Below are 144,179 nucleotides of genomic sequence, written 5' to 3' on the forward strand. Positions count from 1 at the left end.
TGTCTCTCAAAGTGTTGGGATTACAGGCCTGAGCCACCGCACCCGGCCTTTTTTTTTTTTTTTTTTTTTGAGATGGAGTTTCGCTCTTGTCGCCCAGGCTGGAGTGCAATGGCATGATCTCGGCTCACTGCAACCTTGGCCTCCAGAATTCAAGCGATTCTCCTGCCTCAGTCTCTCCAGCAGCTGGGATTATAGGCGCACGCCACCACACCCGGCTAATTTTTGTATTTTTAGTAGAGACGGGGTTTCATCATGTTGGTCAGGCTGGTCTCGAACTCCTGACCTCAGTTGATCCCCTCCTTCCCCCATCGCCGCCTCGGCCTCCCAAAGTGCTGGGATTACAGGCGTTAGCCACCGCGCCCGGCCAATTTTTTTTTTTTTTAACCTCATTGTCTTTACTTACTTTTATTTTATTTTATTTTATTTTCTCTTTATGTTAATATTAGTCCAGAGGAGAAAATAGGACTTGGGGATCTGGGGAACACGGGGTGGTCTCACTTTGCCAAGGGAAAGGTGAGGTTTGGGGACCCCTGGGCTAAGTAAATCGTACTGATGTCGCGATCTAAGTAGTCCTGGATTACCTGAAGATGTAGTGTAGAAGCCTGTGACTTACAGTGAGGCTGTCCCTAGAACTTCACTTCCCAGGAGGTCTCAGGCGTCGAGTGGCATGGGACTCGGACGCTACCCGGATGTGGCGCCGAGTTCGCGGAACCTGCCCAGCCCAATGCAAGACGCCCGGGAGGCTCTGGCGTTCGAGCAACTCTGGAGAACTATCGGACTGTGAACGATCGGATTGAGAACACCCGAGCCGATCCCTACCTCCGATCTTCTCTCCCCGAGTCTCCCCATCCCCCTGGAGGTTGTTTTAGAGAACGTTGTCTTATGAGCCACTCCCTGGATGGAAGGGATTTGAGGATGGAGTGAGGTGTGTGTATGTCGGGCAGACTGAGCCAGCTTTCCTGTATGTGAATCCGATGGAGGGTGCCTCTCTGTCCCAGCCTCACGCGTCCATGTGAAGCCCCGGAATCAACTACCCTTGGTGGAGAAGGATGTGTATGAAGTGTCAAACGGGCTTGTGGTGTAACTTGATGGATCACTAGGCTTGCCTGTCCTTCATTTAAATTTCCAAGTGCAAGATAGTCTCCTCTGGCTCAGGGCTGGGGAGGGTTCAAGTGGCTTGCTTCATCTTGGAGTGTCCTAGAGTCTCTTTTAACCTGTCTTGAACCAAAGAAGTCAGTAGATAAACTAAGTTCAGTAGATAAACTAAGTTGCAGAAAGTACAGTAGATTAAAAATGGGGGTCTTCTATTGAATTATTTGGGTTTCAGAAAGACAGAGCCATTTCAAGTGAATGTAAACTCAGACTTGTGGGAAGACGGTTGACACATGGAGAATGTGTTAGAAACAGTACCATTTTGAGCTGGACTCTTGTCTTGACTGTTGTTAGGACTTTCATATTGTGTGTCTAGCCCAGGAGACAGTTGACTGCCAGACAGACTGTATATGTGGAGAAGGATGCTTTAGGACAAGCTTGTCCAACTCATGGCCCAACATAAATTTGTAAACTCTCTTAAAACTATTTTTTTTGAATTTTTTTTTTTTTTTTTTTTTTTTTTTTTTAGCACATCAGCATTATTAGTGTATTTTATGTGTGGCCCAAGACAATTCTTCTTCCAACGTGGAGGAAAGCCAAAAGATATGGACACCACTGCTTTAGTAGATGAGGTTGGAAGACTTTTCAGACATTGTAATACCAGGGTTAGGAGTGAATGACTAACTCAGGGGCCTTCTTGGGTGCTGTCTCTACAGTTACAGGCCCCTCCCAGTTTCCAATCCTTTAAGCATACCTAAATATCTCTGATTTATTTGTTTTATTTATTTATTTATTTATTTGAGACAGGGTCTCGCTCTGTCACTCAGGTTGGAGTGTTGGCCAGGCTGGTCTTGAACTCCTGACTTCCAAGCGATCTGCCCTCCTCAGCTTCCCAAAGTGCTGGGATTAAAGTCGTGAGCCCAGCCTCTCCCTGAGTTTTACTCCGATTCAGCAACTGCCTAAGTTGCACTGTTGTTCTGAAAGCAGTCACTTTGAGCAGAGGTGTTGGACACTGGATGATACCTAGAGGAAGCTGGGAAAATGAGTTGCACAGGCAGTAATTGTTGTACGAATTCAGAGGGGAAATAAATTTATCCAGATCAGGAAAGTCAAAGAAGGCTATTCTCGAGGAAGGTGGTGATGACTGTGCCCCTTTTGTATCGACCTTGTGTGTTTGATCCTTATGCCTATTCCTGGATGGAAAAAGAACGGGCTGATGGTCAGTGAATACCCTGGGGGTGGTTTCCCACCAGAGTTAAATTATGCTCTGGACTTATTTTAGCTGTGGAACCTGTGCTAAAGACGACTTCTAGGTGGGAGGCCTCACCACTCAGAATTGGCTCTGTGTGGGCAGAGAGCAACCCCTAGTGGGCTTGTGGAAAGCACACTCTGAAAGCCACTTTTCTTTTTCCTTTTTTTTTTTTTCTTTTTGAGACAGGGTCTCCGTCTGTCCCCAGGCTGGAGTCCAGTGGTGTGATCATAGCTCACTGCAGCCTCGATCTCCCAGGCTCAAGGAATCCTCTCACCTCAGCATCCCAAGTAGCTGGGACTACAGGTACATGCCACCATGCCTGGCTAATTTTTTTTTATTTTTAGTGAGACAAAGTCTCACTATGTTGCCCAGGCTGGCCTCAAACTTCTGAGCTCAAGCAACCTTCCCCCCTCAGCCTCCCAAAATGCTGGGGTTACAGGCATGAGCCACCACGCCCAGCTCACTTTTCTTTATTCTGACCAAAATGAGGTGTTGTGTTTATTTTGTTTTTGCCTATGATATGGGCCTAATATGGACCTTAGCTAATGAGACAACAGGATGGGGGATGTATCTATTTCCCCAAATCCTTAAGGTGAGATATAAATTCATTCTCAATTTTTTTTTCTGTAACCAAATATATATGATTATTTAATGCCCTTTCCTCTGTGCTCTGACACTTAAAGAAGATACTGCTATAAGAATTAGGTCTGGCCGGGCGCGGTGGCTCAAGCCTGTAATCCCAGCACTTTGGGAGGCCGAGACGGGCGGATCACGAGGTCAGGAGATCGAGACCATCCTGGCTAACATGGTGAAACCCCGTCTCTACTAAAAAATACAAAAAACTAGCCGGGCGAGTTGTCGGGCGCCTGTAGTCCCAGCTACTGGGGAGGCTGAGGCAGGAGAATGGCGGGAACCCGGGGGGCGGAGCTTGCAGTGAGCTGAGATCCGGCCACTGCACTCCAGCCTGGGCGACAGAGCGAGACTCCGTCTCAAAAAAAAAAAAAAAGAATTAGGTCTGAAATTAGGGCAGTAGTTAAGAACCTACAGAAGGTGGAGTACTTCGGGACCTAAATTGAGGGCAAGGCATTGATGGGGTATTAATATGAGTGTATAAATATAGGAACTCATAATAAACAAGCTTCTTGGAGAGCATCTCTGCCATATCATTTACTCGGAAATACTGATTCATGAAGAAATGGATGAGTGTGGTGGCATTAAGACCTGTAGTTTTACTCACATAAGGTTGAAGGGGATGAGACCCCTGGTTTATCTAGCATTGTAACCATATTACAGAATTTTTGCCTTCTCCAGAAGTAGAATAGTAGAATTATTAAGAAGACATAGTGGCTTCTATCACTTAATGAGTACTGTCTATGTGAGAGGGACTAATAAGTACTACACATGCCTTCTTTCATTTAACCCTGAGGTTAAAAATTTTCTCTGGCCAGGAGCTGTGGCTCATGCCTGTAATCCCAGCACTTTGAGAGGCAGAAGCGGGTGGATCACTTGAGGCCAGGAGTTCAAGACCAGCCTGGTCAACATGGTGAAACCCTGTCTCTACTAAAAACGCAAAAATTAGCTGGGCGTGGTGGCGCACGCCTGTAATCCCAGCTACTCGGGAGGCTGAGGCACAAAAATCGTTTGAACCCAGGAGGCAGAGGTTGCAGTGAGCTGAGATACACCACTGCACACTCCAGCCTGGGTGACAGAGCAAGACTCCGCCAAAAAAACAACAACAAAAAAAACAAAAAACAAACGACAAGTTCACAAAGATTAGAGGGAGAAATGGGTTTTGCCTCTTGACTTCGGAGCCTAGATTCTTAACCATTTCTCTTTTCTTTTTTTCTTTTTTTTTGAGACAAGAGTCTTGCTCTGTTGTCCAGGCTGGAATGCAATGGCATGACCCTGGCTCAATGCAACCTCTGCCTCCCAGGCTCAAGTGATTCTCCTGCCTCAGCCTCCCGAGTAGCTGGAATTACAGCAGATGTATGCCACCACGTCTGGCTAATTTTTGTATTTTTAGTAGAGATGGGGTTTTGCCATGTTGGCCAGGCTGGCCTCGAACTGGTCGCAGGTGATCTACTCGCCTCGGCCTCCTAAAGTGCTGGGAATACAGGCGTGAGCCACCGCGCCCAGTCCTCTTAACCATTTCTCTAGCTGAGTGTGACTTTGTCTGCCTTTCTCTCCAGTTTTGTGATGTCTCTGTTTTTCAGGAATGGAGGTTCCTCTGCTGCTCTATAGCCAGAGACCCAAAGTGAGAGCCATGTTTCTTGATTCAACCCTGGAAACCTTCTATGATAATTTTAAAAAAATGACTAACCATTTATTGAGCACCCATAATATTTTAGCACCTTTGATACAGTAGATCCAGACCTTATGACAACAGTGTAACACAAATACCTATGTGTATGAATGGTTTTTAATCTTTTTGAGCTCACCAAAAGATTAAAAAGCCTTTTGTGAGATACTGGTGACAGCTCTGGATCTTCTTTCCAGAAAAATTCAGTTATGCACATATACATAGTATTGTACACAACTTCAGAAGAGGCTTCTAGGACCTACTGAAGCCCATCCTCTAGTAGTCCACAGACTCCAGGGTAAGAACTCTTGACTTATACAACCCTTTGCAGCTGACTCTTTTATAGCATTAAGGGTATAGAGAGTGTAGGGGGCATCTTATCCTCCTCATCTTCTCCTCAGAGAGAAATGTTTAGAATAGCTCCCTACATTAACCAAGTATCTCTGAATATTCTTTCTTTCTCTCTTGTACATAGGACTACAAGGGAAGAATGCAGACAATCACATGTGTGGTTGTAGGAGATGAGGCTATAGGTAAAACCTGCCTCCTCATCAGTTACACAACAAACGCCTTTCCTGAGGAGTATATCCCCACTGTCTGACAACTATAGCATCCAGACATCTGTGGATGGGCAAATCGTCAGCCTGAACACGTGGGACACTGCTGGCCAAGAGGAGTATGACTGACTGCGAACACTCTCCTAACCCCAGACCAGTATCTTTGTTGTTTTTCCACTGGGAACCCATCCTCTTATGCCAATGTGAGGCATAAGTGGCACCCAGAGGTCTCCCATCATTGCCCCAATGTGCCTGTTCTGCTGGTAGGCACCAAGAGGGACCTGTGGAGTGACCTTGAGACAGTGAAGAAGCTGAAGGAGCAGAGCCTAGTGCCCATGACTCCCCAGCAAGGCACTTCCCTGGCTAAGCAGTTGGGGGCTGTGAAGTATCTGAAATATTCGGCCCTGATGCAAGATGGGGTGCATGAGGTATTTTCAGAAGCTCTCTGGGCTGTGCTTTACTCTGCTACAAAGAACACCAAGAAGTACATCCTCTTATAGCTTCTGGGTGCTACCTGGGGACTGCACCTAAGAAGTATAAGGGTGATATTCCTTTGTCAGTAGTTAAAGAGTGCCAGCATGAGCCATTTGTCTCTTCTAGAAACCCTAGACTGCAGGATATTGAGCTTTTGGAGGAATGAAGACAGACTTTTTTGTGCATAGCTGCTTTTAAGTTTGGTCTGACCTTTTGGAGGAAGGTGTGTGTGTGTGTGTGTGTGTGTGTGTGTGTGTGTGTGTGTGTGTGTGTCCCCTGTCGAAGTGGTAAGAGGAGGTGCCACTCAGTGCTCTTCTTTTCTCTCCTGGCCAGGTAATGATAAGCAGAGCAGCTTAGGACTGTTCATTGTAGACTTTGGTCTGACCTTTTGGAGGAAGGGGTGTGTGTGTGTGTGTGTGTGTGTGTGTGTGTGTGTGTTTCATTGTAGACTTTGGTCTGACCTTTTGGAGGAAGGGGTGTGTGTGTGTGTGTGTGTGTGTGTGTGTGTGTGTGTGTGTGTCCCCTGTCGAAGTGGTAAGAGGAGGTACCACTCAGTGCTCTTCTTTTCTCTCCTGGCCAGGTAATGATAAGCAGAGCAGCTTAGGACTGTTCATTGTAGACTTTTGCTTGTCTGCTTTTAAATCTAATTGGAGCTTTCCTTGCTGTATTTACCACTGAGCAAGTGCCTCACAGAAGGACAAGGTTATTCGGTTTTTATTTATTATTATTATTATTATTGTTAATATTTTTTGAGACGGAGTTTCTTTCTTGTCACCCAGGCTGGAGTGCAATGATATGATCTCGGCCCACTGCAACCTCCGCCTCCCAGGTTCCAGCAATTCTCCTGCCTCAGCCTCCCGAGTAGCTGGGATTACAGGCGCCCGCCACCATGCCCGGCTAATTCTTTCGTATTTTTAGTAGAGACAGGGTTTCACCATGTTGGCCAGACTGGTCTCGAACTCCTGACCTCAGATGATCCACCCACCTCAGCCTCCCAAAGTGCTGGGATTACAGGTGTAAGCCACCATGCCCGGCCTATTTTTATTATTTTTTTGAGAATCTCACTGTCACCCAGGCTGGAGTGCAGTGACACGATCTTGGCTTACTGCAACCTCCGCCTCCTAAGTTTCAAGCAATTCTCCTGCCTTCTGCCTCAGCCTCCTGAGTAGCTGGGACCATAGGCACGCACTACCACACCTGGCTAATTTTTGTATTCTTAGTAGAGATGGACTCTCACCATGTTGGCCAGGCTGGTCTCAAACTCCTGACTTCAGGTCATCTGCCTGCCTCTGCCTCCCAAAGTGCTGGGATTATAGGTATGAGCCACCATGCCCGGCTGGTTATTCAGTTTTTAAATCATTGCTTTAAACTTTCATATACGAGGTTGCTTTTTTTTTTGGGGGGGGGGAGGTTATTGCGACAGGTCTTGTTTTGTCATCCATGGAGGCTGGACTGCAGTGGCAGTGGCATGAACATGGCTCACTGCCATCTCGACATCCCAGGCTCAAGGGATCCTCTTGCCTCAGCCCCCCAAGTAGCTGGGACCATGAGTGCGTGTCACCATGTCTGGTTAATTTTTGTATTTTTGTAGAGATGGTGTTTCACCATGTCACCCGGGCTGGTCTTGAACTCCTGAGCTCAAGTGATCCTCCCATCTTGGCCTCCCAAAGTGCTGGGATTACAGGTGTGAGCTACCGTGCCTGGGCAACTAATTTTTGAAAACCATATTATGGGCTGGGCGTGGTGGCTCACGCGTGTAATCCCAGCACTTTGGGAGGCCGAGGCGGGCGGATCACAAGGTCAGGAGATCGAGACTGTCCTAACACGGTGAAACCCTGTCTCTACTAAAAAATACAAAAAATTAGCCAGGTGTGGTGGTGGCTGCCTGTAGTCCCAGCTACTCCTGAGGCTGAGACAGGAGAATGGCATGAACCTGGGAGGCGGAGCTTGCAGTGAGCCGAGATCATGCCACTGCACTCCAGCCTGGGTGATAGAACAAGACTCCGTCTCAAAAACAAAAAAAAACAACAAAAAAAAGGAAACCATATTTGTGTGATTCCTGGGTGTTCCCAGTGTTGACATGTTACTCCCATTCTTGAGATGAGACATTTTCACAAAAATGGTTTAGGAGCATTTTTTTTTTTTTTTTTGAGGCGGAGTCTCACTCTGTCGCCCAGGCTGGAGTGCAGTGGCGCGATCTCGGCTCACTGCAAGCTCCGCCTCCCGGGTTCCTGCCATTCTCCTGCCTCAGCCTCCTGAGTAGCTGGGACTACAGGCGCCCGCCACCGCGCCCGGCTAATTTTTTGTATTTTTAGTAGAGACGGGGTTTCACTGTGGTCTCGATCTCCTGACCTTGTGATCCGCCCGCCTCGGCCTCCCAAAGTGCTGGGATTACAGGCTTGAGCCACCGCGCCCGGCCAAGGAGCATTTTTTAAAGTTCTGTGAGATGGTAATAGATGTTCCTTAGAAGAGTTCTGTCAGAAGAACAGAACTCTGTTCTTCCTACTGGGATTTAAAAAAAAAAAAAAAAAAGGGGGAAAAAACGGTTCTGTCATCAAATAGGTTCAAGAACCAGCAATTTAAAATAGTGGTGAGCGCGGTTGCTCATGCCTATAATCCCAGCACTTCGGGATGCCAAAGCATGTAGATGGCTTGAGCTCAGGAGTTTGAGACCAACCTGGGCAACATGGCAAAACCGTCTCTACAAAATATGTGAATATTTGTAATCCCAGCACTTTGGGAGGCCGAGACGGGCAGATCACGAGGTCAGGAGATCGAGACCATCCTGGCTAACACGGTGAAACCCCGTCTCTACTAAAAAATACAAAAAACTAGCCGGGCGAGGCGGCGGGCGCCTGTAGTCCCAGCTACTCGGGAGGCTGAGGCAGGAGAATGGCGTAAAACCCGGGAGGCGGAGCTTGCAGTGAGCTGAGATCCGGCCACTGCACTCCCGCCTGGGCGACAGAGTGAGACTCCGTCTCAAAAAAAAAAAAAAAAAAAAAAAGTGAATATTAGCCGGGTGTGGTGGTGTGCGCCTGTAGTCCCAGCTACTTGAGGGGCTGAGGTGGGAGGATCACTTGAGCCTGGGAGGTCGAGGCTGCTGTGAGCTGGGTTTGTACCACTGTACTCCAGCCTGGGTGACAAAGGGAGACTCTGTCTCAAAAATGAACAAATAAATAAATAAAACTGAACAGGTTCTTTAATGGCAAGACTTTATAAGTTAATGTGACGTATGAAACATTTCTCAAACTTATTTCACCACTGAATTTTTTTTTTTTGGTCCCATGCAACACCTATTAATATGTCTGGTGACATCATTTTTTTTTTTTCTTTTCAGATGGAGTCTCGCTCTGTCGCCCAGGCTGGAGTGCAGTGGCATAATCTCGGCTCACTGCAACCTCCGCCTCCTGGGTTCAAGCAATTCTCTGCCTCAGACTCCTAAGCAGCTAGGATTACAGGCACCTGCCACTGCACCGAGCTAATTTTTGTATTTTTAGTAGAAACAGGGTTTCACCATCTTGGCTAGGCTGGTCTTGAACTCATGACCTCATGATCCACCCACCTCAGCCTCCCAAAGTGTTGGGATTACAGGCATGAGCCACCGTGCCTGGCCGACACCATTTCAAAGAAGCTGGGTTAATGGGAACTAGGAATTTCCAAGGAAGAGGCTGTAAAACCAAAAAGCATAATGTAGTCTTGTTCTTTTGGTGTTATCCTCTTCATGCCTTTGAGACAAATGTTTATCAGCATAGTCTTATTTGTTCCTCTGCTTTAGGAGATGGGTCTGGCCCTTAGTCATGATAGTGCATTGGAGGTGGGATCTGACAGTGAGATCTGCTATCACATTCTGATAGCACTATGGGCCTTGTGATGTGGAATTACCAATCCCTCTGAAAAAAAGCTTATGTCTGAGTCTTCCCTGTGGCCCCTCTCACTTTCAGCTTTAAGGACAGACCACTCAAGGTTAACCTCCAATAGGGTGCAGTTGCTCACTCCTGTAACCCCAGCTACTCACAAGGCCGAGGCAGGAGGATTGCTTGAGGCCAGGAGTTCCAGAGCGGCCTAGGCAACATAGGGAGACCCCCATCTCTATTAAAAGAAAAAGGAGAAAAAAAATAAGTTAAGCCCCTAAATAAAACTAACAAATAAAATACTGTCCTGCCAGTCATTGTTGGAGTTCTGTGCTTTTTCTGAGACTTCTCTTTTGCCCTCGTGTCTGGGTTTAGCTTGAGTCTACACAGGCTGTCATGCTTGCTTCCTGTCCTTCCCTGCTCGGAACATCTCCCTGTGTATTTATTCAGCTCTGTGTGCCTTTTGAGGTCTTTTAGTTGCTCCAAAAGTTTTAGCATGTTTGATCCTTTGTTTTTTTGAGATGGAGTCTCACTTTGTCGCTCAGGCTGGAGTGCAGTGGCACTATCTCAGCTCACTGCAACCTCCACCTCCTGGGCTCAAGCGATTTTCCTGCCTCAGCCTCCCGAGTAGCTGGGATTACAGGTGCCCACCACCACGCCCAACTAATTTTTGTATTTTTAGTAGAGACGGCGTTTCAGCATGTTGGCCAGACTGGTCTGGAACTCCTGACCCCTGGTGATCCACCCGTCTCTGCTTCCCAAAGTGCTGGGATTACAGATGTAAGCCACTGAGCGCGTCCCAGATCCATATCTCTAGCCACTGAGGTCATTCCCCTTGTGGTTATAAAGGAGTTCAAGTTTTGCTGGAGTTGCTAAGCTTGCCCCAGGGCAATAAGAGTCAGATTCCATGTCCTAGTGGGCCTGCTTCTCTTCCCTGCTTGTATTTTCCACCTTTTTCATTTGATTCGGAAGGAAAACTTACTTCTTCACCTGGTGCACAGTGGTTGATAACTCCACTGTGCACACATGCTCCCCGTCAAATAGCATTGGGTTTTTGAGAGTTTAGGAAATGAAGCTAAGGGATTGCATGGTCCCCACCCCCTGCAGTGGGTAAAGTGTCTGTGCTTTGTTCTGTGGTAGCCTCCCTGTTGTTCTTTGACAAGGTTTGGTCGGCACAGCCTCCTGCACAGGGCTGACAGATAAAATACCCAATGCCCTGTTAAATTTGAACTTCAAATAAACAGATAATTTTCTATAATTTTTCTAAATCCCCAAATTCTGTATTTTTTTCAACAGAAAATTTTCAGTGTATATACCATGCAATATTTGGAACATACACTAAAACATTATTGTTTATCTGAAATTCAAATTTAATGGGCCATCTCGTGTTTTTATTTGATAAATCTGTCAAGCCTACTCTTGGAGAATCTGGAACCTGAAAGTCAAGCAGATATCAAGTATTGATAGAAGATAAAAGGTTACATAAGCTTCCTATTCTCCTTCCTTTTCTTCTGGTTTCTCTTTTCCCTCACCATGGGCTAAAGTGTTTGTTGTTTTTTTCTTTCTTTTTTTTTTTGCTTTTCTTTCATCACTGTACCCTTAACTTTGGATAGCTCTTCACTGTTGACACCATTGGTTGTCTAATGGCTGTGGCGAGTCCAGGTTGGACATGTGAACCCTGAAAATTTGAGACAAGTTTCAGTTAATTTAGAAAGTTTTATTTTGCCAAGATTGAGGATGTGAGCCCGTGACACAGCCTCTGGAAGTCCTGAAAACATGTGCCCAAGGTAGTCAGAGCAGTTTGGTTTTATATATTTTAGGAGAAATGAGACATCAATGAACATATGTCAGATGAACATTGGTTCAGTCTGGAAAGGCGGGACATCTCCAATCAGGGGGGGTGCTTTCAGGTCATAGGTAAATAAGAGACAAATGGTTGTATTCTTTTGAGTTTCTGATTAGCCTCTCCAAAGGTGGCAATCAGATATGCATTTATCTCAGTGAGCAGAGGGATGACTTTGAATAAAAAGGGAGGCAGGTTTGCTCTAAGCAGTTCCCAGTTTGACTTTTCCCTTTAGCTTAGTGATTTTGGGGACCCAAGCTATTTTCCTTTCACATTTCCCTCCTTTTTATTTTTAAAAATCTTCTGGAGAAAGCACTTTAGAAGAAAATGAGTCTCTGGTTCCAGGTTTTGTCTGTTCTCTCATGGCTAGGATGGTTTATTCCTAGATGGGTAGGTCCTGAGTTATTAGGAAAGTTCATTTTTATTATTTATGTATTAATATTTAAGACACAGTCTCATTCTGTCACCCAGGCTGGAGTGTAGTGGTATGATCTCAGCTCACTGCAAGCTCTGCCTTCTGGGTTCAAGTGATTCTTGTGTCTCAGCCTCCCGAGTAGCTGGGATTACAGGTATGAGCCATAAAAACACCTGGCTAATTTCTGTGTTTTTAGTAGAGATGGGGTCTCACCATGTTGTCCAGGCTGGTCTTGAACTCCTGACCTCAGGTGATCTGCCAGCCTCAACCTCCCAAAGTGCTGGGGTTACAGGCATGAGCCACCGCACCTGGCCAACACACTTTTGCAATGATACCAGCAATTTAGTCCATCCTGAAAGAACTGAGGGTCCTGAGAATTTAAGCAGTCAAATGCAGTTTTTTTACATAATGAACTGAGGAAAGGCCGGGTATGATGGCTCACATCTGTAATCCCAGCACTTTGGGAGGCCGAGGTGGGCTGGAGCTCAAGAGTTAGAGACCAGTCTGGGCAATATGGTAAAACCCTGTTTCTTTTTTTGAGACAGAGTCTCCCTCTGTCGCCCAGGCTGGAGTGCAGTGCCACGAACTCGGCTCACTGCAAGCTCCGCCTCCCAGGTTCATGCCATTCTCCTGCCTCAGCCTCCTGAGTAGCTGGGACTACAGGGTTTTGGAGTTGTAAGTTTTGCTTTGCCTTGTTTTAAAACAAGCATAGCATGCCACCACGCCCTGCTAATTTTTTGTAGTTTTAGTAGAGACGAGGTTTCACCGTGTTAGCCAGGATGGTCTCGATCTCCTGACCTCGTGATTCGCCCGCCTCGGCCTCCAAAAGTGCTGGGATTACAGGCGTGAGCTACTGCGCCTGGCCGTGAAACCATTTCTACAAAAAATACAAAAATTAGCTGGGCGTTGTAATGTGTGCCTGTAGTCCCAGTAATCGGAAGGCTGAGGTGGGAGGATAGCTTGAGCCCCAGAGGGAGAGGTTGCAGTGAGCTGAGATTGGACCACTGCACTCTAGCCTGGGTGACGAGAGTCAGACCCTGTCTCAGGGCCAGGCATGGTAGTACGCACCTGTAATCCCAGCACTTTGGGAGGCTGAGGTGGGCGGATCACTTGAAGCCAGGAGTTCAAGACCAGCCTGTCCAACATGGCAAAACCCTGTCTCTACTTTAAAAAAAAAAAAAAAAAAAAAAAAAAAGAAAGAAAAATTAAAAGAATTACCCAGGCATGGTGGTGCGTGCCTATAGTCACAGCTACTCGAGAGGCTGAAGCAGGAGAATTGCTTGAACCCAGGAGGCGGAGGTTACAGTGAGCCGAGATTGTGCCACTGCACTCCAGCCTGGGTGACAGAGCAAGACTCCATCTCAAAAACAAAAACAAAGAGTCAGACCCTGTCTCAAAAAAAAAGAAAAAAATAGGTGGTCTCCAGCTGCCAGCTACATCTTCAATAATTGTCTTGTCCCTTCTTACAATGAGTTATCTATTTGTAAACCGCTTTTTGTTGTTTTCTTCAAGAGAGAGTCTTGCTCTGTCACCCAGGGTAGAGTGCAGTGGTGCAATTTTGGCTCACTGCAACCTCTGCCTCCTGGGTTCAAGTGATTCTCATGCCTCAGCCACCCGAGTAGCTGGGATGACAGGCCTGCGCCACCACGCCCAGATAATTTTTGTATTTTTAGTAGAAGCAGGGTTTCACCATGTTGGCCAGGCTGGTTTCGAACTCCTGGCCTCAAGAAATTCACCCACCTTGGCCTCCTAAAGTGCTGGAATTACAGGCGTGAGCCACCTCACCCAGCCAACTGCTGATTTCTTTATGGCATTGTCCCCATAAACTTTTCATAAAGCACCAATGATTTCACCATTCTTTCACCCAAACTTGAACATAAACTTGATGTTGTTGCTTCAATTATAGAAGAATTCATATTGTTCTGATAGGGCTCTTTTCAAACTGATGTCTTATCCTTTTTAGTGCCTGAAACTAGATGCTGTTCAGACTTTTTTTTTTTTTTTTTGAGATAAGAGTCTCACTCTGTAGCCCAAGCTGGAGTGCAGTGGTGTGATGTTGGCTCACTGCAACCTCCACCTCCCGGGCTCAAGCGATTCTCATGCCTCAGCCTCTGGAGTAACTGGGACTACAGGGGTGTGCCACCATGCCCGACTAATTTTTGAATTTTAGTAGAGACAGGGTTTCACCATGTTGCCCAGCTGGGTCTCAAACTCCTGAGCTCAGGTGATCCGCCTGCCTAGGCCTCCCAAAGTGCTGGGATTACAGGCATGAACCATCGTGCCCGGCCTCAGCAAATAATTATTAAGCTCCTACTATGTTACAAGCATTACCATACTAGGGGCCAGAGTTGTAAAGACAAGACATCATTTAATGTGCTTTGCCTCTTCCAGTCATCTCAGCAAAATATCCTTCAATATCCTTCTGTTTGTTATAAAAATTGACTAATTCTGGCTGGTAATTGTGTGTAGTGCTGGTGCACTAGTAAGGAAAGAACCATGTTTTTTAAATCAAACCCAGCTTCATTGAGGTATAATTTATATAACATAAAATCCACCCATTTCAAGTGTACAATTTAATACTTTTTAATATTTACTTAGTTGTGCAGCCATCTCCAAGATCCAGTTTTAGAACATTTCTATCATCCCAAAAAGATGCCTCATTCACTAAATCCCTGTTCCCACCTCTAGCCCTAGACAAACTAGTCTACTTTCTTTTACAGATGTCTTTTCTGGGTATTTCATATAAATGAAATAATGTAATATATGGTCTTTTGTAACTTCATTCATTTTGGATGTTTTCAACACACATTCATTTTGTAGCATGCATTAGTACTTCATTTCTTTTTTAGAGATGGGGTCTTGATGTGTTGCCCAGGCCAGAGTCCAGTGGCTATTCACAGGCACAGGCATACCATGCTAAACCTTGAACTCCTGAGATTAAGCGATCCTCCTGCCTCAGCTTCCGAAGTAGCTGGAACTACAAGTGCTGGCCACTCTGCCTGGTTACATTTCTTTTTATTGCTGAATAATATTCCATTATGTGGATATCCCATACTTTGCTTATCAGTTGATGGACATTTGGGTTGTTTCTACTTTTTGGCTATTATTAACACTGCTGTGAACATGTACAAGGTTTTGTGTGGACATATGTTTTAATTCTCTTGGGTAGAAAACCATGAGTGAAATTGTTGGGTTACAAGGTAAATTTACATAAAACTATTTTTTTAAAAAAATTTTTTTGAGACGGGAGTCTCACTCTGTCGCCCAGGCTGAAGTGCGGTGGCGTGATCTCCGCTCACTGCAATCTCTGTCTCCCAGGTTCAAGCTATTCTCTTTCCCCACCCTCCCAAGTAACTGGAATTACATGCATGTGCCACCACGCCCAGCTAATTTTTTTGTATTTTTAGTAGAGATGGGGTTTCACCATGTTGGTCAGGCTGGTCTTTAACTCCTGACCTGCCTTGGCCTCCCAAAGTGCTGGGATTACAGGCGTGAGCCATTGTGCCCGGCCTATTTTTAAAAACTTTTTTTTTGAGATGGAGTCTTGCTTTGTCGCCCAGGCTGGAGTGCAGTGGCGTGATCTTGGTTCACTGCCAACCACCGTCTCCTGGGTTCAAGCGATTCTCTTGCCTCAGCCTCCTGAGTCACTGGGATTACAGGCGCCCGCCACCGCATCTGGCTAATTTTTGTATTTTTAGTAGAGACAGGGTTTCACCATGTCGGCTAGGCTGGTCTCAACTCCTGACTTCAGGTGATCTGCCCACCTTGGCCTCCCAAAGTGCTGGGATTACAGAAGTGAGCCACCATGCCCGGACTATTTTAATTTTTAATTTTTGAGACAGTGTCTTGCTCTGTTGCCCAGGCTGGAGTGCAGTGGTGCGATCTCAGCTCACTGTAAGCTCCGCCTCCCGGGTTCACGCCATTCTCCTGCCTCAGCCTCCCGAGTAGCTGGGATTACAGGCGCCTGCCACCTCGCCCGGCTAATTTTTTGTATCTTTAGTAGAGATGGGGTTTCACCATGTTAGCCTGACCTCATGATCCACCCGCCTCGGCCTCCCAAAGTGCTGGGATTACAAGCGTGAGCCACCTCGCCCGGCCGCCTATTTTTATTTTTAAAAAGATTTTAATTTTACTTTTTGGACAGAACAGCGTGAACATATAAAAGCATGTTTTGAATCAAGAATGGTATCTTTAGGTTAGGTGTGGTGGCTCATGCCTGTAATCCCAACACTCTGGGAGGCCAAGGCAGGAGGACTGCTTGAGCTCAGGAGTTCAAGACCATCCTGGGCTACATAGTGAGACCCTGTTTCTACAAAAAAAAAAAAAAAAAGAATATTGTTATCTTTTATATTTATAGGACCTGAAGTCTCCTTCCACATCCTGTAAGCCTCTACCTCTCATTGCATCTGCTTTTTCTCAAGCACAAGCATCCAAGAGAAAATATGTTGTACTAAATAACTTTTTTTTTTTTTTTAGACGGAGTCTCGCTCTGTCGACCAGGCTGGAGTGCAGTGGCGCAATCTAAGTTCACTGCCAATCTCCGTCTCTTGGATTCAAGCAATTCTCTTGCCTCAGCCTCCCGAATCACTGGGATTACAGGCGCCCACCACCGCATCCGGCTAATATTTGTATTTGTATTTCTAGTAGAGATGGGGTTTCACCATGTTGGCTAGGCTGGTCTCGAACTCCTGACTTCAGGTGATCTGCCCGCCTGGGCCTCCCAAAGTGCTGGGATTACAGGAGTGAGCCACCGTGCCCAGCCTATTTTTACTTTTTAAAAAATTTTTATTTTACTTTTTGGACCAAACAATGTGAATATATAAAGCCATGTTTTGAATCAAGAATGGTATCTTTAGGTTAGGTGTGGTGGCTCATACCTGTAATGCCAACACTTTGGGAGGCCAAGGTGGGAGGATTGTTTGGGCTCAGGAGTTCAAGACCACCCTGGACTACATAGTGAGACCTTGTCTCTCCAAAAAAAAAAAAAAAAGTTATCTTTTATATTTATAGGACCTGAAGTCTCCCTACAAGCCTCTACTTTTATTCAATCTGCTTTTCCTCAAGTACAAGCATCCAAGAGACAATATATTGTACTAAATAATTTTTTTTTTTTTTTTTGAGACAGTCTGGCTCTGTTGCCCAGGTTGGAGTGCAGCGGCGTGATCTCAGCTCACTGCAACCTCCACCTCCCGGGTTCAAGCGATTCTCCAGCCTCAGCTTCCCAAGTAGCTGGGACTACAGGTGTGCACCACTGTGTCAGCTAATTTTCTTGTATTTTTAGTAAAGACAGGGTTTCAAAGTGTTGGCCAGGTTGGTCTCGAGCTCTTGACCTCAGGTGATCCGTCCACGTAGGCCTCCCAAAGTGCTGGGATTACAGCTGTGAGCCACTGCGCCGGGGTGCTACATAACTAACCATAAAGTACATTAAAAAGCATTCCAGGCTGCAATATATGTATATATGTTTTTTTTTTTTTTTTGAGAGGGAGTCTTGCTCTGTCGCCCAGGCTGGAATGCAGTGGCCGGATCTCAGCTCACTGCAAGCTCCGCCTCCCGGGTTCACGCCATTCTCCTGCCTCAGCCTCCCAAGTAGCTGGGACTACAGACGCCCGCCACCTCGCCCGGCTAGTTTTTTTGTATTTTTTAGTAGAGACAGAGTTTCACCTGTTAGCCAGGATGGTCTTGATCTCCTGACCTCGTGATCCGCCCGAAAAAGTGCTGAGATTACAGGCTTGAGCCACCGTGCCCGGCCCTGTATTTTAACCTGAATCAATCTAAGGAAACAAGAGAAATTCAGATCATGGAATGTTTTCAAGACAACTTGCCTGGCTTCTTCCAAATATTCAGTGTCATGAAAAACAAAGAAAAAGGCAGGTGGATTCTGGACTAAAGGAAGATGACCAAATACAATGCATGGAAAGTGAATGGATCCTAGAGTGGAAAAAAATGAAAATGAGGAAGAGTGCTATGGTGTGGTACAGAAATTATTTCAGTCTATGTTATTATAATAAGTGAAAAAAGCAAGGTGAAGGCCGGGCGTGGTGGCTCACGCCTGTAATCCCAGCACTTCGGGAGGCTGAAGCGAGCAGATTGCTTGAGCCTAGGAGTTTGAAACCAGCCTGTGCAACATGACGAAACCCTGTAAAATGTCCCAACTAGGACAACTGGGGAAATTTAAGTGCGGACTCTTTGTTAAATAATATTGACTTACTTTCTAAAGATGTGATAAAGGTACTTTGGTTCCGTAATTAAGACGCTTATTTTTAGGAGTGAAGAACAAGATGCCCGTAAATGGTTTAGAAAAACAAAAATCGCCGGGCGCGGTGGCTCAAGCCTGTAATCCCAGCACTTTGGGAGGCCGAGGCGGGTGGATCACGAGGTCAGGAGATCGAGACTATCCTGGCTAACATGGTGAAACCCCGTCTCTACTAAAAATACAAAAAACTAGCCGGGGGTGGTGGCGGGCGCCTGTAGTCTCAGCTACTTGGGAGGCTGAGGCGGGAGAATGGCGTGAACCCGGGAGGCGGAGCTTGCAGTGAGCCGAGATCACGCCACTGCACTCCAGCCTGGGAGACACAGCGAGACTCCGTCTCAAAAAAAAAAAAAAAAAAAAAGGAAAAACAAAAATCCTAGCAAAATGTTAACAATTGTGAATCTAGTTAAAGGGTCAGCTGTTCATTTTACTAAACTTTCACATTTTCCGAAATAAAACGTTGGGGGAAAAAGTCTGTTTGAGGCGGGCTGGAGTGCAGTGGCCCGATCACAGGTCACTGCAGTTTCCAACTCCTGGCTCCCACCTCAGACCCCCCAATAGCTGGGACTACAGGAACTGGCCACCACAGCTGGCTAATTTTTTGGATTTTGTGTAGGGATGGAGTCTCGCTTTCTTGCCCCAGCTGGCCTCATACTCGTGGGCTCAAGCGATCCTCCCACCTCTGCCTCTCAAAGTGGTGGAACTACAGGCCTGAGCCACCGCGCCTGGTCAAAAAATCAATTTCTAGGGAAAAATGTCAACTCAAAACAAGTAACCTGCAAAGATACCTTCAGCATAGCTGGGGAATGCCCGTATAATTTACGTCAAGGCTCTCCTTGGGAAGAAGCAGTGAAATCGCAGGCAGCACAAAGACCGGCTCTTATCCCTACTTCCGGGTATTGTGGCACAGGAACCCGAGGTTGCCAGAGCGTAAGCCACGTGACCCGAGCAACTCCTTCTGACTGGAGGAAGAGCCATTGCTCTAATTCGGTGCCGTGAGAAAGCTCGCGCGCAGAGCAGTGGGAGCGGGCGGGACTGAATATTTTCTTTGACCAACCGCTTTCCACGTATCCATCCTCCTGATCCCGTAGCGTCGAATCAAAAGCCGTTAGTAAAGTAGTTACTTCTTTCTCTTAGGATAGCCGGTCTTTCCGGGTTTTTCCCCCCTCCCCCTCCTCCCTCCCATCTCCCCCCTTCCCCCTCCCCTCCTCTCCCTTCCCCTCCCTTCCCCTCCCCACCTTTATTCAGCTTCCGGTAGAGGCTGGTAGGGTAAGGGAGCTCAGTAAGTCACTTCTGTGCGACTGTTGTTTTATTTCCGGTCTATGGGACCCGGCTGCGATTTGCTGCTGCGGGCAGCAGGTACCATCACTGCTGCCGCCATCATGTCAGACACGGACAGCGACGAAGATTCCGCTGGAGGCGGCCCATTTTCTTTAGCGGGTTTCCTCTTCGGCAACATCAATGGAGCCGGGCAGCTGGAGGGGGAAAGCGTCTTGGATGATGTGAGGGGGTGGGCGTGGGGGTAGGGCTGGGGAGGGTGCGGCTAAGCAGAGGAAGGAGGTGCAGGGAGGAAAGCAGAGGGTGCTCAGGCAGCGAGAACTGGGCGCAGTTAACGCCGGGGAGGAGGATCCCGCCCTCGTGGGTGCGGGAGCAGCATCGCGTGGGAGTGATCAGTTCTGGGGGAGGGTGGGCAGAAGAGAGCGCGAGGCGAGCCCGGGGCCAGGGGCGTAGGGAATGGTGGCTTTGGAGCTAGTGCTCTGCCGACCAGACAGTAGGACACATGCTTGTTTTGCCTAATGAGATGGCTTCCCACCCGTAACCTGGTTGGAGATTCTTGACACTTCCTGCCCCTCTGACATCGCTAGGCTGAGATGGCTCTATAGAGCCAGAGGACTGGACAGGACCTGCCCCCCGCTCGTTTGGTTCTGGCCCCAGGCTTACGACAATGGGGTATTCTCAGCACCCAGGCGGGCCTCCTGTTCCCAGTGCGCCTTATAGGTGGTTCTCCCAGCGTCTTCATTGACATCCGTGAAATAGTGTCCTGCGCCCTCGTGAAACTACCCCGCCTTCACTTAGGCCCGTTTTCTTGAGGGGTGAAGCTGTCGGCCGCTGTGGCCCCTACTGTGCCACAGGCCCATGCGAAACTTGGCCCGAACGAGCCCCGTCTCGCCGCCTCCAATCCCACTCATCTCCCTGCCTTGGCCCTGATTCCGAGAACGACTGTTCCATTCGTTCAGTCTTGGTAGTTCTTTGATTCGTCTTCTCTTGTAGTGTTATATTTTAAAGTGTAGGCGATGCAGTTGGCTGTGGTGCTTTAATAAAGATCTGATCGATGGGAAGTTTGGTAGATAGATACTGCAGTTCTTGAACGTGTTACTCCTTTTGGCACACTGCACAGTCATTTTTCATGTGGATTTGTGACTTTGTTGTGGACCAGGGAAATAAGCCTTTCTGGTGTGGGAATCGTAGGTTTAGTTGTTGTCTTCGACTCTGGTGCTGTCCCTTTTTCAGGAGTGTAAGAAGCACTTGGCAGGCTTGGGGGCTTTGGGGCTGGGCAGCCTGATCACTGAACTCACGGCAAATGAAGAATTGACCGGGACTGACGGTGCCTTGGTAAATGATGAAGGTGAAGTCTGGGTTGTGAGGAGTAGGTGGGGGAGGAGGCTAGCCACCTACTATATATGTACTTTTGTGTGTGTGTAAGATGGAGTTTTGCTCTGTCTCCCAGGTTGGAGTGCAGTGGGGCGATCTCGGCTGACTGCAACCTCCGCCACCCGGGTTCAAGCATTTCTCCTGTCTGAGCCTCCCAAGTAGCTGGGACTACAGGCGCGCGCCACCACGCCCGGCTAATTTTTGTATTTTTAGTAGAGACAGGGTTTCATCATAGTGGTCAGAGTGGTCTCGAACTCCTGACCTGAGGTGATCCGCCCGCCTCGGCCCCCCAAAGTGCTGGGATTATAGGCGTGAGCCACCAATCCAGCCTGTACATGTACTTTTAAATGGGAATTACCTGAGGGAGTGAGGGTCACTTACTGTTGTTGCGATTCTCCCTGCTTTTTCATAGGGTGGATTAGGAGTACGGAAGATGCTGTGGACTATTCAGACATCAACGAGGTGGCAGAAGATGAAAGCCGAAGATACCAGCAGACAATGGGAACCTTGCAGCCCCTTTGCCACTCAGGTGATTCTTTGGTGTATTAGCTTGAACATTCCAGTGCATGATCCTGCTGTATAGTCCAGTTTGGGCTCTGGTTTCCATGCCTGCTTTCTGCCATTGTTCCTGCTCTCTATGCCTTTGCTTTGCTCCTCTCCCTTTGTCAGCTGAGTTCCAAGTAGCTGCTATCTTTTTTTGTTCTGGCCAGTGTTAACTGTACTCGTGGTTATTCCTCATACTGTTCAGTCATGAATTCTTGGTTAATGACAAGTAGCTTCCTTGTCATCTGGTATTTGAATACCTGCAGGGGTTTGTGGGATGCACTTCAAAGTTGGAAACTATGAAACAAATTCAGTTTTTGCCCTGAAGGAATTGATAGTTCAAGAGGGATGCAAGGTCATACATAAGCAGTGAACTAAGGCAGGACGCGGTGGCTCACGCCAGCACTTTGGGAGACCGAGGTGGGCGTATTACCTACCTGAGGTCGGGAGTTTGAGACAAGCCTGACAAACATGGAGAAACTCGGTCTACTAAAAATACAAAATTAGCCAGGCGTGGTGGCACATGGACTGTAATACCAGGTACTCGGGAGGCTGAGGCAGGAGAATTGCTTCAAACCGGCAGGCGGAGGTTGCAGTGAGCCTACATCGCGCCACTAGACTCCAGCCTGGGCGACAGAGCGAGACTCCATCTCAAAATAAAAAGAAACTTCCTGTCAGTTTAGAGTACATAACAAGTGCTCAAACAACGTGTAATGAACTGAGTTAAATTAGTCAGAGTCTACTACTAGCTAATTGTATTACTTTTGATAAAATTCCACATTTTATTCTCTAAAGTTCAAATTTTCCTTTTCTACTAGAGGTTACAAATAAATCCTAAGACTCCTTCCACTTACTGACTTTACCTTCTAGGTCTGAGGTTCTGATTCTACAATGTAGCATCTTGTTCTGATTCTATAATGTAGCACCTTATACCAGAGAAGAAGAAAACATATTTGCAAGCAGGTATCAAGTTCATTGTTTACGCAGGGTGCGGTGGCTCACGCCTGTAGGGGAGCATGGTCATTTGAGGTCAGGAGTTCGAAACCTGTCTGGCCAACATGGTGAAACCCCTTCTCTACTAAAAATAGAAGAAAATTGGCCAGGTGTGGGATTACATGCCTGTAATCCCAGCTACTCGGGAGGCTGAGACAGGAGAATTGCTTCAAACCGGAGGCGGAGGTTACAGTGAGCTGAGATCAAGCTCCGCCTCCTGGGTTCATGCCATTTTCCTGCCTTTGCCTCCTCAGTAGCTGGGACTACAGGCGCCCGCCATCTTGCCCGGCTAATTTTTATTTTTATTTTTATTTTTATTTTTGGTAGAGATAGGGTTTCACCGTGTTAGCCAGGATGGTCTCCATCTCCTGACCTCGTGATCACCCCGCCTTGGCCTCCCAAAGTGCTGGGATTACAGGCGTGAGCCACCGCACCCAGCCTAGGCAGTGTGTTTCGAAGATAATGAAGTTGGCTGGGTGTGGTGGCTCAGGCCTTTGTAAACCCAGCACTTTGGGAGTCCCAAGTGGGCAGATAATGTGAGGCCAGGAGTTCGAGACCAGCCTGGCCAACATGGAGAAACCCCTTCTCTACTAAAAGTACAAAAGTTAGCTGGGCATGGTGGCGTGCGTCTGTAGTCCTAGCTACTCGGGAGGCTGAGGCATGAGAATCGCTTGAACCCAGGGAGGGGGAGGTTACAGTGAGCCAAAATGACGCTGCTGCATTCCAGCCTGTGCGGCAAGAGCTAAACGCTGTCTCAAAAGATAATGAAGTCCATTTTCGGAACTTGAATTCAATTTAGTGGTCTGGAATCTAGAGCTATTGTTCCACAGTTCTTTATAGTTCATTCTTTGCACTGCCCTGTTCTGCCTCTCACTGCCTGAAACTGCCCCTGCCACCCCCCCGACGGAGCCTCTCTCTGTCACCAAGGCTGGAGTGCAGTGGCGCAATCTTGCCTCACTGCAACATCCACCTACCGGGTTCAAGTGATTCTCCCACCTCAGCCTCCCCAGTAGCTGGGACTACAGGTGCGTGCCACCACTCCCAGCTAATTTTTCTTGTGTTTTTAGTAGAGATGAGGTTTTGCCATGTTGGCCAGGCTGGTCTCGAACTCCTGATCTCAGGTGATCCACCCACCTTTGCCTCCCAAAGTGTTGGGATTACAGGTGTGAGCCACCCTGCCCGGCCTGCTTGAAAGTTTTATATGAAGTTGCTCGTTATTTATTCATTGTCCACCTCTTCGAACTAGATTTCAGGCTGCTGATAAATGTGAATAAAACCTTGGTAAATACTTGAACTTAATTTTTTCGGGACAGCTTATGGATTTGAGTGCTGCTTATATTGAAAAGAATTAACTGTACTGCATATACGAAAATTAACCCATGAAAAATAGAAGATATAAGCCCTGCCTTTAAGGATATTGTTATCTTGTGGGGAAGATGACATAAATAAATGCAGAACAATTATTCATAGTAAGGCGAACCAACTATGAGCTCATGTTTCTGTATATAGAGTGTTATATTTAGTTTTGATGGGCTGCCAGAATAGGTAAGTCAATAGCTGTCATTTTTGAGCACCCTGACTGAGGGGAGATGGTGGCAGTTATTATTTTCAGTAGAAGTTATAATTTCCAGGTTTGTGTTTGTTGTCTTGACTAGGGATGGTAAGGAAAAGGCTGGGAGTTTCCCTAGGTGAGTTTTATGAGCTAACTTCCTGGAAAAGGAGGATGCTACATTTGATAGAATCTCAGTACTCTGGGATGCTCATTTCTAAGTTCTCTTGTCCTCTAGGGGTGCCTTCACCTATACCCTTAGCTTTTTCCTTCCTTGGCATTGGTTCCTTTGCGTGGCTTGATTTACAAGGGTGCTTCTTGGGAATAATTGGAAGTGGATGTAGATTGCTAATAAAGCTTTCGTGGAGGTGAATTTTGAGTAGAATTTTGAAAGTGAGGCAAGGTTTGGTGGAGAAGGAGCAGCAGTTCATTTTGGTTTGAAAACATGGCTTGTCTAAAGTTTTGGAGATATTTAGAAATAAGCAAGTCATGTGTGTAGAGGGGGGAATTAGCCAGTAGGTTTTCTTGAAAGGAGTAGAAAACATGCTGCCAAATAGCAAGAACCAAGAATAGAGCAATTTCACAGTACCTTTATGTATGTATTACTTGGGATTTGATGACATAAGGAATTGTAAACCATCATAGACTGTTGAGTGAGAGGCAGGATGGTATAATGAAAAGAAAAGGACTTTGGAGTCAAAGTGTCCTAGGCTTAGAGTGTCATAGATTCAAATTCCAACTCCACATTTAGTGTGACTGTGAGCATGTTGCTCAATCTCTGAGGCTTGGATTTCTCATTTGTAATAATCCCTCTGTTTTCTTGTCAGTAGTAAAGGTGATAATAGTTACATTAATAATAGTTTTGTGAGAATTTAAGTTTATCACATGATGTGAAAGCACATAGTATAATGGTAAATGCTCTTGTCAATATTAGTTGACTTTCCTTTTTTTCTGCTTTGCTAGTTTACAGTCTTAGAGGCTTCCCTTTGTGATGCTTTAGAAGAGTGATACTTGTCGCTATGGGGTTTTGATTAGTAAAAGAGTGAATGTCACATCAACTTGGAGGCTGTTCTTGCAGGCTAGAGATATAAAGTTATTAAGGTCTGAAGTAGGGTGACAATTGTAGAAAATGATAGCTAGGGTCAGGCCGGGCGTGGTGGCTCATGCCTATAATCCCAGCACTTTGGGAGGCCGAGGACAATGGATAACTTGAGGTCAGGAGTTCAAGTCCAGCCTGACCAACATGGTGATACCCCGTCTGTACTAAAAATGCAAAAATTAGCCGGCTATGGTGGCACACTTCTGTAATCCCAGCTACTTGGGAGGCTGAGACAGAAGAATCGCTTGAACCCGGGAGGCGAAGGTTGCAGTGAACCGAGATCATGCCAGTGCACTCCAGCCTGGGGGACAAAAGCGAAACTCCGCCTCAAAAAAAAAAAAAGATAGCTAAGGTCAAACTTAGAAGATACTGATAAAGTATCATAGGACTTGGTTGCCTATAGTCCCAGCTACTCAGGAGGCTGTGGCGGGAAGATAACTTGAGCCTAGGAGTTGGAGGTTGCAGTGAACTATGATCAAGCCTCTGCTCTAGCCTGGGCAACAGAGCATGACCCCTGTCTCAAAAAATAAATAAATAAAATACAGGGCTTGGTGAGTGAGGAATTGTGTTGGAAAGATGTAGGCTTTGTTGTTAAACCAGGCTTGTATTGTGATTTTGTCACTTAAAATTCAGTCTCTTCCATATCTCAGGATAATTCCTGTTGTGAAGTGTTACTGGGAGGATTATACATAAAACATCTAGAAATGCCTGGCACATAATGGAAGTTTTATAGTAGGAAGTTGCTATGCTTTTTTTTTTTTTTGAGACGGAGTCTTGCTCTGTCGCCCAGGCTGGAGTGCAGTGGCACAGGCAGGGCTCACTGTAACCTCTGCCTCCTGGGTTCAAGCGATTATCCTGTCTCAGCCTCCTGAGTAGCTGGGACTACAGGCCCATGCCACCTCTCCCAGCTAATTTTTTGAATTTTAGTAGAGACTGGGTTTCACCATGTTGCCTAGGCTGGTCTTGAACTCCTGAACTCAGGCAATCCGCCTGCCTCAGCCTCCCAAAGTGCTGGGATTACAGGTGTGAGCCACCTCGCTGGCCCTACACTTACTATTTGTAATGATCAACTGGACAGATGTATATTGGGGGTCACGAGATTGATGGAGACAGTGGACTAAAGTCATAAGCTGGGAAAATGCATGTGGATGTGATGTTGATAGGGAATTTAAAAGAGATAAAGGATATTTCAGTGTTTTATAAGGTACAGTTGTTAAATATCTGAGTAGAAAGATTCTTTAGGAAGCAGAAGAGTTGTGGAATTGTAGAGGAGGTAAATTTTTTTTTTTTTTTGAGACAAGAGTCTCCCTCTGTCACCCGGGCTGGAGTGCAGTGGCGCAATCTTGGCTCACTGCAACCTCTGCCACCTGTGTTCAAGCGATTCTCCTGCCTCAGCCTCCCGAGTAGCTGGGACTACAGGCGCCTGCCATTGCGCCCAGCTAATTTTTGTATTTTTAATAGAGATGGGGTTTCACCGTGTTAGCCAGGATGGTCTCGATCTCCTGACCTCATGATCCACCTGCCTCGGCCTCCCAAAGTGCTGGGGTTACAGGCGTGAGCCACCGTGCCCAGCCCGAGGAGGTAACTTAAGGCCGCATATGTGTATTTGGGTTTAATCCAGGTGAAGGTGATTCTTGAGAAAGGGAATGGGGAATGTGCAGGGGAATAAAAGCAGAGTCTTCAGGACGAAATCTTGAGTGATGCCAATGGCTAAAGGGCCATGAAAAGAGTAATAAACTGCAGATGATAGATAGAAAAACTGTGTCATCTCTCATTTGAGAGATGAGAAGAAAGACCAGTCTTACGGGAAACTGACAGAGGGAGAAGATTCCCAAAGTGCTGGCAATTACAGGTGCGAGCCACTGTGCCCGGCCCAGTATGAAAATTCTAAAAAAGATATGGTCAGGAAAGGAGCAAAGGTTTCAAATAGCTCTTGGAAGCTCTTTCATATGTTGTATGATTATTTATTTATTTATTTATTTATTTATTTGAGATACAGTTTCACTCTGTCGCCCAGGCTGGAGTGCAGTGGCGCAACCTCGGTTTACTGCAACCTTCACCTCCCAGTTCAAGTGATTCTTGTGCCTCGGCCTCCTGAGTAGCTGGGATTATAGGCACATGCCACCACTCCTGGCTAATTTTTGTGTATTTGACAGAGATGGGGTTTCATCATGTTGGCCAGGCTGGTCTTGGAACTCCTGACCTCAGGTGATCTGCCCACCTCAGCCTCCCAAAGTGCTGGCGTGAGCCACTGTGCCCAGCCATCATGTCTTGTATGAGGTGTTATTCATGTTATAGCAATTGACTTGCACCTTGATGTCATCTCTTTCTAAAGGCTAAAGCTATGTTTCAGATATATATATGTAAAATATTTTGAGGCATGGTCTTGCTCTGTCACACGATTACTGCTCGTCAATGCCTTGACCTCCCAGGCTCAAACCGTACCTCCACCCCAGCCTCCTGAGTAGCTAGTACTACAGGCATGTGTCACCATGCGTAGCTAATTTTTGTATTTTTTGTGGAGATGGGGTTTCTCCATGTTGTTTAGGCTGGTCTTAAAATTCTGGGCTCAAGCCATCTGCCCATCTTGGCCTCCCAAAGTGCTGGGATTACAGGTGTGAGCTGTCATGCCTGGCCCTCACCTTGCTTTTTTCACTTGTGTGTTCTTAAGGGATATGGATAGTGCTTCATGGGGTACTTTAAATTATTGAGTGGCCCTGTAGTCCCAGCACTTGGGGAGGCTGAGGCGGGCAGATCACGAGGTCAGGAGTTCGAGACCAGCCTGACCGACATGATGAAACCCTGTCTCTACTAAAAATACAAAAATTAGCCAGGCATGGTGGCGCATGCCTTTAATCCCACCTACTCAGGAGGCTGAGGCAGGAGAATCACTTGGACTCGGGAGGTGGAGGTTACAGTGAGCTGAGATTGTGCCATTGTACTCCAGCCTGCGCAACAGAGTGAGACTCCATCTTAAAAAAAAAACAAAAAATTGAGTGGCAAGGAAGCTTAAGGCGGTTGTGTAATATTTTGGATATTGAGGAGATCACGTTCTTGGTTTTATTAGATTATGATGAAGATGACTATGATGCTGATTGTGAAGACATTGATTGCAAGTTGATGCCTCCTCCACCTCCACCCCCGGGACCAATGAAGAAGGATAAGGACCAGGATGCTGTTACCGGTGGTAAGTAGAGATTGTCTACTTTTGTGTTAGGAGCAAGTTTCCATTCATAAGTCCAGTCTTGTGGCTCACACATAAGGGACAAACTTAAGCTTATACGAAAGGACAAAACTTCTAGAAATAATTCATACAATCTCAAATTTTTGTATTAAAGGGAAGTTTTAAAACATTTGACCACAGTATTTTAACGTGCTCAATATATAGTAGTTTAGTCAGTGGTTCTCAAATCTGGTTACCCATCAGAATCACTTAGAGTCTTTAAAAAAAAAAAAGCAAAAAAACACCAATACCTGACTTTCACCCCTTGAACCTGATTCAGAAGATCTTGGGTAGAGTCCAGGAATTAAATTTAATTAATTAATTAATTTTTTTTTTTTTTGAGAAAGAGTCTTGCTGTGTTGCCCAGGTTGGAGTGCAGTAGCACGATCTTGGCTCACTGCAACCTCTGCCTCCCGGGTTCAAGTAATTCTTGTGCCTCAGCCTCTAGAGTAGGGGCTGGAACTCCTGACCTCAAGTGATCCTCTTGCCTTGGCCTTCCAAAGTGCTGGGATTACAGGTGTGATCCACTGCGCCCTGCCGAACCCAAGAATTTTAAAGAGTTTCTTAAGTAATTTATGATACAACTGATCTGTATACTGGTATTTAGAAACTACTTGTTTAGATGGCTTTATTTTCAGTGAAGTGGTTAAATAAGGAAGGTGCCCTGGAATGTTGATAAATCAGATAGTGTCAACTACCAGATATTCGGAGATTTCAAAGGCTGGTAGAGTCTTCAGTGTTTATCTTACCTATTCCTGTAACAGTAACTGTCCTAGCCTTGAAAATTGGGGAAGAGCAGTGTGTTTGATTGACCTGTATGTTGAGGCTTGCATTTACCTAAATTCTTCCTGTTTTAAGCCATTTCTTTTTAACAGTCTGCTAAATGTCAGCTGTTTCATAGATCTTCTTTATGCCAAAGAATCTTAATGTTGTCCTGTGGGCTTAAAAAGATGTTCCAGGCCGGGCGCTGTAATTACAGGCTCAAGCCTGTAATCCTAGCACTTTGGGAGGCCGAGACGGGCAGATCGAGACCATCCTGGTTAACACGGTGAAACCCCGTCTCTACTAAAAAATACAAAAAAATAGCCGGGCGAGGTGGCAGGCGCCTGTAGTCCCAGCTACTCGGGAGGCTGAGCCAGGAGAATGGCGTAAACCCGGGAGGCGGAGCTTGCAGTGAGCTGAGATCTGGCCACTGCACTCCAGCGTGGGCGACAGAGCTAGACTCCGACTCAAAAAAAAAAAAAAAAAAAAAAGATGTTCCAGCTCATGGGTCTCTGAACTAGGACTACCTGAGTGGTATAAAGTATTACATAATTTTGCTATTGGTCACAACATTGGTTACAATATTGGTTACTTAACAGAAAGTAGGGCCAGGCGTGGTGGCTCACACCTGTAATCCAAGCGCTTTGGGAGGTGGAGACGGGCAGATCATTTGAGGTCAGGAGTTCGAGACCAGCCTGGCCAAGACGGTGAAACCCCGTCTCTACTAAAAATACAAGAATTTAGCCAGCCGTGGTGGCGCATGACTGTAATCCCAGCTACTCAGGAGGCTGAGGCAGGAGAATCACTTGAACCTGGGAGATAGAGGTTTCAGTGAGCTGAGATCTCACCACTGCACTCCAGCCTCTGCGACAGAGCAAGACTCGTCTCAAAAAAAAAAACACCGAAAGTAGTAAACCTAGTAATAGTGTTTGTTTTCTCATCACAACCGTAGGGTACCAGGTACGTGGTGAGTTGGGGGATGATGGGAGATAACGAGTTAGAAGAGTTTTCTGGGTTGCATACTAGTATTATGATTTGGGTGCTTGGGCCTATATCTCCTGGCATTGAGCCATGTGTATAGCCTAAAGTGGGTGTTTGCGGAATTCGAGGAAATATATTCACAGTTATATGCCAAAGGGGTTTCTCTTCCTTGTTGCAGTGTCTGAAAATGGAGAAGGCATCATCTTGCCCTCCATCATTGCCCCTTCCTCTTTGGCCTCAGAGAAAGTGGACTTCAGTAGTTCCTCTGACTCAGAATCTGAGATGGGATCTCAGGAAACAACACAGGCAGAATCTGAGGATGGAAAGCTGACCCTTCCATTGGCTGGGATTATGCAACATGATGCCACCAAGCTGTTGCCAAGTGTCACAGAACTTTTTCCAGAATTTCGACCTGGAAAGGTACATTGTATGGAGAATGCCCAGATTGCAAACCACCGACCTCTTCCAAATAATGAGTTTCGTTGTTAAGATGCTGAGTATGGAATAGACCTAAGGGTTTCCTTACTCAGTGACATACTCTTGGCTATATAAGAGTTCTTCACACTGTATTAGGTCTTTTTTTTAAAGTTGTATATATTGATAGTAAATGTGATTTATGCTGTTCTCATTGGAAATTTCCCTGTTACCTTAAAAGAACTAGTCCAAATTATTAAGGAACACTTCTTTACTTTGTTGTTAGATGTTGTAAGTCTGAATGCAACACTCCTTTATTTCTCCTCCGCATTTGAATAGATCTCTCAAGGGCGTTTTCAGGCCCAGATGCTGCTGTTTTCCTATCTGACTTTGAGTCTCTGTCATAGTAATGTATTCTGTGTTCTAGGTGTTACGCTTCCTACGTCTTTTTGGACCAGGGAAGAATGTCCCATCTGTTTGGCGGAGTGCTCGGAGAAAGAGGAAGAAGAAGCACCGTGAGCTGATACAAGAAGAGCAGATCCAGGAGGTGGAATGCTCAGTAGAATCAGAAGTCAGCCAGAAGTCTTTGTGGAACTACGACTACGCTCCACCACCACCTCCAGAGCAGTGTCTCTCTGATGATGAAGTAGGCAAAATGGAGACCTGAGATTAAGGCTTATGAGAGGAACAAATGAATTCAATGAATTCTCTCTAGTTTATGTCTAAATTGTAAATAACACCATAGCAGATAGAATTCTGTGCTAATTCTCAATGAGTAATCATGGGTTCAATCTCAGCGGCTGCCCCTTCCCTATTGTAAAAGAAAAATGTTTGGTGGGGTAGGCGGGGATGAGAGGGATAGATGGTGATATGCTGCTGAATAAGGTTTGATCGATAGGCGGAATGTGCTATGATACATCTCCATTGTTTACATTCTAACTCCAGGTAAATCATCCTCAGTTTGTCTAAGTTCCCCTCCTGACTGTTAACTCTCTATAGCCTTAGGACAGCTGGGATCAGGAAATTCTCCCTGCTCTACTTCTTTTTTCTGTTACAGATCACAATGATGGCTCCTGTGGAGTCCAAATTTTCCCAATCAACTGGAGATATAGATAAAGTGACAGATACCAAGCCAAGAGTGGCTGAGTGGCGTTATGGGCCTGCCCGACTGTGGTACGATATGCTGGGTGTCCCTGAAGATGGCAGTGGGTTTGACTATGGCTTCAAACTGAGAAAGACAGAACATGAACCTGTGATAAAATCTAGAATGATAGAGGTGAGCAACACTGGTATGTAAGAAAGGAATCAGTGTACTCAGGTCCTATTACTTTTACTAACTTTACTTTTTAATTTGGGAGATATTGGGTGGAGTTTCTTTAGTGGGAGATTGAGGTGTCTCAGCCTTTTATTTGGTATGGTATATCACCCTGGTAGCTAGGTCCTATACTAAGGATTCTGTTTGTGAAGTGAGTGCTGTGCCAGACTAGGAGTGGGAAGAGGCAAATATTCCTCTGTTATCAAGTGGTTGTTTCAAGTAAAGGACCGCTTACGATGTGTCTGTATCTCTAATGTGGAATTTGGAGTGTAAACTTTGACCAGTGACCAATCGAGGGTGTGTTTTTTCTTCCCTACTTACCCAGGAATTTAGGAAACTTGAGGAAAACAATGGCACTGATCTTCTGGCTGATGAAAACTTCCTGATGGTGACACAGCTGCATTGGGAGGATGATATCATCTGGGATGGGGAGGATGTCAAACACAAAGGGACAAAACCTCAGCGTGCAAGCCTAGCAGGCTGGCTTCCTTCTAGCATGACTAGGAATGCGATGGCTTACAATGTTCAGCAAGGTGTGCTTCTGTGCTAGCTGTGTCCAGCATATACTGCCCTTAATCTTAGTCACCATAAGTGGGCTTAGCTGTGTGTGTTTTTTTTTTTTTTTTTGAGAGAGAGTTTCGCTCTTGTTGCCCAGGATGGAGTGCAATGGTGCAATCTCGGCTCACTGCAACCTCCGCCTCCCGGGTTCAAGCGATTCTCCTGCCTCGGCCTCTGGAGTGGCTGGGATTACAGGCATGTACCACCATGCCTGACTAATTTTTGTATTTTTAGTAGAGACGGAGTTTCTCCATGTTGGTCAGGCTGGTCTCGAACTCCCGACCTCAGGTGATCCACCCGCCTCAGCCTCCCAAAGTGCTGGAATTACAGGTATGAGCCACCACACCTGGCCTGAAGTTAAAGATCTTTCTGAACTATAACAGTACTTTATAGTATATTTTTGTTTCCCAAGTCCCTTTGTATTTAGAATTCTAGTTTCCTTTTTTTCTCCTTAAATAGGTTTGTGTGTTTTTTTTTAAGGTATGTCATGATTCATGTAAAACACTTTGAAAATACAGTATAGTGTTAAAAAAAAAGTCACTGGTAATCTATCTGGAGATTATCAACTGTTAATTTTTGGTGTATTTTCAGTGTTCTCTGTGTGTATGTAGTTGAGCTCATTTCTATATGTACAGTTTTTGTGTATTGTGCTTTTCACTTAATAAATATTTTTCTCTCTTTCATTTTTTATTATTTATTATTGAGACAGGGCCTCACTTTGTTGCCCAGACTAGTTTCAAACTCCTGGACTCAAGCGATCTTCCTGCCTTGGCCTCCCAGAGTGCTGAGATTACAAGCAAGAACCACCCAACCCAGCCACATAAATATTATTGTGTTCTTTATAAAAATGTTTAATGACATGGGAAACTCATTCATTTTATTTTAATTAAATTATTATTTTTTTTGTAGAGGTAGTGTCTTATATGTTGCTCAGGCTGGACTCCTGGGCTCAGGTGATCCTCCTGCCTCAGCCTCTCAAGCAGCCGAGACTTGAGGTGCACACCACCACACCTGGCTTGAGAAACTCATTTTAAATGGAAAGAAAGAAGATATGAAACAACATATATGATATCCTATTAGTGTAAATGAAAAAAAGCAGACTGCATAAACATAGAAAGCTGAATTACTTCTACATTTTGGAGGAAAAACAAAATTTTTTTTTTTTTTTTTGAGAAAACAGTCTCTGTTGCCCAGGGTGCAATGTGTTGGCGCGATCTTGGCTCACTGCAACATCCGCCTCCCAGGCTGAAGTGATTCTTGTGCCTCAGCCTCCCGAGTAGCTGGAATTATAGGTGTGCACCACTGTGCTCAGATAATTTTTGTATTTTTAGTAGAGATGGGGTTTCACCAGGTTGGCCAGGCTGGTCTTGAACTCCTGACCTCAAGTGATCTGCCTGCCTTGGCCTCTTAAAGTCCTGGGATTATAGGCGTGAGCCACCGCACCCGGATACAAAAATGTCTGATTTTTAAAACCTAAGAAATAGGTTTTTTCCTTTCCATTCTGCCCACTTTATGGGTTGTGTATTATTATTATGAATGTTTCATAATTTACTGATACATGTTGCATTTGTTAATAAAATTTATTACCATTTATTGTTAGCATACTTTACCATATCATTCACTATAAGCAATTCCTTCTTAAACATTTGGGTTATTTAAATTTCAACTATTGTAAACAGTGTTGCAATGAACATTTTTGACTGCAACATTGTTTTATTTTTATTTATTTTTTGAGACAGAATTTCACTCTTGTTGCCCAGGCTGGAATGCAATGGCACGCTCTCAGATCACTGCAACCTTTGCCTCCCAGGTTTGAGTGATTGTCCTGCCTCAGCCTCCTGAGTAGCTGGGATTACAGGCATGTGCCACCACACCCAGCTAAGTTTTGTATTTTTTGTAAAGATGGGGTTTCTCCATATTGGTCAGGTTGGTCTTGAACTCCTGACCTGAAGTGATCCACCTGCCTTGGCCTCCCAAAATGCTGTGATTACAGGTGTGAGCCACCGCGCCCAGCCTGCAACGTTATTTTAAAGTGAGAAATGCGCTGTGTAGGTTCCTTTTCAGTGGGCACATGAGTAACTCACATTACTCATGTTACTCATAAAAAGTCTTTGCCAGAATCTTGATTGAAAGGGGCATAAATGTTTTCTTTGTTACTATTTCCTCCTTGCGCTTTGACTAGGTTTTGCAGCCACCCTTGATGATGACAAACCTTGGTACTCCATTTTTCCCATTGACAATGAGGATCTGGTGTATGGACGCTGGGAGGACAATATCATTTGGGATGCTCAGGCCATGCCCCGGCTGTTGGAACCTCCTGTTTTGACACTTGATCCCAATGATGAGAACCTCATTTTGGGTATATTACTGGCAGAGGCCAGTGTTCCTTCTCCTTTGACAACTTGCTGTTAATGTCAACAGGCAGGAGGAAATCAGAAGGGTTGGAGAAGATTAGGACTAGAAACTTATAGGTAGTGGCTTGAAAGAGCAAAGTTTTGGCTGTTTATATTTGTGTATATGCTTAGGGAACACTCATGTAGGAATATTGGAAAGTTGCAACTTTGAGATGTCAGGAGCATAGTTTGTTCCGTTAGTGAATCATGGACTGGAAACTTCTAGGTAGCAGTTTCAGAGAGAGCAAAGTTGTAGCTGTTAGTTTTTAATTTGTGTATTCCCTAGGGAAAACTCATGTAGGAATGTCAGTAGTACCTTTGAGATGTCAAGCATGTAGTTCAGTTAGTAAATCATGGACTAGAAGTTACCTGGGGTGGGATGAATGATCTAGTTAATAACTTCATTGGGACATCCATCACCTTAAAAAGGAAGAAAACTGGATACTTGTCTGTAGGAAAGGTGAATCTTCAGGGAGAGCAACTCAAGTGATTTTTGTTTTATTCTCAGAAATTCCTGATGAGAAGGAAGAGGCCACCTCTAACTCCCCCTCCAAGGAGAGTAAGAAGGAATCATCTCTGAAGAAGAGTCGAATTCTCTTAGGGAAAACAGGGGTCATCAAGGAGGAACCACAGCAGGTGTGTGAAGAAAAAAGGGGCTTGGCGTTTAGAGGAACAAAGGTAATAGAGAAGGATAGTCTGACCAAGATTTGTTTGATTATCTATCATTAGAACATGTCTCAGCCAGAAGTGAAAGATCCGTGGAATCTCTCCAATGATGAGTATTATTACCCCAAGCAACAGGGTCTTCGAGGCACCTTTGGAGGGAATATTATCCAGGTACAAATAGTGTCTTTTCTGTGGTAGAGGAGAACCCCATGGCTTTGTTCTGACGGAGGATATGGGAAAATCTTGCTTAGGCTGGAATTAGCTAATTTTAACCCTTCTATTTCCTGTTTTAGCATTCAATTCCTGCTGTGGAATTACGGCAGCCCTTCTTTCCCACCCACATGGGGCCCATCAAACTCCGGCAGTTCCATCGCCCACCTCTGAAAAAGTACTCATTTGGTGCACTGTCTCAGCCAGGTCCCCACTCAGTCCAACCTTTGCTAAAGCACATCAAAAAAAAGGCCAAGGTATAATTGAATTCTGGTTAGAAAACAGCTATAAAGGATATTGGGGTATAAATTAGGGAAATGTACCAGATATTAGATTCTATCAGGGACTTGGTTACTTTCTCAGATGTGATAGAATGTTATTTTATTTATTTAGGAGAATGTCTTTTTTTTTTTTTTTTTTTTGAGATGGAGTCTCGCTGTGTCACCCGGGCTGGAGTGCAGTGGCCGGATCTCAGCTCACTGCAAGCTCCGCTTCCTGGGTTTACGCCATTCTCCTGTCTCAGCCTCCTGAGTAGCTGGGACTACAGGCGCCTGCCACCTCGCCCGGCTAGTTTTTTGTATTTTTAGTAGAGACGGGGTTTCACCGCGCTAGCCAGGATGGTCTCGATCTCCTGACCTCGTGATCCGCCCGTCTCGGCCTCCCAAAGTGCTGGGGGAGAATGTCTTTATTGTTAGGTGATGCTGTGAAAATATTTAAAGGTGAGGTGTCACAATGACTGCATCTTTCAAAAACCATCCAGCAAAGTCTATAGAAAGGTAAAGGTTAAAAAAAAGGCAAAATATAAACAGCAACGTGGGATAAGTGTTCGTAGTACAGTAGTCCTTAGGTATCTCTGGGAGATTGGTTCTAGGACCTCCTCTGGATACCAAAATCTTTAGATGTTCCAGTTTCTGATATAATAGCATAATATTTGCACATAACCTATGCACATCCTCTCCTATACTTTAAATCACCTCTAGATTACTTATATTGGAGTAGATGCTATGTGAACGGTTGTTACACTGTTATTGTTTAGGGAATAATGACAAGACAAGTCTGTACCTGTTCAGCACAGATGCAGTTGTATTTTCTGAATATTTTCTATCTATGGTTGGTTGAATTCACGGATGCAGAACCATACATGGATATGGAGGGCTGACTGTACTATTGTTTGGACTTTACAGTAGTTTGAAAAATAGGTAAAATCTTTTTGGTGTGTTTGTCTCAGATTGAACAACATCATTGTGTGTAGTAGTTATCCTGTCAGGAGCTAGATGGTATTTTCTTTGTTCTGGACAGATGAGAGAACAAGAGAGGCAAGCTTCAGGTGGTGGAGAGATGTTTTTTATGCGCACACCTCAGGACCTCACAGGCAAAGATGGAGATCTTATTCTTGCAGAATATAGTGAGGAAAATGGACCCTTAATGATGCAGGTTGGCATGGCAACCAAGATAAAGAACTATTATAAACGGGTGAGTCTTTTCAGAGAATTTTTTTCCACACATAACTCTGCTTATGCTTCCATAAACTTTTATGTACAAACTTTTTGTTATTAACGTAGCTGTAGTAAGACAAACTGCAAACTTATATACAAACTTTTTGTTATTAGCATAGCTGTAGTTAGAGATCTACTGGTAATCTGTGAACATATACCATAAATTTCGTGGGAGAAAGGAGTGGTACCTGTTTTGTAGTTAAAACATGTTGAGCATCTCAAACCTCAAAATTCGAAGTAAAAATCCAAAACTTTTTGAGCACTACTAACATGATACTCAAATGAAATACTCATTGGAGCATATTGGATTTCCAGATTTGGGATGCCCAACTGGTAAGTATAATGCAACTATTCTAAAATCCAAAACACTTCTGGTCACAAACATTTGGATGAGGGATACTCAACATGTGTTAGTAAAGTGCTATGCTCATATTGTGTAGGATTATTGATTATATTCTGTGATTAATAACTGGGTCTTCTGTGTTCCTTTTAGAAACCTGGAAAAGATCCTGGAGCACCAGATTGTAAATATGGGGAAACTGTTTACTGCCATACATCTCCTTTCCTGGGCTCTCTCCATCCTGGCCAATTACTGCAGGTGAGGAATTCTTTCCTGTTTTTACTGTTAACTAAGGAAATTGATAAATGAGGAGCCAGTCAGCTCAGAAAGAACTATTATAATTTTAGTTGATTGAGATGCTTTAATATTAAGTACAAAGAAGATAAGTATAATCCAAAAATGTTTTAAAGAAATCTTTTTCTTAAAACTGGCTGTAAATTGTGTTGTTCTTAGGCTAAATGTAAAATAGGTTTTTAAAAATACACACTGGTAAGCTCAGTAACATCTGGGAAGCATAAGGAAGTCAACTTAGGATGAATTTACTATAATTTATGAATATTTAATTTTTGTGTATAAAATTGATAACATTTTGATCATATTAGCTGTGGTTATTGTGAATATTGAACCACACCTGAACTGTGCCATCTGCAGTCCCCAGCCATAGTGAAATGCCTTTTTTCCCTCCTTTATTCTAATGGGTGTAAAGAGGCCCTCTTGTAACAGCTTTTATATATTCAAGGGGGGAAGTATGGTGGTCCACAAATGATGTGGAAAATCTCTAGCACTGTCCTATCTTTTTTTTCTCCATTTCATTTCTCTTGGCAATCTTAACCATTTGTCCTACTCTTATACCTAGTTTATTCTACTGTTGTTATCCTTTACTCTCCTAAAACGTCTGCAAAACTCAGTTTTTTTCTTTATCCTTTACATCCATAGTCTATTGCCTACCAGATTTTTAGTATCATCTTTGTATTGTTCTTCTCCTTTCCCTGAAACTTTCTGTTGAGGTTTTCTACCAGTTCAGCCTCTTCTTTTGTGTCTACTTTTGTAGTCTCTTAAAGATCTTTTTTTTTTTTTTTTGAGACGGAGTCTTGCTCAGTCGCCCAGGCTGGAGTGCAGTGGCGTGGTCTTGGCTCACTGCAAGCTCCGCCTCCCGGGTTCATGCCGTTCTCCTGCCTCAGCCTCCCAAGTAGCTGGGACTACAGGCGCCCACCACCACGCCCGGCTAATTTTTTGCATTTTTAGTAGAGACCGGGTTTCACAGTGTTAACTAGGATGGTCTCGATCTCCTGACCTTGTGATCCACCCGCCTCGGCCTCCCAAAGTGCTGGGATTGCAGGCAGGAGCCACCGCGCCCGGCTCTTAAAGATCTTTTTCTGGCCGAGTGCAGTGGCTCACGCCTGTAATCCCAGCACTTTGGGAGGCCGAGGTGGGCGAATTACCTGAGGTCAGGAGTTCGAGACCAGTCTGACCAACATGGAGAAACTCTGTTTCTACTAAAAATACAAAATTAATCGGGTGTGGTGGCACATGCCTGTAATCCCAGCTACTTGGGAGGCTGAGGCAGGAGGATCACTTGAACCCAGGAGGCGGAGGTTGCAGTGAGCCGAGATCGCGCCATTGCACTCCAGCCTGGGCAACAAGAGTGAAACTCCATCTCAAAAAAAAAAAAAAAGATCTTTTTCTGTATTCTGTAATTCTTTTTCTGTGTTCTTCTGTAATTCTTTTTCTGCCTGTATTTCACATTTAGAATTTTCTTTCCACACTCAGTGATGTTCTTCCCTCTTTCTGTCTACTCTTCTGATTTTCGGCAAAGGCTTTCCTTAGTCTCAGGCTTCTTATGACAGTTGATCCCTATCTTGCCTCTACTTAAACTGGCTTAGATGTTTCTGTTCAGCTGTCCTCTGCCCTACTGTCTTGTGTTTTCCTTTTTTTTTTCCAGCCTGTTCTGTCTAGCACCCTTTATACTTCATTGGTTGTTTTATGATTTGTTTGGAGACAGGGTCTGGCTCTGTCACCCAGGCTGGAGTGCAGTGGCACGATCTTGGCTCACTACAACTTCTGCCTCCTGGGCTCAAGCCATCCTCCCACCTCAGCTTCCCAAGTAGATGGGACAACAGGTGCATGCCACCACATCCAGCTAATTATTGTATTTTCTGTAGAAATGGGATTTTGTCATGTTGCCCAGGCTGGTCTTGAACTCCTGAGGTCAAGTGATCTACCCACTTCGGCCTCCCATAGTGCTGGGATTACAGGCATGAGCCACCGTGCCCAGCGTTGTTTTATTTTTTAATTAGTTCACTAATTTATCCAACAAATGTTGCTCTCACCTGTTGTGTGTCAGGCTACACTGTGGTCTAGAGTACTAGTGTAATACTTGGTACATTATTAAGTGATTTTCATATGTAATCTTCGTAGCAGTCCTGTGAGGTATAGGCATTTTTAAGTACCTCTGTTTTGTAGATGAGGAAAACTAAGCTTAGATATGTTAAATAGCTTAAATAGACTTGTTAAAAAGCTTAAATAGACATGTTAAATAATATAGGTAATGGCAGAGCTAGCATCATCTGAATTCACTTCCTGTATTTTCTCCCCTACTGACTCTGAAAGATAGATAGTGGATGAAAAATTGTTTAATCACATTTGATAATCCATATTTTAATTTATTTGTATTACTGGATAGACTTTAGATGGCATAATGAAGCTGGAGAGCAATAAGCTTGATTTTTCTTTCTCAGCAGTTGACTGAATTTCCTGGGGCTACTCTGTACATAATTTTTGTGTTTTTACTTTTGTTAGGCATTTGAGAACAACCTTTTTCGTGCTCCAATTTATCTTCATAAGATGCCAGAAACTGATTTCCTGATCATTCGGACAAGACAGGGATACTATATTCGGGAATTAGTGGATATTTTTGTGGTTGGCCAGCAGTGTCCCTTGTTTGAAGTTCCTGGGCCTAACTCCAAAAGGGCCAATACACATATTCGAGACTTTCTACAGGTAAGAATGGGAGGATAGGGAGGGGGTTGGGTTGTATATAGAAAGGGTATGTTGGGGCTGGGCACCGTCGCTCACGGCTGTAATCTCAGCACTTTGGGAGGCCGAGGCGAATGGATCACTTGAGGTCAGGAGTTCGAGACCAACCTGACCAACATGGTGAAACCCTATCTCTACTAAAAATACAAAAATTAGCCGGGTGCGGTGACTCACACCTGTAATCCCAGCACTTTGGGAGGCCAAGGCGGGCAGATCACCTGAGGTCGGAAGTCTGAGACCAGCCTGACCAACATGGAGAAACCCCATCTCTACTAAAAATAGAAAATTAGCCAGGTGTGGTGGCACATGCCTATAATCCCAGCTACTCGGGAGGCTGAGGCAGGAGAATCGCTTGAACCCAGGAGGCGGAGGTTGCAGTGAGCCGAGATCGCAGCATTGCACTCCAGCCTGGGCAACAAGAGTGAAACAGTCTCCAAAAAAAAAAAAAAAATTTAGCTGGGGCGTGGTGGTGTACACCTGTGGTCCCAGCTACTCTGGAGGCTGAGGCAGGAAAATCACTGGAGCCGGGAGGCAGAGGTTGCAGTGAGCACTGCACTCCACTCTGGGTGACAGAGTGAGTCTCCGTCTCAGAAAAAGTGGGGTGTGTGGCTTTGGGAGCACATCAGGAAAGATGAAAATACATTAGAGCTTAGCAAGGGAAGAGGCCCTAGTGAGGACTTTCATCCTTTTCTTTGCCAACTAAAATACACTTGGTTTGTTGGGCAGGTTTTTATTTACCGCCTTTTCTGGAAAAGTAAAGATCGGCCACGGAGGATACGAATGGAAGATATAAAAAAAGCCTTTCCTTCCCATTCAGAAAGCAGCATCCGGAAGAGGCTAAAGCTCTGCGCTGACTTCAAACGCACAGGTCATCCGTTGTGACTAGTTATTTGACTACCTTTTTCCAAGAAAAGAATTTTGATGGCTTTGAGTTAAAGGATAAGCATTTAGTTAATAAAATAGAAATTGATGGCCGTTGAAAGGCGGTAGCAGATCTTCTAACGCTCTGGTTGCTTTTTTGAATTTGGCTGCCAGGAAGTTTAATGTGATTGTTGGATATCTTCTATGAGTTGTAGGAAACTTAGCAGCTGGGGTTTTCTTGGCCAGTCATGCCAACTGTGGCTAGGCCTGTTACAGTTTTGGTTTACTGTCCCTGTTGCTGTCAATAAATATCAGGGCCTTTGGAATTCAGAATGGTCTCATTCTCTATGTGTATGTCTTTTCCAGGGATGGACTCAAACTGGTGGGTGCTTAAGTCTGATTTTCGTTTACCAACGGAAGAAGAGATCAGAGCTATGGTGTCACCAGAGCAGTGCTGTGCTTATTATAGCATGATAGCTGCAGAGCAACGACTGAAGGTGAACACCTTCCTCTCAGACACCACTTATGCCTGTGGTTTTTTTTTTTTCTCCCCCCCAGAGAGATGAGAAAGAAGACTCTCTCTCTCGCTGGCTTAGGGAGGATGGTTACTAGATTATTACCAATTACTAAAAAGTTGAATTTGTGTAAATTACTTCCTATGTACATCAGTTCTGGAGAAAAACTGCAGTGTAGCTGAATATCAGTGGGAAGGCATAACCAGGAACTTTGGGCATATTGTTTTGCTTTGAAAATGGTGACTGGGTGACTTTAATCTCTTCTTTGCAAGATAAGCATATAAGCAGGGAAAGTACTTGTCAGCCTCTCGGGTAGGCAGAGATGATGATGGTGCTGAATGTGTGGTTTAGAGAAGCACAGAATTCTTATAAGGCCGAAAGAGAAAAGGTCCAGCTGGGGTGGGACAGCACAGCTCTGTCCCACTGAGTTAATGAGTCTCAGTTATTGAGCATCTCTGTTCAGCTTGCTTATGGGCTGTAACTATCTGTACATCAGCTAGTAAGCTCTTTGGCATGTGGTAATGTATCTTCTCATAGCTTAAGGATGTACCATGGTGCTAGATATAGTGAAGACTTTATGGAATCCATCTATGCAAAATAGGCTTTGGTATTCTGTACTTGTATTCAGTAAAAAAAAAAACTTGTGCTTTGTGTTTTTTAACTGACTGATTATGCATGGATCTGTCCTCTTCCAGGATGCTGGCTATGGTGAGAAATCCTTTTTTGCTCCAGAAGAAGAAAATGAGGAAGATTTCCAGATGAAGATTGATGATGAAGTAAGGCTTTATACTAGTTTGTATTAGTCATTAATACATTTCATTTATCCTTTTAAAAGAGACAGCTTTATTGAGATAAAATTAAGATACAATAAACTGTACACATTTAAAGTATACTATTTCATGTTCTTGCTTTATTCATGCCAGAAAAAATGATGTGATATATCAAATACTGTACTTTATATGATATGGTTTTTTTCTTTTTCTTTTTTTTTTTTTTTTTTACGGAGTCTTGCTTTGTCGCCCAGGCTGGAGTGCAGTGGTGGCGGGTCCTCGACTCACTGCAACCTTCACCTCCCGGGTTCCCGCGATTCTTGCGATTCTCCTGCCTCAGCCTCTCAAGTAGCTGAATTACAGTTGCATGCCACCATGCCCAGCTAGTTTTTTGTATTTTTAGTAGAGACGGGGTTCCACCATGTTGACCAGACTGGTCTCGAACTCCTGACCTTAAGTGATCCTCGTGCCTTGGCCTCCCAAAAGTGCTGGGATTACAGGCATGAGCCACTGCGCCTGGCAGGATTTTCATTTCTTCTAGAAAAAAGACTGACCTGATTTATAAGACTCCACATGATTTTGACCTTGCATATTAATCTGACCTCTTTTCATCTTCTGTCACTGCCTGTCTTATATTCTAAGCTCCAACCATACCGAAGTTCATTCAGTTTCCTAAATTTCTCTCCCCTTCCAGAATTTTGCAACTGTTATGTCTTCTGTGGAGATATTTTTTCTCCACTCTGCCATTTGACTCTCATCTACAAGTTATTTTCTCTGGGAAGCTTTCCTGGACTTTTCCCCTCATTCCACCCTAAGTTTCGATTGGATGATAATTCTCGTTTCATTATGTACATATAGTACCCCTTTACTTTTTTTTTTTCCCAAGACAGGGTCTTGCTCTGTTGCCCAGGCTGTACTGTGGTGAGATCACAGCTCACTGTAGCCTTGAACTCCTGGGCTCAAACAGTCCTTCTGCCTCAGCCTCCCGAGTAGCTGGGACAACAAGCACACACCACGATACCCAGCTAATAGTTTAAATTTTTTGTAGAAATGGGGTCTCACGGCCGGGCATGGTGGCTCATGCCTGTAATCCCAGCACTTTGGGAGGCCAAGGCGGGTGGATCACCTGAGGTCAGGAGTTCAAGACCAGCCTGGCCAACATGGTGAGACCCTGTCTCTACTAAAAATACAAAATTAGCTGGGCGTGGTGGTGCATGCCTGTAATCCCAGCTACTTGGGAGGCTGAGGCAGGAGAATCACTTGAACCTGGGAAGTGGAGGTTGCAGGGAGCCGAGACCACGCCATTGTACTCCAGCCTGGACTAAAAGAACGAATCTCCGTCTCAAAAAAAAAAAAAAAGAAAGAAAGAAATGGGGTCTTACTGTGTTGCCCAGGCTGATCTTGAACTCCTGGGCTCAAACAATTATCCTGCCTTGGTCTTCTAAACTGTTGGGATTATAGGAATGAACCACTGTGCCTGGCCTCCTTTACTTTCTTACCATGGTACTGATCACAATATTACTGAACTTGGTTGGCTGTTTTTCCCTCACTGACTTGAGGTTCATGAAAAAGTAGCATGGAGTAGTGTGTAGTTGGTATTCAGTAAATATTTGTTAAATGAATTAAGTGATTATAAAATGAAGCAGAAAATGAGGCCACAGAGAGTGAGTAAAGAATCGTTGTACTATTTTGAGGTTGGAATGAAAAATGAGTGGATATCTAAGAATTTCAGAAATTAAGAATTCTATTGAGGCCAGGTGCAGTGGCTCAGGCCTGTAATCCTAGCACCTTGGGAGGCCAAGGTGGGAGGATTGCTTGAGGCCAAGGGTTCAAGACCAACCTGGCCAACATAGTGAGACCCTATCTCTAAAAAAGAAAAACAATTTTTTTTAATAAAAAGAAAAGAAGAATTCTGTTGAATGGCTTTAATATTGTATCTTAGAGAATTGGCCATTTTCTTGCTAATCATATATACTCTTTTTTTTTTTTTTTTTGAGACAGAGTCTCACTCTGTCGCCCAGGCTGGAGTGCATTGGCGCAGTCTCTGCTCACTGCAACCTCTGCCTGCTGGGTTCAATCTATTCTCGTGTCTCAGCCTTCTGAGTAGCTGGGACAATAGGTGTGCGCCACCACATCTGGCTAATTTTTGTATTTTTAGTAGAGATGGGATTTCACCATGTTGGCCAGGCTGGTCTTGAACTCCTGGCCTCAAGAGATCTGCCCGCCTCGGCCTCCCAGAGTGTTGGGATTACAGGTGTGAGCCCCCGCACCTGGCCTTATGTGTACTCCTGACTGGTCTGTGTGGGCAGGCACATTCACCCCTTGGCTTAATTCTTTAAGAATTTTGCAGGGGTTGGTAAACACTATTCAGGGTCACAGGAGAGGACAGACCTTTTTGACCAAACCAGTGGCAGAAATAGAATGGACTTTGGTTCAGTGTCACTGGAATAGGGGGCCAGTGCTTTGAATGCAAGCATATCGACTATTTCGAGAAAATAGGTTTCATTCTAAAACAGCTATTTGAGCAGTTGGACAATCAAATGTAGTCATTAGTCTAATTTTGAGCATCATGAAGATGAGGGAAACACTGTCTTTAAGAATGCTTATTGAAGCCCAAGGGATAAGGGGCTGAAGGGATACCACTGTTCTTTATTTTTCTCCTTATCCTGGCTGAGCTCTTGACCTCTATTTAATATCATGTTGTAAGTATTGTACCATAGGATAGAAGAGAACTGAGCACTAGGTAGCTATATTTAACTGTTGATTTTTTTTTTTTTTTTTTTTTTTTTTTGAGACGGAGTCTCGCGCTGTCACCCAGGCTGGAGTGCAGTGGCCGGATCTCAGCTCACTGCAAGCTCCGCCTCCCGGGTTCACGCCATTCTCCTGCCTCCGCCTCCCGAGTAGCTGGGACTACAGGCGTCCGCCACCTCGGCCGGCTAGTTTTTTGTATTTTTTAGTAGAGACGGGGTTTCACCGTGTTAACCAGGATGGTCTCGATCTCCTGACCTCGTGATCCGCCCGTCTCGGCCTCCCAAAGTGCTGGGATTACAGGCTTGAGCCACCGCGCCCGGCCTTAACTGTTGATTTTTGTGGACAGTTAAGAAAGCACGAACCCACAAAAATTAAACATTAGAAAAAAAGGAACATGAAATAGTTTGTAATTATTTTACTCTTGTGGATATTGGCTAGACGTAGAACAAATGTTTCCCACTGCCCTGAGAATCTTCTTCTTTATCTCAGGTTCGCACTGCTCCTTGGAACACCACAAGGGCCTTCATTGCTGCCATGAAGGGCAAGTGTCTCCTAGAGGTGACTGGGGTGGCAGATCCCACAGGGTGTGGTGAAGGATTCTCCTATGTGAAGATTCCAAACAAACCAACACAGCAGAAGGTGGGATTGTGTTTATTTCTAGAATGAGAAAGTCAGGGGAGAAAGAAATGGGTGAGTGGAGGACTTGGAATGTAGTTAAGTTAGCAGAATGACTTAGATTCCTACTTACAAGGAATTCAGGTTTTTAGGATTCTCACTTTTTTTGGTTTGAGGTAGGATGATAAAGAACCGCAGCCAGTGAAGAAGACAGTGACAGGAACAGATGCAGACCTTCGTCGCCTTTCCCTGAAAAATGCCAAGCAACTTCTACGTAAATTTGGTGTGCCTGAGGAAGAGGTGAGTGTGGAAGTGGAAAACTTAGAGGATACTAGGGGCTTTGTATAGAGAGGGAATTGCTAGGAGGTAGATGTATAGAACTATCTGGGTAACTTTGTATGGTAGGGTATAGTAGGATATAGTAAGCTAGGTCTTAGATATTGTTTCAGGAGTTATCTTTCTATGTAATCTGCTTTGGGATGATTTTTCTTTTTTGGTCTAACTAATTGTGTACATTGGCTTGTCCTTTGAAATCCCTGAATGATTTTTGTGTGTATATATGTGTGTGTGTGTGTGTGTGTGTGTGCGTATGTATATGTATGTGGCTATTTGTCTTGCAGATTAAAAAGTTGTCCCGCTGGGAAGTGATTGATGTGGTGCGCACAATGTCAACAGAACAGGCTCGTTCTGGAGAGGGGCCCATGAGTAAATTTGCCCGCGGATCAAGGTTTTCTGTGGCTGAGCATCAAGAGCGTTACAAAGAGGAATGTCAGCGCATCTTTGACCTACAGAACAAGTGGGTCGTTTTAGTGCTGCAGAAAATCCAAGCTGGAAAGGGGAGGAGTTCCAGGCACTATTTCATAATAAAGAGGAGGTCACCTAAAAGTTTGACTACCTAGGTAGTCAGATATCCGACGTGTCAGGGTAGTATCTGTTTGTAATACCACCACCAGAGTACCTATTTCCTTCAATCCAACTTGGCAAAATTTTTGAATGGAAAGAGATGCTAGTCTTGTGTTCTAGGTTCCATGACAACTCTTATGGCCTACTTGGGCCTAACAAACAGCACAATGGTAGCAGGTGACAGGTGGAGTTTTTTTCTAAAGGTTTAGTTGTGAGAGGACGTTAATACACTGTTAAAAATGACCAGTGTGCTGATTTATTTATCAAATTGTCTCCAGGAATTCTGAAAGAGTTACTATAGTTTTTCAAACTTGTCTTGTTGACCAAATGTGTCGGAAAACTTTGTAAAGCTTTTCTGTTAGGGGCCCCATGTCTTAGTGGATTTTGAGTATGCCTTTTTAAGGTTGATTTCCCAATTTTTTACTTTTGCCTGCAACCATATTTCTTTAGCTCTTTCTGCACATTGCTTTTTCTCTTTTTAGGGTTCTGTCATCAACTGAAGTTTTATCAACTGACACGGACAGCAGCTCAGCTGAAGATAGTGACTTCGAAGAAATGGGAAAGAACATTGAGAACATGTTGCAGAACAAGAAAACCAGCTCTCAGCTGTCACGTGAACGGGAGGAGCAGGAGCGGAAGGAACTACAGCGAATGCTACTGGGTGAGGATAGTGGCTTCACAGACAGATAAAAAAGAGGATTTAAAAAGGAGCCTAAATAACCGCAGACTATAATTGAGGGAGATCTGGAGGCAGAAGATGTAGAGGATGCATGTAGAAAAGTCTGTGAATGAAGTAGAAAGCTTTTCACAATCTGGACTCTAGGATTGTCTGTGGAGGACAAATTTCAGAGATGATGCCACTCCACTACTGCCTCTGTCTGTATCAGGTGCCTGGCCAAGCCTGGGCTATCAGTGCTGTACTTCAAATGAGCTTTTTGTGCATTTATCCTAGAGGGTAAGAGTTTTTAATACAGAATTTGTAAATGAATTTAGGCAGTTATCTTTGAAACTTCTGAAATTACGTGTAAAATATGCATATGTGCATTTTATTATTTTTTTGTTTTGGAGACAGGGTTTCATTCTGCCACCCAGGCTGGAGTGCACTGGTACAATCTTAGCTTACTGCAGCCCCCGCCTCCCAGGCTCAAACGATCCTCCTGCCTCAGCCTCCTGAGTAGCTGGGACTATAGGTGCATACCACCATGCCTGGCTAATTTTTGTATTTTTTGTAGAAACGGGATTTCACCATGTTGCCCAGGATGGTCTCGAACTCTTGAGCTCAAAGTGATCCGCCTGCCTCAGCCTCCCAAAGTGTTGGCATTAAAGGCATGAGCCACCGTGCCTGGCCTTAAATGTGCATTTTCTGAGAACATCCATGGCTTTCAGAAGACCCTCAGAAGGAGTCTTAGACCCTGAAAAGAGTTTTAAAATTGTAGAAATTGAGGGTAGGAATAATAAAGACCTGAATTGAGTTGGGATATGGAGGGCATTAAGGATGAAAATCAAGACAACCTTAAGATTTCACTCTGAGATTACTAGAAAGATGTTGGTACCATTGATTAGAGTAGTGAATTTCAAGGTCTGACGTGGTGGCTCATGCCTGTAATCCCAGCACTTCGGGAGGTCAAAGTGAGAGGATCACATGAGCCCAGGAGTTTGAGACCAGCCTGGGCAACATGGTGAAACCCTGTTTCTACAGAAAATACAAAAATTAGATGTGGTGGCAGGCACCTATAATTCCAGCTACTCGGGAGGCTGAGGTGGGAGGATCACTTGAGCCTGGGAGGTAGAGGTTGCATTGAGTTGAGATTGCGCCACTGCACTCCAGCCTGGGTGACAGGGTGAGACCCTGTCTCAAAGAAGTTAGGAAGGGAATGTGTAGTATGTGGAGTTTGAGGTCCCTTTGACACCCTTGAAGTATACGTGTCAAAGAGGCAGTTGAAAACTTGAATGTAGATATTGCAAGAGAGGATAAAGGCTGATGATGAAGATTTATATGACTTCTCAGTCACAGTAGTCTTCCCTTTGTTTCCTCTTTTCTGTGTAAGTTTTGTGTAATTTCATTGTTTTGGGTGGTTTGTAAAAATGTGATATAGCCCTTCCACCAATGTGGTCTTCTGTGTTTTCTAGTGTAGTCCTGAAACACAGTATCTATATCATTTGGGAATTAGAAATGTGGAATCTCAGGCCTCACTCCACATCTACTAAATTAGAACCTACATTTGTGGCTGGGTGCGGTGGCTCACGCCTGTAATCCCAGCACTTTGGGAGGCCAAGGCGGGCAGGTCACCTGAGGTCAGGAGTTTAAGACCAGCCTGGCCAACATGGTGAAACCCCATCTCTACAAAAATTAGCCGGGCATGATGGTGGGTGCCTGTAATCCCAGCTACTTGGGAGACTGAGGCAGGAGAATCGCTCAAACCTGGGAGGCAGAGGTTGCAGTGAGCTGAAAGTGCGCCATTGAACTCTGCCCTGGGCGACAGAGTAAAACTCTTGTCTCAAAAAACCCAAAAAAAATCCTACATTTGAACAGGATCCCCAGGTGATTCCTATTCATATTAACGTTTGAGAAGCATATGTTAGGCTTTAAGACTCGGAACTTGTTTTTGTAGTGCCATTTTTCCCCCTGAGTTGCGTGCTTGGGTACTTTTTTTTTTGGAAACAGGGTCTCGTTCTGTTGCCCAGGCTGGAGGGCAGTGGTGCAACCATGGCTTGTTTATTGCAGCCTCAACCTCCTGGGCTCAAGAACCTCAGCCTCCTGAGTAGCTGGGACCACAGGTGTGTACCACCATACCTGGCTAGTTAAAGGCATTTGTAGAGACAGTGTCTTCCTTTGTTGACCAGGCTGGTCTCAAACTCCTGGGCTCAAGCGATCCTCCCACCTTAGCCTCCCCAAATGCTGGGATTATAGGCATGAGCCACTGTACTCGGCCTTGCGTGCTTTTATTTGTAATGTGATCATCACCCACTGCCTACCTGGCCTTTTCTCTTGCACTGTTGTTCAGAGGAATCTGCTTCTCTATCTCCTATAGCAAACATGTAGTTCTTTGAGGTTCTTTCAGAACTTTTTGTATTTATAAAAGTTGGGAAATTGGCCGGGCGTGTGGCTTAGGCCTGTAATCCCAGCATGTTGGGAGGCCAAGGCTGGCCTATCTCTTGAGCCCAGGAGTTAGAGGCCAGCCTGGGCAACATGACAAGACCCCGTCTCTACAAAAATTTAGCTGGGTGTGGTGGTACACACCTGTAGTCCCAGCTATTCAGGAGGCTGAGCTGGAAGGATGGATTGAGCCTGGGAGGTGGAGGTTGCAGTGAGCCGAGATTGCACCACTACTCTAGGCTGGGCAACAGAGCGAGAGAGATCCTGTCTCAAAAAAAAAAAAAAAAGTGGGGAAATTGGCAGTGCCTAAAATGAGGTCAGGAAAGGACAAATCAGCATATTCTTGGGGATGATGATGACTTTGATGCTTTTTGTAGAACCATAGTTTCTTTGTGGCATGTTGAGTTTTGGTATCTCCACTCAACCCCAAGAAAATGATCGTTTTGATCATTTGGGAGATAAGGGGAACGTTTGGAAATCTTTTCTACTTACCTTGCAGCAGCAGGCTCAGCAGCATCAGGAAACAATCACAGAGATGATGACACAGCTTCCGTGACTAGCCTTAACTCTTCTGCCACTGGACGCTGTCTCAAGATTTATCGCACGTTTCGAGATGAAGAAGGGAAAGAGTATGTTCGCTGTGAGACAGTCCGAAAACCAGCTGTCATTGATGCCTATGTGCGCATACGGACTACAAAAGATGAGGAATTCATGTGAGTTTGATTTACCACTTCCTTTTTTTTCTTTGAGGACAGAGTCTTGCTCTGTGGCCCAGGCTGGAGTGCAGCGGCGTGATCTCGGCTCATTGCAACTTCCATCTTTCGGGTTCAAGTGATTCTCGTGCCTCAACTTCCAGAGTAGCTGGGATTGCAGACGTGCACCACCATGCCCAGCTAATTTTTGTATTTTTAGTAGAGATGGGGTTTTGCCATGTTGGCCAGGCTGGTGTTGAACTCCTGGGCTCTAGCAATTTGCCTGCCTCAGCCTCCTAAAGTGCTGGGATTACAGGCATGAGCCACGGCGCCTGGCCTAATTCACCACTTTTGAGTGTGTTAGGGAGAATAGTAATGGTGGGGAATGGTGATTGGGGTGGGTGCTTGAGTTTTAGTGACAGGGTTCTTCACAGTTATTTCTAGAACTCTGCCGTAATTGAGAACTATCTTGCCTTTAGATTGGGTTTGAATAGAGCCAAATTACAGGGAAAATTCTATTCAGTATTTGCCACAAGATGAAGGCATGTCTTGTTCCATTTCAGTCCTTTGCATTTTGATTGGTTGGTTTGCAAAAATCTTAAGAGATTACTGGCCGGGCGCTCATGCCTGTAATCCCAGCACTTGGGGAGGCCAAGGTGGGCGGGTCACGAGGTCAGGAGTTCAAGACCAGCCTGACCAACATGGTGAAACCCCGTCTCTACTAAAAGTACAAAAATTAGCTGGATGTGGTGGCACGCACCTGTAATCCCAGCTACTCGGGAGGCTGAGGCAGGAGAATCATTTGAACCCGGGAGGCAGAGGTTGCAGTGAGCCAAGATCTTGCCACTGCACTCCAGCCTGGGCGATAGACGGAGACTCCGTCTCAAAAAAAAAAAATCTTAGAGATTACTCAGGACTTATTCTAAGAGAGTTACCTCTGCAAATGGAGGGCCGACTAGGGAGGGAGATGGGAATGGCATGTAGCCCCTTTTATATTAACCTGAATGGATTACTGTAGTCCTGAGATGTTAGCTATTACGATAGCCTTTTTGGTTAAGGTTTGCTTACGGTCCTTCCTCTGCTGCCCACATTGTTCAGTCGAAAATTTGCCCTTTTTGATGAACAACATCGGGAAGAGATGCGAAAAGAACGGCGGAGGATTCAAGAGCAACTGAGGCGGCTTAAGCGGAACCAGGAAAAGGAGAAGCTTAAGGGTCCTCCTGAGAAGAAGCCCAAGAAAATGAAGGAGCGTCCTGACCTAAAAGTAAGTATAATGTGGTATAATTACAGCTAATGGAGCAAAGGAAGAAAGTATACCTTTTCCTTTAGCTTTTGACATCCTCTTTTGATACCCTCCTTTACTGGGAATGAGGGAAGTATATTGTGGAAAGCTGGTTTGAATTGATGTGACTACTTGGGGGTGTTCTCAGTACTAATGTGGGTGATATTGACAATTCCACACCAAATCTGGTGCTGTTGTTCTCTCTCTCTTTTTTTTTTTAGACAGGGTCTGGCTCTGTTGCCCAGGCTGGAGCACTCTGGCACGATCTTGGCTCACTGCAGCCTCTGCCTCCTGGGCTCAAGCCATCCTCCTACCTCTGCCTCCCAAGTAACTGGGACTACAGGCACATGTCACCACACCTGGATACTTTTTGTATATTTTGTAGAGATGGGGTTTTGCCATGTTGCCCAGGCTAGTCTCAAACTCCTGAGCTCAAGTGATCCTCCTACCTTGACTTCCCAAAGTGCTGGGATTGCAGGCGTGAGCCACCATGCCTGGCTTGTCATTTATTCTTTTTTTTTTTTTTTGAGACAGAGTCTCACTCTGTTTCCCAGGCTGGAGTGCAGTGGCGCAATCTCAGCTCATTGCAACCTCTGCCTCCCGGGTTCAAGCGATTTTCCTGCCAGAACCTCTCGAATAGCTGGGATTACAGGTGTCTGCCACCATGCCTGGCTAATTTTTTATATTTTTAGTAGAGACGAGGTTTCACCATGTTGGCCAGGCTGGTCTCGAACTCCTGACTTGGTGATCTGCCTGCTTCCACCTCCCAAAGTGCTGGGATTACAGGTGTAAGCCACCACACCAGGCTTGTTATTTATTCTTTTGTTTTTTTTTTGAGACAGAGTCTCACTCTGTTTCCCAGGCTGGAGTGCAATGGCGCAATCTCAGCTCATTGCAACTTCTGCCTCCTGGTAAGCAATTCTTGTGCCTCAGCCTCCCAAGTAGCTGTGCTACCAGGCATGTGCTACCATGCCCGGCTAATATTTGTTTTTTGAGACGGAGTTTTGCTCTGCCCAGGCTGGAGTGCAGTGGTGCCATCTCGGCTCACGGCAACCTCTGCCTTCCCATTAAGCAACTCTCCTGCCTCAGCCTCCCAAGTAGCTGGGATTACAGGCGCTTGCCACCACGCTCAGCTAATTTTTGTATTTTTAGTAGTGGCGGGGTTTCACCATGTTGGCCAGGCTGGACTTGAACTCCTGACCTCAGATGATCTGCCTACCTTGGCCTCCCAAAGTGCTGGGATTACAGGCATGAGCCACTGAGCCTGGCCTTATTCTTTATCTGAAATATTTTCTAGGAGTTGAGATAGGTTTGGTAGGGTTTTTTGTTTGTTTGTTTGTTTGTTTTAGAGACAGAGTCTCTGTTTATCGCTCAGGCTGGAGTGCAATGGTGTGATCTCCACTTAATGCAGCCTCTGCCTTCCGGGTTCAAGGGATTCTTGTGCCTCAACCTCCCGAGTAGCTGGGATTACAGGTGTGCACCACCATACCCGGCTAATTTTTTTGTATTTTTAGTAAAGACGGGGTTTTAATATGTTGGCCAGGCTGGTCTCGAACTCCTGGCTTCAAGTGATCCTCCCACCTTGGCCTCCCAAAGTTGTGGGATTACACGCATGAGCCACTGCTCTTGGCCCAAGTTTGGTAGGTTTTTTAACATGTACTTTCATGTCTCTTGTCTGTGTGTATACATTGTGTATATATATTTTTAAATATGTACCTTTAAAATATTATACATATTAAAAGAAGCAACAAAAGTAAAACATACAAGTTGTTTTCCATAACTTAGGATCACAGATACTACTGTGATTGTAATAAGCATCCTAAGATGAGGCAGTTGTCATACAGTGGAAAGAGCCATGAGCTTGGAAACGGAAGATCTGAATTCAGGTTCTGTTTCTGCCATTTAATAGGTCTGTGACCTTAACCTCTCCAAACTTGTTTTCTCTAATATAAAATGATATATCCACAGTGTTGTTGTTTTAAATGATGCAATTCAGGGGAAGCACTTTATAAACTATAAAATATTCAACAGATATAAAGAGCTGTTCTTAACGCATACTGAAGTCATTAAGTGTTTTAATGTTCCTTTTTGTATGTGGCGTTAGATAAGTGTGATACAGTATTGGCCCCATTTTACAGATGAAACCAAGGTCTAGGATACCAGAGCTACTCATCTGCAAAACTGAGATGGAGACTCGGTGTTATCGAACGTTTTTCTTGTTTTGACTAGAGAATGGGAATACACCCAGCAGGCTGATTATGCTGCTGAATGTAGATAGGCTTCCAACAGCTTGTCTCCTGCATATTTAATATTTTCATAGTTTACAACTTAAATTGGGAGTGAAAATCTTCTCTTTCTTCTTCTTACCTGAGTTTTAAAGCAATGTTTAGTCTCTGGATTTCATTTTTTTTCCATGTGTCATTTCCATACATGCAGTTTTGTCTAGTGGCTTCTGATTGATCAGTGCATAACAATTCTATTAGAGCAAAAGTTTTTTTTTTTTTTTTTTTTGAGATGGACTCTTGCTCTGTCACCCAGGCTGGAGTGCAGTGGCCGGATCTCAGCTCACTGCAAGCTCCGCCTCCCGGGTTTACGCCGTTCTCCTGCCTCAGCCTCCTGAGTAGCTGGGACTACAGGCGCCCGCCACCTCGCCCAGCTAGTTTTTTGTATTTTTTAGTAGAGACGGAGTTTCACCCTGTTAGCCAGGATGGTCTCGATCTCCTGACCTCGTGATCCGCCCGAAAAAGTGCTGAGATTACAGGCTTGAGCCACCGCGCCCGGCCAGAGCAAAAGTTTTTAAGCTGACTTTATTTTTCCCGTCTTGTATGTATAGTTGAGCTTTGAACAACATGGGTTTGAACTGCACGGGTCCACTTATGTGTGGATCGTGGTATGTGGAGCCTGTGTATATGGAGGGCTGGCTTTTTGTATATACGGGCTTCACTATGTGTGGATTTTGGTATACTCGGGGTCCTGGAACAAATCCCCTACATATACTGAGGGACAACTTGCCTGCTTATCTCTGATACATGTTTCAGCCTACTTACCTCTGACATGTTTGATACTTTTCCTTTTGCAGCTGAAATGTGGAGCATGTGGTGCCATTGGACACATGAGGACTAACAAATTCTGCCCCCTCTATTATCAAACAAATGCGCCACCTTCCAACCCTGTTGCCATGACAGAAGAGCAGGAGGAGGAGTTGGAAAAGACAGTCATTCATAATGATAATGAAGAACTTATCAAGGTTGAAGGGACCAAAATTGTCTTGGGGAAACAGCTAATTGAGAGGTAAGAGATACCAGGCAGGAAGTGCTATGGGACAGATTCATTTGAGTTTGGTTTTATTGGTGGCTGGTGGGGGTAGATGTGATGTGTTCTCTGAAATGGAACTGAAGGAACAGGAATTTTGATGGCTTTTCCTCAGTTATTGTTGCCAGTACTGAAAATTATAGCACTCATTAGGTTGTACCACTTGTTTCGGAGCATGCTGCCTAACTTCTGAGTCTGTTTCCTTAGTTACAAAATAAAACCACCCTTACCAGGATAGTTAAGAAGATAAAATGAGACAGATTACAAAGCATACAGGATAGTGCCTGACATATAGTAGATGCTCAGTAGATGTTAGTTATCTCTTCTTGTTCTACTTCTAGATACTTAATAATATTTGCAAGGTCCATAATATTGTTGTGTTTTTTTTTTTTTGAGACAAAGTCTTGCTCTGTTGCCCAGGCTAGAGTGCAGTGGCTCATTGCCACCTCTGCCTCCTGGGTTCAAGCGATTCTCATGCCTCAGCCTCCCGAGTAGCTGGGATTACAGGCGCACACCACCACACCTGGCTAATTTTTGTATTTTTGTAGAGATGGGGTTTCATTATGTTGGCCAGGCTGGACTTGAACTCCTGACCTCAAGTGATCTGCCTACCTTGGCCTCCCAGAGTGCTGGGATTACAGACGTGCTGGGATTACCATGCCCGGCCTAATTTTTGTATTTTTAGTACAGACAGGGTTTTGCCATGTTGGCCGTGCTGGTCTCGAACTCTTGTCCTCAAGTGATTCTCTAGCCTCGGCCTCCCCAGGCGTTGGGATTACAGGCGTAAGCCACCATGCCCGGCCTTGTAGTGTTCTAATAAAGGATGGAAGAGACATAGAAACTGTGCTTATACTTGTGTCTTGCCCTCAGAGACTTTAATAGATAATAAAATGAAGAAGTTGTAAAGTTCTTTCTCCTAACTTTTTAGTTTGAAAATGGCAAACCTACAGAAAAGTTGAAAGAATGTAGTATATGATTCCTTTAAAATCACTAATTGTTAACATTTTGTCACATTTGCTTCATCTTTATATACCTAAAACTTTTTTTTTTTTCCCCTGAATCATTTGGAACTAAGTTGTAGGCATCATATTTCACTCCTAAGAAAGTTAACATTAATGTAATAATATATAATATTCAGATCTCATTCAGTCTTCCCCACTTGTCTCAGTGTCCTTTATTTCCTCTGTCCCCAGTTCTGGATTCATTCCCAGTTCAAACATTAAATATATTTTGAATCTCTCTTAATCTAGAATGGTTTTCCCTACCTTTTATATTTTTCTTTTTTTTTTTTTTTGAGATAGGGTCTGGTTCTGTTACCCAGGCTGGAGTGCAGGGGCAGGGGCATGATCTCAGCTCACTGCAACCTCTGCCTCCCAGGTTTAAGTCATCCTCTCACCTCAGCATCCACAGTTGTTGGGACTACAGGCGTGCAGTACCACACCTGGCTAATTTTTGTATTTTTTGTAGAGACAGGATTTTGCCGTGTTGCCCAGGCTGGTCTCAAACTCCGGGGCTCAAGCAGTCCTCCTGCCTCAGCTTCCCAAAGTGCTGGGACTATAGGCATCAGACACTGCACCCAGCCCCATTTATGTTTTTCATGACATGCATTTTTTGAAAATTCCAGGCCAGTTGTCTCAAAATATTCCACATTCTGGAATTGTCTGTTCTCTCATTGATCAGATTCCAATTAAATGTTGTTGGCAAGACATTTAATGTCATATCTGGGTGATATACTTACTATACCATATCAGCAAGCATGTAATGTCAGATTTTCCCACTGTTTTGATCATCTTGCTAAAGTGGTGATCCTCAGATCCTTTAATAAAGTATGTTTTTTCTTTGTAATTAACATGTTGGTGAATATCCTGTTCCCTGACAATCTTTTAATAGTTTTAGCATCAGTTGATGACCATTGCTTTATTCAATTATTTCAGTGGGGGTTCAAAAATGGTAATTTTTCTAATTCTAGCATTTCTTCAACATTAGCTAACATTTTTCTATAAAAAAGAGCTTTCTACTCTCCCTTTCCAACATAGTGTCCCAAATTTGACTCCCTCAAGCCAGATCCTGTTTTTTTTTTTTTTCTTTTTTTTTCTTTTTTTTAAACGACCCTATAAATATTTGAGAACTTCCTTGCTTTCTGGCACAAGATGTTTTTGTTTCCGTCTCAGCGAAGTCTTGCTCCGTTGCCCAGACTAGAGTGTGGTGGCGTAATCTCGGCTCACTGAAACCTCTGCCTCCCAGGTTCAAGGGATTCTCCTGTCTCAGCCTCCCAAGTAGCTGGAATTACAGACTTGTGCCACCACATCTGGCTAATTTTTGTGTTTTTAGTAGAGATGGGTTTGCACCTTGTTGGCCAGGCTGTTCTCAAACTTCTGAACTCGTGATCCGCCCGCCCGGGCCTCTCAAAGTGCTGGGATTACCGGCGTGAGCCACCAATCCCAGCCTTCTGGCACAAGATGTTAAAAGCTCTCTTTCAAATTTTCCTATCCTATACCTGGAGTCAGCCATTTCTCCAAGAGCCCAGGTTCCTTTTTCTTCTTGAGACGGAGTCTTGCTCTGTCTCCCAGGCTGCAGTGTGGCACCATCTTGGCTCAGTGTAACCTCCGCCTCCCCAGTTCAAACAGTTCTCCTGCCTCAGCCTCCTGAGTAAAGGACTACAGGCACGTGCCACCTTGCCCTGCTAATTTTGTATTTTTAGTAGAGACAGGGTTTCTCCCTGTTGGTCAGGCTGCTCTTGAACTCCCGACCTGAGGTGATCCGCCTGCCTCCACCTCCCAAAGTGCTGAGATTATAGGCATGAGCTACTATGCCCAGCTGATATACATGTATTTTAAATTACAACTTTATACTGATACCTCCAATTTAGTTTATAGATCTTTTTTTCCTCATCTTCCCTCATTTCATATTTGTCTCCATTCTCAAGAAATAACTTAATTTCTCTATATGTTTACTTAGAAATCAATATATTGAGAAATTTACTCTATCCTATGATAGGTACAAAATAGTTTCAGAATTACTATAATAATACCACTACCACCAACAAACCCATAAAGTAGATTCAAGATGTTTTTCATAGTTTATTTTTCTTGGACTACATGCCGCTGAGGTATAGTTAGGGTATTCGAAACATATTTGAATCACTTCTTTTTTTGTGTGTAATTTAAGAAATCAATTTGATACAGTTAGAGTCATTTATTTCTGTTTGTGTTTAGTTTGGGGTTCCTTTTCCCATCCTTGTTGATTTATTTTATTTTTTGAGATGGAATCTCGCTCTGTTGCCCAGGCTGGAGTGAAGTGGTGCGATCTCAGTTGACTGCAACCTCTGCCTCCTGGGTTTAAGTGATTCTCCTGCCTTAGCCTCCCAAGTAGCTGGGACTACAGATGCGTTCTATCACGCCTGGCTAATTTTTGTATTTTTAGTAGAGATGGGGTTTCGCCATGTTGGTCACGCTGGTCTTGAACTCCTGAGCTCAGGCAATCTGCCTGCCTTGGCCTTCCAAAGTGCTGAAATTATAGACGTGAGCCACCACACCCAGCCTCCATCCTTGTTGATTTAATTATTAATATTTGTAATAGTCATTGTTTTTTGAAGCACATTAGAAGAGGAAGATGGGCCAGACGTGGTGGCTCATGCCTATGATCCCAGCGTTTTGGGAGGTGGGAGGATCACTTGAGCTCAGGAGTTCGAGACCAGCCTAGGCAATATAGTGAGATCCTGTCTCTATTACTGAAAAAGCAGTTTTTAAATTTAAAAAATGAAGAAGAAGAAAATGTGATACCATGGTCCCTTAAAGTGGAAGAGAAGAAGGTGAATGAGCTTTAATAATTGAGGGAAGCCCAAACTAGTTTGTTTTCTTTTTTCAAACCAGTTTTAAATTTCTTGTTTCCATTCTGAATGAGTTAGGTTTCCTAGCCTTTTAAGATAGAATGCTGGGGCTGGGCACGATGGCTCACACCTGTAATCCCAGCACTTTGGTTTGCCAAGGCGGGTGGATCACCTGAGGTCAGGAGTTCGAGACTCGCCTGACCAACATGGCGAAACCCTGCCTCTACTAAAAATACAAAAATTAGCTGTGCATGGTGGTGGGCTCCTGTAATCCCAGCTACTTGGGAGGCTGAGACAGGAGAATCACTTGAGCCTGGGAGGTGGAGGTTGCAGTGAGCTGACATTGCGCTATTGTACTCCAGCCTGGGAGACGAGTGAAACTACGTCTCAAAGAAAAAGATAGAATGTTGGAACTGGAAGGATTCTTAAAATTCTTTAGCCTGGTTTCCTTATCTTCCCAATAGGAAACTGAGGTAAAGTTGTGACTTGCCTAGTTATTTATTAACTTGGAGAGCCTATGAGGGCTTGCCTGATCTGAAGGTGGATGTCTGGCCTTTGGTTTGGCTTTTTCCTCCCTAAGCTCATGCTTAGGTACCTTGGACTTTTTTTTATTACAGTTGGTTTTTTTTCCCTGGGAACTAGAAATAGGGGCTGTATCTTACTAAAGTGTTTTGATTACAGTGCGGATGAGGTTCGCAGAAAATCTCTGGTTCTCAAATTTCCTAAACAGCAGCTTCCTCCAAAGAAGAAACGGAGAGTTGGAACCACTGTTCATTGTGACTATTTGAATGTGAGTATGTGCATTGCTTCCTTCTGATTAGGTGGGTTCTCATTGATTCCCCTAACCGTATATGCCATGGCTCTGACAGCCTTAGATTCTCCATTTGCCTTGCCCTGAGAATTATGTGTACTGTTCATTATAAGATTTCTAAAATATGTTTGTCTAGTTAGAGAATGTGGATTTTTTTTTTGAGACGGAATCTCACTCTGTTGCCCAGGCTGGAGTCCAGTGGCACGATCTCGGCTCACTGGAACCTCCACCTCCCAGGTTCAAGCAATTCTCCTGCCTCAGCCTCCCAAGTAGTTGGGATTACAGGCACACACCACCTAATTTTCATACTTTTAGTAGAGATGGGGTTTTGCCGTATTGACCAGGCTGATCTTGAACTCCTGACCGCAGGTAATCTGAGGTGATCTGCCCGCCTCCACCTCGCAAAGTGCTGAGATTATAGGCATGAGCTACCATGCCCAGCTGATACACAATCTACTCGCCTTGGCCTCCCAAAGTGCTGGGATTACAGGTGTGAGCCACCGTGCTTGGCGGATTTTTTCTTTTTTTTTTTTTTTTTTGAGATAGAGTCTCGCTCTGTTACCCAGGCTGGAGTGCAGTGGTGTGATATTGGCTCACTGCAACCTCTGCCTCCCAGGCTCAAGTGATCCTCCCACCTCAGCCTCCTGAGTAGTTTGGATTACAGGCATGTGCCACCACACCCAGCTAATTTTTGTATTTTTAGTAGAGATGGGGCTTCGCCATGTTATTCAGGCTGGTGTTGAACACCTGGCCTCAAGTGGTCCGTCCACCTCGGCCTCCCAAAGTGCTGGGATTACAGGCATGAGCTACCGTGCCTGGACAGAATGTGGATTTTTTTTGGTCTGAGGAAGCATTCTGATTTCATGTTTCTTCTTAGAGACCTCATAAGTCCATCCACCGGCGCCGCACAGATCCTATGGTGACGCTGTCATCCATCTTGGAGTCTATCATCAATGACATGAGAGATCTTCCGAATGTGAGTTCATTGCGTTGGATATCTATAGTAGGGGTGTCAAATCCCTTTGTTCTGTCTGTGATTTCCAGTAGAGGGCAGTAATCTATAGATTTAGGTAACTGGAATGCCTAATTTTTGGGGATTTAGTTTTTTTGTTTGTTTAAGCAGTTCAGTAGAGGAAACAGACCTGCTCCACCTAGAAAGATTCCTTTCAGAGTTGATAGCCAGGTAGATAGGTAAGATGTGAGAATCTTCAGGAATTGGCTCTGGCAAATGTTCTTTGCTGATGTATGGTTCCGGCCCTTGTTTGCAGACATACCCTTTCCACACTCCAGTCAATGCAAAGGTTGTAAAGGACTACTACAAAATCATCACTCGGCCAATGGACCTACAAACTCTCCGCGAAAATGTGCGTAAACGCCTCTACCCATCTCGGGAAGAGTTCAGAGAGCATCTGGAGCTAATTGTGAAAAATAGTGCAACCTACAATGGTAAGAATCAAATGTTCTGTGATTGCAAAGGTCACTGTTCAGATCTTTATTTATTCCTTACTGGGCCTAAATTCAGACTAGATTGGACTGAGAGGACTACAGTGTATTTGTGCATTCATTTGTGGGTATGAAAATCAGGTAATGCACATTTTCAGTCATTTAATAAATATCACTTCTTTTTTTGCGGGGAGTGGGTGTTGGAGTCTCTCTGTTGCCCAGGCTGGAGTGCAGTGGCACAATCTTGGCTCACTGCAACCTCCGCCTCTCGGTTCAAGCGATTCTCCTGCCTCAGCCTCCCAAGTAGCTGGGATTACAGGCACGCGCCACCATGCCCGGCTAATTTTTGTATTTTTAGTAGAGACAGGGTTTCACCATGTTGGTCAGGCTTGTCTCTAACTCCTGACTTCATGATCCACCCACCTCAGCCTCCCAGGATTACAGGCATGAGCCACTGCGCCCAGCCTAATGTCACTTCTTTTTATTCCCACTGTTTAATTCTTACATCCTCTGGAGAATTTGGAGTCTGTCCGTTGCAATGAAACAGTTCCATGGAAAGTAGTGGAAGAGGTGGTCCTAGGTTAGTAGAAAAGAGGGACATTCAGTGTGGATGGAACCTGTGTAGGGTATGCACTTGGGACCATGTTTGCTGTGTCTGAATCTTCTATTTGGTCTACAAATTTGTTAGAGGCGCCGTTATATGTTCACTTTGCTCAAAAACTGAGAAGACAAAGGGGAAGAAATCTGTTTGTCTTTTTTTTTCCCCTTATGAGACAGGGTTTCACTCCTGTTGCCCAGTAGCCTCCCGAGTAGCTGGGACTACAGGTGGTTGCCACCATGCCATGCTAATTTTTGTATTTTTTTGGTAGAGACAGGGTTTCGCCATGTTGCCCAGGTTGGTCTCAAACTCTTGAGCTCAACTGATCTGACCACCTCGGCCTCCCAAAGTGCTGGGTTTACAGGCATGAGCCACTGCACCTGGCCTGTTGCTATGTCTTAAAAAGAGGAAACAGTATAGCTTCTGCATGTAAAGGATAAGGTTTTCTGGTTTCCGTTTGCGTCCTTGAGCACAGATTCACATATATAAATGTAGGGATTCAGAGTACAGATAGAGTGTAAATCATGGCTCTGGCACTTACTAATTGAGTTACCATAGACAAGTTATTTAACTTCTCATACCCTCCTCAGTTTTCTCATCTGTAAACATGGGATAGTACTATGTGAATTTTAAAACCTTTCAGAAGCAGGCCCAACCCATTTATCTACTTTCCATCTCCAATGACTGGCTCCCATACCCACTATCAACCCCTGCCACACTCAGCATTATATTTCACAAAATATCCCCTGTCATTTCTTCATGACTTTGCAGTCTTTGCTCTCTCTCTGGGATGCCTTTCTTTCCTATATTTCTGGGCCAACTTATATTACCTCTTTTTATTTTATTTCTTTTGAGATGGAGTCTTGCTCTGTCGCCCAGGCTGGAGTGCAGTGGCGCCATCTCGGCTCACTGCAACCTTCGCCTCCTGAGTTCCAGCGGTTCTCCTGCCTCAGCCTCCCGAGTGGCAGGGATCACGGGCGCCCACCACCACACGTGGCTAATTTTTGTATTTTTAGTAGAGACGGGGTTTCTCCATGTTGGCCAGGCTGGTCTTGAACTCCTGACCCCGTGATCTGCCCTCAGCCTCCCAAAGTGCTAGGATTACAGGCATGAACCACCGCACCCGGCCCATGATTTTCTTTATTTCACCTTAAGAAATCTTTAAAATGGGTACTGTTATAACCCTCATTTTCCAGATGAACATGCAGGCCTATAGTGTTTAAATAGCTTTAAAAAATGTTTTTTTAATGATGAGGTGATGGGTTGATGTGTGCAGCAAACCACCATGGCACACGTTTACCTATGTAACAAATCTGCACATCCTGCACATGTATTAAAAAAAAAGAAAAAAGGCCGGGCGCGGTGGCTCAAGCCTGTAATCCCAGCACTTTGGGAGGCCGAGACGGGCGGATCACGAGGTCAGGAGATCGAGACCATCCTGGCTAACACAGTGAAACCCCGTCTCTACTAAAAATACAAAAACTTAGCCGGGCGAGGTGGCAGGCGCCTGTAGTCCCAGCTACTCGGGAGGCTGAGGCAGGAGAATGGCGTGAACCCGGGAGGCGGAGCTTGCAGTGAGCTGAATCCGGCCACTGCACTCCAGCCTGGGTGACAGAGCGAGACTCCGTCTCAAAAAAAAAAAAAAAAAAGAAAAAGAAAAAAAGGAGGAAGATTACTTTACCTTTAGGGGCACTTCTAACCTACATTTGTGATTTTCTTTTTTTGGAGATGGAGTCTCGCTGTGTCGCCCAGGCTGGAGTGCAGTGATGCAACCTTGGTTCACTGCAGTCTCTGCCTCCTGTGTTCAAGTGATTCTCCTGCGTCAGCCTCCTGAGTAGCTGGGATTACAGGCATGCGCTACCATGCTGGGCTAATTTTTTTATTTTTAGTGGAGATGAAGTTTTGCCATGTTGGCCAAGCTGGTCTCGAACTCCTGACTTCAGGTGATCTGCCCTCCTCGGCATCCCAAAGTACTGGGATTACAGGCGTGAGCCACCGTGTCCAGCTGATTTTCTCTTTTGATAGTCTCTGTCACCCAGGCTGGAGGAGTGTGGTGGTATGATCTTGGCTCACTGCAACTTCCTCCCCCTCTGGGGTTCAAGCGATTCTCTTGCCTCAGCCTCCTGAGTAGCTGGAACTACAGCTGTGCCCCACCATGCCCGGCTAATTTTTCTATTTTTAGTAGAGACAGGGTTTCACTATGTTGACCAGGCTGGTCTTGAACTCCTGGCCTCAAGTGATTCACTGACCTTGGCCTTCCGAAGTGCTGGGATTACAGGCAAGAGCCACCACTAGACTTAGGCATGAGAATCACTTGAATCTGGGAGGTGGAGGTTGCAGTGAACCAAGATCGCACCACGGCACTCCAGCCTGTGTGAGAGAGTAAGACTCTGTCTCAAAAAAAAAAAAAATGACAGAGTAGAGATGTTAATCCAGTTATATCTAATGTCAGAGCCTGTACTCTTAACCACCATGCTCCATATACCCTTCTCCACTTTTTCACTTACTGTTTGCGCCTCACAACGCTGCACTTGTCTTCTGCTGAAGTACCAGCTACATCCTAATTGCTGGATCCACTGGCCGCATTTCAGAAATAACCTTTTATTTAAACACCTTTATTGAAATATAATTCACATACTATGCAATTTATCCATTTAAAGTGGTCAGTTTTTTTTGTTTGTTTGTTTAAGATGATGTTTTGCTTTTGTTGCCCAGGCTGGAGTGCAATAGCACGATCTCGGCTCACTGCAACCTCTGCCTCCTGGATTCAGGCGATTCTCTTGCCTTAGCCTTGCAAGTACCTGGGATTATAGGCATTCGCCACCACTCCTGGCTAATTTTGTATTTTTAGTAGAGATGGGGTTTCTCCATGTTGGTCAGGCTGATCTTGAACTCCCAACCTCAAGTGATCTGCCTGCCTCGGCCTCCCAAAGTGCTGGGATTAAATCAGGCATCAGCCACCATGCCTGGTTGGCTAAAGTGATCAGTTTTAACATGTCATCCATATTGTAACATGTATCGGGCCGGGCGCGGTGGCTCACGCCTGTAATCCCAGCACTTTGGGAGGCCGAGACGGGCGGATCACGAGGTCAGGAGATCGAGACCATCCTGGCTAGCACGGTGAAACCCCATCTCTACTAAAAAATACAAAAAACTAGCCGGGCGAGGTGGCGGGCGCCTGTAGTCCCAGCTACTCGGGAGGCTGAGGCAGGAGAATGGCATAAACCTGGGAGGCGGAGCTTGCAGTGAGCTGAGATCCGACCACTGCACTCCAGCCTGGGCGACAGAGCGAGACTCCGTCTCAAAAAAAAAAAAAAAAAAAAAAACATGTATCAGTACTTCATTCCTGTTTTTTTTGAGACAGGGTCTCACTGTGTTGTCCAGGCTGGAGTGCAGTGGCGCAGTCACAGCTCACTGCAGCCTCACCCTCCCAGGCTCAAGGAATCCTCCCATCTTAGCATCTCAAGTAGCTGGAACCACATGTGCATGCCACCATGCCTAGCTAATTTTTTATTTTGTAGAAACAGAGTCTCACTATGTTACCCAGACTGGCCTCAAACTCCTGGGCTCAAGCAATCTTCCTGACTTGGCCTCCCAAAGTGCTGGGATTACAAGCATGAGCCATTGTGCCCAACCTCATTTTTTTTTTTTTTATCATGTAATACTCCATTGTATGGATGCTCCACATTTTGTTTGTCAATTGATGGACATTTAGATTGTAATTTTGGCTGATGCAAATAATGCATCTGTGAACATTTTGTGAACATTCTTGTACAAACTTTTGTGTGGACATTTGCTTTTTTTTTTGGAGACAGAGTCTTCCGTGTCGCCCAGGCTGGAGTGCAGTGGCACGATCTCTGCTCACTGCAACCTCCGCCTCCTGGGTTCAAGTGATTCTCCTGCCTCAGCCTGCCAAATAGCGAGGACTATAGGCGCGTGCCACTATGGCGGGCTGATTTTTTGTATTTTTAGTAGAGACAGGGTTTCACTGTTGGTCTTGATCTCCAGGCCTCGTGATCCACCCGCTTCGGCCTCCCAAAGTGCTGGGATTACAGGCGTGAACCACCGCGCCCGGCCAACATTTGCTTCTTTTAATTTTAATTTTTTTTATTTCTTGGGCAAGTAAGAAAGGGACACTTGTTTTTATTTCTCTTGGGTATATAAAGATTGAGCATCCCAAATCCAAAAACTTGAAATGCTCCAAAATTTTAAACTTTTTGAATGCCTGCTTGATGCTCTAAGGAAATGCTCACTGGAACATTTGGATTTCTGATTTTCGGATTAGGGATGTTCACATATTTGCAGATATTCCAAAATATTTCAGATTCTTAAAAAACCTGAAATCTGAAACACCTGTGGTCCCAAGCATTTCAGGTAAGGAATACTCAGTCTGTACCTAGGAGCCGAATTGCCGAGTCCACATGGTAACTCATATGTTTAACTAACTTTTTGTGGAACCTCCAAACTGTTTCCCAGAGCAACTGCACCATTTTGTAATCCCACCAGCGGTGTATGAGGGTTCCAGTTTCTTCACATCCTTGTCAACCCTTGTTATTGTCCATCTTTTTGCTTCTAACCATCCTAGTGGGTGTGAAGTGGTATTTCATTGTAATTTTGATTTGCATTTCCCTATTGACTAATGATGCCGAACATTTTTGCATATAATTAGAAATATCATTCTTGAACTTTTGTGCATTTGCCACTATTGACCACTTTTTCCTCCTTGATACTCTCTTCTCCCTTTTCCAGAAACACTTTCTCAAATGATTTCCTTGCCTTTTCATTCTCATTACTTCAGCCATCATATGTCTGTTAACATCACTATCTCCAGCCCCATACCTCTCTTCAGGGCTCCATACCTGTGCTTCCAGTTGTCTGCCAGACATGTCCGTTTTTCATTGCCCTACTGGCAACTTATTATCTGATTGCCCATCTAGTTGTACATCCTAGAAATCATAGTCATAATTTATTCCATCTTCTCTTCCCCACACTCATAGATAACTAAGTCCCATAAATTGGAAATTCTAAGTTGCCAACGGAAAAACAAAGAACAAAGATACTGGTCTGGGGTTAGGAGAGTGTTCGCAGTCAGTCATACTCCTCTTGGCCAGCAGTGTCCCACGTGTTCAGGCTGACGATTTGCCCATCCACAGATGTCTGGACGCTATAGTTGTCAAAGACAGTGGGGATAATACTCCTCAGGAAAGGCGTTTGTTGTGTAACTGATGAGGAGGCAGGTTTTACCTATAGCCTCATCTCCTACAACCACACATGTGATTGTCTGCATTCTTCCCTTGTAGTCCTATGTACAAGAGAGAAAGAATATTCAGAGATACTTGGTTAATGTAGGGAGCTATTCTAAACATTTCTCTCTGAGGAGAAGATGAGGAGGATAAGATGCCCCCTACACTCTCTATACCCTTAATGCTATAAAAGAGTCAGCTGCAAAGGGTTGTATAAGTCAAGAGTTCTTACCCTGGAGTCTGTGGACTACTAGAGGATGGGCTTCAGTAGGTCCTAGAAGCCTCTTCTGAAGTTGTGTACAATACTATGTATATGTGCATAACTGAATTTTTCTGGAAAGAAGATCCAGAGCTGTCACCAGTATCTCACAAAAGGCTTTTTAATCTTTTGGTGAGCTCAAAAAGATTAAAAACCATTCATACACATAGGTATTTGTGTTACACTGTTGTCATAAGGTCTGGATCTACTGTATCAAAGGTGCTAAAATATTATGGGTGCTCAATAAATGGTTAGTCATTTTTTTAAAATTATCATAGAAGGTTTCCAGGGTTGAATCAAGAAACATGGCTCTCACTTTGGGTCTCTGGCTATAGAGCAGCAGAGGAACCTCCATTCCTGAAAAACAGAGACATCACAAAACTGGAGAGAAAGGCAGACAAAGTCACACTCAGCTAGAGAAATGGTTAAGAGGACTGGGCGCGGTGGCTCACGCCTGTATTCCCAGCACTTTAGGAGGCCGAGGTGAGTAGATCACCTGCGGTCAGGAGTTCGAGGCCAGCCTGGCCAACATGGCAAAACCCCATCTCTACTAAAAATACAAAAATTAGCCAGACGTGGTGGCACACATCTGTAATTCCAGCCACTCAGGAGGCTGAGGCAGGAGAATTGCTTGAGCCCAGGAGGCAGAGGTTGCATTGAGCCAGGGTCATGCCATTGCATTCCAGCCTGGACAACAGAGCAAGACTCTTGTCTCAAAAAAGAAAAAAAAGAAAGAAAAAGAGGAATGGTTAAGAGTCTAGTCTCTGAGGTCAGGAGGCAAAACCCATTTCTCCCTCTAATCTTTGTGAACTTGTCGTTTGTTTTTTGTTTTGTTGTTTTTTTGGCAGAGTCTTGCTCTGTCACCCAGGCTGGAGTGTGCAGTGGTGTATCTCAGCTCACTGCAACCTCTGCCTCCTGGGTTCAAACGATTTTTGTGCCTCAGCCTCCCGAGTAGCCGGGATTACAGGCGTGCGCCACCACGCCCAGCTAATTTTTGCGTTTTTAGTAGAGACAAGGTTTCACCATATTGACCAGGCTGGTCTTGAACTCCTGGCCTCAAGTGATCCACCCGCCTCTGCCTCTCAAAGTGCTGGGATTACAGGCGTGAGCCACAGCTCCTGGCCAGAAAAAATTTTTAACCTGAGGGTTAAATGAAAGAAGGCATGCATAGTACTTATTAGTCCTTCTCACATAGACAGTACTCATTAAGTGATAGAAGCTACTATGTCTTCTTAATAATTCTAGTATTCTGCTGGAGAAGGCAAAAATTCTGTAATATGGTTACAATGCTAGATAAACCAGGGGTCTCATCCCCTTCAACCTTATGTGAGTAAAACTACAGGTCTTAATGCCACCACACTCATCCATTTCTTCATGAATCAGTATTTCCGAGTAAATGATATGGCAGAGATGCTCTCCAAGAAGCTTGTTTATTATGAGTTCCTATATTTATACCCTCATATTAATACCCCATCAACGCCTTGCCCTCAATTTAGGTCCCGAAGTACTCCACTTTCTGTAGGTTCTTAATTACTGCCCTAATTTCAGACCTAATTCTTATAGCAGTATCTTCTTTAAGTGTCAGAGCACAGAGGAAAGGGCATTAAATAATCATACATATTTGGTTACAGAAAAAAAATTGAGAATGAATTTATTTCTCACCTTAAAGATTTGGGGAAATAGATACATCCCCCATCCTGTTGTTTCATTAGCTAAGGTCCACATTAGGCCCATATCATAGGCAAAAACAAAATAAACACAACACCTCATTTTGGTCAGAATAAAGAAAAGTGAGCTGGGCGTGGTGGCTCATGCCTGTAATCCCAGCATTTTGGGAGGCTGAGGGGGGAAGGTTGCTTGAGCTCAGAAGTTTGAGGCCAGCCTGGGCAACATAGACTTCGTCTTACTAAAAATAAAAAAAATTAGCCAAGCATGGTGGCATGTACCTGTAGTCCCAGCTACTTGGGATGCTGAGGTGAGAGGATTCCTTGAGCCTGGGAGATCGAGGCTGCAGTGAGCTTTGATCACACCACTGGACTCCAGCCTGGGTGACAGATGGAGACCCTGTCTCAGAAAAAAAAAAAAGAAAAAAAGTGGCTTTCAGAGTGTGCTTTCCACAAGCCCACTAGGGGTTGCTCTCTGCTCACACAGAGCCAATTCTGAGTGGTGAGGCCTCCCACTTAGAAGTCGTCTTTAGCACAGGTTCCACAGCTAAAATAAGTCCAGAGCATAATTTAACTCTGGTGGGAAACCACCCCAGGGTATTCACTGACCATCAGCCCGTTCTTTTTCCATCCAGGAATAGGCATAAGGATCAAACACACAAGGTCGATACAAAAGGGGCACAGTCATCACCACCTTCCTCGAGAATAGCCTTCTTTGACTTTCCTGATCTGGATAAATTTATTTCCCCTCTGAATTCGTACAACAATTACTGCCTGTGCAACTCATTTTCCCAGCTTCCTCTAGGTATCATCCAGTGTCCAACACCTTTGCTTAAAGTGACTGCTTTCAGAACAGCAGTGCAACTTAGGCAGTTGCTGAACCAGAGTGAAACTCCTAGAGACAGGCTGGGCACAGTGGCTCACGCCTGTAATCCCAGCACTTTGGGAAGCTGAGGAGGGCAGATTGCTTGGAGTCAGGAGTTCAAGACCAGCCTGGCCAACACTCCAACCTGAGCGACAGAGCGAGACCCTGTCTCAAATAAATAAATAAATAAATAAAACAAAATTCATATTGAAACTTAATGCCCAAATGTGGCAGTATTGAGAGGTGGGATTTTCAAGAGGTGACTGGATCTGGAGGACCCTGTCCTCATGAATGGATTAATAGATTAATGGGTTAATATGGGAGTGGAACTAGTGGCTTCATAAGAAGACGAAAAGGGACCTGAGCAAGCACCGCGGGATTCCCTGAGCCACTTTGGTATTCTGCAGAGTTTCCATTAGCAAAAAGACTCTTACTAATTGAGGCCCCTTGACCCTGGACTGCTCAGCCTCCATAATTGTAAGAAATTTATTTATTTATTTTTTTTTTTGAGATGGTCTCACTCTGTTGCCCAGGCTGGAGTACAGTGGCATAATCACAGCATAATGCAGTCTCAATATCCTTAGGCTCGATGATTCTCCCACCTCAGCCTCCCAAGTAGCTGGGACCACAGGTGTGCTTCAGTGCGCCCAGCTAATTTTTGTATTTTTTTTTTCTTGTAGAGATAGGGTTTCGTCACATTCGAACTCCTGGGCTCAAGCGATCTGTCCACCTCAGCATCCCAAAGTGCTGGGATTGTAGGTGTGAGCCACCACCCCCGGCCCCAGTAAGCAGATTCAATTGTTGTAAAACAGCTTATAGCATACTGTGTTGTGCTGTCTGCAGTAAATGCATTTATGATGTTTTCCACTGATTATGTGTTTATTGGGATGTAACCCTATCATAAGTCAAGGAGCATCTGTATCTCATATGTAGCTCCTCCATAATTTATGGCAACCAATATATTTCTCTATTTATACGAATACTCTATTTTTTTAAAAATTATTACGGAAATTGGTAGACACATTCAGAAGTAAAAGAGGAAATAAACTTAAGTGCTGTTCACTCAGTTCAACACTTTGTTAGCATATGGTCAATCTAGTATATATTTTCAGCTTTTGTATCATTTCATCCATAAATACTTAAAGCATTTATTCTCTGTCTTGCAATAATTTATTTTCAAGTCATTTCTTTGACTAGACCAGCAACTATCTTTATTTTATTTTTTGGTTCTATTTTTTGAGATGGGATCTCACTCTGTCACCTAGGCTGCAGTGCGGTGGCACAGCCTTGGCTTACTGCAGCCTTGACCTCCTGGGCTGAAGCAATCCTCCTTTCTCAGCCTACCGAGTAGCTGGGACTACAGGTACATGCCATCACGGCCAGCTAATTTTTGATTTTTTTTTTTTTTGTAGAGGTGAGGTCTTGCTATGTTGCCCAGGCTGGTCTCAAACTCCTAGGCTGAAACAATCCTCCTGCTCAGTCTCACAGAGTGTTGGGATTACAGGCATGAGCCACTGTGCCTGGCCTAAACCAGTAAGTCTCATAGGCAGGAAGTCTGTCTTATTTTTCCTTATATTCCCATCATTGAACACATTGTACATAGTCATTAAACATTTATTAAATGAATAAACAAGTGAATGCTGAATTAAATTAAATAGTAAGTGAGAAGAGAACTGACATTTAGGCTCTGGGGAGCACTAACAAAAGGATAGACAGAGGAATACAATCTAGCAAAGGATATGTAAAAGAAGTAATTGGAGTTACTAGCTAAATGAAAATATTTTAGCTTCTTTATGATGAGCTTAAATTAGGGCATTCATAAGCAGGGAGTGTAGGATATAGGTCAGATAGTTCAAGGATTTTCTGAAGCTTCTGATAGGGGTCAGTGTGGAGATTCGTGTTTTTTTTTTTTTTTTTTTTTTGAGGCGGAGTTTCACTGTTGTTGCCCAGGCTGGAGTGCAATGGCACAATCTTGGCTCACGCAACCTCCACCTCCTGGGTTCAAGCAATTCTCCTGCCTCAGCCTCCCGAGCAGCTGGGATTACAGGCGCCCGCCACCGTACCTGGCTAATTTTGTATTTTTAGTAGAGACGGGGTTTCTCTATGTTGGTCAGGCTGGCCTTGAGCTCTCAACCTCAGGCCCTGCTTGGGCCTCCCAAAGTGCTGGGATTACAGGCCTGAGCCACCGTGCCCAGCCCAGAGATTATTTTTTAACAGAGGCTTTGGATTAACCCAATGTTATTAGAACATTACAAACCATAAATTCTACAAACAAAAATTGCAATCACAAATTGTATATGCTAAGTGTGGGAAAATTACAAGTTACCCATTGGTTTCTTTAGGCATTCTTTTTTTTTTTTTTTTAGTTTTCAAAAACAGCTTTATTCATGACACATATTTTTTAAAAAATTCCCACCCTGGAAATGAGCTAAAAAAACCAAAATACACTTTTCACCTCCCTGTTCCCACTTCTCATTCCCTCCAAATAAAAGGGAAAAAAGGCAAAGGAAAAAAAAAAAAAAACTGAAAAACAAAACACTCCTAAACCTCCCAAAACAAGGTAGTGCATTTCCCCAGGGGGAAGGGGAATTTACACTGGAACCACTGGGAGCTGAATGGAGATCTTCCGGCTACAGAAACCTGCAAAGAAAGACACTCAAAACAGAAAAAGAAGCACAAAAGGAAACAAACTAGATCACCAGGCAATCTGGAGGGGCAGGGAGCCGGAGAAGAGGGCTGGGGTGGGTGGTAGACTTGACTGGACAGGAGCAGGCAGGACGGGACTGTGAAAGGTGAGGAGAAGATGGAGGGAAGGTAACAAGCAGAACAGTTTGGTGTCCTTCCAGAGCCCTGGGTAAAAAAAAAAAAAACAAAACCTCCTACCACCCACACTCACCTACCCTTGAGCAGCACCCAAGGGGGTGAAATGGTGCAGGGAAACATGGGGAGCAGCTTATGCAGTTGAGACGTGTCCATGGCGAATCCCCAGAGTGAATAAGCAGCCTCCTGCCCTACTCCCTGGGCCTTCCCCTACTCCCCAAAGCAGGTCCCTCCTCAGCTGTTAGTTATGGGATTTTCCCCCCTTCCGCAGTATATCTTTTTTTAAAAAAATGTTTTTTTTCCCATCAGGGTCATCTTCTGTTTTGTTTTTTTTTTATTCTTTTTTTTCCCCTCCTTTCCTCTTTTTTTCTTCTCTCTTCTCCTAATACTTTTTTAGTAAGGGGAATACCATGATGTTGCTCTAGCCCGGCCCCTGTAGACGCGACCCTGGGGCCTGCTGTTAAAACCACTGTAGAATCGAGAGAGGTAACTGTTATAGTTGGTGGTCTGGGCGCCGTAGCGGGCTCGTGGGAAACCCCGGTCTGTTGTGTTGATTCCTGGTCTGTTGGTTCGTTTTGGGATCACCTTGATTTGCCTTCCTCTAAATAGGGACTCATCTGAGACCAAGGAAGTCCTCACTGATTCTTTGTCTGAGAACTCTGTATATGCAAACCCTTTGGGATGGCCACTAAATTTGTCACAGAGTATGGTGACACGGTTGACTGAATCACAGCCATGAAAGTGAGCTTCCAGCTCTTCTGCTGTTGCACCATAGTCCACATTGCCAACATAGATGGAACGGGCATCAGCCTCCATCTTCTCTTCAATGACATGATCACTGGGCCAGCATTGCCTAGAGGTGGACTTGTATTCATCTGCTTCTCTACCTCTGTTCTGTAGCTCCTTTAGCTTCTCAGCTTCTTCTTCCATCTCCCTGACTCGAGTTTTGATAGTTTCCAGTTCTTGGTCCTCAATGGCACCGTACCCCGGGTCACCCTCGACCAGTCCCAGCTCCTCCTCCTCCTCCTCTTGGCTGCCAGGGGCTCCCGAACCAGGCCCAGGGCCCGGAGCTCCTGCAGGAGTGGGGGTGTCGGGCTGGGGCGGCTCCTCTTCGGGCTTGGGCTCTGGCTTGGGGTCCAGCAGTAGCTCCTCAGGCTCCAGTTCCTCAGACTCCAGGCCATTCCCGTAGTCCCCTGTGCCCCCCGGGGTCCCCTCCCCGGCCTCCCCACCGGCCCTGGGCACAAGATGGCACCACCGCCCTGGCCTGGGGCCCCGACCGTCCGCAGCCCCCGCCATCCGCAGCCCCTGCCGCCTGCTCACTCTTCAGGCATTCTTAAATAATTGCTCCCCTTCCATAGTATTATGTTCAAGGTATTAAAGGCAGCAGTAGTACACAAATTAAGGAAAGAGTTAAAATTAGTTTATTCATTCATATTGTGTACCTGCTATGTTTTAGGCACTGAAAAATGGATATAAGTCTGGTATATTTGTCTAACCCATCAGTTAGCCTGGTGCCTGACACATATTAGGTTCTTAAGCAAGTGCATTAAGAGGATAAAGAAGTGTTGGCAGATTTTGCCTTCCATTTTTAATGGTTTCATCTCTTACTGTTCCTCTACAGGGCCAAAACACTCATTGACTCAGATCTCTCAATCCATGCTGGATCTCTGTGATGAAAAACTCAAAGAGGTAAGACAGAGTGAGAGAAAGGCAGTGGAATTTGAAGGAGGGGGGTATATCAGGGTTTAGGAAGTAGGGAATTTAACAGAAGGAAAAATATATGTGGGAGTAGCAGATATTTAGTATATGTGAAGGCTGGAAGGGACTTTAGAACTCATAGGCCAGTCCCTTTTGTAGATGGAAAAACTGGGCCCATAACTCATTAGAAAGGGCAAAGGAAAGTGAGTTTCCAGGAAGTCAGCTGTAGCTGAGAGACTAGTCAATGTTTTAGGAAGGAGGAATTTTAATTTTTTCTTTGTATTTTTAACCAACTAAGCAGCAAGTGCTAGAAGTTTTAATTTTTAAATGATAATCTATCTATATTCCCTCTTCTTACCAAAAACATTTAATGGTACTTTATAAATCTACAAAAGTGTAAGTATGAAGTAGACATTTCACAAAAGAGGATAGCTAGCCAGTAAACATGGAAAGATTCTCAACTTGACGGATTATTGAGGAGATGCAAATTTAAACCACGATGTCACTACATACCCACTGGAAAGGCTAAAATTAAAAAGACTGACAATACTAAGTGTTGATGAGGATTTGGAGCAATAGGAATACAAACTTTTTCCTACTAGAGTCTAAAATAAATTTATTGGGTTACGTCCCATTATACAAAAGTCACTAATCAGTAATAATGTTTAGTGTTGTTCAGCAGTAGTTTTATACCAAAAACAGAGAGCATGATCTTAAAGCCTAAATTGCTAAAGATGTTTTTTTTGTGTGTGTGGCAGCTATGATGTTGACACTCAGGGAAGTATAAATTTTGGTGAACCAGAAGAATAGAATGTAGAGTACCTAAAGAAGTTGTTGACGTATCCATTTTGACCGTTTTACTGGAATATCTGTTTTTTTTTTTTTTTTGAGACAGGGTCTCGTTCTGTCACCCGGGCTGGAGTGCAGTGGGATGATCTTGGCTCACTGCAACCTCCGCCTCCTGGGTTCAAGTGATTCTTGTGCCTTGGCCTCCTGAGTAGCTGGGACCACAGGCGTGTGCCACCACGCCCAGCCAATTTTTTTTTTTTTTAATTCTTAGTAGAGATGGGGTTTTGCCATGTTGACCAGGCTGGTCTCAAGCTCCTGGCCTCATGTGATCCACCTGCTCGGCCTCCCAGATTGCTGGGATTACAGGTGTGAGCCACTGTGCCCAGCCTGGAATATCATTTATCTTGACTTTTTGTCATTCCGTAGACAATTCAAAGTTACACTTTCTGGGGCAAGGGTCATAGATAGCTAGCTGAACCTTAAATTATCCTTAATTTTTTTTTTTGAGATGGAGCCTCGCTCTGTCACCCAGCCTGGAGTGCAGTGGTACGATCTTGGCTCACTGCAGGCTCCACCTCCCAGATTCATGCCATTCTTCTGCCTCAGCCTCCCGAGTAGCTGGGACTACAGGCGCCCGCCAACATGCCTGGCTAGTTTTTTTTGTATTTTTAATAGAGATGGGGTTTAACCGTGTTAGCCAGGATGGTCTCGATCTCTTGACCTTGTGATCCACTCGCCTCAGCCTCCCAAAGTGCTGGGATTACAGGCATGAGCCACCACGCCCAGCAAATTATCCTTAATTTTTCTGTGGTGATCACACCTTAGGGAAACTTCTGTCTTGGCTTTGCTTTAATTTCAGAAAGAAGACAAATTAGCTCGCTTAGAGAAAGCTATCAACCCCTTGCTGGATGATGATGACCAAGTGGCCTTTTCTTTCATTCTGGACAACATAGTCACCCAGAAAATGATGGCAGTTCCAGATGTAAGCTGTCTCTGTGCTAAATATTGTGAGGATCGTGCAGGGGAAAGGAAAAATGTATAGGGTGTACGTGTGTGTATTTTGGAGAGTCTAAGTGGGTATGTCAGTTGTGACTGGTATGTGATTTTAAATATTGACCTTTTTGCTGTATGGGTACATTATCTTTTTTTTAAAGAGTACATTATCATTGAAGTCAAAGAGGCCAGGAATCTTTGGATGTAGGGAGGTTTTTGCTTCCTGTTGCTGACATTCAGTATATGAATGCTCCTGAGTAGCCCTATAGAGAGAGGGTGCTAGCGAATGTGAGGCTTTTGATTTAAAGGTACTTCTAAGCAAATGATACTTTGATAATTAGACACCGTTGGTTGTCTTTTATTTCGTTTTTATATTGTTATGGTGATCCTCCCTAGGAATTCTCAACAGTTTCCTTTTGTACTATAGGAATGTGTTCTACGTGTGTAATGCTATAAAACTTCCGGATGGGACTAGGGAAGAAGAAATTTTAATTATGACTATAGAGCAAGTGTTTTTACCCTATCATGGCATAGAAATCCTTAAAGGAATCTGTGAACCCCTTACATTATATACAGAAGTTTTGTATGATTATGTGTTTTTCTAGGGAAAGAGTCCATAGCTTTTTATAGGAATATTTGTAACCCAACAAAGGTGGTGAAATTCTGGTATGAAGAGTGATTTCCATTTAATTTCTTATGCTTTCTATTTACTAGTCTTGGCCATTTCATCACCCAGTTAATAAGAAATTTGTTCCAGATTATTACAAAGTGATTGTCAATCCAATGGATTTAGAGACCATACGTAAGGTGAGTGACTGATTTGATCTAAATGCCTTTTTGTAATCAAGTGACTGTGTGTATCTGAGTGCCTGATTCTTTTCATCACAGAACATCTCGAAGCACAAGTATCAGAGTCGGGAGAGCTTTCTAGATGATGTAAACCTTATTCTGGCCAACAGTGTTAAGTATAATGGTGGGTATTTCTCTTTATTTTCTTTCCATGAATCCATCCATCTTCTATCCATCTGACATTACTTAGCATTATTAAAAAAATTTTTTTTTGAGGCAGGATCTTGCTCTCCTAACCAGGCTGGATGCTGTGATGTGATCATAGTTCACTGAACCAGGCACACGCCACTGCGCCAGGCTCTTTTTTTAGTAGAGACAGGGTTTTGCTGTTTTGCCCAGGCTGAGCTCAAGCAATCCTCCCACCTCGGCTTCGCAAAATGCTGGGATTACAGGCATGAGCCAACACTCCTAGCCAGCATTATTAAAATTTATGTGCATAAAGCAGCCTTGAGCAGTGATCACAGAATCAATTGAGTGACTTAGTCTTTTTATTTTTATTTTTTTGAGATGGAGTTTCACTCTTGTCGCCCAGGCTGGAGTACAGTGGCGCGATCTTGGCTCACTGCAACCTCCATCTCCCAGGTTCGAGCAATTTTCCTGCCTCAGCCTCCTGAGTAGCTGGGATTACAGGTGCCTACTACCACGCTCAGCTAATTTTTGTATTTTTAGTAGAAATGGGGTTTCACTGTGTTGGCCAGGCTTGTCTCAAACTCCTGACCTCAGGTGATCCATCTGCCTCAGCCTCCCAAAGTGCTGGGATTACAGGTGTGAGCCACACTCCTGGCCAGTCGTTTTTTTTTTTTTTTTTTGAAGCAAGCATATATTTTAGTGTGTATGTTGTATAAAGATTGCTATTAGCCTTTAATGATGAAAAAGTAATATATGCTTACTTTTGAAATCTCGGAAGGCACAGAAAAATGAAGTGAGAATAAAAATCAAATGGATATTACTTTGGGCTCTGAGCCATCACTGCTTTTTCCTAGAATGTGAAAACTCACCTATGTCCCAGGCCCTTAGATGGAGCTTAGGGAAATGGGTAGCTATGGACCGTGGTGAGCTTCCTTGGTGCATGGAGTTTTGCTCAGTACATGAGTTGATTGAATAACATATGCCAGGCTCTGTGCTAGCTGCTTAATCTACTGATAAGAGAGACAGTCACTGTCCTCAAGTAATTCACAATCCAGTTGGCAGAAAGAGACAATTAAAATGCAGCTTGGAACCAGGCATGGTGGCTCATGCCTGTAATCTCAACACTTTGGTAGGCGGAGGTGGGAGGATTGCTTGAGGCCAGGAGTTTGAGACCAGCCTGGGCACACATAGCAAGACCTTCCTTGTCTGTATAAAACACTTACAAACAAAAGCTTAGCTAGGTGTAGTGGTGAGTGCCTGAAGTCTTAGCTATTTGGGAGGCTAAGGCAGGAGGGTCACTTGAACTCAGGAGTTCAAGACTGCAGTGAGCTATGATCACGCCCCTGCACTATATCCTGGGTGACAGCAAGACCCTGTCTCTAAATAAATAAAATAAATAAGTAAAATGCAGCTTGACAAGGGCTATAATAGAAGTATGTGCAGAGTGCATCAGACGAGAGCAAGGAATATCTTGAGAGGGAAGGCTTCATAAACAAGCTAATACAGTTTTTAATGACAATTTTTAAACATTGAGTACTTATATGTGCTGGCACTGATAGATGTTATAAATATCAAATTATATATGGTTTCTGTTCCAAATTAGTTTAGTTTAGTTCGGGAAACAGAAAAGAAAAATTATAGTACTTAAATTTTACTGCTATAAGCATGCACAGAGTATCACAGGACAGTATATCTAAATTAGAGTGGGGCGGGGTGCGGTGGCTCACGCCTGTAATCCTAGCACCTTGGGAGGCCAAGGCGGGTGGATCACTTGAGCTCAGGAGTGCAAGACCAGCCTGGGCAACATAGTGAGACCACATTTCAAAAAAAAAAAAAAAAAAGTGGGGTTAGAGGAAGCTTTCTGGAAGAGGATTTTCTTTTTTCTTTTTCTTTTTTGTAAATAGAGATGGGGATCTTGCTGTGTTGCCCAGTCTGGTCTGGAACTCCAGGACTCAAGCCATCCTCCTATCTTGGCCTCCCAAAGTGTTAGGATTACAGGCATGAGCCACCACACCCATCCAGAAGAGAGTTTTCTTAAGCTGAATTCTGAAAGATCAATGGTGTTTACTTGGCAAAGAATGTGGAGGAGAAAATGTTCTAGGTAGAGAGAACAGCAATATGTAAAGGCACAGAGGCCTGAAATTGCATGATAGGTTTAAGAAACAGGCCATGTGCGGTGACTCATGCCTATAATCCCAGCACTTTGGGAGGCCGAGGCGGTGGGATCCCCTGAGGTCGGGAGTTTGAGACCAGCCTGACCAACATGGAGAAACCCCGTCTCTACTAAAAATACAAAATTAGCCGGGCGTGGTGGTGCATGCCTGTCATCCCAGCTACTCGGGAGGCTGAGGCAGGAGAATCGCTTGAACCTGGGAGGCGGAGGTTGCAGGGAGCCGAGATGGCGCCATTGTACTCCAGTCTGGGCAACAAAAGTGAAACTCCGTCTCAAAAAAAGAAAAAAGAAACAAGGTGTTGGGGTTGCAGTTCAAGTGTACATATTGGTGAATAACTGTTTAGAGAGGCAGGCAAGAGTCAAATCATAGAGGATTTTGTGTGCTATACTTGAGTTTGTACTTGATCCTAAATAGGAAAACACTGAAGGAATGAAACAGGGAAACGATTTCTTATAATTCCTTAAACAAATAGAAGAGGGAGCTAAGGGCATATGAGAGAATTATCTAGCATACTGAGGTTCTCAACTAAGAATCCATATGATTATAAGACTTTTCTCCTGTAATTTTTAGCAGTAAGTAGTATGACTGTTAAGTTTGTCAGAAGGGGCAGAGTATTGGAGAGAAAAGGTGAAGGATTGGTCAGTTGGAAAGACTGATGAAGAAATAGGCGTTCTGGGCAGAGAACACAATATTTAATATCATGGAAGAATGAAAGAACAGGGCAAGTTCAGGGAATTATATGTAACTAGGACATGCATATATCATTAAAGAGATGAGACTTCCATTTTTGTTCATTCTGGTTTGGGTTGAAAGAATCTACTTTCTCACTTTGCTCTGCTTATTACACATTGGAAATTGGAGAGTGGAAATGTCCCTTGTTGGGTCAATTATCCATTATTTCATGAAAACACCTAAAGTTAATCACCCAGAATTCTGGCAGTGGAAGTGTTGGTAAGCTCACAGACGTCTAAAAAAGACTATGTGTAGCAAGTGATAAGCAAGAGTGTTACAGAAAGGCACTTGACCTGGTGATGCCTGACTTAGGACATAGGGCAGACTTACAAGGAGCTTATGTAAAACAGTAAGAAAAACCCAGAAGATACTAATAAAAAAGTAAGCAGAGGGCAGATGGACAAATCACAAAAGACGAAAATTAAAGAGGTAACAAACATGAATAAATATTGTGTTGCACTAGTAATCGAAGAAATGCAATTGGGCCGGACGTGGTGGCTCATGCCTGTAATCCCAGCACTTTGGGAGGCTGAGGCAGATAGATCACCTGAGGTCAGGAGTTCGAGATCAGCCTGGCCAACATGGTGAAACCCCATCTCTACTAAAAATACAAAAGTTAGCTGGGTGTGGTGGCAGGCTCCCGTAATCCCAGCTACTTGGGAGTATGAGGCATGATAATTGCTTGAACCTGGGAGGTAGAGGTTGCAGTGAGCCAAGATAGTGCCATTGCACCCCAGCCTGGGTGACAGAGTGAGACTTAGTCTCAAAAAAAAAAAAAAAAAAAAAAAAATTGAAAGAGGTTTTTTTTGTTTGTTTTTTTTTTTGTTTTGTTTTGTTTTGTTGTTGTTTAGACGGAGTCTTGCTCTGTCGCTCAGGCTAGAGTACAGTGGCATGATCTTGGCGCACTGCACCCTCCACCCCCTGGGTTCAAGTGATTCTCCTGCCTCAGCCTCCCGAGTAGCTGGGATTACAGGTTCCCGCCACCGTGCCCGGCTAATTTTTGTATTTTTAGTAGAGATGGGGTTTCACCATCTTGGCTAGGCTGGTCTCAAACTCCTGACCTCATGAGCCACTGCATCCAGCCAACTCAGTTTTTTAGTAGACATAATGGTAGTGAGACAGGTGCTCTCACGCTTTGCTGTTGGCAGTATAAAATTGTGTGAGATTTCTGGAAAGCTATTTGGCAACATTGAGAGACTAAAAAATTGTTCAGACTTTATTGAACAGACTTTATTGTCAGGTAGACTTGGATTTGAACATTGGCCCCAGCACTTAATAGCAATGTGACTTTGAGCAAATAACTTAGTCTCTGCTTTTCCTATCTGTAAAATAAGAATAATAGTACTCCCCTCTGAGGGTTGTTGTGAGGATTAAATAAAATAGTGCATGTAAGTAGTTAGCATGTGGTAAGATTATAATCCTAATCAGAGATGTAGTCAGAGGTATTCATGATACTGTTACTTATGTTAGCAAGGACTTATTTAACTTGAACAGTTGATGTAAAGGGGATGATGTTACATGTTTTCCATGGTTTTTCCTTGTATAGGAAGCAGGGGAACTCTCCTACGAGGAAGTGACTTTTGAACTGAGTTTTTTTTTTTTTTTTTTTTTTTTTTTTTTTTTTTTTTTGAGACGGAGTCTCGCTCTGCCGCCCAGGCTGGAGTGCAGTGGCCGGATCTCAGCTCACTGCAAGCTCCACCTCCCGGGTTTACGCCATTCTCCTGCCTCAGCCTCCCGAGTAGCTGGGACTACAGGCGCCCGCCACCTCGCCCGGCTAGTTTTTTTTGTATTTTTTAGTAGAGACGGGGTTTCACCGTGTTAGCCAGGATGGTCTCGATCTCCTGACCTCGTGATCCGCCCGTCTCGGCCTCCCAAAGTGCTGGGATTACAGGCTTGAGCCACCGCGCCCGGCCCTTGAACTGAGTTTTGAAGAATGATGATGATAGTAACTACTTATTGAGCACCTACTGTGCCAAGGAAATAGTCAAGTGGAAAACGGTGGAGAAGTTCCTGGCAGATAACACAAATGCAAAAGTAGATGAAGGTGCCTTGGATAGGAAATGCCGGTAGTTAAATATGACTAGGATGCATAGTGGAATTACATTTGGTAGTGAGATTCGAGATTTTAAAGGTAGAGGGGCCAAATCATGAAAGGCCTAGTATGTTACACCAAACCTTTAGAAGGAGAAAGGGACATATCAGGTACTAGTACCTGAATGTATCATTCCGAAACCTATCTGAAGAATGGATTGGAAGAGGGGAATAAGATAGAGACCGGTAAAGAAACTATTGACAGCATTCCCAGTTAAAAATACTGACGGCCTGAACTAAGATCAGTATCAATAAGAGTAAAAAGATGAAGACGGGGTGTAGAGATACTGAGGAGGTAGAATTGATGTTTCATAAATGGTTAGAAGTTGGGGGCATGGGTAAAGGATGGAGATTTTAAGATGGTATCAAGCACTCATGCTCTTGGGGGAAACATAAATTAGTACAAACGTTTTAGAGGACTGTAAATGTTCATTTCCATTGGCTAGGCACCTTCACTTCCAGGGACGACTACACACAAGTTTATAAAGGTACATGTACAAATGTTCTTTGCAGCATTGCTTGTAATTGCAAAAACATGGAGCATTCTAAATATCCAACAATAGGAAATTGTTTTAAAAATGGCACATCTATATGATGAAGTACTGCTCAGCTATCAAAATGGTAGACTTAGCTAACAAATTAGGTGTATTTGTGTATACTCATATGAAAAGATATTCAAGTTGTATTATTGAGAACCATATTACTCAACAGTATATTTAGAAAGGGGGGGTCACAAATTTGGATTCTATGGACAGGTAATACAAATGAGTGAAATGGGCTATGTTGTGGGGGCCAATGAACTGGAGAGCAGGTATCCCATCTAGGAGTCAGTCACTGTTTAGCTCAGTTGTTGCCATGGAATTGAATTACCAAAGGGAGAAATGGAGAATAGTTTTTACTTTATACTTGTTTGTACTTAGGTATTTGAATTTTTTAGTGAGCATATGTGCTCACTAAAAGTATTATGTACTTTTGCAATTAGGAGAAATTTCCATTTTTGGAAGGATGAAGAAACCAAATGACGTCCAAAGTTCTGACTTGGGCAACAAGTGGTGCCATTGACTAATATGGGAAATACAGGAAAAGTAGTTTGGAGAAAAGATAGCAGAGTTCAACTTGCTATGTTGTATTGGGGTAGGACATCTAAGTGAAGACTTTTAATAGGTAGTTAGCTGTATACAAGTCCAAAGCTCAGATGATATATATATATATATATATTTTTTTTTTTTGGGACAGAGTCTTGGTCTGTCACCCAGGCTGGAGTGCAGTGGTGTGATCTCGGCCCACGGCAACGTTCGTCTCCCAGGTTCAAATGATTTGCCTGCTTCAGCTTCCCAAGTAGCTGGGATTACAGGCACATGTCATCACACCCAGCTAATTTTTGTATTTTTAGTAGAGACGGGGTTTCACCATGTTGGCCAGGCTGGTCTCAAACTCCTGACCTCAAATGATCCACCTCCCTCGGCCTCCCAAAGTGCTGGGATTATAGGTGTGAACTTTTGCACCTGGCCTCAGAAGAGAGTTTATACTATAAATATGGTTATTTTTCAGATTATCAGCATATAAAAATATAAGTAGATGAGTTCAAATAGGGAGTAGGGTACATTCCTTGAACCCTCTGATGTTGTATGTAAAATATGATTATTTTACTGAGTAGAAAGACCATAGATTTTATCAGATTATCAAAGTTGTGTGTGATCCCAAAAAAGATAAGAATCACTGTTTAAGAGAGGATGTGGGATAAGAATAGACCTGACAAATTCCAATATTTAAGATAATAGGTGAGGCCCGGCACGGTGGCTCACGCCTGTAATCCCAGCACTTTGGGAGGCCGAGGCGGGTGGATCATGAGGTCAAGAGATCGAAACCATCCTGGCCAGCATAGCAAAACCCTGTCTCTACTAAAAATACAAAAAATAAGCTGGGCGTGGTGGCATGCGCCATTGTCCCAGCTACTCGGGAGGCTGAGACAGGAGAATCACTTGGACCCGGGAGGCGGAGGTTTCAGTGAGCCGAGATTGCACCCCTGCACTTCAGCCTGGCCACAGAGCGAGACTCCGTCTCAAAAAAAATAAAAAAAATAAAAAAAAGTGAATATGAAGGAGTGGCCAGAATGAAAGAAGAAAAACTAAGAGAGAATAATATACTGCAAACTAAGAGAAGAGAATTTCAAAGAGGGAAAATTACCAACAGGTCAAGTGCTACAGAGAAGACCAAAGAGGATGGTTATTAGAAGAGTTATTTCACTGAAGTGGTAGAATAAAAAGCCAGACTGCAGGAGTTATGAATGAATGGGAAGCAAGAAAGTAGAGATTGAGAGTTGCCTGTGAAGGGAAGAAGGAAGTAGACAATATGTTGAGGGGATGAAGGCAGTTGGACAGAGGAGACCTTTGTATAGGTCAAAGAGAAGAAAAGGATGTGAAATGCCTATGAAAGTGGGAAGATAGACATTGAGAAAGTTTCCGCCTAAGTAGCATCTTAGTTCTCTGTAAAGTAGGAAACGGTATTTTTTGCTGAGATTAAAGTACGAGAAGGAATTTGAAGAAAAATATCAACAAGAATTATTTTTATGGGAAATTGGAAAAGGAGCTGATTAGGGACATTTCAGAAGAATGCTGTTGAGCAGCTTTTCAGGGTCCAGCTGAAGATGGAGACTTTTTTTTTTGAGCAGTATCATTTGGAACAGTTCTGTAATTTTTGTCAGTGCTCATCAGATCAAGTTAGGAAACTGAGAAGGCAGATGATAAAATTGATTCAGGATTGAGATTTTGTTTTGTGGATGTGCTGGAAAGATTGGGAATTGTGAGGGTATTAGCAAAAGAAGAAAAAATTGTTGAAGTTCAGGCATCTCAGACCAATAAAGGACGCTTTATTGCAGAGGATTGTGACCGTATAGTCTCCAGTTTGGGGGAATATCTCAGAGCAGCTTCACAAAAGCTTGCAATTTATTTGGCAATTTGTGTTTTATCTTAAAAACTTATGCAAATTTTCCTTTAGGCTTATCTGTACTTTAACTTGCTTTAAATTTCTTACCAAATTACTTCACATCCCCTCTCCAATCTTCAAGTAAAATTGCTGATTCAGGAAGCTATACAACAATGATCCCATAGCTTACTTTGGTATATTCTTCTGCATTACCTTAGTTTTTAAAACATGGGGCTGATTATACATTAAAGTAATGCCAGGAGAGGCTTAATATGTTGAGAGATAGAAATTAATGGGCCTGGCAATTTTCTTGAAGTAAGAGAAAGAGAATGAAAAAACTGGACAGACACAAGGCTGTGGTAAGAAAGTTGAATATTTGGAGTTGAAAGTTCCAGAGGTGAAGCAGTTTTCACTAGATAGCATTCTGGGTATAGCCATGGATGTGTTTGGTAGCCACGGATGTGTTTGGCTGGAGCAAAGGTGCAAACTATTGGCACAAAGATTTGCAGGGATTTGGATAGGTTGTACATGTGAACAATAAAGTAACTCACTATGATGGGAGAGATTTGGAGCCGAGAGAATGATTGTGCCAGGTGCATAAGTTTTTGTGAATGAGAATCAGTTAATAATGGTGACTAAAGGTGAAGAACACAGATTTCAAACTCAGGTGTCCTGCAGGGGCCAGGCAAATAATGTAAATGACTAAGGTGGGCCAGGTGGGATTGTGCTAAACTAGAAGAGTGCATGCATATTCCATCTAAAGCAGCATGTCCTTCATCTGATTGTTGTCCTAAGGAAATGAGTATCCTGTGTTGCTAGATGTCTTAATGTTTCTTTTTTTTTTTTTTTTTTTTTTTTTTTGAGACGGAGTATCCTCTGTTGCCCAGGCTGGAGTGCAGTGGCGCGATCTCGGCTCACTGCAAGCTCCGCCTCCCGGGTTCACGCCATTCTCCTGCCTCAGCCTCCCGAGTAGCTGGGACTACAGGCGCCCGCCACCTCGCCCGGCTAATTTTTTGCATTTTTTTAGTAGAGACGGGGTTTCACCGTGTTAGCCAGGATGGTCTCGATCTCCTGACCTCGTGATCCGCCCGCCTTGGCCTCCCAAAGTGCTGGGATTACAGGCGTGAGCCACCACGCCCGGCCCTTAATTTTTCAAGAGAAGCTGAAAATCTGAATTTTTTATGTGACATTGCTTAAATTTTTACGTATTTGCAAATAGTTTAAATGTTTATTTACTCCGTTGGCCAAATAAAAACATCTATCTGCAGGCCAAATTTGGCTCCAAGTCTTCAACCTCTGGCGTAGTGAAAAACAGGCCTTAGAGTAGGAGAGATTTTTTTTTATCCACAAGAAGAAGTAAATAATGTCTAGATAGTAACAGTGGACAGCCTAGAAGGTTGACTTTCCCCCTTCTTAACCAGTGGAATAGGAAACTTCTGAATAGGGCTATAAGGGTTAGTGGTACCATGTGATATGAAATGATGACATCTAGAAAGATACCATAAAGACATTGAGGAGTTAAAGGCACATGAAATATTTCCCACTATCAGGTGATACACACGAAATATTTCTGTTTAAAACTTTGTTGGTTCAGCCAAATATGATCCTTCCTCTTTTTTTAATTAATAGTAACAAAGTCCAGGCTGGATGCAGCGACTCACTCCTGTAATCCTAATGCTTTGGGAGGCCAAGGCAGGAGAATCTCTTGAGGCCAGAAGTTCAAGATCAGCCCTGGCAAGAGACCCTGTCTCTTAAAAAATTTTAAAAATTACCTGGGCATGGTGGTGTGTGCCTGTTGCTGAGCCCAGGAGTTCAAGGCTGCAGTGAGCCATGATTGTGCCACTGCACTCCAGCTTGGTTGACAGAGTGAGACCCTGTCTCAAGAAACAAAAAATATAAATAGTAACAAAGTCCATGTGGACTTTATTCTCTACGTTAAAATTTTTATTTTGTAAAATTTTATTGTTAGTATTAAAGTTAATCTAAATTAGTAGAATGGTATCTCTAATTAACATTATTTTGACTCTATATTCAGATCCTTCACTCATAATATACTGCATATGACCATATTTCTGTAACATTTTACACTGACTTCCTTGACTTTGTTAGTCACATATTTAGCCCGTGAACTATATTGTATATAGCCAGAATACTTAGCACTAAGATTAGGGTCATTAGGCAAAAACCAGAAGATAAGTAACACTCCATATAAAACACATCTGGACATAGGCAGCATGTATCAGAGGAATTGGTCTTGTCCTTAAGTGATGACAGTGGACTGTACGCTAATTATAGAGTTAAGCCCTTGTACCTTCCAGCTGCCACGTAAGTACTAGATCAATTTCAGAACCTCTGTTCATGTTTAAATAGCATTTGAAAAGAACATTAATACAGGGAAGTCCACAACTTTAAGTGGTTGGAGTTATTTACAGCAGTCCCCAAAGGACCACAACAGTTAAAGGAGAGAGTCATACAGATAAGTCCCTTCTCAAAAATACAACCCAAACTTTTTGCCGGACTTAACAAAATTGGCAGAGGCCTTACTACTTAATGTTTAGTTAAATTTGAAATGAGCTGCATAGTCTGTGGCTATACCACCCTAAATGTGCCTGATCTCATTTGAAATGAGCTGCGTAGTCTGAACCAATAGGTAATGCTGAGCTAGTCATGATGAGATTCCCCTTTCCCAAAGATTTCATAGCAAGTTTCTCCTCTAGTGCTCTTAAAACCAAAATCAACTCCAGTAAGAAACCATCTTTAGGATGGACATAGGTAGAACTTGTGTCATGAAACCTGAGAGCCCAAAGTTTTAGAATGCTCAGTTGGACCCCACAATCTAGATATAAATTTACAAAGAAAAACTGAGAAATCTCCCCCTGTCCCCAACTTTTGAGTATCTCCCAATCTTTTGTGGGCTCTGATAGTTGTTCAGGTTATAGGACCTTTGCCTGACATTCTCGGGTCTCATCCTATGCCTGTGTAGCTTAGTAGTTATTCAGCCAAAGACTAAAGGGAGCCCTTGCAGATCTTGTGGAGCACCCTCTTCTCCAGTTGTGCCTTGCAATTTCCAGCTGTCTTAACCTCCTCAGACTCTAATATGTCTCCACAGCTCAGGAAGACTGCGATAATTGGCTTGCCTTCAGCAGAAAGCCAGGGACAATTGTAGGGCTCACTTCATTTCCCTTCCCTTCTCACAGGGATCACAGAATCTTACACTACTAGTTGCTCAGTGTCTGAAAGCAGTTGTTTCATTTGTTTTTTTCTAGTTTTCTGTTTATAGTAGGAAGACTAATCCAATAGCATTTATTCTATCATGCCCAGAAAGTCTTTTAATGTTTAGTTTTATGGTATTTCTGACATACAGAAACTTCATATGCATACATTTGTATTTATCAGTCTTTCCTATATGATTCCTGTCTTTGGTATTATAACTCTTCAAAAGATCTTCCCTACCCCCAAGATAGCAAACCATATTTTCTTCTAATACGTACAGTATTTTAAATATTTAAATGTTTGTCTACTTTTTAGAATAAAATCTTAAGTAGAAGGTAAATATTTAACTTTCTTTCTTTCCCAAATGACTAGCCAAAGTGTCCAAGTCCCTTTTATGGAACAGTCTAACCTTTTCTACTAATTGAAATGCTACCTGCATTTTTTTTTTTTTTTGAAATAAGGTCTTGCTCTGTTGCCCAGACTGGAGTGCAGTAGTGTGATCATGGGTCATTACAGCCTCCACCTCCTGGGCTCAAGCTATCCTACCACCTTAGCCTCCCAAGTAGCTGGGACTACAGGCATACATCACCAAGCCTGGCTAATTTCTGTTTTTGGTTTAGTTTTTGTTTTTTTGTATTTTTTTTTTTTTTTTTTTTTTTTGAGACGGAGTCTCGCTCTGTCGCCCAGGCTGGAGTGCAGTGGCCTGATCTCCGCTCACTACAAGCTCCGCCTCCCAGGTTCACGCCATTCTCCTGCCTCAGCCTCCTGAGTAGCTGGGACTACAGGCGCCCGCCACCATGCCTGACTAATTTTTTGTATTTTTAGTAGAGACGGGGTTTCACCGTGTTAGCCAGGATGGTCTCGATCTCCTGACCTCGTGATCCGCCCGCCTCGGCCTCCCAAAGTGCTGGGATTACAGGCATGGGCCACCTGGCCTGGCCTACTTTTTGTATTTTTTGTAGAGATGTGGTTTCACCATGTTGCCCAGGCTGATCTCAGACTCCTGGGCTCAAATGGTCCACCTGCCTCAGCCTCCTAAAGTGCTAGGATTACAGGCATAAGCCAATGCACTTGGCCAAAATGCTACTTTTATACTATACTAAATTCTTACTTTTTTTTTTTTTTTTTTGAGACAGAGTCTCGCTCTGTCCCCCAGGCTGGAGTGCAGTGGCACGATCTTGGCTCACCACAAGCTCCGCCTCCCGGGTTCACGCCATTCTCCCCCCTCAGCCTCCAGAGTAGCTGGGACTACAGGTGCCCGCCACCACGCCCAGCTAATTTTTTTGTATTTTTAGTAGAGACGGGGTTTCACCGTGTTAGCCAGGATGGTCTCGATCTCCCGACCTCGTGATCCGCCCGCCTCAGCCTCCCAGAGTGCTGGGATTACAGGCGTGAGCCACCTCGCCCGGCTCTTATATATTCTCAAACCTATTTGAGAGCTTTCTATTCTGCTTCATTGATCTGTTTGTCTAGTCTGGTGCTATTATCACCAGATAATATAATTGTTTTATCACAAAGGCTTTATAATTTTAAATTCCTTGACTGTGCTTGCTTGATTATCCTAAATAAACCCTAAGGTCATTTTTGTTAGATTCTACCTTGTCGTCGAATGAATAAACATGATTGAGACCTTATTTAATTTATGGATTAATTTGGAGAAACTGTGTATCTTTATAATTCTCCATTTTTCCACCTGGGAGTTTGTTTCTTCATTTACTCACATTTTCTTTTATGTCCCCCAATAATGGCTTCTAGTTTTCTTCATATAGTTTCTAGGCATCTTTTAATTTATTCTTATACATTTTATAGTTGTTGTTGCTTTTGAATTTCTCATTGTTGAGTTTATTCCTAGGCAATTTAAAAGTTTTTATTTTGTTTATTCTTCATTGTCAATATTCTATATAAAATTTAAAAGCTTTGCTGCCATTGTGCTTGTGCTCTTTTTTTCCTAACTGGTTATTAAGTCTAAAGGTTTCAGTTTGAAGAATATGGGTAGTTGATTCAGTATTGTTCATAGGTTAAATGTAATACTTAAAGCGTTTCCATGATACTAGTTTCTAAGTCTCTGCTATGAGGGTACTACTCTGTAAGTTTGGCCACTAACAAATAATAAGGGTCTTTTTTTTCCATCAGTGATTGGGACCCAAGATATAAGTATCTCTGACCAGGCTTGGTGGCTCACAACAGTAATCCCAGCACTTTGGGAGGCCGAGGCAGGCGGATCATTTGAGGCCAGGAGTTAAAGACCAGCCTGGCCAACATGGTGAAACCCCATCTCTACTAAAAATACAAAAATTAGCTGGGCCTGGAGCTGAGATCATGCCACTGCACTCCAGCCTGGGCGACAGAGTGAGACTCTGTCTCCAAAAAAAAAAAAAGAAATATTTCCATATGAAGGTTAAGTCCTTCACGTCATTGAAGAGAAGAAAAACTTCCCCAAATCCTGCTTGAGTCTCTTGCTGCCATCTTGTCTCTTTCTCTTTCCATACAGACTTTTTTATTATGGTAAAATATAGATAATATAAAAATTTGTCATTTTAACTATTTTTATTTTTTTGAGACTGAGTCTCATTCTGTTTCCTAGGCTGGAGTGCAGTGGTGCGATCTTGGCTCACTGCAACCTCTGCTTCCTGGGTTCAAGCGTTTCTCCTGCCTCAGCCTCCAGAGTAGCTGAGATTACAGGTGTACACTACCACGCCCGGGTAATTTTTGTATTTTTAGTAGAGACGGGGGTTCACCATGTTGGCCAGGTTGGTCTCCCATTTCTGACCTCAGGTGATCCACCTGCCTCAGCCTCCCAAAGTGCTGGGATTACAGGCATGAGCCACCGTGCCCAGCCGTCATTTTAACTATTTTTAAGTGTACAAATCAGTGGCATTAAGTTCATTCACAGTGTAGTGCAACCATTACCACTATGTATTTACAGAACTTTTTTATTATTCCAAACAGAAACTCTGTACCCCTTACATGGTAACTCCCCTTCTTCCTAGCTCCTGGTAATCTCTATTCTAGTTTCTCTCTCTATGCAATTGCCTATTCTAGGTATGTCATATAAGTAAATCATACATTATATACAATATTCTTCCTTTTGTGTCTGGTTTGTTTTACTTACCATATTTTCAAGGTTCATCCATGTTGTAGCATGTATCAGACTTTCATTCTTTTTTATGACAGCCAGACTTCTTTTATGAATATGTAACATCTCTCACTATTTTCTTTGCCAGTAATGCCTCACTTAGCTTTAAGCTGGCTTCCACCCTGTCCAGTCTCCCAAGTAAACAGGACCACATAATTGTCAGATATAGTGGGCACTTTTCTGTGCTTATCTTGACCTCACCCTAGTATTTGACGTAATTGACCATTCTTTCCTCACGACTGTATTGCGATTGGCTTCCATGACAACTTTTAGCTCCGGCTAGGGGAGGCCGAGGCGCGTGGATCACGTGAGGTCAGGAGTTCGAGACCAGCCTGGCCAACATGGTGAAACCTGTCTTCACTAAAAATACAAAAAAATTAGCCAGGCGTGGTGGCACACAGTATAAGAATGCAGTCAGCATTCTCGGGAGGCTGAAGCAGGAGAATCACTTGAACCTGGGAGGCAGAGGTTGCAGTGAACCAAGATCATGACACTGCACTCCAGCCTGGGTGACAGAACGAGACTCCAAAAATAAAAAAGTCAGCCCTTATTTTCTTCCCACCTCTTAAACTATTCCTTTTTAATCTCCTTTGCTGAATGTTCTGCCCACTCCTGTAACTTCAGTTATCACCTCTTTCCTGATGACTATTGTAGGCAAAGCCACTTGCCAAACATTTCCTCTTGGATGTTTCAGTGGAACTTAAAACATACCTCAAGCTGAGTGTATTATTGTTTCCTCCTATCCTTCTTTATTCTAACTTTCTCCCTCTCTCTTCCTTTACTTGAATCACTCATTTACAATTTCCAATCTGGGTTTAATGAGACATTAACATTACCCAGTAGCTACATCTAGGAACCTCTTGTTTTTGATTCTTTACTTTGAATAAGTTCCAACATCCAGTATGTCACTAAAGCTTGCATTATATTTTGCCTAGTCACCTGGTGAATGTCCCAGCCTTTATATTTATCTCCTTCTAACCTAACATCTACATTCCTGTCGGGTAGACCTTTTAAAAAACAAAAAAGCAAAACCTCTTATAAAAAGATCAAATAATCTAGAAATATATAAAATTAAAAGTTAAAGCTTCTGCCTGCCCTCCCACTCCTGTCTCCCATATTTTCATTTCCCCAGAGATAACAGCTTGATATATAGTCTTAGGTACTTTTTTCTATGCTTACACAAAATGTGTTTACTTATTACGCCACTCTCAGCACACTGCCTATAGGGTAGCCCTGCTCTGCAGGAGCAGTAAAAAAGAAAAATACATGTAGGTTTTTCAAGTTTTTGTTTTATTCTGTAATTTGCTCTTTTTTGCTCATGAATATATTCTGATCCTTTTTATTTTGAGGTAATTATAGATTCAGGAAATTGCAAGAAATAGTACAGAGTCCTGTGGGCTTCTCACTCAGCTTCCTTGAATGGCAATATCTTACATAGCTGTACTTCAATATCAAGACCAGGAAATTTATATTGGTACATTACTGTTAAATAAATTACAAAACTTAGTTTTCACCATTTAAAAAATCTATTTGTGCATATCTGTGTGCAATTTCATGCCGTATGTATGTTCCTGTAACCACCACCACAATTAAGACTTAGAACTGTTACCATAAAGGAACTCCCTGTTCTTTGTATCTGCACCCCCCACACACACACGCCCACCACCGCACCCACCACTGTTCCTGTTCCACTTATCTGTTCTCCATCTCTATAGTTTTGACATTTGAGCATGTTATATAAATGGAATAGTATAATATGTATGTAACAATTTGAGATTGACTTTTTTCACGAAGCATAATTCCCTTGAAGTCCATCTAAATTGTTGTATCAGTAGTTCATTTTTTAAACTGTTGAGTGTCCCATTGTGTGGTTGTACCAGAGTTTGTTCAAACATTTACTCATTGAAGGACATTCAGATTTTCACTATTTTGCCATTATGAGTAAAGCTGCTGTGAGCAATCATAGACAGGGTTTTGGATGAGTTTAATTTTTCATTTCTCTGGGATAAATGCCCAAGAATAGAATGGTATATGTTTAGTTTTACAAGAAACCGCACTATTTCATTTTTTTTTTCCACATCAGATGTGGAAAAAAAATGTACTGGCATTGTAATAAGGCTTGAGGGAGGCACATCTCACACATGAGCGTGAAAACCCAACGTCATCACACTTATGTCATCATAAGCTTATGAACTACAAAAAGATTGTGCCATACTTTTGGAGTGTCTGTACCATTTTACATTCCCACCAGCAATGTACGTGATCCAGTTTCTCTGCAGCATTCACTATTAACACTTTAAAAAATTTTAGCTGTTCTTCTATTGTGATTTTATTTTTTTATTTTTTTTGGAATTTGGTGCAAATTTTATTAAACTACAAAAATCATACAGTTATTTTAGATATATTTATATAAAGTCATAAAAGCTATGATTTTTGAAAAACATTAGCATAAGAAATTTTTTTGTTATATAAGTAAATTTAGCATCTTAAGGATTCAATATACAGTTTAAAAATTTTTAAAATTAACAGCGATTGTACATATTCTTGAGGGCACATAATTATATTTCCATACATATAATTTATAGTTATCAGATCAAGGTAATTAGCACATCCAGTGTCTCAAATGTTTATCACTTCTTTGTGTTGAGAATGTGCAATATCCTTCTAGCTATTTGAAACTATATATTGTTTTATTATTAACTATAGTCATTCTATGGTGCTATAGAACACTAGAACTTATTTCTGTCTAGCTATAATTTTGTATTTTTTTTTCTGGGGTATATGTGCACAACGTGCAGATTTGTTACATATGTATACATGTGCCATGTTGGTTTGCTGCACCCATTAACTCGTCATTTACATTAGGTATTTCTCCTAATGCTATCCCTCCCCCAACCCCCCACCCCACGACAGGCCTTGGTATGTGATGTTCCCCACCCTGTGTCCAAGTGCTCTTATTGATCAATTCCCACCTATGAGTGAGAGCATGTGGTGTTTGGTTTTCTGTCCTTGTGATAGTTTGCTCAGAATGATGATTTCCAGCTTCATCCATGTCCCTGCAAGGGACGTGAACTCATCCTTTTTTATGTCTGCATAGGGATTCCATGGTGTATATGTGCCACATTTTCTTAATCAAGTCTATCATTGATGGACGTTTGAGTTGGTTCCAAGTCTGCTATATTGTGAATTGTGCCACAATAAACATATGTGTGCATGTGTCTTTATAGTAGCATGATCTATAATCCTTTGAGTATATCCCCAGTAATGGGATGGCTGGGTCAAATGGTATTTCTAGTTCTAGATCCTTGAGGAATCGCCACACTGTCTTCCACAATGGTTGAACTGGCTTACAGTCCCACCAACAGTGTAAAAGTGTTCCTATTTCTCCACATCCTCTCCAGCATCTGTTGTTTCCTGACTTTTTAATGATCGCCATTCTGACTGGTGTGAGATGGTATCTCATTGTGGTTTTGATTTGCATTTCTCTGATGGCCAGTGATGATGAGCATTTTTTTCATGTGTCTGTTGGCTGCATAAATGTCTTCTTTTGAGGAGTGTCTGTTTGTATCCTTTGCCCACTTTTTGATGGGGTTGTTTGATTTTTTTTCTTGTAAATTTAAGTTCTTTGTAGATTCTGGATATTAGCCCTTTGTCAGATGGGTGGATTGTTAAAATTTTCTCCCATTCTGTAGGTTGCCTGTTAACTCTGATGGTAGTTTCTTTTGCTGTGCAGAAGTTCTTTAGTTTAATTAGATCCCATTTGTCAGTTTTGGCTTTTGTTGCCATTGCTTCTGGTGTTTTAGTCATGCAGTCCTTGCCCATGCTTATGTCCTGAATTGTATTGCCTAGGTTTTCTTCTAGGGTTTTTATGGTTTTAGGTCTAACATTTAAGTCTTTAATCCATCTTGAGTTAATTTTTGTTAAGGAGTAAGGAAGGGATCCAATTTCAGCTTTCTACATATGGCTAGCCAGTTTTCCCAGCACCATTTATTAAATAGGGAATCCTTTCCCCATTTCTTGTTTTTGTCAGGTTTGTCAAAGATCAGATGGTTGTAGATGTGTGGAGTTATTTCTGAGGCCTCTGTTCTATTCCATCGGTCTATATATCTGTTTTGGTACCAGTACCATGCTGTTTTGATTACTGTAGCCTTGTAGTATAGTTTGAAGTCAGGTAGCGTGATACCTCCAGCTTTGTTCTTTTTGCTTAGGATTGTCTTGGCAATGTGGGCTCTTTTTTGGTTCCATATGAACTTTAATTGTTTCCAATTCCGTGAAGAAAGTCATTAGTAGCTTGATGGGGATGGCATTGAATCTGTAAATTACCTTGGGCAGTATGGCCATTTTCATGATATTGATTCTTCCTATCCATGAGCATGGAATGTTCTTCCATTTGTTTGTGTCCTCTTTTATTTCCTTGAGCAGTGGTTTGTAGTTCTCCTTGAAGAGGTCCTTCACATCCCTTGTAAGTTGGATTCCTAGGTGTTTTATTCTCTTTGTGGCAGTTGTGAATGGGAGTTCACTCATGATTTGGCTCTCTGTTGGTCTGTTACTGGTGTATAAGAATGCTTGTGATTTTTGCACATTGATTTTGTATCCTGAGACTTTGCTGAAGTTGCTTATCAGCTTGAGATTTTGGGCTGAGACGATGGGGTTTTCTTTTTTCTTTTTTTTTTTTTTTTTGAGACGGAGTCTCGCTGTGTCTCCCAGGCTGGAGTGCAGTGGCGTGATCTCGGCTCACTGCAAGCTCCGCCTCCCGGGTTCCCGCCATTCTCCCGCCTCAGCCTCCCAAGTAGCTGAGACTACAGGCGCCCGCCACCACACCCGGCTAGTTTTTTGTATTTTTAGTAGAGACGGGGTTTCACCATGTTAGCCAGGATAGTCTCGATCTCCTGACCTCGTGATCCACCCGCCTCAGCCTCCCAAAGTGCTGGGATTACAGGCTTGAGCCACCGTGCCCGGCCGACGATGGGGTTTTCTAAATATACGATCATGTCATCTGCAAACAGGGACAATTTGACTTTCTCTTTTCCTAATTGAATACCCTTTATTTCTTTCTCTTGCCTGATTGCCCTGTCTGTGGCCCAGTTTTAATTGTGGTGTTTTCTGTTTTTTTTTTTTTTTTTTTTTTTTTTGAGACAGAGTCTCACACTGTCACCCAGGCTGGAGTGCAGTGGCGCAATCTTGGCTCACTGCAGTGTCTGCCTTCCAGATTCAAGCGATTTTCCTGCCTCGGCCTCCTGAGAATCTGGGATTACAGGCGTCCGCCCCAGTGCCTGGCTAATTTTTTTGTATTTTTAGTAGAGACGGAATTTCACCATGTTGGCCAGGCTGGTTTTGAATGCCTGACCTCAAGTGATCTGCCTGCCTCAGCCTCCCAAAGCGTTGGGATTACAGGTATGACCCACTGTGCCCAGCCTGTGTTTTCTTTTTGAGACAGAGTCTCACACTGTCACCCAGGCTGGAATACAGTGGCGCAATCTCAGCTCACTGCAACCTTCGCCTCCCAGGTTTGAGTGATTTTCCTGCCTCAGCCTCCCAAGTAACCGGGATTACAGGCACCTGCTACCATGCCTGGCTAATTTTTGTAGTTTTAGTAGAGACGGGGTTTTGCCATGTTGGCCAGACCGGTCTGGAACTCCTGACCTCAAGTGATTGGCCTTCCTTAGCCTACCAAAGTGTTAGGACTATAGTCGTGAGTCACCTCGCTCGGCCTGTTTTCTTAATGAGTTTTGAGGGTTCTTGATATATTCTAGGTACGAGACCTTTATTACATATACGATTTGCAGAGATTTTCTCCCCAGTCTATGCCTTACTTTTTCAGTCCCTTAATAGTATCTTTCAGGCTAGACACAGTGACTCACACCTGTAATCCCAGTGCTTTGGGAGGCCAAGGTGGGAAGACTACCTGAACCCAGGAGTTCGAGAACAGCCTACACAATATAGTGAGACCCCATCTCTACAAAAAATTTTTAAAATTTATGTTTGGTGGTGCATGCCCATAGTCCCAGCTACTCGGGAGGCTGAGATGGGAGGATTGCTTGAGTCCAGGAGGTCAAGGCTATGGTCAGGGCTGACCCAGGAGGTCAAGGTGAAGTGCTGGGATTACAGGTGTGAGTCCCCAGGCATGGCCAGTGTTTGTATCTCGCTCTTTTTTTTTTTTTTTTTTTTTTTTTTTGAGACGAGTCTCTGCTCTGTCACCCAGGCTGGAGTGCAGTTGGTGCCATTTCAGCTCACTGCCAGCTCTGCCTCCTGGGTTCACGCCATTTTCCTGCCTCAGCCTTCTGAGTAGCTGGGACTACAGTTGTCCGCCACCATGCCCGGCTAATTTTTTTTTGTATATTTAGTAGAGACGGGGTTTCACCGTAGCCAGGATGGTCTCGATCTCCTGACCTCGTGATCCTCCTGCCTCGGCCTCCCAATGTGCTAGGATTACAGGCGTGAGCCACCGCGACCAGCCCAGTGTTTGTGTCTCTTAAGAAGTCGGCCAGGCACGGTGGCTCACACCTATAATCCAAGCACATTGGGAGGCCGAGAACGGTGGGTTGCTTGAGGTCAGGAGTTTGAGATCAGCCTGGTCAACATGGTGCAACCCATCTCTACTAAAAATACAAAGAAAAAAAATAATAATAATTAGCTGGGTGTGGTGTGTGGTGGCGCACACCTATAATCCTAGCTACTCAGGAGGCTGAGGCATGAGAACTGGTTGAACCTGGGAGGTGGAGGTTGCAGTGAGCTGAGATCACACCACTGCACTCCAGCCTGGACGACAGAGTGAGACTTGTCTCCAAAAAAAAAAAAAAGTCTTTGCCCAGCTCAGATCACAAAGGTTTTCTCTTATGTTTTTTCCTAAAATTTTACAGTTGTAGCCTTTTACATTTAAGTCCGTGATCCATTTTTAATTACTTTTTGTGTACAGTTTGAAATTTAGGTTGAAGTACTTTTTTTGCCTATGGATGTCCAATTTTTCATCATTTATTGAAAAAACTGTCCTTCCTCCATTGAGTTGCCCTGTATGTATACCTTTATCAAAAATCAATTGAGTGTGTTGGTTTATTTCTAGAAGTTTTATGATCAGGTAGAGTGATTCCTCTCTTTTTCAAAACTGTTTTATATTCTAGTTCTTTTGCCATTCCACTAAATTTAGAAGGGGCTTGTCTATATCTACAAAAACATCTTACTGGGATTTGGGTAAGAATTGTGTTAAAACCCATAGATCAATTTGAGGAGAATTGACATCTTTACTGATTCTCTTTTCATGTTAGTACATATAGATTTCTACATTCTTTTAAACTTATTTCTTAGCATGGATGGATGTATCATAATTTATTTTATATTGATAGGCATTTAAAGTATCTCCATGATGCTGGCTTGCAGACTGTTGTTCACTTTTTTTTTTTTTTTTTTTTTGAGACTGAGTCTCTGTCACCCAGGTTGGAGTGCAGTGGTGTGATCTCGGCTCACTATAACCTCTGCCTCCCGGATTGAAGCAATTCTTGTGCCTCAGCCTCCCGAGTAACTGGGATTACAGGTGTGCACCACCATGCTTGGCTAATTTTTGTATTTTTAGTAGAGATGGGGTTTTCCCATGTTGCCCAGGCTGGTCCCGAACTCCTGACCTCAGGTGATCCACCTGCCTCAGCTTCCCAAAGTGCTGGGATTACAGGTGTGAGCCACTGTGCCCGGCCTAGTTGTTCACTATTTTTATATTTCATTGATGTGTGCTTGTATAAAATTTTTGTAGGAAATCTTGATATTTTGAAATTGTGTTCCAAAAGGCTGTATCTTTATAGTCAAAATAACAGTGAAGGAAAATATCTGTTTCCCTACAACCTCTTTAACGCTGGGAATATCAATACTTTAAAAATTATTCTTGTAAAATTAAAGTATATAACTTAAAATTTTATAAAAATTACATACATGTTCATTGAATAAATGAAACAGCATAGAATTGTATAAAGTGAAAAGGAAAAATCTTGTTCTTCCCTTCCTACCATCCCATTAGTAGCCAGTATTAGATTTGGTGTGAAGTATCATAAATTTTACTCTATAGGAAAAGGTGTTTTGAGGTGTTTATTTTTGTAGTTGTAGAGATATGAGATATGAGGATATGTTTTTAGCCAAAGCTATCTGTTTATTTATCTATATATTTTTAAGTTGCTAAATGGAATGGTGTTTCATTTTTGAGGAAAAAAACATTTTCAGGGTCTTTGGGCTTTTCATCAAATAGACCCTTGGCCAGTGAGATTTATTACCCCAGTTCCTTCTGGATGGTTTCTACCTTCTTGAATTTCTAGTCTAGATTCTGAGTGAGATTATTGAGAGACTGAACCTCTTTGGAAACTAAACATCCTAATTTACTTTTGATCCTCATTCTACATAAGGTAAGGAGCCTAGCTATATTGTGAAAGATTAGATTCACTTCTCTAATTTTCACTTGTTTTGGATCTAGTTTGAAGATAAATATCTAAGAATTGCAGAGTCAGAGCTCATCTCTTTGGGATCTGGACTATGCATAGTTGCATTTAGTAATTCTGATTTCTTTAGGAATTTAGTATGCAGATTCTTTTTTTTATATCTGGCACTGATTTTTTAAAAAAAGCTTTGTACTTCTACTGAACTTTTATTTTTTAATTTTAATAGTTCACATTGGAACAAATGCATATCCTCACACCATCCACTGTCAAGATGATAATTTATGCTGTTTTGACAGAGTACTCATTTTCTTAGGGAGGGATTATTTTTAGTATTTGTGGAAGAATTCTCAAGGGAAATGTGAGCCTAGGAGTGATCACAAATCCCCTCTTCTTGGGGCCCAGGGATGCTTACCAACTTGACTGGTGTTTTTCTCTGAATGTTTTCAGAAAGTTAGCAGCAATAGACAGAGCATGGTGGCTCACGCCTGTAATCCCAGCATTTTGGGAGGCCGAGGCGGGTAGATGACTGGAGGTCAGGAGTTCGAGACCAGCCTGGCCAACATGGTGAAACTCTGTCTCTGCTAAAAAGTAAAAAATTTGATGGGCGTAGTGGTGCACACCTATAATCCCAGCTACTTGGGGAGGCTGAGGCAGGAGAAATACTTGAACCCGGGAGATGGAGGTTGCAACAAGCAGAGATGGCGCCACTGTACTCCAGCCTGGGTGACAGAGCGAGACACTGTGTCAAGAAAAAAAAAATAGCAATAATGCTTGCTTTCCCCCTCTTACTAGAACCATGAAGCTTGTGACTTGGGTTTCTTCTCACATCACCATACAGAAGGAAATTAACTTAGAAACCAGAAAAAGAATTTTCTTGGTGGAGTATCAGCTTTCCAAAGTTGTCATTGGCATTATCTCTTATTTAAGGACATTAGAATTTGAATTGTATGTGATTCTGTAGACTCTACCACTCCTTATTTGGTATGAGGCAAAGTATAAATAAATAACGTTTCTCCAACGTGACATGTAGAGTTGCTTCAGCCATGATTTAACAAGGAGAGAGAGAAAAAAAATATACTCAGGAAAAACATTCCTTTTCATGAGTGGGTAGCTTATTCTGTTGAGTACAGTGACAAGTCACAGATCATCTTTCATTCATTTTGGTGTCATTCTAGAAATTCTTTATAACTTAATTCTAGTTTTCTGTGTAGTAACCCTGTAGGGACTAGGAATTGGAGTTCAGTTCTGTTTAACCTTCTTCCCAGCCCCCCCACAGTAGCTTCAGCACCTTTACTATTCCTGTAGAGGCTCTGTTGTCTTTGTCTCTTTACTTGGATTCCTCATTTCTTCCTAAGCTACAAAACCTATAGCTGATCATCCTACTTTTAGTAAGTTCCTGATTGCTCCAAAATGTAGAACGATATTTTTAGACTTACGGAGATGGTTATGGATCCCTTTGAAAATCCGATGAAAAACTAAAGCTGTTCTGCTCTCAAAGATGAGTATTACATACAGAATTTTGTTTATAGTTCTAAGGATTCGTAGCTCGCTCTCTCATAAGAACTCCTGGTATAGGTAGGGATAAGAAAACATCACAGTGGATATTTTTATCCACTATGTTAACAGTGGTTTGCCAGTTCCACCACCATGTTTCATTAGAAAGACTTAAATGCTCCTTTGCATATAATAGTGTAATAGAGTCTAATAGCTGAAGCTCTTGTAACTATTGAGAACATGGACTGTCTGAAACTGACACAAACACATAAGTGTATCAGCTGTGCAAGTAAGTGTGGGTTTTTTAAAAATATTCTGGAGGTATTAGTGGATATTTCTTTTCTTTTTTCTTTTCTTTGCTTTTTTTTTTTTTTTTGAGATGGAGTTTCACCCTTGTTGCCCAGGCTGGAGTACAATGGCACGATCTCGGCTCACCGCAACCTCCGCCTCCTGGGTTCAAGTGATTCTCCTGCCTCAGCCTCCCGAGTAGCTGGGATTACAGGCTTGCGCCACCATGCCTGGTTAATTTTGTATTTTTATTAGAGATGGGGTTTCTCCATGTTGGTCAGGCTAGTCTCAAACTCCTGATCTCAGGTGATCTGCCTACCTCGGCCTCCCAAAGTGCTGGGATTACAGGCATGAGCCACTGCGCCCAGCCATTAGTGGGTATTTCTTAGAGTGATGTGTTGCAAAGAAAATGGGTAGGGAAGAGGTCCCATTTTCAAAATGGATTAAAGTAAGAGAGAAACTTCACAAATGTATAAAACTAATTTTTCCTTGTATTATAAAGTGAGGGAATTGAGATATTGAGAGGTTAGTTCATGTTTAAGTTTCGAAACTAAAGTAGAATAAAGGTTGAATTCCTAATTTATAGGCTGGGGTTTTAGCCATGAGGCAGGTCCCTATAGGTAGAAGAGCCTGTAAGGAATACTTACTGTAAGGAATCCTTACTGTAAAGATACTGTAAGGAACTACCGTTGTACAGGCTTGGTGAAGGAGGCCTGTAACCTGTATGCAGCCTTTCTATTTTCTCCAGCAACATTTCTGTTTTCTTTTTTTGTTTTTTTTGAGACAGAGTCTCGCTCTGTCACTCAGGCTGGAGTGCAGTGGCACGATCATGGCTCACTGCAGCCTCAACCTCCTGAGCTCAACTGATCCTCTCACCTCAGCCTCCTGAGTAGCTGGGACTACAGGTGCACACCACAATGCCCAGCTAATTTTTGTGTTATTTGTATAGACGGGGTTTCGCCGTATTGCCCAGGCTGGTCTTGAACTCCTGAGCTCAAGTGATCATCCTGCGCAGCCTCCCAAAGTGTTGGGATTACAGGCATGAGCCACCACACCCGGCTCTAGATATCTTGACAATTGACTTTTCTTCCTTGTTTGTGTTTGGCACAGGCAGTTTCTGTCAGGATACAACTTTATTTTTCATGTTTTAAAGAATAAATGACCTATACTTGTAAGAAGTTTTACCTGGAAGATACTTTTTTTTTTTTTTTTTTTGAGGCAGAGTCTTGCTCTGTTGCCCAGGCTGGAGTACAGTAGTGCAATCTTGGCTCACTGCAGCCTCCACCTCCCGGGTTCAAGAGATTCTTGTGCTTCATCTTCCCGAGTAGCTGGGACTATAGGCATGTGCCACCATGCCCAGCTAAGTTTTATATTTTTAGTAGAGATGGAGTTTCATCAAGTTGCCCAGGCTGGTCTCGAACTCCTGACCTCAAATGATCTTCCCGCCTCAGCCTCCCAGAGTGCTGAGATTACAGTTGTGAGCCACAGCGCCTGGCCAAGACTTTTTTATTTATGTAATAGCTTGTAATAGTCATAGTAGATATGACCTGAAAGCTTCAAAGCTTCACATACACATGCGGTATCTATTTTTTGTTGACAGATGATAGTTGTACATATTTATGGAGTACATGTGATATTTTGATACATGTATATGATGTGTAGTAATCAAATCAGGGTAATTGGGATATCCAACACCTCAAACATTTATCTTTTTTTTTTGTATTAGAAACATTACAATTCTTCTAGCTATTTTGAAATATAAATTATTAACTATGATTTCCTTACTGTACTATTGAATACTAGAATTTATTCCTCCTGTCTCATCCCCCACATCTCTTCCCTTCCCAGCTTCTGGTAACCACCATTCTACTCTCTACTTCCATGACATCCACGTTTTTAGCTCTCACATATGAATGAGAACACGTAATATTTGTTTCACTGTGCGTGGCTTATTTTGCTTAACATGATGATCTCTGTTTCCAACCATACTGGTTGGATTTCATTCTCTCTTATGGCTGAATAATATTCCATCATGTATATATAACACTTTTTTTTTTTAAATGGAATCTTGCTCTCGTCGTCCAGGCTGGAATGCAGTGGCACAGTCTCAGCTCACTGCAACCTCTGCCTCCCGGGTTCAAGCGATTCTTCTGCCTCAGCCTCCCGGGTAGCTGGGATTACAGGCGCCCACCTCCACGCCTGGCTAATTTTTTTTGTATTTTTAGTAGAGATAGGATTTCACCATGTTAGCCAAGCTGGTCTCGAACTCCTGGCCTCAGGTGATCCGCCTGCCTCGGCTTCCCATAGTGCTGGGATTATAGGCGTGAGCCACCGTGCCTGGCCAGCACATGTTCTTTATCCATGTATTTATTGATGGACACCTAGGTTGATTCCATATTTGGCTCTTGTGAATAGTGCTGCAGTAAACATGCGGGTGCAGATATTTTTTCATTATGCTGATTTCCCTTCTTTTGGATAGATACCTGTGATAATCCAATTTTTAGTTTTTCGAGTAACCTCCATACTGTTTTCCATAATGGCTGCGTACTAGTATACCAACAGTGTGCGAGCGTTCCCCTTTCTCCACATTTTCATCTTTGTAGTTTAGGTCTTAACATTTGTCTTTAATCCATTTTGAGTTGATTTCTATGTATGGTGAAAGATGGAGATCTAGTTTTATTCTTCTACATGTGGATAACCAGTTTTCCCAGCATCATTTATTAAAGAGACTGCCCTTTCCCCAAATGTGTGTTCTTGTTGCCTTTGTTGAAAATTATTATTTGGCTGTGTTTGGATTTGTATCTGTGTTTTCTATTCTGTGCCATTGGTCTGTGTGTCTGTTTTATGTCAGTACCATGCCGTTTTGGTTCCTATAGCTTTGTAGTATAATATGAAGTCCACATGGGGGGGGTGTGTGTGTGTGTGTGTGTACATATATATATATATATTTTTTTTTTTTTTTGAGGCCGTCTCACTCTGTCGCCTAGGCTGGAGTGCAGTGGCATGATCTTGCCTCACTGCAACCTCTGCCTCCCGGGTTCAAGTAATTCTCATGCCTCAGTCACCCGAGTAGCTGGGATTACAGGCATGTACCACCATGCCCAGCTAATTTTTGTATTATTAGTAGAGACAGGATTTTGCCATGCTGGCCAGGCTGGTCTCAAACTCCTGGCCTCAAGTAATCTCCCCACCTCGGCCTCCCAAAGTGCTGAGATTACAGACTTGAGCCACCATGCCTGGCCTGTGGTATATTTTTTATCCTTTATATCCTGATAAAACAGTAGGTTTAATTTAGGGATCACCTCTTATGAAGGCTTTCTTAATTCCTCTTCCCCTCTTACCTCCAGGAATCAGCCACTTCCTTCTTTGTGCCACTGTTTTTCCATTGCGTTGTGTTGCCCTATTTGTTTACAGTCTATCTCACTGTACTCAACTATAAACTTCTTGAGGATATGACCTATATCTCACTCATTTCTATCATCTCCAATGCCTGGCACACAAGAAGTATTAAGAAAATGTCTTATGAATAAATAAGTGAATGATCAGTATATTAAAAGAACATTTTGAGCACTTAAGGCAGGGATTGAAAACTCAAATGCCTTCAGGGTCTAGGCATAAGATAAGCAGACCTGGGAGGGACTATGATAACTTGGAGAACACATGCTTTATCTAAAACGAACAGCTGCTACTCAGCCCCAGCCCACTGGTGCCTTGCAGGAATGCTGACCCTGTCTTGGCCACATCTTTACATTTTCTAAAAGAAGCCAGACAATTTAGGTTTTTATGTGAAATCTCCCACTGTTAAATGTTATCAACTAAGTTTTTTTCAAAAAGCCTTTTATTGAAATATAACTTAGATACAGAAAAGTGTTTTATGTATTGTGGGTGTATAGCTCAATCCATTTTTACAAACTGAACTAATTTTTTATGTGAGCCAAACAAAGCTATAAGCCACCAGTTTGCAACTTGTAACTAAGGCCATATGGGGACCCATATAGTTAAGAATCATCTTGTAGGTAAAAGTGTCTTAAGGAGACACATCAGCAAGATGCAATGTATGGACCTTTTTTGGGTTATGATTCAAAGAAATAAATGTAAAAGAGTGTTTATAAAGTAATTTGGGAAATTTGAATCTTGGCTGGCTATTTGATAATATTAAAGAATTATTGTTAATTATTTTAGATGTGATATAGTTGGTTTATTTTTAGAGCAACTTTAGTTCATGGCAAAATTGAGCAGAAGTTACAGAGTTCCCATATACTCCCTGCCCTCACATACATACAGCCTACCCAGTTATCAACATCTTGCACCACGCTGGGCATTGTGGTTCACGCCTGTAATCCCAGCACTTTGGGAGGCCAGGAGTTCAAGACCAGCCTGTGCAACATAATGAGACCCCCCCAATCTCTACAAACAAACAAAAATGGGCGTGGTGGCGCATGCTTGCACCCAGGAGTTCAAGGCTGCAGTGAGCCGTGATCATATCGCTGCATTCCAGCTTGGGTGACGGAGCGAAACTCTGTCTCAAAACAAAAACAACATCCTGCACCAGAGTGTTATATTAATTGTGTTAGTTGATGAACCTACATTGACATATCATTATCACCCGCAAGTCCATGGTTCATTCTTGGTGGTGGTATACGTTGTATGGGTTTTGAGAAATGTATGATGACATGTATCCACCTTTATACCAATAATTGTTTATTAAAAGCAGCCTTATGCTGGGCACAGTGGCTCATGCCTATAATCCCAGCACTTTGGGAGGCTGAGGGGGGTGGATCACTTAAGGCCAGGAGTTCAAGAGCAGCCTGGCCAACATGGTGAAACCTAGCAACACATACTGAAAAATTTTTAAAGGAAAATTGTTACGATGCTGGAATTTGCTTTAGAACAATTTGAGAAGAGTCTGAAAATTGAAGTAAATGAAACAAGATTGGCTGTGTGTTAATCATTGAAGCTGGCTAGTGAGTACATGGGAGTTCATTATGTTAGTGTTGTTTTGCATATGTTTGAAATTTTCTGCCTCTGAAAGTAGAACAAGAGTCCAAGTTAAAGCTGAGGAATGATTTTTCTAGGTCTAGGATAATGGGACACACTGCTGATGACAGAATGTAAAATTCTGGAACAAGTCTGCAAAGATAATGGCACTTTCTTATTTTATTTATAGGACCTGAGAGTCAGTATACTAAGACTGCCCAGGAGATTGTGAACGTCTGTTACCAGACATTGACTGAGGTAGGTGGTAAAGATGGAGGTCCCAAGCCTGGGCAACATAGGGAGACCCCATCTCTACAAAAAATATTTAAAAATTAGTGGGGTGTGGTGGTAAACGCATGTGGTCCCAGCTACTCATCTGAGGTAGGAGAATCATTTGAGCCCGGGAGGTCAAGGCTGCAGTGAGTCATGATCATATCTCTGCATTCCAGCCTGGGCAACAGCAAGACTCTGTCTCAAAAAATAAAAGAGATCCCCTTGGGATCTAGCTTTTTGAAATCCTGTTCCCTTGAATGAGGAGCCTTCCCTGATTATCCTATTTTAAAATGTAGTATTCCCTGCCCCCCAACTCCACATCCCCTATTTCCTTCCCTGCTTGATTTATTTTTGTTATCTGTGTCCTGCCACTAGAACATAAGCTTCATGAAGATAGATATTTTTGTCTTTTGTGTACTTTTGTATCCCCAGTAATTAAAATACATGTTGAATGAATTTATTTCCTTTATTTCTCAGTATGATGAGCATTTGACTCAACTTGAGAAGGATATCTGTACAGCTAAAGAAGCAGCTTTGGAGGAAGCAGAATTAGAAAGCCTGGACCCAATGACCCCAGGGCCCTACACACCTCAGGTGAGTCTGAGGACTAAGTACTTCCTTGTATAGTTTTCTTATTGGTTTGGGAAATTGGGAGCGTGTTAACAAATCCGTTTACTGAGATACCATTCTTCTCTGTCCTTCCTCTTCATATGGCTTTCGTGTGCTTTCTTGTCTTCTCAAAGGCTAAGGTGAGTGAGGGCCATGGGTCTTGGTGGCCTTGAATCCAGATGAGGCAGCTGTGGGATGAATGAGTGGGGTGGGGCCTTAGTTGTTTAGGCAATGTTTGGGAATACCAAATTCCTGACCCAGCCATCCTCTGGGTTTCGGGAATTTTCTTGTCCATGAATTTTGGGACTCTAGAACATCCCTGGAGTGTAGACTTCTCAGTTACAGACATGGGCCATATTGTTCCTGTGCCTTACAGACACTTGATTACTCATTCCCTCAGAGGTATCTCAGTGTAGCTCAGAAGTCACTCATTTTCCTGGATTGACTCCTAGTAAATGAAGAAAGGTAGTACTAATAATGTTCTTAAATGTTTGTGTCAAAAGAATTAGAGAGAAAGATAATTAAGAAATTTTTAGTCTTCCTGGTCTAACTGGATCCTTGAAATACAGTAAGAGTGTATTTCCTCTCTACTGTACTCTTAGAGGGTTGGCATATTTGAAGAATAGGACTTAACAAAACATCACTGGTGCTTGGTTTCTGTATTGGAGGCACTAATGGTAGGGCGGAAAGTACATAAGATTTGACATAAAACAGGCCTGGGTTTGAGTCTTAGTTCTCCTGTTGTCTAGCTTTGTAATCTTAGAAAGTTAACCTCTCTCACTTAGTTTCCTTTTCTCTGAAATCTTTTCAAGATTGTTGTAAACATTAAATGAATTAATTTAATTTGCCTGATACATCTTTATCTGTTCTCTGAGACCCTTTCAAATTTAATCAAGTATTTTAATGCAGAACTCTGCCAATTCCCACAGGAAAATTTTTTTTTTCATTCTATCCAGGTTTCCCTCTGAACTGATAATGCAACTTATGTGACCTCTGTTGGATTATTGCTATCTCTGTATCTCGTTCATGCACTATCCCTATCTATCTTTTACTCTCTCTTTCATCTCACAACCTAGGTTACTGAGGGGCCAGGTATAAAAGAACCCTCAGATACTCCTTCAAGGTCCAGAACAAGGAAAGGCTCTTGGAGTGTGTGGGCAGATTGGGTCAAGGGTTCTTGGGTGAGTGATGTTGCCCCAGGAAGGCCCTATTTGCTAATAGGCCCACAGCTTCCACAAGGTACTTTCTGGTAAGTTAAAGCCTGGGTGTTAGCCATCATTCCCCAGGAGAGTCTAGCCATTGAATGACACATGGTTTGCTCATTTCTAGGACAGTCTAAGCCTAGTCCTTTGGTGAGTCAAAGCCTTGGACCCCAAAGTCACCTTCCTTTCTTCGCTACGTCTCCCAGGCTACTTCAAATGGCTAAGGAAAACCTGTCAACTATTCTCTCTCTTGAACATTAGCTGTTGTTTAGTGCAGTTAGAGGGTTTCCTATGAAGAGTAGGATTAGATAGTACTGCTTCATTATTCCAGTTCACCTTGTCATCATTCCCTTCACTCAAACAGTTTAAGATAGTAACCAACTCATTATCTCTTAACCTGAGGAAGGTGTACATGAGTGACTGTCCTTACACATTACTACTCTCAAACTCAAATGTTATTAGAGTATGTTTGCAAAAGTGTAACCTGCCTTAATACAATTTTGGTTGTAAGAAGCATGACAGTAATCATACCTTTCAACTTCTAAATGGTGGTGGTCAATAATGTATTTTCTTTTTTTCTTTTTTCTGAAACGGAGTTTCGTTCTTGTCACCCAGGCTGGAGTGCAATGGCGCAATCTTGGCTCACTGCAACCTCCACCTCCCGGGTTCAAGCGATTCTCCTGCCTCAGCCTCCCGATTAACTGGTTTTACAGGCATGGGCCACCATGCCTGGCTAATTTTGTATTTTTGGTAGAGACAGGGTTTCTCCATGTTGGTCAGGCTGGTCTTGAACTCCCGACCTCAGGCCCGTCTTGGCCTCCCAAAGTGCTGGGATTACAGGCGTGAGCCATGCGCCCAGCCCAATGATGTATTTTCACTCAACTATTTCCACGTAACTTGCATTGCATCATCTGTTCAGCTTAACACTTTATCTAAAACTGTTGACTTTGCAGTTTTCTACACTGTGCTGTAGGGTTTTGCAGAAATTTCATCCCCTTATTTTTCCCTCCTTCTGTTCCACACTGATTTACCTGCTCTGTAATGCTTTGAATTTTGTTTTGCCTCTATTTCACCAAAACCCTCTTCAGAATCAGTCTTGTTTCCTTTTTTCAAGAAACACAATGTAACACATATATGGGTTTTCTGTTGATAAAAGTAACATGTTCGTTAGAGAAAATTGAAAAATTAAAACAAGAAATAAGTTACCTGTAATCACTTCCACCACTCAGAAGCAACATCAACCAGTGTGAATATTTTTATTTTTCATATCTGTGGTGTATGTATTTGTGTTTATATAAACACTTTTAAAATGAAATTGATTGATATGGTTTTGTGTCTTACTCTTTTCACTTTATATTGTGAGCACTTTATCTAGTCCTTCTTGCCCTCCTGTCACTGAATAGTCTATTTGCTAAATCCCTGTTCTTTCCAGGGAAGAAAACAGGGAAGGGATCTATAATTTATTGAGTATTGGATAAGGAACTTACACATCTCTTAATTCTCACAACAACCCTGTGAGGTAGACATTATCATCCATGTTTTATACTTGAGTTAATCAAGGTTTAGAGATGTTACGTAATTTGTTACTCACTAGCAAGTGTTGGAGCCAGGACTCAAACCCAGGACATTTTACTCCAAAGCCTGTGATTTTTCACCATGCCATTTTGCTTCGTGGCATCCTCTGATGGGCTCATAAACTATCAAAGCATTCTATGCTCTTGTTGGAATTGAAATTCCTTTATCCCATTTTCTCTTAGATGTCTCCAGATCAAGCAATCAAAATAGCACTGATACTAAGCCTTGGGCCTAAAAACCAAAAGACAAGGCTTAGAAAAAACTAAGTTATTGACCAGAAAGGCTGTTAGGGCATAAAACTGTCCCATAGCTTTGGTGCATTTCTGCTTCAGGCTTCTGATTACATGCATCAGGCACCTGTCTACTAGAATAGGCAACATTTGTAAGAGTCCCAAAAACTTGTCTGTAAAGCTGTGTCAGACTGTTTCTCTTTAACTGAATTGCTCTGCATGATCTTTTTCTCCAGTAAATGCTTTAAAGGGGAGTTATCTGTATTTATTTTCCCTTTCCTAGATAGAAGCTAAGTTGTATGTTTTGTGCCACAGCCTCCTGATTTGTATGATACCAACACATCCCTCAGTATGTCTCGAGATGCCTCTGTATTTCAAGATGAGAGCAATATGTCTGTCTTGGATATTCCCACTGCCACTCCAGAAAAGCAAGTAACACAGGTAGGATGTTGTTTTTCTTTTTATAAGATTGGTATTATGCCTGCAGGTGGGGCTAGGGGAATGGTGATGGTGATATGTGACATATGTCAAGAATGACTGGGCCCTTTGGCCCTGGGAATGAAAGCTTACAAATGGGATTTCAAGTTGGGATGGCGTCAGGTCGTGTGACCGGAGTTATCTTCTGTCTGTCCCCATGGGCAGAGTTAGGCACAGCAGAACTTCAGGGAAGGCACAAGTATGCAAAAAGGGTATGAAGCATCAGAGTAGCCTGACAGGTGACTAGAACGGCCAGCTGCACTCAGACAGTTCAGAATAATTGGCCTACTTTATGTGTATTATAATTTAAATTAAAATTATTTATAAAATTAAATTTTAAAAATTGGCCTTTTCTAGAGGTATCAGAAGATACAGTCTGAAGCCAGAAATTCTACAGCTATTCTCAGTCAGGGTTCCACTGGAAAGTGTAAAAACCCAGGAAGGTTTTTCTATCCCAAAGAGTTCAACACAAGCTATAAGGAAAAGTTTGGGTTAGAAAGAAAGAGTCTCTTTGTAATGATACAGTAAGAGTAGACTAAGGGCCTTTCCTGTTCTTTGGGTTTTTTACTCTGGCTATGATTTCCAAAGAATGGGGGAAAATGCGCATGCCTTGAGCGGTCTAAACAGCCCCCACTAGCAGTGGGGTTGGCTGGGATATCAGGGAGGAGCATTCATCCTGGGTGAGAGCCCTTGGTTAACTCCTCCTACAGGCACGTCCCTCAATGATGTGCTATTTGTGTTCCTTACTCAGATGCGCCAGGGCCGAGGTAGGCTGGGCGAGGAAGACTCTGATGTAGATATTGAAGGGTATGATGATGAGGAGGAGGATGGGAAACCTAAGACTCCAGCCCCAGTGAGTATGCTTACAGAAAGCTTATGGTTACGTTATACCCTTATATGATAGGAGCCCCATCAGTACAGGGCAGGCCAAATCCTAAGGTGATATCCGGGGGTCTCCTTAGTGAGCCCCAATCCGAATTTAATCCTTGGGACCAACTAAACAATCTATCCACCAAAAATACTTAACTTCTTGTGAGGCAGCAAGTGGAGGGATGGGCAGGGTGGGGAGGGGGGTTGTGTCTGGTGGTGGCTTCTGGTCACTTACGTGGTCAGTTGATAGGACTTTGACCCCCAACTGGTCTCATTCAGGAAGGTGAAGATGGAGATGGTGATCTTGCAGATGAAGAGGAAGGAACTGTACAACAGCCTCAAGCCAGTGTCCTGTATGAGGATTTGCTTATGTCTGAAGGAGAAGATGATGAGGAAGATGCTGGGAGTGATGAAGAAGGAGACAATCCATTCTCTGGTAGGCCTCGACCATTGCTTCTATTCCTTTATAACTCACTATAGCACCCTCAGGACTGGACTGGATAGGCGCTCTTGGCCACATATGCTTTTATTGGAAGCTGCCTCTCTTATTGAATTCCTATTAATAGAACTGAGAGTACTGAGCACTCACGCATAGGATGATCATATTCATTAGCAGGAGGTACAAAAATACGACAGTGGAAAAGGCAGTGTCTAAGTAAGAGCTTTGATTTGGATACTTGTCAAAGGCTGGGCACAGTGGCTCATGCCTGTAATCCCAGCACTTTGGGAAGCCAAGGTAGGAGGAATACTTGAGACCAGGAGTTTGAGACCAGCCTAGGCAACATAGCAATACCCTGTCTCTACAAGAGGTAAATAAATAAAAATTAGCTGGGTGTGGTGGCAAGTGCCTGTAGTCCCAGTTACTCAGGAGGCTGAGGCAGGAGGGTCACTTGAGTGCAGGACTTTAAGGCTGCAGTGAGCCATGATCATAACCATTGCACTACAGCCTAGGCAACATAGTGAGACTGTCTCCAAAGAAAAAGAAAAAAAGATGAGAACAGAATAATAAAGTGTTATATGTGGCAACAGGGAAGGAAAATTAAGAAAAATCCTGTTTGGGGGACTAATGTTTTGTGGATTAATGGCAATGGCCAAGGAAAAGTATGGGAGTAGATGGTAGAAAAAACACAGATAGGTTGGCATGAGATGGAAAAGGAAATTGTTATTTGGATTCAGATTCTAAACTACAAACCTTGCTACTACTGTTGACCCTAGGCAGTTATAAGAAAGGCATCTGAGGAGAGGAGTATAGGCAAGATGCCTGTGTAGATGTGTGAGTGTTACTAGTTTGGGAAGATCAAGCCAAAGATCAAGTTAAATCTGTCAGGCTTAACTCTTGATGAACCAGAATCTGTCTCTTTTTACAGCTATCCAGCTGAGTGAAAGTGGAAGTGACTCTGATGTGGGATCTGGTGGAATAAGACCCAAACAACCCCGCATGCTTCAGGAGAACACAAGGATGGACATGGAAAATGAAGAAAGCATGATGTCCTATGAGGGAGACGGTGGGGAGGCTTCCCATGGTTTGGAGGATAGCAACATCAGGTAATCGGCAGCAACATGCTACAGGGCTGTGGCATCAGTGCCTAGCTATGATGTCGAGGGGCCCAGCATCAGATTACTTTTCATCCATCAAACATTTCCTGGGCACCTACTAGGGCCAGGCACTGTGCTAGGTCCTGGGGATACACAGAGGAGCAAAACATACCCTGCCCTTGAGGAGCTCACAGCCTAGTGGAAGAGACTGACACAAACAAATCATTATAAATACAATGTGATAAGTGCTATAGCATAAGTAAGACAAAGTGCCAAGGCACCACTGAGAAGGGAGTGTCTCACTCTGCTTGGAGTTATCAGGGAAAGTTTCACAGACAAGGGAACATTTGAATTGGGCCTTAAAAGATTAATAGGAGTTTAGTAACTAGGTAGTATGGCAGGGGGTGGGGAGATCTTTATAGGTGGAACAGTGTGTTCCAGAGCAAATGGAATTTGTTGGGGAGTTGAGGCTCCAGAAGTGTAGCAAGGGGAATTATATTGTGAAGGACTTTACAAGGCATGCTAAGACATTTGGACCTTAACCTGTGGGTAATAGGAGTCATCAGTTTAAGGAAAAGGAAGTGACATCAAATTTGTATAACTTAGGACAATGTGGGACAGATGATGATATCAACAGGGACTTGTCAGGAGTGGGGAAAATAAAGGGACATAAAGAGGTAAGAGGTTAGATGAATAATGAATGGAGATGTCTCTGGTAAAGAGGAAGAATACGTGTTAGATGGGGCAGGAAAGGAGGAAAAAATGGATTTGGATTTGGCTTTGGACATGTTGGATTTAATGTACCTATGATACATCTAACCAGCAAGCAGCTAATATGCAAATAACATTGTAAATAAATTTTTTTATTTCAGCAAATATTTATCATAAGTACAAAAACAAACTAAGATATGGTCCCTTCCTTCAAGGAGATGAGTCTAGTAGGAAACCTAAAACAGGCAATCACAGTGTAATATGAAAAGTGCTATGCTAGGCAACCACAGGGTTCTTCTAGAACCTGGGTAGAGGTGGGGAGGGAGGAGAGCTGGCTAGAGAAGGAAATTGAGCCAAATATGAATAGGAATTAGCTAAACGAATGAGAAAGCAATGGGCATTCCAGAGACTAGGAAGAGCCTATATGAAGACACAGGCATGAAACACTTTTAGAGACCACACGTAGCTCAGTGTGACTGAAGATTTTTTGATTGATCCATGTAAGATCTATAATTCATGTGATAGAAATGATTTAAAGAGGTAGGTAAATACCAAATCATGAAGGGCCTGAAAGTTCTGGGCAGTCATTGAATGAGAATAGTATGACCAGATTTACATTTTAGAAAGATTGTCCTGTGCCCCAAAAGAAAAATGGGCAAAGGCATGAACTAATTTAGAAAAGAAATGTAAATGACCAATATATCATATGAAAAAATAACTTCCAGCCGGGCACGGTGGCTCATGCCTATAATCCCAGCACTTTGGGAGGCTGAGGCAGGCGGATCACAAGGTCAAGAGATCGAGAACATCCTGGCCAACGTGATGAAACCTTCTCTCTACTAAAAATACAAAAATTAGCTGAACCTGGTCACACCTGTAGTCCCAGCTACTGGGGAGGCTGAGGCAGGAGAATCGCTTGAACCCAGGAGGCAGAGGTTGCAGTGAGCCGAGATCGTGCCACTGTACTCTAGCCTGGTGACAGAGCGAGACTCAGTCTCAAAATAATAATAATAATAACTCCCCTAATAAAGAAATGCAGTAAAACCACGAAGTGCAATTTTTTACCTATCATATTGGTGATTAAAATGAATGATAATGCCTAGTGTTTGGAAAGATTATGAGGAAAAAGACATTCTCAAACTACTGGTGGTAATGTTGATTGATAAAAATGGGGTGGTTTGGAGAGAGGCTTAGCAATTTATCATCATAAATAAAAACATTTAAAAATGTGCATCCCCTTTGGCCCAAAAAATCCACATCTAGGAAATTATTTTGTGGGAATAATTAACACACCATCAAGATGTTTGTGTAAGGATGTTTTATGACAGCATTGTTCCTAATAGTGGAATAATTGGAGACAGCTTCAATGTCCTAGTGAGAGACTGTTAAGTCATGTTACAGCCATATGGCAGAATACCATGTAGCTATTAAAATTATGCTATAGATGTATGTTTATTGACACGGGAAGATGTTCGTTATAATCATTGGTGAAGAAGGCAGATTCCTGGAGAGTATGTAGAGTATCGCAATTTTGTAAATTAAACAAAAATGTTTAAGCATCTAAAGTGCACAGAAAATTTTGGTAATATACCAAAAGATTATCTCGGATGATGGAGTTATTGATGATTTTTTAAAAATTTTTTCTGGTGTATGTTCTAATTTTTTAAACCAGTGAACGTGCATTACTTGTGTGATTTTTTTTTTTCAAGTAAAATTAAGAATAAACAAACAAACAAAAAAATAAAGAGCACTCTGGCAGAAGTGTGAAGAAGTAATTGGAGGAGAGCAAGACTGGAGACATGACGACTTACTTCAGTAGTGCAGGCCAGAGATAACAAAGGACTAAGCCAAGGCAGGCAGAGTAGGGATGGAAAGGAGGGGATAGAGACAAGATATATTGAAGAGAGAATCTTCAGGACTATTGACTAATTGGATACTGTAAGTGGTAGATGAAACCATGAGGCTGTCAGAGCATTTATGGTCATGTAAGATGGCAGTGTGTTGTTCAGCTGTAAGGGAGTTTCTTCCATTCAGGTTCTTGTGTATATGAAGTTGGCAAGTTGATGTTTTTGAACAGGATCATTTTTCTCTCAGGGGCATATAGAATAGTTCAGAACCAGTCACTTTAGTGTCCAGGGGAGGTGAGATGGGCTTATCCTTTGGTGGCACTGAGAATGGGAATGGTCAGCTAGAGGATGGTGTCCGAGCTTGAGAGATGACATGTTTCTCTTCTCAGTTATGGGAGCTATGAGGAGCCTGATCCCAAGTCGAACACCCAAGACACAAGCTTCAGCAGCATCGGTGGGTATGAGGTATCAGAGGAGGAAGAAGATGAGGAGGAGGAAGAGCAGCGCTCTGGGCCGAGCGTACTAAGCCAGGTCCACCTGTCAGAGGACGAGGAGGACAGTGAGGATTTCCACTCCATTGCTGGGGACAGTGACTTGGACTCTGATGAATGAGGCTTCCTTTGGGCCTCCTTGGTCAGCCTTCCCTGTTCTCCAGCCTAGGTGGTTCACCTTTCCCCAGTTTGTTCATATTTGTACAGTATCTGATCCTGAAATCATGAAATTAACTAACACCTTAGCCTTTTTAAAAGTAGTAAGTAAATGATAATAAATCACCTCTCCTAATCTTCCTGGGGCAGTGTCACCCTTTGATTTAAAACAAAGCAACCCCCTTTCCCCTACCACTACCAAAAAGAGCAAGCTCATTTTCCCGTGTCCTCCTTTAACTCCATGTATTGCTTTTGGTATAATTTTTCCCTGGGGAAGGAGGGGAAATTATGAAAGAACTAGTAACTTTATGTCCTCTTGATGTATTAGGAAATTTCCGGCCGGGCGTGGTGGCTCACACCTGTAATCTCAGCACTCTGGGAGGCCGAGGCAGGCGGATCACCTGAGGTCAGAAGTTCGAGACCAGCTTGGCCAACATGGCGAAACCTCATCTCTACTAAAAATACAAAAATTAGCCAGGCGTGGTGGCGGGCACCTGTAATCCCAGCTACTTGGGAGGCTGAGGCAGGAGAATCGCTTGAACCCGGGAGGCAGAGTTTGTAGTGAGTGGAGATCCCACCACTGCACTCCAGCCTGGGCGAAAGAGTGAGATTCCATCTCAAAAAAAAAAGAAAAAAAAAAAAGAAAATTTCCAAGCATGGTATCATCTCAGTTTTCTAATTTACAGGCTGGAACAGATGAAAGCCCTCCTGCTGGGACAGAGAATTGGGTTCTAGTGGACTCTGTGCTACACTTAAACCTATGAGACAAACCGCCCATTATTTTATTTATTTAATTATGCAATGCCTAGTTCCTAAATGGATTTGAGGCAAATTACCGTAAATTTTGAAACAGCCTGTATGTCAGAAATGATAATGTTGCCACCTAAATGTTTTCTGTCCCTCCCCCCCAGGGGAAATGGTAGGAAAATGGTAAGTTTCTTAGGACAAAGACTGTGTCTTCTGTTTCTTTTCATGCTTAGGATATGGTTCTGTGCATAGTAGGTACTCAGTAAATGTTCCTAGAATCATAAACTCCTCAACAGATATGTTACTGAGCATCTGCTTTTCATGATAAGCACTCTATCAGATCCTTGGGATGCAAAGGTAAATAAGACAAATCCCTTTTACCCAAAGAGCTCACCATCAAGTTGGGGGAGGGGAAGTGGAATTCAAAACATGTTAATAAATCATCATAGTACTGTGAGATAAGTGCAATTAAGAAGCTAGTTATAAAGTATAGGGGAAATAGAGGAGTAATCATGTCTGAAAAGTCAGGGAAGTCTTCCTAGAGGTAATTTTTAAGCTGATTGTTTTAGAATTAGTAGAAGCTTGCCAGATGGAAAAGTCCAGGCAAAGTGTAACATGAATGGGAAGGGCCACAGTCTAGAAATGGCAGAGTGTGTTCCTAGTTTGTTTGTTTGTTTGTTTGTACCTGCCTTGTTCCAGGAAGGATTTAAGGTAGTTCATATTCCAGTCCTTTAATGCTGGAATGGCTAGAGATGAGACTGAAAGATGGGCAGGAAGTATATCATCACAAGCTTTGTGTTTGATGTTAATATGTATGATTTTTATATTATGGGAAATAAGCTCTTAAAGGAGTGATATAATCAGGTTTGTGTTTTAGAAATCTGTGTAATGAATGAATGAAGAAAGAAATTGAAGAATCATGTAACAGATATATGTGATCCCATTTTTTGTAAAAGACAGAACCATGTGTGTTTATTTATATGTGTTTATATATATACTTGTGTATGCAAAGGTAAAAGTCTGAAAGGATATATGCTAACTGTTCACAATGATGACCCCCAGGAATGGGATTGGAGGGGAGGGGGCTTCTGTGTTTGTTATGTATGCTGGGTGGGATATTGTGCTTTTATTTCTGTATTGTTTGAATTTTTTTACAAGTGTGTATTATTTTTGTAATAAAATTTTAAAAAAATTCCAGCAGTAGTGTGGAGAATGGTTTGGATGGATCTAGTTCAAGTAAGAGAGAATGGAGCCCAAACTGGTGCTATGGCATTGGAATATGGAGGAAGGGGATGGATTTGAGAGATCTTCAGGGAGTAGGACTTGGCATTTGGGGGTAGAGAAGGAGGAATGGAAGGTGGCTTCCAGAATTTTGGTTGGGAGGATTGGGGTATTCGTTGGTTCATTTCAACATTTATCATGCCACCTTTTTTTGTTTTGTTTTTTTTAGATGGAGTCTCCCTCTGTTGCCCAGGCTGGAATGCAGTGGTGTGATCTCGGCTCACTGCAGCCTCCACCTCCTGGGTTCGAAGCGATTTTCTTGCTTCAGCCTCCTGAGTAACTGGGATTACAGGCACGCATCACCACACCAGGCTAATTTTTGTAGGCTGGAGTGCAGTGGTGCAATCTCAGCTCACTGCAACCTCCGCCTCCCGGGTTCAAGTGATTCTTGTGCCTCAGCCTCCTCAGTAGCTGGGATTACAGATGCCTGCCACCATGCCCAGCTAATTTTTGTATTTTTAGTAGAGACAGAGTTTCGCCATGTTGGCCAGGCTGGTTTTGAACTCCTGACCTCAGGGGATCCGCCTGCCTCGGCCTCTCAAAGTGCTGGGATTACAGGTGTGAGCCACCGCACCCAGCCAAGATGGGGTTTTGCCATGTTGGCCAGGCTGGTCTAGAGCTCTTGACCTCAAGCAATCCACCTACCTTGCCCTCCCAAAGTGCTGGGATTACAGGCATGAGCCACTGTGCCTGGCCAAACCACCTGTTTTTATAAGCAGCCTGCCAGATGCTGATAGAGAAGTAAGATATACTCCCTGATTGCAAGGAACTTAAGGTCTAGAATGAGAGGTAGATATGTAAATAAAAAAGTTTAATAAAAAGTGATCATTGCAATAAATATTTACAAGAATCCGTGGTGAGAGGAAAAAGTTCTTGACTCTTTACGAAGTACGAACAAGAATGCTTCGCAGAGGAGACCCTTAAAAAATCATGAAGAGTGGAAAGGAATTTACTAGATGGTCATAGGGGTGGGATGGGAGGGCATTCTAAGCAGAGGGAACAGAATGCTTAGGAGCATGAAGCAACGTGTTCATAGAACTACAAATAGTTATAGACGGCTGGAATGTAGGGAACCTATGTAGTATAGTGATCACAAGCTCAGGATGAAATGCTCATTTTAAAGCAATCACTCTGGCAGCAGTATGAAAATAGAGTGGAGAAGGGGTGATGCCAGATAAGAGATGCTGGAGACCTAAACTGACTAAGGCATTGACAGCAGGGATGGAATGAGTGGTATGTCTTGGTGACTGATTGGATAATGGAAAGTAAGGGAGTGGAACCTAGGTTTCTGATCTGGGTAACTGGATAAATGGTGATGCCATTTACTGAACAGGTTGAGAGTGGAAGGTAGGGGGAAACAGCTAAGCTTAGTTTTGAAGCATGTAAGTTTGAAGTATGGTATGTATAAAGTTTAGGATTTGTACAATCTTGGAAGTAGGTGAGATCACCCAGGAAATGTGTAGAGTCGAAGAGTACAGAGGATAGACTCCTGGCGAAGACCAGTATTTAGGGGTGGTGAGAAATAGAAAACCTGAAGAGTAGTATTTCTCAAGCCAAGGAAGGGATTTAAGGAAGAGAAAAAGACAACATATTTACCACAGAAAAGTAAAGTCAGACCCAAGAGAGAGCATTTGGATTTGGCAACTAGCAGGTCCCTGGTGACCTGAGCGATCAAAAGCAGTTTTAACAGAGTAGTGAGATTGTAATCTCACCAGCAGTGGAGCAAGGAACAAATGGGAGATGATGAAGTGATGATAAAGATAATAGACTACTCTTTCAAGAAGCTAGGGAGATGCACAGTCTTAAGATGGAAGACAAATATGTATACCTCTGTAGGCTTAGGGAAAGAAAGCAAGAGAGGATAATTGTTGGAAGGACCTGTGAAAACAGGAGAAGATGTTAGCTAACAGGTAGAGATACTGACTTAGAGGAGAGAGATCTTCCCCTGAGAGAGACAAAAGAATGGATGTAATTATCTATCATTGTGTAGATAGGGAGATGGGAAATTGAGGAGTTCACGCTTCGTAGCTTCAGCTTCCTCTGTGAAACTGTAAGATCATCCTTGTGACAAAAGTGAAAATGGGAATGAGGGCTTGAATACTATCCTACTGTGGGGGATAATGAGAAACTGGAAACAAGCTAAATGTCCGGTAGCAGAGAGGTTGAGTTATGGTATATCCATTCAGTGAAAAAGTATGCAGCTGTTAAAGGAAAATTGGCTGGGTGCGGTGGCTCACATCTGTAATCCCAGCACTTTGGAAGGCCAACGCGAGTGGGTCACTTGAGGTCAGGAGTTTGAGACCAGCCTGACCAACGTGGTGAAACCCCATCTCTACTACAAAAAAAAATTAGGCATGGTGGCGCGTGCCTGTAATCCCAACTACTCCAGAGGCTGAGGCAGGAGAACTGCTTGAACCTGGAAGGCGGAGGTTGCAGTGAGCCAGGATCGTGCCACTGCTCTCCAGCCTGGGTGACAGAGCAAGACTCCATCTCAAAAAAAATAAGTCTAAGCATTTTTGTTTTTAATCTTATTTTATTTTATTTTATTTTTTGAGACGCAGTCTCGCTCTGTTGCCCAGGCTGGGGTGCAGTGGCCGGATCTCAGCTCACTGCAAGCTCCACCTCCCGGGTTTATGCCATTCTCCTGCCTCAGCCTCCCGAGTAGCTGGGACTACAGGTGCCCGCCACCTCGCTCGGCTAGTTTTTTTTTTGTATTTTTTAGTAGAGATGGGGTTTCACCGTGTTAGCCAGGATGGTCTCGATCTCCTGACCTCATGATCCGCCCATCTCGGCCTCCCAAAGTGCTGGGATTACAGGCTTGAGCCCCCACGCCCGGCCTGTTTTTAATCTTGTAATAGTCACCGATGAAAATGGGAGCTGGAGCTGACTAGGGATCCATGAAAGGATTACTGGATGCTTAATGTACAAGCAAGGTTGAAGACTTAATTTAAAATGGTACCCACTTATTGTGGTGTGATTTTTTTTCCTTTATTTTTATTTCTATTTTTTTGAGACGGAGTCTCACTCTGTTGCCCAAGCTGGAGTGTAGTGATGCGATCTCGGCTCACTGCAGCCTCTGCCTCCCAGGTTCAAGTGATTCTTCTGCCTCAGCCTCCCGAGTAGCTAGGATTACAGACGTGTGCCACCATGCCTGGCTAATATTTTGTATTTTTGGTAGAGACGGGGTTTCACCGTGTTAGCCAGGATGGTCCTGATCTTCTGACCTCATGATCCACCTGTCTCGGCCTTCCAAAGTTCTGGGATTACAGGCATGAGCCACCGTGCCCGGCCTGTTTTTCCTTTAAAGGTACTTAGCAACACAACTGGTCAGTGTGTAGAAGCACAGATAGTAAAGCAGTCTGGGGTGAAGACCTGGTTATAAGGAATAGATGGTGAATTTCATTTCATTTCAGTAACGCTCTCTTGACTACTCTATACCAAGCACTGTGCTAGGTGCTGTGAATACCGCTCATGGTCTAGTGTTAGACAAGTCCATGCAAGAGTGTGATAAGTGAAATGATAAAATACATATGGTGTACTTTGAAGGTACAGAGTAACCTCAACTCTGGATCTAAGGGAAACCTTTCCAGAGATTACTAGCTTGAATTAGGCAAAGCAAGCAATGGGGGTAGGGAATGGTTATCATTCCAGGCAGAAAAAATAGCATGTGCAAGGAACATGTGACTAAAGAATTAGGAATGGTTACAGCATGGTGCACATGGAAGGGCTGGCAAGAACTGAAACTAAGGAATTAGCCAGTGTCCAGATCTGGAGAGCTCTGTATGCTTTGCTAAAGAATTTGGACTTTATCCTAAAGGCAGTGGGGATCTGTTGAAGGACTGGAATCATTTCAGCAGCAATTCAGAATGTGGATGGTAAAGAGCAGGACTGGAAATTGTTATGGCAGTCATTAGGTGAGACAAATCAGCTGTAAGGCAGGAACAGTGGTCAGAGATTTGAGAGAATTTAGGAGGTAGAATCTAGATAAAATTTGATGACTGATTAGATGTGGATTATTTCAGTCAGTCAATATTCATTGAGTCTAATGGATACCAGGCATTATTCTAGATCAGAAGTGTCCAATCTTTTGGCTTCCCTGGGCCACATTGGAAGAAGAATTGTCTTGGGCCACGCATAAAATACACTAACGATAGCTGATGAGCTTTTTAATAAAAAGGCCGCATAAATCTTTTTTTTTTTTTTTTTTTTTGCAGAGCTAGCTGAGGTTTTATTTTGGACCAAAAAAAAGGCAGTTGAATTGTTTTGTAGCTGGAGGCATGGACAAGGGGGGTCCCCAGGCAGTAAACTCCCCCGCAGGTGGACCGAGGGCTGGGGCTGAGCCTCAGATGGGTCTCCTGTTCCCTGTGCTCCCCTGCACAGTGGCCTCCCTCCTGGGCTCTAGGGAAGCCACAGGAGGGGCAGGCTGGGAGGGGCTGCTGCAGCTGTTCACTTGGGCAGGACATCAGAGGACTCAGACACGAGCTTCCCATCGCGGGTCTCGATCTTCTTCACAACCATGGCCCTGATGGAGCTGGTGCAGCTGAAGGAGCTGGAGCCCATGCCGTAGCCGAGGCTGAGTCTTGTGAGGCCCCCAGAGGCCAAGCTCAGACCACCTGCATAGCTGCTGGTGGTCTTCATATGGATACTCATGTTCTGCATCCCAGACTCTAGCCGGCTCTCCTCGCCCTCCAGCAGCTTCCTGTAGGTGGCGATCTCGATGTCCAGGGCCAGCTTGACATTCATCAGCTCTGGGTACTCACACAGCTGCCACACCAGGTCCTGTTTGGCCTGCTGCAGGGCTGCCTCCAGCTCGGACAGCTTGGCGTTGGCATCCTTAACGGCCAGCTCCCCCGGCTGCTCAGCATCTGCGATGGCGGCCTCCAGGGAAGCCCTCTGGCCTTTAAGACCCTCAATCTCGGCTGGGCGCGGTGGCTCAAGCCTGTAATCCCAGCACTTTGGGAGGCCGAGACGGGCGGATCATGAGGTCAGGAGATCGAGACCATCCTGGCTAACACGGTGAAACTCCGTCTCTACTAAAAAATACAAAAAACTAGCCGGGCGTGGTGGCGGGCTTCTGTAGTCCCAGCTACTCGGGAGGCTGAGGCAGGAGAATGGCGTGAACCCGGGAGGCGGAGCTTGCAGTGAGCTGAGATCCGGCCACTGCACTCCACCCTGGGCGACAGAGGGAGACTCCGTCTCAAAAAAAAAAAAAAAAAAAAAAAAAAAGACCCTCAATCTCAGCCCGGAACTGGCTGATGTTCCAGTTCGTCTCAGAGTTGTCGGTCTTTGGACACCGCAGGTCATCCCTGTGCTTCCCAGCCAGCGTCTGCAGCTCCTCATACTTGATCTGGTACATGCTCTCAGCCTCAGCCTGGCTGCGGTTGGCAGTCTCCTCATAGTGCGCCTTGACCTCAGCAATGATGCTGTCCATGTCCAGGGAGTGGCTGTTGTACATGGACAGCAACACAGATGTGTCCGAGATCTGGGACTGCAGCTCCTGGATCTCCTCTTCATAGAGCTGCCTGAGGAAGTTGATCTCGTCAGTCAGCCCTTCCAGGCGAGACTCTAGCTCTACCTTGTTCATATAAGTTTCATCCACATCCTTCTTGATGAGGACAAATTCATTCTCCATCTCTGTAAGTACCCGTATTGAGCTCATCCTCATAGTTGTTCTTGAAGTCCTCCACCAGCCCCTGCATGTTGCAAAGCTCTGCCTCCAGCTTCAGCTTCTCCTGGCCCAGAGTCTCCAGCTGCCGCCTCAGGTTGTTGATGTAGTTCTCCAACATGTTGTCCATGTTGCTCCGAGCCATCTTATGCTGCACCAGGAGGCTCCACTTGGTCTCCAGCATCTTCTGCTGCTTCAGGTACTGTACCTTGTCTATGAAGGAGGCAAACTTGTTGTTGAAGGTCTTGATCTGCTCCTCCTGGGTGCTCACGGCCTGGATGTTGAGGTCCACCACCAGGTTAAGGGGGCTCAGCAGGCTCTGGTTGACCATGACGGCGGTGATGCCTCCATGCCGCTGGCCCCACCATAGCCTCTGGCCAGGCCACCCTGGAAGCTGCGGCTGCCCACTCTGGAGAAGCTCAAGGAGCTGATGCAGGCACCGGGCCCGCTCATGTAGGAGTGGCTGCTGAAGCCTCGGGGGCCAGAGGTGGACACCTTGTAGGACTTGTGATGGAGATGGTGGAGGCAGGAGTGGAAGCAGGCAGGCTGAACCAGGTGGAGATCCCAGAAGGAGCAGAGAACCTGCTTCTTGGTCCTCATAATGTTTTAAGAAAGTTTATGAATTTGCGTTGAGCCGCATTCAAAGCCATCCTGGGCCGCATGTGGCCTGTGGGCCACAGGTTGGACAAGCTTGTTTTAGATACAGCAATGAATAAAACAGCCCCTTCCCTCAAAGTGCTTAGAATTTAGTGAAGGAAGGAGACAATAACAAATAAGAGTGAGAAGCACTATTAAGAAAATAAAATTGATATGAGAGGGTGTGGGTGAGGTTGCTAGTTTTTTGTTTTGTTTTTTTTTTGTTTTTTGAGACAGTCTCACTCTGTCACCCAGGCTGAGTGCAGTGGCGCTATCACAGCTTGCTGCAGCCTCAACCTCCTAGGCTCACGTGATCCTCCCACCTCAGCCTCCTGAATAGCTGGGACTACAGTCACGTGCCACCACACTCGGCTAATTTTTTTTGTATTTTTTGAAGAGAGAGTCTCGCTATGTTGCCTAGGCTGGTCTTGAACTCCTGGACACGAGCAGTCCCTCCTGCCTTAACCTCCCGAAGTGCTGGGATTACTGGCGTGAGCCACTGCACCCAATCAAGGGTGCTAATTTAATGGTCAGGGAAGCCCTTGCTGAGTAACTGTCATTGACATACAAATATACATGTATTATTTCTGTAAAGTTAAAACATTTTTTTAAGTGTGAAAAGGCAAGCAATAAAAGAACCTCAAAAGATGCTTTGAAACACTGTCCAGAAAAATATGCAGAAACCAGGATATACTGATTGGAGGGAAGCCAAAGAAGGAGAGTTTCAAAGGATGGAGTGGTCAGCAGTGTCCAGTACTTGCAGAAAGGTCAGTCAGGTAAGGACTGAAATTTGTCATTTGGATTTGGCATTTGGTGAGCCTGGTGAAAACAGTGCTGAAATCAGATGGCAAGTAGGTTGAATAATTGAATGAGAAGAAGTAGCAACAGTTTCTAGGAGCTTGATTTGATTAAATAATAGCTATCATTCATTGTGCCAACCTCTCCGCAGAGAGTACCTGACCTCATTTAATCCTGAACCATCTATAAGATAGGTATTATTCCCATTTTACAAATGAGGGAACTTGTTCAGGGTCATACAAATAGAGGGATTAGCCTTGGACTGGAGAAGGACTCTCTTTAAGGCCAGAAAGATGCATATATATGCAGTAGGAAGGGGGCAAAACCATGCCCCTGGGCATTGTAGGCCCTGTTGAGAAGTTTTGTCAGGCTGGCCCGGTGGCTCATGCCGGTAATCCCAGCATTTTGGGAGCCTGAGGTGGGAGGATCACATGAGCCCAGAAGTTTGAGACCAGTCTGGGCAACATAGGGAGACCCTGTCTCTAAAAAAATAAAGTTTTGTTTTTATCCTAAGAGTAATGGGAAACTTTTCAGTGGGAATGGGGTAGAACCTGGGAAGATGACCTCAGGTTTGTGCTTCCAAACCAGTGTGAAAATAGTAAAAAAAAAAAAAGTTTTTTTGAGATGAAGTCTCGCTCTTGTCACCTATGCTGGAGTGCAGTGGCACCATCTCACCTCACTGCAACCTCCGCCTCCCAGGTTCAAACGATTCTCCTGCCTCAACCTCCCAAATAGCTGGGCTTACAGGCACCTGCCACCAGGCCCTGCTAACTTTTGTATTTTTAGTAGAGACGGGGTTTCACTATGTTGGCCATGCTGGTTTCAAACTCCTGACCTCAGGTGATCTGCTGCCTGGGCCTCCCAAAGTGTTGGGATTACAGGAGTGAGCCACCGCGCCCGGGCTTTTTTTTTTTTTTTTTTGGATACTATGAAGTCTCATTCTGTCACCAGGCTGGAGTGCAATGGCGCTATCTCGGCTCACTGCAACCTCCGCCTCCCAGGTTCAAGCGATTCTCCTGCCTCAGCCTCCCAAGTAGCTGGGACTACAGGTGCGTGCCATCACGCCCGGCTAATTTTTGTATTTTTAGTAGAGATGGGGTTTCACCATGTTGGCCAAGATAGTCTCCATCTCGACCTCGTGATCCGCCCGCCTCAGCCTCCCAAAGTGCTGGGATTACAGGCTTGAGCCACTATGCCTGGCCTTTTTTTTTGAGATAAGTTTTGCCCTTGTTGCCCAGGCTGGAGTGCAGTGGTACAATCTCGGCTCACTGCAACCTCCACTTCCTCAGTTCAAGTGATTTTCCTGCCTCCACCTCCCGAGTAATTGGGATTATAGGCATGCTCCATGATGCCCAGCTAATTTTTGTGTTTTTAGTAGAGACGGGGTTTCACCATGTTGTCCAGGCTGGTCTCAAACTTCTGACCTCTGGTGATCCACCCGCCTTGGCCTCCCAAAGTGCTGGGATTACAGGCATGAGCCACCGCACCTGGTCATCCAAAAATTTTCTTTCCTATGGATAGTTTAAGCTTCATTTGCAGATCTAGGATCTTGGGAATTACAGTACAATATTTGCTAAATAAAACAATCTTTTTCCCTTCCCCCAACTTTGAAAATAAGCAACTGGTGGCCGGGCGCGGTGGCTCAAGCCTGTAATCCCAGCACTTTGGGAGGCCGAGACGGGCGGATCACGAGGTCAGGAGATCGAGACCATCCTGGCTAACACGGTGAAACCCCGTCTCTACTAAAAATACAAAAAAACTAGCCGGGCGAGGTGGCGGGCGCCTGTAGTCCCAGCTACTCGGGAGGCTGAGGCAGGAGAATGGCATAAACCTGGGAGACAGAGCTTGCAGTGAGCTGAGATCCGGCCACTGTACTCCAGCCTGGGTGACAGAGCAAGACTCCGTCTCAAAAAAAAAAAAAAAAAAGAAAAAGAAAAGAAGCAACTGGTGTACTTGTTAAAAAAAAAAAAAAGCACTGATTCTAGGCCCCAGTTCAGCCCTCTTGAGTCAGAATATCTAGTGGAGAAGAGGTGGTAGTCTGTATATTTTATAGATGACCTAAGTGATTCTTACTTGAGAAGTTTGGGAAACTCTGATTCAGCAACATTCCCAAATTAATGTTATTCTCTGTATCAGCTGCTTAAACTAATGTGCATCAAAATGGAGTAGGGATCGCTTATTGTGAAATTTCAATTCCTGGGCTTGGAATGTGCATTTATAATATGCACACCTGTAATTGTGATGCAGATAGTCCCTAAAGCAATAGCGATATTATTAATAATAATCCTTTGGTAAATACAAGTACTTTAGAAGAAATATAGTCATAATTTTAAAAATTACTAGGTATATCATCTTGCAGATTTATTCTTTGCTTTCTGGTTAATAACTTAATAGTCAAGGTTTTTGTTTTTGTTTTTGTTTTTGTTTTGAGATGGAGTCTCGCTCTGTCACCCAGGCTGGAATGCAGTGGCGCCATCTCGGCTCACTGCAAACTCCGCCTCCAGGGTTCACACCATTCTCCCGCCTCAGCCTCCAGAGTAGCTGGGACTACAGGCGTCTGCCACCATGCCCGGCTAATTTTTTTTTTTTTCTTTTTTTGTATTTTTAGTAGAGACGGGGTTTCACGGTGTTAGCCACAATGGTCTCGATCTCCTGACCTCGTGATCCGCCCACCTTGGCCTCCCAAAGTGCTGGGATTACAGGTGTGAGCCACCGTGCCCAGCCAATAGTCAAGGCTTTTTAGTAATAAATTGCTCTTAATATTTTATATTTCGTCCATCATGCATAAATTGTGATGATTAAAATTACATATAAATTCTACAAGTTGGTTTAAATGGATATAAAAGTTTGAAATCGTTTATTTAAAATTTTGCCTATATAGGTTTGGATTGTCCACATTTTGGGGACTCGGAATCCAGTGTTTTCAGTGAACTCCATGTTACCATGTTTCGTCTTGTTTAAATGTCCATTCCTCCTGATTTACAATAAAATAAAAATGTGTACTTGTATCTTGTGTTCGTGACTCTCTTATGTAGCACATAAGACCTTCCATTAACCAGAAATTTGACTCAGTTATCCTACAGTATATGTAAGAAGTGGTCAAATAGAGTAAGCAGTTAAATTACATTTGAGTTGGAGGGCATGTTATATCAGTGATCACAAAATTACTTTCTCCTTGTGTTTCCTTCTTCCTATGAAATCAGGAATGCTTTAAAGAAAAGGCTGTAATGGGAAATTGGAAACATAAATAGTCACAACTAGAGAAGCAGTATCCCCTTGGCTGTAAAGTAGTGCCTTGGTGAGCCACTGTTACAGATGAAAATGTATAAAGGACCAGCCTGGGCAACATAGCAAGACCCTATCTCTACAAAAAAAAAAAAAAAAAGAAAGAAAAAAAAAGAAAATGTATAAAGATAGGGGAAAAGCTTCAGAACCACTTACTGATTTCGTCTCCCGTTTCTGAGAGGGCTAGAAAGCAATCTTTTCAACTTACTTGACTCTCTGTTATTTAAAATAAACTAGATGACACAGTCAAATGAAAGCAAAACAAATACTTGAGAGCTCTGGACAGCTCCAAGTACTATAATACAGTTTCTTTATATATTTCCAAAATTCAAATTTAGAATAAAAATTGAGAATTTTAAAATATTTGCTTCTCATTTCATTTTCTCTTCATTTTTTTTTTAACTTTAAATTCTAAGTCAACAGATTTAACTCTTAAGATCACCAAGTAAGTATGGGTTCTCCAAACTTTAAGCAATAAATATCGGACTGCAGGCCAGGTGCGGTGGCTCACGCCTGTAATCCCAGCACTTTGGAAAGCCGAGGCGGGCGAATCACGAGGTCAGGAGATCGAGACCATCCTGGCTAACACAGTGTAAACCCCGTCTCTACTAAAAATATAAAAAATTAGCCAGGCGTGGTGGCAGGCACCTGTAGTTCCCAGCTACTCGGGAGGCTGAGGCAGGAGAACGGCATGAACCTGGGAGGCGGAGTTTGCAGTGAGCTGAGATCACACCACTGTACTCCAGCCTAGGCGACAGAGCAAGACTCCTTCTCAAAAAAAAAAAAAAATAAAATAAAAATCGAGCTGGACAGAATTTGTTTACCAGAAAGTGTAATATACATTTTTTAAAAGGTAAGACAAATTTCTTAGAATTAGGCTGTGGGGATCTCTTGAGGCCAGGAGTTTGAGACCAGTGTGGCAACGTAGAGAGACTCCCCCTCACTGTCTCTACAAATAATTTTTTTTTTTAATTAGCTGGGCATTGTGGTGCATGCTTGAGGCACCAGCTACTCAGGAGGCTGAGGAAGGATCGCTTAAGCCCCAGGAGACTGAGGCTGCAGTGAGCCGTGATCATGCCACTGTACTCCAGCCTGGGTGACAGAGTGAGACCCTGTCTCAAAAAAAGTTTCTTACAATTAAACCAGAAGGTGTTCCCTTTAACTCAATTCTGGCATGACGATTTTTAATCCATATTTAGAAGTTATTACATAGTAAATACATCCATTCCATTAAAATATTTTTACATCCCAGTGTAGCCAATTGACCTAATTTCAAAGGCTCTTCATTTTATGACATAAATTCTAGGTTTTTCCGTGCAAACCTGTAATTATTAAAGTTTCAAGCAATTAGAGTGCTTTTGCTATCAGTTGGAGCTGTGTAAAGAGGACTGCCTGGAGTTATCTCTAGATGTCAAGTCTTACCATAGATAATGCCCTGAAACGTCAAAGATAGTCTCTCAATATATACGTAAGTGGCCAGGTGTGGTGGCTGACGCCTGTAATCACAGCACTTTGGGAGGCTGAAGCGGGAGGATTGCTTGAGCCCAGGAGCTGGTGACAAGCCTGGGCAAGATGGTAAGACCCCATCACTAAAAAAATACAAAAAAATTAGCTAGGCATGGTGGCATGCACCTGTGGTCCCAGCTACTCGGGAGGCTTAGGTGGATTGCTTGAGCCCAGGAGTTAGAGGTTGCAGTAAGCCAAGATTACACCACTGCACTCCAGCCTGAACAACAGAGTGAGACCTTGAATCAAAAAAAAAAAAAAAAAAAAATTATATATATAACACACACACACACACATATGTCTTCTGTGCCCAGAAGACATTTTAATCAGAATGTTGCTCGGTGAGAAATCAGAACCAGTCAGTAAGTTGGATTTTATTTTTAGCTTTTTGCTATGGAAAATTTTAAACGTACTTAAAGGTAGAAAGAATATAATGGTCCGGGTGTGGTGGCTCACACCTGTAAACCCAGCACTTTGGGAGGCCGAGGCGGGCGGATCTTGAGGTCAGGAGTTCGAGACCAGCCTGGCCAATATGGTGAAACCCCGTCTCTACTGAAAATACAAAAATTAGCCAGGCATGGTGGCGCATGCCTATAGTCCCAGCTACTCGGGAGGCTGAGGCAGAAGAATCGCTTGAACCCGGGAGGTGGAGGTTGCAGTGAGCCAAGATCACGGCACTGCACTCCAGCCTAGGTGACAGAGCGAGACTCCATCTCAAAAAAAAAAAAAAAAAAAAAAAAAGCCAACAAAAAATACACACAAAAAAACCAGAATGAATATAATGAACCTTTAAGAGTATAGTGAACCCTTATCAAGCTTTAACAATTAACAACATTTTGCCCGTCTTCTTTCATCTATCTGGCCCCCACCCTTTTTTAGAAAGATGCTGTGGTATCTTAAAACAAATCCCAGACATTTTATTTTACCAGTGAATTCTTCAGTATCTCTTACAGATAAAAACTTCTAAAATCAATAACTCGTCTGACCAGGCACAGTGGCTCATGCCTGTAATCCCAGCACTTTGGAAGGCTGAGGCAAGAGGATAGCTTGAGCCCAGGAATTTGAGACCAACCTGGGCAACATAGCGAGACCTCCATCTCTACAAAATAAGAATAAGAATAAAATGGGCTGGCTTAGTGGCGCATACCTGTAATCCTAGCTACTTGGGAGGCTTAGGCAGGAGGATTGCTTGAGCCCAGGAGTTCAAGGCTGCAGTGAGCTATGATCACACATACCATTGCACTCCAGCTTAGGCAACAGAATGAGACCCTATCTCTAAAACAAAAATGAAACAAGCCTCCCCAAAATGCTTCTGCCATTATAACACGTATCAAATAAGTAATAATAATCCCCTAATACAATCTAATACCCAATCTATGTTCAAAGTTCCCCATTGTCTTGAAAAATGTTTTTATACATTTGTCTTGTTGACATCAGGATTTAGACATTGTCTTTGAAGTCTTTTATAATCTTTAAGAGTTCAGGCCGGGGGAGGTGGCTCGGGCCTGTAGTGCCAGCACTTTGGGAGGCCAAGGTGGGCAGATCGCTTGAGGTCACGAATTCTAGAATATCCTGGGCAGCATGGTGAAACCCCATCACTACAAAACATACACAAATTAGCCAGGCATGGTGGCATGTGCTGTAAGTCCCAGCTACTCAGGAGGGTGAGGCAGGAGGATCGCTTGAGCCTGGAGGCAGAGGCTGCAGTGAGCCATGATCCCACCACTGCACTCCACACTTCAGCCTGGGCGACAGAGTGAGACCCTGTCTCCACACACACACACACCAAAAAAAAAAAAAAGTCCCACCAATCTTTTTCTTTCTTTCTTTCATGAGCTAATTATGCAGGAATTGTTTTAAATGGCATTTATTTCTTTTCCTTTTCTTTTTTTTTTTTTTTGAGACACAGTCTCCCTCTGTTGCCCAGGCTAGAGTGTAGTGGCACAATCTCAGTTCACTGCAACCTCCGCTTGCCAGGTTCAAGCAATTCTCCTGCCTCAGCCTCCCCAGTAGCTGGGATTACAGGCACCTGCCACCACGCCCAGCTATTTTTTGTATTTTTAGTACAGACAGGGTTTCACCATGTTGGCCATGGTTGGCCAGGCTGGTCTCGAACTCCTGACCTCAGGTGATTCCCTCTGCCTCGGCCTCCCAAAGTGCTGGGATTACAGGGGTGAGCTACCTTGCCCAGCCTAAAAATGGCATTTATTTCTTGAGGAAACCAGGTGATTTTGAATTTCTCATAGTATGGCTGATTGTATACCCAGTATTTTTCTGTACTATCAATGGACATTTAGACCATCAATCCAGTAGGCTGGATTAGACTCAGGTAAAAAATGATTTTATTTTTGTGGATCAGGGAGTAGCAAGATGCTTTGTAAGTGATGGCGTATGCTTCCTATTGTATCACATGAGAAGGCATATGATGTCTAGTTGTTGCGTTCAATGATTTTAATGCCTAGTTATCATCAAGCACCCATTTTCTCTATAGGGATGGATTTCTACCAGAACACTCCCCGCTTCCAGATAGTGCTGGTGAATATTGATGAATTTGGCCTGTATTCTGGACTCTCATCTGATGACTTGCTTACTACCCTTATTCTGTTAATACATCATTTCATCAGATAGAGCTCAGGGTAGTTCTGAAATAGAAGTGTGTTGCCTACTGGCACAGCCAATCCTGTGCTTATTCCAAATCAACTTAATTGACTTTAGAGTGTCAAAAATCTCAAAGATCCCTTCCAAGGATGGCTTATTTTAGAAGCCTTACATTTTTCCTTTATTATTTATTAACAAAGGAAAATATAATTGTTTATTATTTTTATTTTTTACAGACAGAGTCTCACTCTCCACCCAGGCTGGAGTGCAGTGGCACAATCACAGCTCACTGCATCCTTGAATTCCTGGTCTAAGGGATCCTCTCACCTCAGCCTTCTGAGTAGCAGGAACTACAGGCGTGTGCCATCATACCTGGCTAATTTTTTTTGTAGAGATGTGGGTCTCACTATGTTGCCCAGGCTGGTCTCAAACTCTTGGGCTGAAGCAATCCTCCTGCCTTGCCTCCCAAAGTGCTGGGATTACAGGTGTGAACCACAACTCCCAGTCTTGTTTTTTAAATTATGAAATAGTTCATGTGTAAAATAATATAGAATAAAAAAGTCCTAAATAATTATCCTAAAATATTATCCTAAAGTAATATAGGATATATTAGATGTGGAGAATAATAAAACCATTAAATGTGTACCTACCACCTAGCTTAAGAAATCACATTTTTCAGCTGGGCTTGGTGGCTCAGGCCTGTAATCCCAGCACTTTGGGAGGCCGAGGCAGGCGGATCACCTGAGGTCGGGAGTTTGAGACCAGCCTGATCAACATGGAGAAACCCCGTCTCTACTAAAAATACAAAATTAACCAGGCATGGTGGCGCATGCCTGTAATCCCAGCTACTCGGGAGGCTGAGGCAGGAGAATCACTTGAACCCGGAAGGCAGAGGTTGCAGTGAGCTGAGATCGCACCGTTGCATTCCAGCCTGGGCAACAAGAGCAAAACTCCGTCTCAAAAAAAAAAAAAATCACATTTTTCCTTCAATACTTTTATTTTGAACTAATTTTAGATTTATAGAAAAGAGTTTTCCATATACCCTTTACCTGGCTTCCCCTAATGTTAACATATTACTAAAGGCACATTTATTAAAACTAAATTATTAGGATTGGTATAGTTCTTTAAACTATAGGCTTTATTCAAATTTTACTAGTTTTTTCACTAACATCCTTTTTCCCTTCCAGGATCTGATTCAGGATACCACGTTGCATTTGGTCATCATGTCTCTTTTTTTGTTTGTTTATTTTTTATCTTTTCGTGATATTCAGTTAGGATTTCAATGTGGAACATTGTGTCTCTTTAGTCTTCTCCAATCTGTGAATCTTCTCAGTGTTTCCTTGTCTTTCATGATGCTTTGGAAGAGTACTGGCCAGCTATTTGTAGAATGTCTTTCAATTTGGGTTTGTCTGATGTTTTTCTCATTATTAGACTCGGTAATGTATTTTTGGGCAGAATACCACAGAGATGAAGTACATCTGCATCATATCAGGTGGTACGTATAACATCAACATAACTTATTATTGGTGATATTAATATTGATCACTTGGTTAAAAAGCTGTCTGCCAAGTTTCTCCACTTGATCTTAACCAAAAGGCTGAGAAGCAATGCCAGGTTTCTCCACTATAAAGTTACTGTTGGCTGGGCCTGATGGCTCATGCCTGTAATCTCAACGCTTTGGGAGGTCAAAGAAGGAGGATCACTTGAGGCCAGGAGTTTGAGACCAGCCTAGGGAACACAGGGAATAGGGAGACCACAACACCCCCCACTGTGTCTACAAAACAATTTTTTTTTGGCGGGTGTTGTGGGGGACAGAGTCTCACTCTGTCGCCCAGGCTGGAGTGCAGTGGTGCAATCTCGGCTCACTGCAACCTCCACCTCCCGGGTTCAAGTGATTCTTGTGCCTCAGCCTCAGAGTGGCTGGTTCTACAAGTGCACACCACCACACCCGGCTAATTTTTTGTATTTTTAGTAGAGATGGGGTTTCGCCATGTTGGCCAGGCTGGTCTCAAACTCATGTCCTCAAGTGATCTGCCCACCTCAGCTTCCCAAAGTGGTGGGATGAACAGGCGTGAGCCACCGAGCCCAGCCACATACTCTAATCTTTAGAAGCAAGTCACTAAGTCCAGCTCACACTCAAGAGCTGGGGAAATTAAGTTCCACTTTGCAGAGGAAGATATATCCAAGAAGTTGTGGACATATGTTAAAACCACCATAGTAATTAATCAATTTTTTGATAGGTCCCTTACATTTTGACTCATCCTAATTTTGTTATTACCAATATTGCCTGTCCTATCATCCACCTCATATTTCCTCATCCATGAGGTTATTGCGAGTTTGCCTTCTTGAAAGCCATAAGGTTCAGTTGTTTCCCAGACTTGTCTGGTTATCATAATCACTTGGGGTACATGTTTAACTATTGGTTTCCAAGCCCCTCCTCCAGAGTCAGATTCAGTGTGTCTGGGGTATGAGTTTGGAAACTAGCTTTAAAAGCAACTCAGCTGATTCTTACTGTTAACCCAAATTTGAGAAGCACTGGCTTATGCATTTCTCTTTTCTCTCTGTTTTCCATTAGACATACCAGACTAACCATGGACATACACCTCACTTTTTTTTTTTTTTTTTGAGACAGAGTCTTGCTTTGTCATCAGGCTGGAGTACAGTGGTGCGATCTCGGCTCACTGCAACCTCCGCCTCCCAGGTTCAAGCGATTCTCCTGCCTCAGTCTCCCCAGTAGCTGGGACTACAGGCGGGCACCACCATGCTCAGCTATTTTTTGTATTTTTAGGAGAGATGGGGTTTCACCATGTTGGCCAGGATGGTCTTGATCTCTTGACCTCGTGATCCTCCTGCCTTGGCCTCCCAAAGTGCTGGGATTACAGGTGTGAGCCACCGCACCTGGCCTTACACCTGATTATTCTATAATTTGCTATCCTCCCACCTCAGCCTCCCAAGTAGCTGGGACTACAGATGCATGCCACCGTACCTGGCTAATTTATAAAATTTTTATTGTAGAGACAGGGTCTCGCTTCATTGCCCAGGCTGGTCTCGAACTCCTGGGCTCAAGTGATCTTCCCATCTCAGCCTCCGAAAGTGCTGAGCCATTGTGCCCAGCCTATAGTTTCCTTATTTATGAGTTTATAGTTTCCTTATTTTCCTTTTTGAAATGTAGGACATTTGCACTTTCCCATCTTCCATAAAGTGAGGATACTATTTAGACCAGACGCAGTAGCTCACACCTGTAATCCCAATACTCTGGGAAGACAAGGCAGGAGGATTGCTTGAGCTCAGGAGTTCAAGACCAGCCTGGGCAACACAGAGAGACCCAGCTCCACTAAAAATAAAAACAAATTAGTCAGGTGTGGTGGCACTTGTCAGTAATCCCAGCTACTTGGGAGGCTGAGGCAGGAGGATCTCTTGAGACCAAGAGATTAGGGCTACAATGAGCTATGATAACACAACTGTACTCCAGCCTGGGTGACAGAGCAAGACTCTGTCTAAAACAAACAAACAACTACAACAAAAAAAGTAAGGATAGTAAAATGTAAACTACAAGAGAGATTTATAGATGGGAAGGGGAAGGTGACCTCCAACTGTTTCCCGATAGTTTTTTGTTTGTTTGTTTGTTTTGACACAGAGTCTCCCTCTATCACCCAGGTTGGAGTGCAGTGGCACGATCTCTGCTCACTGCAGCCTCCACCTCCCGGGTTCAAGTGATTCTCCTGCCTTAGCCTTCTGAGTAGCTACAGGTGTGTGCCACCACGCCTAGTTAATTTTTGTATTTTTAGTAGAGTTGGGGGGTTTCGCCATGTTGGCCAGGCTGGTCTCGAACTCCTGACCTCAGGTGATCTGCCCACCTCGGCCTCCCAAAGTGTGGGATTACAAGTGTGAGCCACTGCGCCCAGCCTCCCCATAGTATTGATCTCTTCTTCCTTGAGACCTGCTCTTTTCTTTCCCTGCCTCCCTCCCTCCCTCCTTCCCTTCCTTCTTTCCTTCCCTCCCTCCCTCCCTCCCTCCCCTCTCTCTCTCTTTCTTTTTCTTTTCTTTTCTTTTTCTTTTTTTTTTTTTTTTTCAGGGTCTCACTGTGTTGCTCAGGCTGGATTACAGTGGCTTTTCACAGGGGTGACCTTACTACTGATCAGCCCATGAGTTTTGACCTGCTTGGTTTCCGACCCGGGCTGATTCACCTCTTCTTAGGTAACCTGGTGGTCCCCCACTCCCAAGAGGTCACCATATTGATGCCAAGCTTAGTGCAGACAGTCATCATAACCCAGAACTCCTGGGCTCAAGCAATCTTCCCACTTCAGCTTCCCAAGTAGTAGGGACTACAGGTGCGTGCCACCACTCCTGGCTTCCAATCCTTTTCTAAAAAGGTCAGTTTTTCTTAAGGAGTTTATCTGGGCTTATTTCTTCTAAGTTTGGAGGTTTCAGTAAGGATGCCATTCACTTTTATCATCCCACTTCCATGATAATAATTTCTATATCTACCATTTATTGATCACATAATATTCCAGATCACATAACATGCTCTATGTATTAGGTTTAAGCATATGAAAAACAATTTTGCAGGTCAAAATGAATAAATATTGGCAGTTTCATATGTTTCAATCTAGTATGTAGTCTCCCTTAATCCTCACAATAACCCTGAGGGTAGGTGGTAGTATGCCTGTTTTTACAGATGAGAAATCTGAAGATTAGAAGGATTGAGTGACATTCCTAACATCACTAAGTGGTAGAGCCAGCATTTGAACATGGGACTACCTGTTTTCAAAACATGGTTTTTTTTTTTTTTTTTTTTTTGAAACAGAGACTCGCTCTGTCACCAGGCCAGAGTACAATGGCGCAATCTCTGCTCACTGCAACCTCCACCTCCTGGGTTCAAGTGATTCTCCTGCCTCAGCATCCCGAGTAGCTGGGACTACAGGCATGCACCACCACACCCAGCTGCTAATTTTTGTATTTTTAGTAGAGACGAGGTTTCACCATATTGGCCAGGATGGTCTCAATCTCTTGACCTCATGATCCGCCCGCCTCAGCCTCCCAAAGTGCTAGGATTACAGGCGTGAGTCACCTCGCCCAACCCAAAACATGTTTTTAAACACAGTATAGGCCAGGCGCGGTGGCTCAAGCCTGTAATCCCAGCACTTTGGGAGGCCGAGACGGGCGGATCACGAGGTCAGGAGATCGAAACCATCCTGTCTAACAGGGTGAAACCCCGTCTCTACTAAAAATACAAAAAACTAGCCGGGCGAGGTGGCGGGCGCCTGTAGTCCCAGCTACTCGGGAGGCTGAGGCCGGAGAATGGCGTGAACCCGGGAGGCGGAGCTTGCAGTGAGCTGAGATCCGGCCACTGCACTCCAGCCTGGGCGACAGAGCGAGACTCCGTCTCAAAAAAAAAAAAAAAAAAACCACAGTATACCTTTAAAGAAAATATTATGATGAGAATGTGGTAAACCAGGCCCTGAAACACTGCTTGGCAGTGTAACTCAGTACAACTTTGCTGAAAGCTATTTGACACCATGCATCAAGAGCATTAAGTATTTTCAGGCTGGGCACAGTGGCTCACACCTGTAATCCCAGCACTTTTGAGAGGTCAAGGTGGGTGAACTGCTTGAGCCTAGGAGTTCAAGACCAGCCTGGGCAACATGGTGAAAACCCATCTCTACAAAAAATACAAAAATTAGCCAGGCGTGGTGGCACACACCTGTAGTCCTAGCTACTCGGGAGGTTGAGGTGGGAGGATTGCTTGAGCCCAGAAGATCGACGCTGCAGTGAGCCATGATAGTGCCACTGCACTCTAGCCTGGGCAACAGAGATCCTGTCTCAAAAAAAAAAGAATTTTCATACCCTTGCATCTAGTAATGTCATTTCTAGAACATTACCCTAAGTAAATAATCAGAGATGAACATGAAGATCCGTGTAAAATATGCCCATCAACGCATTATATTTTTAATATTAAAAATTGAAAACAGGCCGGATGAGGTGGCTCACGCCTGTAATCCTACCACTTTGGGAGGCTGGAGTGGGCAGATCACGAGGTCAGGAGTTCGAGATGAGCCTGGCCAACATGGTGAAACCCTGTCTCTACTAAAAATACAAAAATTAGGCGGGGCGCAGTGGCTCAAGCCTGTAATCCCAGCACTTTGGGAGGCCGAGACGGGCGGATCACGAGGTCAGGAGATCAAGACCATCCTGGCTAACACAGTGAAACCCCGTCTCTACTAAAAAATACAAAAAACTAGCCGGGCAAGGTGGCAGGCGCCTGTAGTCCCAGCTACTTGGGAGGCTGAGGCAGGAGAATGGCATAAACCCGGGAGGCGGAGCTTGCAGTGAGCAGAAATCGCGCCATTGCACTCCAGCCTGGGCGACAGAGCGAGACTCCGTCTCAAAAAAAAAAAAAAAAAAAAAAATTAGCTGGGCATGGTGGTGGGCACCTGTAATCCCAGCTACTCAGGAGGCTGAGGCAGGAGAATCGCTTGAACCCGGGAGGCGAAGGTTGCAGTGAGCCGAGATTGTGCCACTGCACTCTAGCCTGGGCGACAGAGCGAGACTCCCTCTCAAAAAAAAAAAAAAAAAATTGAAACAGGCTGGGTCTGCTGGCTCACACCTTTAATCCTAGCACTTTGGGAGACAAAGGTGGGCTGGTCGCTTGAGCCCAGGAGTTCAAGACCAATCTGGGCAGCATGGTAAAACCCTGTCTCTACAAAAAAAAAAAAAAAAAAAAATAGCCAAGCATAGTGGTGCGAGCCTGTGGTCTCAGCTACTTGGGAGGCTGAGGCAGGAGGAACGCTTGGGCCTGAGGTCAAGGCTACAGTGAGCCATGATTGTGCCACTGCACTCCAGCCTGGGCAAGAGAGGGAGACCCTATGTCAAAAAAAAAAAAAAAAAGGAGGCTGGGTGCGGTGGCTCAGGCCTGTAATCTCAGCACTTTGGAAGGCCAAGGCAGGAGGATGGCTTGAGCTCAGGAGTTTGAGATCAGCCTGAGCAACATAGCAAGACCTTGTCTCTACTAAAATAAATAAAACAATTAGCTGGGTGTGGTGGCATGTGCTTGTAGTCCCAGCTACTCAGGAGGATCCCTTGAGCCCAGAAGTTTAAGGCTGCAGTGAGCTATGATCACATCACTGTACTCCAGCTTGGGAGATAAAGAAAAAAGGTATGGCCACAAGATGAACATGGGAAATGGGGAAAAGCTCATAACATAATAAGTGAGACAATATACAAAATTAAGTATGACCACTTTTTTTGTTAAGTGTAGAAAAGATCTGGAAAATAATAATGGTGGCTGGGCATGGTGGCTCATACCTGTAATCCCAACACTTTGAGGGGCTGAGGAGGGAGGATTGCTTGCGCCCAGGAGTTCAAGACCAGCCTAGCAACATAGGGAGACCTCCTCTCTACAAATAATTTAAAAATTAGTAGCCAGGCATGGTGGTGCACACCTGTAGTCCTAGCTACTCGGGAGGCTCAGGTGGGAGGATCATTTGAGCCTGGGGAGTTGAGGCTCAAGTGATCCTCCCACCTCAAGTGTCTCCAGAATAAATATATTAATATATACAGTTTTATTTTTTGTTTTATTTTGTTTATTTATTTTTGAGACGGACTTTCGCTGTTGTTGTCCAGGCTGGAGTGCAATGGAGTGATCTTGGCTCACCACAACCTCTGCCTTCCCGGTTCAAGCGATTCTCCTATCTCAGCTTCCCGAGTTGCTGGGACTAAAGGCATGCGCCACCACTCCCGGCTAATTTTGTGTTTTTAGTAGAGATGGGGTTTCTCCATGTTGGTCAGGCTCTGGTCTCGAACTCCCAGCCTCAGGTGATCCGCCTGCCTTGGCCTCCCAAAGTGCTGGGATTACAGGCGTGAGCCACCGCACCTGGTCTAAAGTTTTAAAATAAAGCATTATATAAAGTGTTATGTGCAACTATGATCTAGTTTTGAACAATTATATACATTATATACACACAACTGTGTAAGAACAAGTCTGGAAGCTAGCTATAGACAAGTTAACAGAGGTTCTCTGTAGACTGTGGGATTACAGGTTTATATCGCCTTCTTTTTGTTTATATTGTCTGATTTCCTATAATGAGTAATAATATTGTAAAATAATACTTTATAAAAGTTTTAAAAACATGCTTTGTACACCATGACTGCTATCAGGTAATATTACACAATTGAGGGAACAAAGACAGAGAGGTGATATTCAAAAATAAAAATTGTTTCAGTAATGAGATTATAGGTGACATTCCTTTTACCACAATCTTTTCTGTGTGTGTGTATATATATGCATGTATGCATATATATATATATATATATATATATATATATATATATATATACACTTTTTTTTTTGAGACAGTCTTGCTCTTTTGCCCAGGCTGGAGTGCAGTGGTACAATCTCAGCTCCCTGCAACCTCTGCCTCCTGGGTTCAAGCGATTCTCATGCTTCAGCCTCCCAAGTAGCTGGGATTACAGGTGTGATCTTCACACCTTGTTACTGGTGGAGGGTGCTCAGGTTCTTGGCGTTTTGAACAAAGAATTGGACAAAAGGCACAAACGAAGCAAGGAAAGAATGAAGCAACAACAAAGCAGAGATTTATTGAAAACAAAAGTACACCCCACAGGGTGGGAGCAGGCCCGAGCAGCCGCTCAAGGGCCCTGATACAGAATCTTCTCAGGTCCAAATACCTGCTAGAGGTTTCCCATTGGCTACTTGGTGTTCACCCCATGTAAATAAAGTGGTGGCCCACAATCAATCTGATTGGTTGTGGACAGCAACCAATCTGAGGCTGAAGTGACATTACAAAGTTACACTCCTATGCAAACCTCTGATTGGTTGAGGTACTTTCAATTTCCCAACTGCCAGGCAGAAAAGGAGGGGGTTTGCAAAGGGCGTAGCCTCTGGTCCTTTTGTTACTTAGACATGGAAAGTTAGAGTTTTCCTTTCAATTTAGTTCTAGGAAGTCAGTGTGAAATGGCCTTAGGTTCCCCACCTCCAGACCCTATTCTCCTGCCTCAACCTCAGCCTCCCAAGTAGTTGGGACTACAGGCATGTGCCACCACACCTGGATAACTTTTTGTATTTTTTTTAATAGATAAAAGGTTTTGTACAAGCTAGTCTCGAACTCCTGGGCTCAAGCAATCTGCCCATCTTGGCTTAATAGTTTATTGAATTAATTTATCCTTATTTACTTAGCCATTTCCCTATTATTAGTTTGTTCTAAGATTTCCGAATTTTCGATAATACAATGAACATTTCATCCATATAGCTTTTACTTCTGTCTCATTGCTTCTCTTGCATCAGTTCTTGAGTATAGAATTATTAGGCCAAAGGTCAAAAACAATTCTTTGAAATTGTTATTGGCCGGATGCGGTGGCTCACGCCTGTAATCCCAGCACAGGGGAGGCTGAGGTGGGCGACTCACTTGAGGTCAGGAGTTTGAAAACAGCCTGGCCAACATGGTGAAACCCCGTCTCTACTAAAAATACAAAAGCCAGCTGGGCATGGTGGCGCACACCTATAATCCCAGCTACTTGGGGAGGCTGAGGCAGGAGAATCGCTTGAACTTGGGAGGCAGAGGTTGCAGTGAGCTGATATCTTGCCATTGCACTCCAGCCTGGGCGACAGAGTGAGACTGCATCTCAAAAAAATAAAAATAAAATAAAATAAAATAACATAGTTATCTATGTAATACACAGTTTAAAAATCAGAACCGCTCAGAATGAATAGCAAGTTCCCTTCCCTACCCCTTCCCTTTTCTTCTCTGCTCACTTTCTCCAGAGGTGACCACTTTTATCTGTTACAAAGATATTTATGAGTTTTGATATGCAGTGTCATATTGCTTTTCAAAAGTTTGTATTTGTTTATCTTGCCAGAAGTCCTATGTAAACATACTAATTTCACTACAACTTTGACAACTTTAGATATTATTTAGAAAGGGTTTTTTTTTTTTTTTTTTTTTTGCTTATTTTCACTTGTTCAATAAACATTCCAGCACTTACTACATGTGACAACTGAGAATATGAAGAATGAGATACCGCATTCGCCCTCAAGTGTCACAGGTAGTCAGACAGACACAATAAGCACAAACCTGAGAGTAGGCTGTGGCTGATGCAGCAGAAGTACATGAAAGGAAGGGGGAAATTTGGGAGGAAAAAGAAATCAGCTTTGCAGAGTACAGGCAGGTCGAGTGAGTGTGAGGGAAAGCTTTACAGTACAAAAGACTTTTAGGCTGAATCTGAATGGATAACAGGGGGTTGACAGGTGAGGTGGGGTGAGGATATTCCAGACAGATAGTACCATATCCAAAAGCCAGAGCCATGGCCAGGTGCAGTGACTCTTGCCTGTAATACCGGTGATTTGAGAGGCTGAGGCGGGATGATCACTTGAGGCCATGAGTTTGAGACATTACCATAGTGAGAATACATCTCTTAAAAACAAACAAACAAACAAACAACACTTTTTTTAATTAGCAGGGCATGGTGGTGTGCACCTCTAGTCCTAGCTACTTGGGAGGGTGAAGTGGGAGAATCACTTTACCCTAGGAATTCGAGGAAGCTACAGTGAGCTGTGAGTCACTACATGGAGCCACTGCATTCCAGCCTGGGCAACACAGCATGATACCCCCGAGTCTTAAAAATAACAACAACAACAACAACAAAACCAGAGACATGAACTATCATGAAATATTTGGAGAGCTACGAGTAGTCCAGTATAATTGGAGCATTGGGTATATGGGGAAGGAAGGTGAGGGTTGGGGAAAGGTGAAGAAGGCAGGGCAGATTATGAAACAGGGCCTCTGGCTGGGCACGGTGGCTCATGCCTATAATCCCACCAGTTTGGAAGGCCAAGGAGGGCGATCACCTGAAGTCAAGAGTTCGAGACCAGCCTGGGCAACATGGTGAAACCACGTCTCTATCAAAAGTACAAAAATTAGCTGGGCGTGGTGTCGGGCGCCTGTAATCCCAGCTACTCAGGAGGCTGAGGCATGAGAATCGCTTGAACCCAGGAAGCAGAGGTAGTGAGCCAAGATCGTGCCGCTGCACTCCAGCCTGGGTGACAAGAGCAAAACAAGAAAAGAAAGAAAGAAAGAGAGAGAGAGAGAGAGAGAGAGGGAGGGAGGGGAGGAAGGAAGGAAGGAAGGAAGGAAGGAAGGAAGGAAGGAAGGAAGGAAGGAAGGAAGGAAAGGAAGAG

General features: G+C 43.6%; 1 protein-coding gene and 4 pseudogenes across 11 annotated transcripts; 2 read left to right on the forward strand and 3 right to left on the reverse strand.

The window, feature by feature from the left end:
- Positions 5,134-5,700, forward strand: RHOG2P (RHOG family member 2, pseudogene; annotated as a pseudogene).
- Positions 19,276-118,116, forward strand: TAF1 (TATA-box binding protein associated factor 1). Of its 11 annotated transcripts, none has more exons than XM_077989558.1 (40): positions 19,276-19,535; positions 20,545-20,659; positions 21,098-21,214; positions 27,937-28,056; positions 30,014-30,255; positions 30,677-30,895; positions 31,307-31,525; positions 31,890-32,097; positions 34,305-34,481; positions 35,024-35,151; positions 35,245-35,352; positions 35,475-35,648; positions 36,691-36,864; positions 37,381-37,485; positions 40,027-40,227; positions 40,990-41,131; positions 41,491-41,621; positions 42,335-42,415; positions 45,650-45,799; positions 45,956-46,075; positions 46,396-46,571; positions 47,161-47,339; positions 50,275-50,488; positions 51,566-51,731; positions 54,829-55,040; positions 59,572-59,680; positions 60,579-60,677; positions 60,970-61,147; positions 74,215-74,282; positions 75,940-76,062; positions 76,788-76,880; positions 76,962-77,046; positions 106,686-106,753; positions 107,246-107,362; positions 110,700-110,825; positions 111,613-111,714; positions 112,011-112,167; positions 113,099-113,276; positions 116,215-116,279; positions 116,801-118,116. In XM_077989558.1, exons 1-40 carry the CDS (start codon positions 19,356-19,358, stop codon positions 116,875-116,877), a joined length of 5,703 nt encoding a protein of 1,900 aa, XP_077845684.1. In that variant the 5' UTR covers positions 19,276-19,355; the 3' UTR covers positions 116,878-118,116. The 11 variants fall into 11 exon arrangements, with proteins under 11 accessions (XP_077845684.1, XP_077845685.1, XP_077845687.1 ...); XM_077989559.1 differs by having other exon boundaries at positions 50,278-50,488; XM_077989561.1 differs by lacking the exon at positions 111,613-111,714.
- LOC106995239 (polyadenylate-binding protein 2 pseudogene) lies at positions 72,858-73,978 on the reverse strand (annotated as a pseudogene).
- On the reverse strand, positions 93,400-93,527 carry LOC114675268 (small nucleolar RNA U13; annotated as a pseudogene).
- A 4,830-nt stretch (positions 118,117-122,946) lies between the features above and the next one.
- On the reverse strand, positions 122,947-125,986 carry LOC698929 (keratin, type II cytoskeletal 8 pseudogene; annotated as a pseudogene).
- Positions 125,987-144,179: the final 18,193 nt, after the last annotated feature.

Source organism: Macaca mulatta, chromosome X (genome assembly GCF_049350105.2).
Source record: "Macaca mulatta isolate MMU2019108-1 chromosome X, T2T-MMU8v2.0, whole genome shotgun sequence".
Lineage (NCBI taxonomy): Eukaryota > Metazoa > Chordata > Mammalia > Primates > Cercopithecidae > Macaca > Macaca mulatta.

Excerpts from the sequence above, each read along its gene's own strand:
- TAF1 (XM_028842257.2), top strand. The coding sequence starts at position 19,356 with ATGGGACCCGGCTGCGATTTGCTGCTGCGGGCAGCAGGTACCATCACT. Across the intron at positions 35,649-36,690 it reads ACATCAAAAAAAAGGCCAAG|ATGAGAGAACAAGAGAGGCA; the intron begins GTATAATTGAAT and ends TGTTCTGGACAG. Across the intron at positions 47,340-50,274 it reads ACTACAGCGAATGCTACTGG|CAGCAGGCTCAGCAGCATCA; the intron begins GTGAGGATAGTG and ends CTTACCTTGCAG.